General features: G+C 40.6%; 1 protein-coding gene and 1 long non-coding RNA gene across 4 annotated transcripts; one reads left to right on the top strand and one right to left on the bottom strand.

Annotated features, from left to right (window-relative positions):
- The first annotated feature begins 7002 nt into the window (after positions 1-7002).
- Positions 7003-115366, top strand: C1QTNF7 (C1q and TNF related 7). 3 transcript variants are annotated; one of them, XM_033213784.1, is made up of 3 exons: positions 7003-7272; positions 105577-105822; positions 111433-115366. In XM_033213784.1, exons 1-3 carry the CDS (start codon positions 7260-7262, stop codon positions 112062-112064), a joined length of 891 nt encoding a protein of 296 aa, XP_033069675.1. In that variant the 5' UTR covers positions 7003-7259; the 3' UTR covers positions 112065-115366. The 3 variants fall into 3 exon arrangements, with proteins under 3 accessions (XP_033069675.1, XP_033069677.1, XP_033069676.1); XM_033213786.1 differs by lacking the exon at positions 7003-7272 and adding an exon at positions 42162-42586; XM_033213785.1 differs by lacking the exon at positions 7003-7272 and adding an exon at positions 97337-97654.
- Positions 115367-115492: 126 nt separating this feature from the next.
- LOC117085166 lies at positions 115493-121318 on the bottom strand. Its single transcript, XR_004437832.1, has 3 exons — positions 121281-121318; positions 118103-118155; positions 115493-115550 (listed from the first exon to the last, which is right to left on the bottom strand). It is a non-coding gene; the product is annotated as an uncharacterized LOC117085166 (long non-coding RNA).
- Between the last annotated feature and the right edge of the window lie 8620 nt (positions 121319-129938).

Here is a 129938-nt window from a genome sequence, read left to right on the forward strand (position 1 = left end):
ATGCAAACAAAGACTTGAAAAAGTACTTGAATATTTCCAGCTTTTCCCTTGAGCTCCTCAATTGCCTGAGAACGTGTCCAGACTATCCTGCTGGAGGATGAGACACACAGAGCAGAGCTAGTTACCCAGCCAAGGCCATCCTAGACCAACCAACAGTCAGAAGACCACTAGACATGTGATAGCCTTAGCCAAGACCATAACTGCCCAGCCAAGCACAGCCAAGATCAGCAAAACTCCCCAGGCAACCCACAGATTTATGAAGAATAATAAAAGCTTACTGTTTTAAGTCACTAAGTTTGGGGGTTCTTTAATATGGAAATAGTTAATTGACATATCCCTCTTGGAGATTCCCATATATAACTACAATCTTCCAAACTTATTTTACCATGGAGCATTTTAAGAGTATGATTCCACAGACAATACTCCAGGGAAATACTAGATTTTTAAAAAATGTAATAATAGAAATGCTCCACAGTGCCAATTTTAGAGATATAATAAAGACAATGTGGATTTGATGACTGAATGTTTTGGGGAAGAAGAGGAAGTAAAACCAATAACATGTGTTTAAAATCCTAAACACTTGAGAGGACTGTGGTATTAATGACAGAATTAGGCAATTCAGGAAGAGTGGGTTTAAGGGAAAAAAGTTGTGATGCAGTTTGAGATATCAAACCTGAAGGAAATGCACTACCTCCAGGAAGTGAGATCCTGCAAGCCTTAGAAAAGCACAAATGATGCCAAAGGAGAGATTGGATTGTCCTGTAGATTCTAAATGGTGAACACCTGACCTGTGAAAGGAGACCATGCAGAGAATGAGAATCAAGGGCTAATTAAGGCACCTCACATAGGTGTAATACAGGTGGCCACAATATGCAGAGGCCAAAAGTGGGAAAATGACTTCTCAAGTCCAATAGCAGAGTTGAGTCTGTAACTCAGACTTTTGATTTCTTGGTCACTTTACCGCACTGCTCATGAGTCATTTAGCCACTAATTAGATATTGACTCACTGGAGGGCAGCCAACCAAGATGGTAACCTAATTGAAATCATATTGCGTGAAGAACACTTAAAATCATTGAACTTGAAGAAAGGGAGGTAAAGTTGGTGGGTGTGGGGGAGGCTGAAAACTGTCTTTGGATATCTGAAAGGCTCTTGCATGTGGAAAACAGAGCAGAAATAGTCACTGTTGCTCAGAGAATTATTCTAATGCCATGTGAAGCCATGACCCCCTTCCCTAGGAGCAGTCCAGCAGAAGTGGTGTGGCCATCTGCCAAGAACGTGCAGATGGATCAGGAATAGAGTGAGAGAGTGAATTAAAACACTCTGAAGTCTTATTCCAAATCTCTGATCCTACAGTCTACAAACAGATCCTTTCTAGTCTCCTTTTCTAGTTTTGACTATCTGCAATAAGTTGACCTGCTATCCTAAATCACCAAGGAAGTATAAAGAAGCCTTCAGATTTGCTCACCATGGCCAAAACCTATGAAAAGTGACTCAGAGACTACAAACTCAAAGACATGACTTCCGTGTCTCCAGTACTCCACAGTGACAAGCGCATGGTGGGCATCTGTGTGCCATCTGACAATTGGGAAAAAGCTCCGCACCTCCTGAGTGACTTCCCTTTGAAGTTGGGTTGGATCATTTTCTACCACCCTGAATAAAAGCATTTCAGTTGAGCTCCAATCTCCAAACATTAGAAATGTATACAAAGGGATGGGGTTTTCAAGCAAGGTTCATTTCTCCTTGATCTCTTCCTCAATGTCTTCACATGTTTGATAGAACTCAGCAAACACTATATTATAAAATCCAGGTGAAGCCACCTGGGTTTCAGGATATAATTTGAAACCTGGATACTGCATGCAGGCAAAGGAATAGAAATAACATTAACACACAAAGCCTACTACATGAAAAACATGAAAAATGCTCAAGCCTTATAATTGCATTCAGATAGGAAAGTGTTTGCTTCCTCTTGCCATTTAGAACATCTTTCAGAAGTAATCTGTACTCATCTCAAATACCCATCTTAGCAATGAATACTAAGGAAAATACATAGTTTAAGCATATTTTCTTCATTTGACATGAATGTGTTTTCACCAACACTTGAGAGCTTGGATTGCTAGAACCAAAGAGCCTAGGTCAAATTCCAGATTTGTTTCTTACCTTCTGTGTGACGTTGAGCTGGTCGCTTAACCTCTCTGTATTTCACATTCTCCATTGGTAAAATAAGGATAATGTTGGTATCTACTTCATAGGCTTGTTGACAGCATATGATGGGTTTGTACATTTATAGAGCACTAAAATAGTGCCTAGTACATAGTTAATGCTCAATGAATGTTTGTAATTATTGTTACTGTTGCTTTGAAATCATAGAAGGATAAAAGGTTTTGACCCATTTTTAAAAGGTTTGTGGAATGAAGGAAGCTGCATTTCTAGTGGAAATGCTCCAAATACCTGAGGAGGAAACAAAGCGTATGAACTAGGACCTTCTGTACCTCTGTTCTGAGCAGTTCAAAGCCAGTAAGAAAAGCGTGTGGCTCAGTGAATGGCAGTTAGTAGGAAAATTAGCTCTTGGTCAGCATTAACAAGACATTTACTCTATTTCCACTGAGAAGCAGCCTGGAACAGTCAATGTCAGAACACACAGTAAAGCAAACATTTAGGCAAGTGGAGTTTATAGTAGTAAATGCTATGGAGAGTATTTAACTTGTATTAATAACTTGGAGTTTATAATTTCCTTTACGCTCTGCTTTGAAAGTTGTTCATGAAAATCTAATAGTAATTCATTGGATAATTTTCTTAATAAATGCATACATTTTTAAAAGATGGAGAGTAAATTTTGTTTTTGTTTTCAACATCTATTTCTCTCACTAATCTTTCCATGATTTTCAGTTTACTTAGCCTATTAGCACACAATTTATAAAGCTGAAATTTGTACAAGTACTCACAACTGGCATTTAGCTGGATCATCTTTGCAAGGGCAAGAAAGTAGGCATTTATGGTTAACACAAAAATAGCTATCAAAGGACAAAAAGTTTCAGTTATATATGATGAATAAGTCCTAGATATTTATCATACAGCATAGTATCTATAGTTAACAATACTTATTGTATGCTTAAACATTTGCTAAGAGAATAGATATTATATTAAGTGTTCTTATGACAAAATAATAATAATAAATAAGGAGGGAGAAAAATTTTGGGGGGGCAGATGGATATATAGGTGGCATTGGTTGTGGTTTCACTGGTGTATATTTATCTCCAAAATCATCGAGGTGTACACATTAAATACGTATAGCACATTGTATGCCATTATACCTCAATATTGTGTTCTATAAAATAGCTATCATTTGTTGAGCATTTATTATTGGGTTGGGACCTTTTCTCCATTCTTTAAATATAATATTTTACTTAATAGTCCAAGAAGCTTTCAAAGTGCTTGTATTAGAGCAACTGACACTAGCTAACTCTGACAAATATATCCCAAAACTCCATGGAGAGACACAATGTAAGTGTGTATACTATTCAGGAAGATTCAATGCAGCCAAGCAACTGTACTAGGCAGCAGACCACTGAGGGATCCCCCAGGGTTCAGCCTTCCTTCTATTACTGGGCTCTGCCTCTTCTGAGTCATTTGCTTCCAGCCATATGGAGAGAAGAGGGAGAAAGAATGTGGAGTAGACACATCAGCTCTTGATTACCTCAGTCCAGAAGTACCCACCCCATGACTTCTGCTCACGTCCCATTGACCAAAAATCAATCATACAGTCAACCACAATGCAAAGGAGGCTGGGAAATGTAGAGGAATACGTAAGCATCGGTAAGCATCAAAAGTATCTGGCATAGTTTACTCCCTGGTTACCAAGAATCAATGTCCTCTTCTCTTTCCAAACACAAAACATCCCTACTGCCCCCGCCACCGCCCCCACTCCACCCCCCCGAGAGTAAGGAACCTCTAATCCCACCTGCTCACTGCATTCAGCACCTCCGAGGTGATCTGGACTTCTGGGGCATGTGGAGTTATCTGCATAACTCTGGGTGTGGCCATCTCTTGATTCAGTGACCTGTGAATTAGAAAGGAAGTGATCTATGAATGAAACATACAAGTTCTCTCTCTCTCTCTCACACACACACACACACACGTACATACTCTGTTAATCTGTTTTCATGCTGCTGATAAAGACATACCCCAGGCTGGGTGATTTTTTAAGGAAAAAGAAATTTAATGGATCCACGGTTCCACATGACTGGGGAGGCTTCACAATCATGGTGGAAGGCAAAAGGCATGTCTTACATGGCAGCAGACAAGACAGAATGAGAATCAAGTGAAAGAGAGAAAGAAAAAAGAAAAAAAAGAAACAGAAACAAAAATAAAAAGAGAATCAAGCAAAAGGGGTTTCCCCTTACAAAACCATCAGATCTCATGAGACTTATTCACTACCATGAGAACAGTATGGGAGAACCACCCCCATGATTCAATTATCTCCCACCTGATCCCTTCCACAACACGTGAGGTTTATGGGAACTACAATTCAAGATGAGATTTGGTTACAAATCATATCTCTCTCTCTCTCTTATACACACACACACACACACACACACACACACACACACACACAATGTAATAGCAATAAGAGAACCATAACATAAAATCTAATTTGGAAAAGGAAAGAATGGGAAACACATAGCAGCCACTGATGCCCAGGCTGGCCAGGCCAACATAGTAAAGGCTCACTGCCTTGTGTGTGGAGTTGGTTCTTGGCCGTGGTTCTGCTCTCCAGGGAATATTACTTTGTCCACCAAAGGAGTATTTCTCTGTGGCCACCAGTTCTTCCTTCTGAGAGGCTCCCCTTGCCCATTCTCCTTGGCCACCTCAGAGGTGGGTTTCGGGGAGCTTTCCCTCCATGCAGGCCTATAGCCAGCCTTGCCTGCCAGTGGGAGAAGTTGTTCCCAACCTTTAGAGACATTTGTAGTACAAGATTACAGGCTTTTTTGTTTTTAGCAATATACGTCCCTCAAAAAATTGGTAGGCTACTACAAGTCATCAAATGTAGGTACTCTTTCCCGATTCCCTCTTATTTCTGTTTATAAATTAGCTATTTCTTTCCTGAGTTCATCTCATTCTTGAAACACTTTGCCAAATGCACTCAAAAGTACCCAACCCACACAACTAACATTCTCTCCCCATCCTTTTCCTTTAGAGCTACACGGTTACTTAGCATATATTGCCTTACAAACTGTCATAGGTGTCAGTTTCACCAAATGTTTAGCTACTGCCAAACGTGGAACTTCATCTTTCCAACCTTTGATATCAGTTCCCTTGACACTCACAATGAGGCCAATGCCGCCATGTTTAGGTTTTTGTCAGAGCAGCATCCCATGCCTATTATCAGTTTTGAAATGGGTCAGGAAAAGCTAGGCTGGTTGCTGTCATGAACATCCCTAAATCTCAGTGACTCCTCAATAGGTCTTGCTAAGTACCTGATGCGCAGCGAAGTGCTTAATTCATATTTGTTGTATACAATTATGTGAATAGGTTGTTTTTACTTATTGGCATTTAATCTATCTCAACTAAGGAAACCAAAGTTCAAAGAAAGTAATACATCCAAAGTCATGTAACTGGAATGTGGTAAATCTAGGATCTGAGTTCAGGTCTATGACACTACACGTGCTGATGCCTGCAAACCTCTCCTCAGTGGAAGTTAGAGTGAAAAGAGACTCCATCTTTTCTCTGCATTCACAGCAAATAACACCTAAAACTTGAACGTTTCCTTGTAGTTTTCAATCCTTTCTTTGCACTATTAAAATCAGAGGTATTATCCTCTGCCCATTGCATAATAGTTATTTTAGGTGACTCAGAAAACATAGCGGAAAAGAAGCTATAGTTTTTGAAATAATGAATGAAGTTTGTTTCCTGAAACTTGTTTGCATAACTTTGCACGGTGAACATATTTAATAGATTATGCCCATGTCAGTATTTCTATTATCTACTAATTGGTCTGTTTATTTAACTGATGTTTTCAATTCATTTAGGAGACTTTAATACATCCTAACTATTCATTAATGTATGCCTGGCAAAGGTATGTATTGTCCTATGTTTACTTCTATACAAGCTTTGACATAATAACCATCTCTAATGGGAACATGTATGCAAACCAAAATTATCAAAATGGTTGGTGTGAACATATGCAATACTTTATTTATTCAGTATTTTTTGAGCACCTGTTATCTATCAGGTACTAAGCAAGATCTGTTTTGAGATATACTATCAAATATTTTTCATATCACCATTTTCAGTTGATCACACTGTAAGTTGGCTATAATTTGAATTCACAAATGCTCGTGTGTGTGTGTGTGTGTGTGTGTGTGTGTGTGTGTTTTAGTGGCAGTTGATGGAAAACAGTACAAATAATAACATTTGTAACATTAGTTACAGATCAAATGTCAGAAGATTTATTCAGCCACAGACAGACACTGCAAAGTAAGCGTCTTCTCTAGTTCATGATTCGTATGTAAGATAAAGTTTAAAATAAGACCAATGCAAACATCATTTTAGGCAGTTTTCCCTTTTGTGAAAACAAAATCGCATATAATAATTTAGATTTTTCACACAGATAAATTAGGCACAAATTGCATGGAAATAACTCTGTTAGCAAAAGTGACGTTTAAACATAATTTCACCAGCATCATTTTTCCATAAGTTGGGGCATAAACTTTCCTGTGTACTCTTTTTGCTTCCAGTGACATGATACTATTTGGTCTTTAGGCATCACTTTAAAAGGCAGAGCAACCAGAAGTAACATGGTAAGAAGAGCAATGAATAAAAGAGAGAAAGAACTGTTTAGATACCTGAGACCCCTGCTTTTCATTCGCCACAGTCTGGGGTTTGCAGAAGAACACTACCCACTCCTACTTGTTCTTAACTAGTGTATATATTAAGCTCTTTGAAATGTGAGTATTATGGGAAGGATCGCAGTTGCTTTAAATTATAGAAGTTGGCAAGTGCCTGGGAGAAGGAGTGGGAGGTTGTTTAAACTGAGAAAGACAGTTGCAAAACTTCGTACAACAGCATGAGCTCCAAGCTTCAAATGCATTCTCATGCTCAGTTGAGCACTTATTTTTCATCAACTTATTTTTTGTGTTGTTTTGGAGCAGCTTTGAATAATAAACACATATTTCTGCTTTAAATTTTTAATGGTGACTACATTCATGGGACAACCAAAGCAAGAAAGCCTCATGTTTTGGGGGAAAGTCTGATATCAGCAATGTCCAGACAAGGTAAGCTACCATTTTCACTGCAGTTTTTCTCTTTTTACCTCCTGTTCAGCCTTCATCAAAACATTTCCTGGGAGAACTTAAGAAAGCTCCTTGTAAAGAAATGGGGGAACTTGTAAAAAGTATGTCAACAAATGATAAATCAGAGGTTAGAAAACCTCCGCAGGAGAGCGTTCTCCTACTTTCTATTCTGCTTGACGCATGAACCTCTTTAACTATCTTTCACTATATAAAAAATGCCATTTGTTTCAGAAAATGTAAGCAGAGTCTTCAAAATCTCCAATCTGATGAACTTAGCATTTGTCAGTGTGGTGACAGGCTAACTTATTGCCAAGGTCAGTTTATCTATGTTTTCTTATCCCGTTATGTGCAACTCAACTTCCGGAGCTGTGATTCTCCTATTAACTTGGAAATGTTTCCCAAGGAAGATTTTAATATCATTGCAAAAATTCTCCTAAGTGCAGTTACTATGGCTTCTTATTAACTTGTTTTGCAGAATATGTTTTTAAAAGTTAAATAAATCATTTGTCTTTTCCTTTGTAACTGACACGGGAGGATGTTACAGATATTATATATCCTGGGAGAATGAAACAGTTCAACCCAACATTCATTAATTCAAGTCACAGTCGGCTGACAACGTTAGGGTGACTTTGCCTTCTCGATTGTGCCTCATACACCGGTAGGGAGAAGCGAGGATAAGATGTTTTCTTATTTTTCTGTGCATTGGTCACATGAGAAGTATCTTGTGGGTTGAGGTGGAAGGGCATATAAATATGTGATCTGCTGTTCCATTTTCCCTGAGAATATCTCTGTTATCAGTGTTCCCATCTTTCTGAGGCACAATTCCAGGTGCAAAAAAATAGATTGTCACAGAAATCTGCACATTATTCCAGCAGGCGGAGATTTTATCACAGCTCCACATTCATTCCTTCACGCACACATGCGTGCTCACAGGCAAAGGTTCTAAAACCCTGCGGATTTGACAGAGCTTGAGTGGTTTGGGACATTTAGGTGACCTCAGGCTGCAAAACCCACTGGTACAGAAATATTAGCAAGGTTAATTTCTCACCCATTAGGCCTAGGTGAGCAATGTGAGCACTGCCTGGGACCCTGCTCTTGGGCTGAGAGGGCTCTGCCTTCTTGCTACATCAGTTCTTTCTCTGTTTCTGGATTATTTTTTTCCTTCTGTGTCAAATTCTAGTTACATAAAGTGGACTGTTGTGGCTTCCTCTGCCTCATGGTCTCAATGATAAGAAAGCGATTTAGGTAAGAAGGACACTATAGAAAACCAAGACGTCAGCTTGATCGGCTCCTTGCAAAGTGATCAGGAGACACCATCAGTTGCCTCTCTCCACCCATAGTTAGTGCGGCGAGTGACCCGCAATGCCAATTCCTTATCTTTCTCTTTCCCAAATCTTCTGTTCTCCTTTTCCCCTCCACTTCTATCTACACCAGCCCATAGAACATTAAGAGAGGGAGCAGTGGGTTGGACACGCAATATTACTGTCTCCTTCCCGGTCCTCTCGGCCCATCCCCAGGCCAGTCGGGGAAGCCCCCACCCTATTTGGAGTGGGGTCTCCGGGGCCCCACCCATGACCTCATCGCAGGCAGCTTGAGAGCTGGGATGGCCAGCGTTTGCATGGCGCCTGAGTGCACCCTGGGGACGGGTGCGGCAGAGAAATGCACAGTGTGGCATGACGTGACTGCTGAGAAGCCGGAGCGCGAACTTCCTCACCGGCTCCCATGGAGGCTGGCGGCATCTCTGGAAGCCAGGCCCGCCAGGCCCCACCCCTGAGCCCCAGAAGGCCCCAAAGAGGACAAAAACAAAAAGGCTATTAGGGTTGCTAATGAAGCCCAAGCCAGGTGACTCATCGAAGGCGCAGTCACTGGGGGGCTTTGTAATGAAACCTGGACAGAGCCCTGGAAAGGACAGGTCAGGGTTGTCCCATAAAGGGCGCTGATGAGAGAGGCCCACAGTGACCTAATCGCACCTCCTCGCCTCCGAGAGGCTGGGAGAGAAAGGCAGCGTCTGCAAGGGACAAGAGCGTTAACCAAAGAACTGCCGGGAGTGTGGCAGCCACGCTGTGTTAGCTTTGGGTGTAAGCCAGGTTTAGTCCACGTTTCGGGCCACAAGTTTGTGAACCTGGACCTGAAATGCCCCAAGGTTAGGGATCAATGGCTGATGGGCTAGAAAAAGAGATCATAGTAATTCAATAAACCTTAACCGAGTGTCCACTCTGTGCCAGATACTTTATCAAGGCTGTTTGAACGTGTCCTTGACAAAGACAGACCAAACATTAAAAACAGCATAGGAAAGATGGCAGGAACACAGAGAGGCTTTGCAAATCAGCCTGCTGAAATCAAAGAGAGCGTCCCACCAAGCTGTACTTGAACTAGACCTTGAAAGATGAGTAAAATATCATGAGAGAGCCAAGAGGGCCAGGGGTTCCCAGGCAGAGCCCGGCAGGCAAAGGCACAGAGGTGCAAAGACCATGGATGCGCCCATAAGCCAAGTAACTTGGGCATGGCAGGGCTTTATTCCCCCAAGTGTCTTGCAATGAACAGCACTTTCATGGGTTATTATTATAACAGGAGGATAACCAAAAGTATTTCCTGGTCAGGCAAGTTTTGGAATGTTGAAAACTGTGCACCATGGTGCATCAGCACTCTGGCTCAGGGGTCACAAACATCTGGCTTCAAATGCCAGCTCTGCTCCTTCAATGACGTGTGAACTTGGACCCATCCAAACAATCAGTTTCTTTATCTGTTAAATGAAGATAGTAATCATATCTATCTTCTATGGGCATTGTGAGGATTAAATTAGAGAGTCTGTGTAAGGGTCTACTATCAAAATGCCTGACATATAATGAGAGCTTAGAGAATGTTAGCTATTCTTATTAGCTACTAAATGCCCGTGTCTTTACCTCAGTAAGTGTCTCATATTTTAGTTGGCTTATGTGTGCGCTGACTCCCATGATTGGGTTATTACTTAAAATCTAATGTTTTCCAAAGTCATTTGACCATGAAACCATTTTTTCTGAAGTATCAAATAGACCAATGCATGCTGGAAAATGGTGAGGTTGAGCTGTCCTGGTGAGTTGAGGTCACATGTCCTTTGAGCATTAAATCAAAGTTTCCCAAGATTTAATTGAAATGTACTAATCTCCACCAGTCACTTCACAAAAAAAAAATTCTCTTCTGTATTTCTATGAAACAGAAGCCCAATATTTGGGATTCTCATCTCTAAGGAAATTGACATTTTTTTTTTTAACTATGTTCAACTTTTGGGAGGAAAAGCGTCAGCAAAGCAAATTGTTTTCAGGATTTTCGCACTTGGAAAGTCAGCCTTTGCCTAAGTTTGATGACCTACTGTGGTGAAGGACAATGCAATAGGGACAGTCTAGAAGAAAACATCATCTCACCTTCAAGGAGCTACCAATTGAATGCGGAAATAAAATGTGCATTCCAACATCTAAAATGCAAAATTAGATATTGCAATTTAGAATGTCAGAGAACTCACAGTGAATGGGAGTTCAAAGAAGACCACAGGTCCCTGGAGTAATACCAATAATGAGTCACATTCTTGGACACTTACCAGATACAAGGAATTGTGCTGAGTACAATAGAATTAACCCACTTATATCTTACAACCAGGTCACAAGGTGGGTGTAGACTTACCCATTTGGCAGATGAGAAAACTAAGCCCCAGAGAAATTAAGTAACCTGCCTGCAGTCTTTCAGGACCTAAGTGGCAGAGTAAGGTTTCAAACTCAGGTCCATGTGATTCTCTGTATCCCTCACCCAGGGAAGACTCCTCAGAGGAGGTAACATGCAATCTGGCCTTGAAGAATAGACAAGGATTGGTGAGAAGGGCCTTCCAGGCAGAGAGGAGAATATGAGCAAAAGCACAGGAGACTGAGAGAAGAGCATGGAAAGTAGCAGGAAGGCTTCCCTGCAGACAAAGTGCATGTATATAGTGCAGAAGGAGATAAGCTTAGAATACTTGGTTGGAATCAGATCACAGAAAGCCTTGAATGCCAAACCACAAAGTTTAGATTTTCTTTTAATGAAGTAATCATTTAGGTTTGTAAACAAGAAAGTAACATGATGAAAACAATGAATTGAATGAGTAACCAGTGCACAGCTGTGGCAGAGACTAAACTTCCAATTAGGAATCTAGATATGTCCAGGCAAAAGACAGCAGCAGTGGTTGCTCACACAGCTGTTAAGGAGTGGAGGTGCACATTTGACCCAATTAACACCAAGACTTTGACCATCTCAATGGTCTTTAAAAATGACAACCCTCAGACCCCAGTAAATCCAGATTCTACGTGGGCCTCAGTTTAAACCCTGTAAAATGGGAAGGGTAGGAGGGGCTAATTGACCTCTGAGGTCTCTCTGACTTCTCACACTCTGTGAAGATAACACTCTAAGCACTTTTATGGAAATCATAAACTATAGAGTTCCCTATTCAATCAGCAGGTTCCAAACTTCTCTTTCATATCAAGCAGGCACATTTCCAAAAGAACATTAGGGTCTACAAAAGTTTATGCATTAACTGCTATAGCAATTACATAATAATAGTATTGGCACACAATGATTAGGGGAGGGTGCATTTTTATATATTCCTTTGGGAGAAACTTTTTCCATCCTCCTGGCTATCTGCCTTTTGTAAAATTCAACTGTCTACCTCTCATGACCAAGAACTTTTTCTGCAGTTTTTGACATATCAGGATCTCACAGTGCTGTGAATGGTAGTTATTCATGTAGGTGTCTTATGATCTTCTGCAGCTCCCAAATAGGTGGTAAGCTTTTAGATAGCAGACATAAATATATCTTTAGATTTTCCAATGCCTTGCAACTATAGCAGGTCTGAATCTTATAAACACAAGTCTGCAAGAAATGTTCTATTTCTTTATTTTCTTGAAATCAACATAAATCTGGCATAGAGTCTATGCGAGCAGGAACTTTAGTTTCTTACATTATTTAGGCTCCTACCTCCACCACCTTTAACACTAAGGTCAGGCAAAAATCCTGGGCAAAAATCCTGGGAGGTATTTCTTCACACCAATTATGCCCAGTCTTGTCTCATAAATGACCTCTCCCTTTGGAATCTGTGAATTCTGCTTTCAAGCCCTGCTTGGGGACTAGAAGTCACTGTCAAGGCCAAGAACCTGGTGTCTGAGCAGGACCAGGCAGCCCTCCCTTCTGAGGTCTAGCCAGGCAGGGTGACCATTTCTACTTCTCACAGATTCACCGACCCCCAGTCTTTCCAGGTGTAAGAAAACCTCCCATCAAGAGTATCTCATTCCCCTCTCCCCAGCATATACTCTTGGGCTTGGAATTTCTGAAAAGAAAGCAAGTGTTGTTTTCAATAAATCTCTTCCTGTTCTGCAAAATCCTTGAAGCAAGGAAATACAGAAGGCAGGGCAACACTTGTGAAATGATAAGGCAGAGGTGAAAAACAACACATAAATTAATATTTAAATAAGGTGTTCTGTCACCCAGCAAACAGGTGTTTAATCATCATCAGCAAAATAGGTGTCCAATAGATGATAAAACGGCTTCTTCAAAGTTACTCAGTTTGCCACCAGAAAAGGCATATATTATAATCAGATTAATAGTGTCTTTTTATTAAGTGCCTACTGTGTGCCATGACTTTATATATACTGTCTCTTTGTCCCTATTGTTTAGATGAGGAGAGGTAAGTAGCTCACCTAACATCCTATACATACTAAGAGAGGGAGCAGGTGTTTAAACTTATATAATGCCCGTCTTTAAAACCTGCACCCTTTCCACACTGCCACCAGGACTCTCAGAAAGGATTTTTCTATTTTCTATTTAGCAATCTGGAGTTCTACTTTTGACTAACCCTTCAGTCATTATTTCCAACTAAAATGTATTTTAAATTGAGAATTTCTTAATGAAATTTATTTTGCCATAAACTTAGTATGGCTTTGTTAGATATAGTAATGAACCCAAAGAATGGTTTATTACCCCTTTTCTCACTGCTCATCCGCAAGGTTGTGGGGTGAGAAATAAAGAACTTTGTCTAAGGCCAGAGGGTTAGAAGACAGCTCAAACTTCAATATATGTTTGTCTGTCTTCCATCTCCAAGTAGAGGAGAGAAAACTGGTTCTAATTAATGAATTATTAATTGGTTCTAATTAATTGACTAAGACTAATTATAGATTAGTATTAAATATTGGCAGTTTTAGGGCCTTCATGTGCTACCAGTGACATAAAGCCATGGCTAATGTAGTTGCCTCAAAACACATCCTACCATACATACTATGACAGTATTTTGAGAGCTGTCATAAAAACATTCATTGGTGGCCTTTCCAACAGCTAACATGCCCCAAACAGCTTACTCTCTTAAATTGGTTTCTTTCTTGCACCATTAAATTATGTAGAAAGACTTTTTATGAAGTCATTTTAATCCCATTCCTCTCTAAAAATCTAATTTGACCACAGTGGAATCTTATTAAGGGATTCTTTGAATGTATCAGAATTACCAATCCATTTCATCACAGCTGTATCTACCAATTTCCCAGATCATTATTAGCATTCCCTCCTTTCCTTCATAATAAAGACCATATTCCTTGACATGGCCCCAGGAGCCTTTGAAGGATCTGCTTCTTGACTGCCTTCCTTGTCCATCTCTGTTCCTACCACTCTCCTCCATATTCCCAATACCAACTCGCAGTGAACTCTTCACTGTCTCTTGGGCATCCTTCTTCCTTATGCAACAGAGGTCTAAGGAATCTGAGTCCATTCTCTTGACTTTATGTGAATGATGTTGAACCATATAAAGTTTCTAACCTTCAACCACTTTATTACCTACAAAACAATGGCAACTTTATATGATTCCAATATAATCCAGAGATTTAAAGAAAGACTCCCATTTCTTGAAGACAATTTATGTGCCAGGCTCTTAAATATAATAAAAATGTATTCATTGTCCTCCTGTTTGTCCTTGGGACTGAGATGGAATGGTGTCCAAATAGACTTTTAGAGTTTATCCAAGCTACCAATCTCACCTACAGCTTCAATGCCAGCAGCAGCAAAACACTCATACTTCATAAGGCCGCTCCTTCTGTTAATACACCACTGGTCACCAGAAAGTTCTTTATTATGCCAGAATCTGATCCTTCTTAATGTCTCACATTCTGATCTTTGCTCTGCTTTTAGAAGTGGCAAGAAAAAGTCATCTTTCCTCTGGCATTTTAAATGCTTGAAGACTCTCATCATCTGCCTTCCTGGCCTTCTCCCAGGGTCTTCCTGTGCTTATAGGGAGGACTTTCCCCAGAAACCCTGTGGTTCACCTAGGATATGCATGCCCCTCTTGAAACAGACATCCAGACTTGCTCACCAAATTTCAGATGATTTTCACAACTTGTGCCAACTCCATATGGACGTTCTGGGATGGATAGTGGCTGCCTGAAGCCCTGTACTGAGAAAGAATCTGAACTCAATCTGGAGTTAGCAAGAAGGTGTACAGAGTTCAATTAGTGATGTCTAAAGGAGAATCAGATGTTTTCCAGGGCCTCTGTACCCTGGATATTGCCTGACAGTCCAGAGTACAGAACTATTACCCTCTCTGATCTAAACACACTATTTTTCTTAATGCTAAATTTGCATCAGCTTTGCTAGTAAGCCCATCTCATAAAAAGACCAAGTAAAACATTGAGAATATTTCTTAAACTTTCAGCAAGGCCTCTTTTAGTTCATAGTTAACTAAAAAGTGCCAGTTCCAGCCCTAGCCCTTTCTGGTTATGTGATCACAGTTAAGTTACTCTAGTTCTCTGAGCTCTGTTTGCTCATCATTGATAATGGTAATAATATATATCTGTTCCACTGGACTCATTAGAAGTATTAAATGAGATATTATATTTGCAAGCTAGAAGATAGTTACTTTAGGAGCCCAATATGTTTGGTGGGCCAGCTAATCTTTCTCTTTGCCTATTTGCTATGGGGGATTTCCTCTCCATGGAGAAATTGATATCCAGTGGGGGGTTAAAAAGAAAAGTACAAGCAAAAGGAATAAAAACACACTAAGTACTTAGTGAATGGATTTGCATGTGGGTGTAAACAAGTCAAAGGAGAAAATTTCAGTGGAGATGAAAGTATTTCCACAATGCTGTCAAAGCAGAGTGACAAGCAAGGTCCAAACTGCCTCTCCCTGGCTTGCTTTGATTATTCAAGGCCTGGGATGTTTGGTTTGGAATGATTTGTACTTGCCATTTGCTCACACAATTCTTCATTCCTGCCTTCATGCCTTTGCCAACATTCCTCAGGGATATGTTATCAGCAAGACATTAGTGTAGCTCCAGGCAATACACTAAGTCAGGGGCTCTCATCTAAATCTGCAAGACCAAGCAGGAAATGCCCATCAGTAAATAGGCAGGGCAGAGACCCCAGAGACTTAGGTTGCATGCCTTACCTAAAGTGGGCAGTCACTGCAATGCATGGTGTCCTTGGGGCAACATGGCCCACTGGTGCCAGGTCTTCAGATTTTTCAGGAAAACTCATACATCTGGACATTTTTATGTGAAATGCTTCTATTCTTAAAATCCTTGCTGTTTTTGACCTATAGAAATGCCAATGTCATATGGTTCAACCTAATATAATCTAGAGACAGAAAAGGAATTACCATTTTCTTGCCATGTGGGAAACCTCAAGAGCCTTTGTCATTCAACACCTATGTCCTAAATCAACATGCACAGGTATGCACAGTGCTCTACAGTCAAACTAGACAGCAGAGCACACTCACTACACAGAAGGCACAGTTGCAGGTAAACCCTCATTCCATCCTCCCAACACCCCTAGAAGGTGGTAGTAGGTTTATTCCTATTTTACACATGAGACCCAAACCCTGCCATCAGTTAGAAGTGACACATACTTAAAAGAATATGTAATCTCCTTGCCAACAGAGCCAGTCTCCTTAAGTCTCTTGCCACACAGGACTGGAGGAGGAAATGTAAAATGTAAATTTCTGCACATTTCCCCAGAGTGAAGCAAATTGGGGTGACAATGATTCTCCAGGCTCTTGTTGGAAAATTTAAATCTTCATTCCCTGTTGGCCCCTTCTACGGAGAATCCACACCCCTTTCCTCTCCATCTTTTTTGTACACTCACCTCCCACTCATTCTAAATTCTTTTTTTCTTTGCATTTATGCTTTATTTTCTGCATTATATACGACCCCAGATAACCGAAGGGCCTAGCACAGTGCCAGGGATATAGTAGAAACTGCATAAATTTCAGTTGGCTCGTTCTACACAGGATTTGAGGTAAAATGAAAGAAATATGCAAAATAAAGCAGTTTAAATGGAAACAGAAAAGCAAAGCCATGACATGAGGAGGAGGAGGAACTAAATATGTGAACCACAAGGACCAATCTGGTTATAATGATTGAGTGTGAAATTTCACTTCCTGGCAGCCAGACTCAGAGCCTTTGCAGACTTAAAGTGACCCGTGTATTCGCTCTTGAGCTCTGGGTAAAGGACCAAAGGAGAGAAAATGAATTCCTTTTATTTTCCTTGACCCAGGTCTTGCCTTGGAACAAATGTTTTTCCCCATATCTATTTGATTTTCAGCATCCATTAATCTCTCACTGAACATCCACTGCTGTATTGTGCTCAGACTTCACTAAAATCCTATTCAGAAAGATGTTTTGTGTAGTAAAGAATACAAGTCTCATAAGGAAGGCAATTTATAGTTGAAGCTGTTGCTAGGGTGTCGCTAAAGGAAATCTGTAACTCTTAGTTAATCAGAAAGCTCACTGAATACAGACAGAATCAAGCTACAGCTGGATGGTTTGTAGGAGAAAAATGTTAGCTAAAAGGAAGGCAGGGAGGGAGGGAGCAAAAAAGGGAGGAAGGGAGGAAGGAAGGGAGAGAGGAAGGGAGGGAGGGAGAGAGGAAGGAAGGAAGGCAGGCAAGCAGGAAAGAAGGAAGGGAGGGAAGGAGGAAAGAAAGGAGGGAGGGAGGAAGGAAGGGAGGGAGGGAGGGAAGGAAGGAGGGTGGAAGGAAGGAAGTGAGGGAAGGAGGAAAGAAGGGAGGGAGGGAGGGAAGGAGGGAGGGAGGGGAGAAGGAAAGAAGGAAGGAAGGAAGGAAGGAAGGAAGGAAGGAAGGAAGGAAGGAAGGAAGGGAGGGAGGAGGGAGGGAGGGAGGAAGGAAGGGAAAAAAGAATTCTGAATCTTTCTTCACTTTTTCCTAAAGTTACTCATTTTCTTTCCCCTGTAATGTTATTCATTTTCTTCCCCGCGTCACCATTGCCTGACCTCTGAGATGTGCAGATGAAATCCTCTCTCCATTTCTGGCCACTCCCTCTCAATGGAAATCTAGTCCTTTTCTTCTAACACTTTCTCCTGAACATAGAAATTTAATCACCACCACAAATTCTCTATTTCGTTTTGACCCAGCCCTTTTCCTTAGTTGGTTAATGACTAAGACTGTCATTGCTATATTGGACTAGGGACACCACATGTTAATAGGGCCATTATCAAGCTGAACCAGAGAGAGTGTGGGTGTCCAAGCATATAAAATCTATTAAAACTAAAGCACATGAAGAACAGTTGCAGGACCTCAGGATAGCTGTCCCGGAGAAAGAAAAGCTAATGGGAAATAGGAGACTGATTTCAGGTATTTGAATATCTCCTTTGGGTAAGATGTTTGAAGTAATTTCCCAAGATTTGATGTTAATTACTTAGGATTCTAATCCAAAGGGGTAGCAAAATGTAGGCTGACTCTGAAGTCCCAGTCAACCTGGATTAAAATCTCAGCCTTCAGTTTCCAGGCTCATGCCCTTGGGCAACTTCTCAACTCCATTTCCTTGCTATAAAAAATGAAGATAATAGTATCCATCTCATTAGAGTTTTTGTGAGGATTAAGTGAGATAATATGGTGTTCTACAAATCATAGCTAATATTAAAATTGCTGTTTCTTTTATGGAAGTGAAACAGAAAAGAAAGCATTAGATATGCAGAGTATTGTTAAAATTATAAAATATAACATTTTCTTTTCTGTCTTCTTCCCTCCCTTTCATCCTTCCTTCTTTCCTCCCTTTTCTTCTTCTCCATAGCCATCTAGCATGAGCATACATTAGGTAAGCTTCCTAATTAAACACACATTTTAGCTTTTCTTTAACAACACCATAGTAACAACTAAAACTAAAAGTTGCCTTAATTATAAGATTTGCATCTTTTACTACTCGAAACAACATCCTAAACGAGGTTTGACTGAGATCCTGAAAAAGATTCAAAAGAAGCCATGTGGCAAGTAGGAGAAACAGAGCATTGCAATATTACATAAATAAAGGACAGTGGGAATTTTAGCTGTTTCTCAACCATGGCTGCACCTTAATGATCAACCAGGGAAAAGTCCCAAAGCCCAGGCGGCGCCCAGACTAGTACATCAGAATCTCTGGGGGGTAGAACTCAGGTGTGAATAAATTTTAAAGCTCCTCAGGTGATTCTAATATGCAGCCGATGTTGAGAACCACAGTTTTAGGGGAAGCAGTGGCCAATGGTGTGGAAAGTTGCAGAGCTGATGAGGCTGCATGCTGTGTGAACGGCGTGAGGATGTCTGTAACTTTCTAGACTTTGCAGGGGCTTTTCAGGAGAGTTGACTAATAGAAGTCAGGCTGTGAAAGGCAGGAGTTAGTGGCTAGGGAGAGTCTACACTAATTGTTACTTAGTCCTTCAACAAACATAGAAGAATCTGGAAGGAAAGAGAGAGGGAGATAGCTTGAGGAGTTAGCAAAGGCAATATAATTTATTTTGAGAGTATGGGAGGCCTAAGCGTATTTGAACCAAAGGTGCATCTACTGTATCTTGAAAGTTTGCAATTTAAATTTTGGAAAATGATGAGAAAATTTTGCCTCTACCCAGTAGATTTCATCTTGATGAGTTCAGATTCATCAGAGAATCTTGACCAAATATGCCCAAGCTGCAGCTCTACACCTCACTATTTATTTCATTTTAACTGCCATTGATTAAATTTCCCGCTGTGTGTCAAATATGTCATTTAAATACCTCTCTTCATCCTCACAAAAATCCTATAAAATGGCTGCTTCCCATTTTAGAACAAGGAAATCTTTCAGATGAGGAAATGAGATTCAGAGAGGTTTGGCAGTTTGTCCAAAGTCATTAAGTGGCAAAACCAGGATTCAAGCCTGGGTCTGTATGACCCCAAGACCCACGGTCTTTTCAGTCTGCCACCATGGATGCAACACAAAAATTTAATCCTTGCAGAGCTGCATGCCCCCTCCAAAACCTGTAAAATGACAAAAGCTGTGCGCTGAAAGATAATGTCCCAACACCATGGCCTCTGAATAAAATGAATGAAAAGTGAAAATGTATCAGAGGCTGCAGCTAAAACCTCAGGTTGCAGAAGGGCTTGAGCAAGTTTCAGATTGTTTCACAGAGTGCTGGGTGGGCAAAACAAGGCATTTGCCATCATTGACACAAATGCCCAGTAAGGTAGTGGAGGAACAGCCAGAATCAGGATTGCTCATAACTGACATGAATCAGAGAATGCAGCATCTTACACTAAGGGCAATTGGGGTTTGGACAGAAATGGCCATTCTCAGCACTGTTCAGCTCCACCATCTGCCTAAATCCTTCCTCCTTCCCTGGACACGTAGTCCTTGGCGACTGCTGCCTGCCAAATCATCTCACACATGCCAGCCCATTTGGCCATCTTCTTTGCTGAAATCAAATCTCCATATCCTTGATTATTCCTAAAAACTGATTAGTGTCCATTTGCAAGCAATATTTTCCTCCTAATATATCCAGGTATGTATGATCCAGAAGGCTGCTTTGATTTCTGGAATATTAGCTTAGAAAAGAATGAAATCTAATAAAAATATCATATTAGCTCCAAATAGCTGCATAATCTGTGTCAATGAGATGATTTCCATTTGGTCTGCAGACTGTAGTTATTAAAATTAGTTATCCTTTGTACTGAGATGGGGGAGTGAGCAAAATTTTCTCTCCCAATAAAAAGGTCTCAAATCTTAGAAATTGCTGGTGCAATCCCCACTTTAAAAAGCCAGTGACATTTTGTGTTGCCTTTTTTAAAAAATAGTATTGTATTTTAAAAGAAACTGGCCTTCAAGTTCATTCCAGGACAAGTTTTAGATTATTTAGGAATCAAGTTCGGTAAGACCATAACAGAGACTGTTTAGTTTGGACAGACAAATTGCCAACATGCCCATAAAAGGGAGGATTGTCTGAGCATTTTTCTTTCAGCTCGTATTTTCAGATTTTCTTCAAAAGCTAGTCTAACAAAAATTTGAGAGGAGCCATGTGATACACCCATAAAACACAAATACCTCAAATAGAACTTGTGTCTCAGACCAAATCGGTCCAGGGAGCCTGTGGAGATGTGGGCAAGGTTGCCATCTCTGATGTCCCTAATTGGTTATAAAAGTCATCAGAAGAAAGGAAAGAGGGGCATTTTCTTTTATTATTAATATTAATATTATTATTATTTTATTATTATACTTTAAGTTCTAGGGTACATGTGCACAACGTGCAGGTTTGTTACGTATGTATACATGTGCCATGTTGGTGTGCTGCACCCATTAACTCATCGTTTACATTAGGTATATCTCCTAATGCTATCTTTCCCCACTCCCTCCTCCCCACAATAGGCCCCGGTGTGTGATGTTCCCCTTCCTGTGTCCAAGTGATCTCATTGTTCAATTCCCACCTATGAGTGTGAACATGCGGTGTTTGGTTTTCTGTTCTTGCAATAGTTTGCTGAGAATGATGGTTTCCAGCTGCATCCATGTTCCCACAAAGGACACAAACTCATCCTTTTTTATGGCTGCATAGTATTCCATGATGTATATGTGCCACATTTTCTTAATCCAGTCTGTCACTGATGGACATTTGGGTTGATTCCAAGTCTTTGCTATTGTGAATAGTGCTGCAATAAACATACATGTGCATGTGTCTTTATAGCAGCATGATTTATAATACTTTGGGTATATACCCAGTAATGGGATGGCTGGGTCAAATGATATTTCTAGAGTTCTAGATCCTTGAGGAATCGCCACATTGTTTTCCATAATGGTTGAACTAGTTTACAGTCTCACCAACAGTGTAAAAGTGTTCCTATTTCTCCACATCCTCTCCAGCACCTGTTGTTTCCTGATTTTTTAATGATTGCCATTCTAACTGGTGTGAGATGGTATCTCATTGTGGTTTTGATTTGCATTTCTCTGATGGCGAGTGATGATGAGCATTTTTTCATGTGTCTGTTGGCTGTATGAATGTCTTCTTTTGAGAAGTGTCTGTTCATATCCTTTGCCCACTTTTTGACTGGGTTGTTTTTTTCTTGTAAATTTGTCTGAGTTCTTTGATATTCAGGTTCTGGATATTAGCCCTTTGTCAGATGAGTAGATTACAAAAATTTTCTCCCATTCTGTAGGTTGCCTGTTCACTCTGATGGTAGCTTCTTTTGCTGTGCAGAAGCTCTTTAGTTTAATTAGATCCCATTTGTCAATTTTGGCTTTTGTTGCCGTTGCTTTTGCTGTTTTACACATGAAGTCCATGCCCATGCCTATGTCCTGAATGGTATTACCTAGGTTTTCTTCTAGGGCTTTTATGGTTTTAGGTCTAACATTTAAGTCTCTAATCCATCTTGAATTAATTTTTGTATAAGGAGTAAGGAAAGGATCCAGTTTCAGCTTTCTACTCATGGCTAGCCAATTTCCCCAGCACCATTTATTAACTAGGGAATCCTTTCCCCATTTCTTGTTTTTGTCAGGTTTGTCAAAGATCAGATGGCTGTAGATGTGTGGTATTATTTCTGAGGGCTCTGTTCTGTTCCATTGGTTTATATCTCTGTTTTGGTACCAGTACCATGCTGTTTTGATTACTGTAGCCTTGTAGTATAGTTTGAAGTCAGGTAGCGTGATGTCTCCAGCTTTGTTCTTTTGGTTTAGGATTGTCTTGGCAATGCGGGCTCTTTTTTGGTTCCATATGAACTTTAAAGCACTTTTTTCCAATTCTGTGAAGAAAGTCATTGGTAGCTTAATGGGGAAGGCATTGAATCTATAAATTACCTTGGGTAGTATGGTCATTTTCACAATATTGATTCTTCCTATCCATTAGCATGGTATGTTCTTCCATTTGTTTGTGTCAAGAGGGGCGTTTTCTTAGTGTGCACTGTGTGTCTGGCTTGTGCCCTGGGTCCTAACTGGGAGTGGGACAACTAACTTGTTTGGTCATTCTTCCAATTACCCCTCAAGGTTGGTATTATTTCCATTTCACCCAGAAAGAAAGAGAGGCTGAGGAAGATTAAAAAAAAAAAAAAAATCTGGACAATACGGCAAACGTGTAGGGCAAGATAAGAGGTGGAAAATGAGGCTGAAACTCCTTGTTTAAAATGCGTTTAAATTAATGAACTTATGAATCTTAAAAGACTTTTTAAAAAGAAATATATCATACAATGACTCTAGAGGCCCTGATCTATTCTAACCCTTGAAAATTGGAAGCGAATGTGTTGTGGTAATCTAAAGCTTCAGTCAAAGTGCACTGCAGTATTCATGGATCTCAGGGAAGAGGCGCCACCTTCTCCCCCAAGGCTGCTGTGTGGAAGGCTGGCTGCGCGCACTTAGTCCTCACCCAAACCTGTTCTCCAACTAGGGTACATGAGGCTCAATGGTCTCACACATCATGGGACAGAAGGATGAACAGGGTCTGAAGGAACAGGAGGACTTGCGTAAATTTGGGAACAGGAAAGGAAAGACTCACACAGAGTCTTTGGTGAATGCCAAGTAGCCCTGTTTGGTCAGTGAAGAATGTTCTGGAAGGAAAGTAGTTAGGTAAAGGGTTGGATAAAAGAATACAACAGAAGTAATTTTGACCTTATTCTGAAGGAAATGGGATTCCATCAAAGGTTTTTGATTGAGACAGACATGTGGAAAGCAGAGTTTTAGGAAGACGAAGCTGACTATGTGTAGGGGAGGGACTGGATGTGGGGAGGCCAGATGGGGAACTCTCCTCAGAAGTATCCCATGACATCTGAGGGTCATGGCTGTTCTGAGTGTCATTTGAGCTCGGCTGTGCTCTGTCCTGGGTTCTGGAAAGCCATTTAGAGGAAGCAGCATCTCCAGGCTGCCTGTGCTCTGCCCAATGTGGTTCACATTGGATGGTCTAAATCCCTGGCCTTTGATGTGGAAATGTCATGAGAGCATTGAGTGAATTCCAGGAAATCTTCCAGGGAAGAACACACGATAAAAGAGGCCCCACACTACACACATGTTGACCTCAGGAAGCAAAGACACAGTGATCAGAGGGAAAAAGTAAGACTTTTTTTTTTCCTAATGCTACAAGACATAAATTTACATTATGGGCTCCCAGACAAAAACAACAGAATGGGAAGGGTTCGCCTGACCTTGGCCAATACTTTAAGGACAATTTTCTTTAGACATGTTGCCTCACCCCATTCCTGCTCATATATGCATGTGTTTCACCACAGGATTCTTGCATTGGGAATATCCTAGCCAGGGTTCGCTTTGGGGGATTAATGGGTCCAGGCTGTTTACCAGTTGTAAAAATTCAAGAAGGCTGTGCCATGGAACTAGAATTCAACCTGAGGGCACTCATTAGCCATGTGACCTTGGACAAGTTTGCTCAGTTGCAGAACAGTAATAGAAACATGAGGATCTGAGGAAATAGTACATGACAGCATCTTACTCAAAGTAAGGAGGTGACACAGCAGTGAGCAGGAGCATAAATCAATGCAGGCAGAGCCAGGTGGGAGATGCAAATGAATGCTGTGGGCTGGGTGAAGACCTGAGGAAGTAAACCTCATGTGACTCACATGAAGAGGGCACCAGCTACTGCCCCCTCATCTGCTGCCACAAGAGAAGTCAGAACTAGAGATTTCTATGTGAAATTGCCCAATTTTTAAATAATAGCAACTAATATGGATCATGTGTTAAATCTCAAACTAAGCAGCAGATCAATTTTGCTGCAAGTCTGCTAACAAGGACTAGCAATTTGCAAGTTGTCATAGATACTGAGATCGTGCACGGTGAAACCACTGGAGAGGTGGCTCAGACCACCATTCAGGCGCTTGCTAGGTGTGCATGTTCTCCAAAGCTTACTTTTCTCATCAAAAAAAAATGTGGATTATAAAGATAACTCTTAAAGGGATGGTAGGAATTAACTGAGATCATGTGCACAGGAGTCCATCAATCAGAAAGAGGCTGGAGCTGGTGAGGAAAGTCCCCTGCCATGCAAGGCATTAACCATGTGGTTGCTGGTCTTTGGGGAGGTCTGGTGGGTTGGACTGGTGGGTAGAAAGCTGGAGCAGCAGCTTTAACAAAAGCCCTAAAAGCCCTTTGCCCAGTTCCAAGCCCTCTGTAATGCTCAAAAAATAGCAACAGTATTTTGTTTGTTGATTTGTTTTTAAAAGACAGGGTATCACTACGTTGTCCAAGCTGGAGTGCAGTGGCCCAGTCATAGCTCACTGCAGCTTCTAACTCCTGGGCTCAAACAATCTTCAGCTTCCCGAGTAACGAGGACTACAGGCCCATGCCACCATGCCTGGCTAATATTTTTATTCTTTTGTAGAGACAGGGTCTCACCAAGTCTTCCAGGCTTGGTAATGGTTTTTTTTTTTTTTTTTTCAGTTTCTTTTTTTTAATATTATACTTTAAGTTCTAGGATACATGTGCAGAACATTCAGGTTTGTTACATAGATATACACATGCCATGGTGGTTTGCTGCACCCATCAACCCGCCATCTACATTAGGTATTTCTCCTAATGCTATCCCTCCCCTAGCCCCTAACCCCATGATGGGCCACAGTGTGTGATATTCCCCTCCCTGTGTCCCTGTGTTCTCATTGTTCAACTCCCACTTACGAGTGAGAACATGCAGTGTTTGGTTTTCTGTTCCTGTGTTAGTTTGCTGAGAATGATGGTTTCCAGCTTCATCCATGTCCCTGCAAAGGACATGAACTCATCCTTTTTTTATGGCTGCCTAGTATTCCATGGTGTATGTATGCCACATTTTCTTTATCCAGTCAATCATTGATGTGCATTAGAGTTGGTTCCAAGTCTTTGCTATTGTGAATAGTGCTGTAATAACCATATGTGTGCATGTGTCTTTATAGTAGAATGTTTTACAATCATTTGGGTCTATACCCAGTAATGAGATTGCTGGGTCAAATGTTATTTCTGGTTCTAGATTCTTGAGGAATCACCACACTGTCTTCCACAATGGTTGAACTAATTTACACTCCCACCAACAGTGTAAAAGCATTCCTATTTCTCTACATCCTCTCCAGCATCTGTTGTTTCCTTTCTTTTTAACAATTGCCATTATAACTGGCATGAGATGGTATCTCATTGTGGTTTTGAGTTGCATTTCTCTAATAACCAGTGACAAGGAGCTTTTTTTCATGTTTGTTGGCTGCATAAATGTCTCCTTTGAGAAGTGTCTGTTCATATCCTTCACCCACTTTTTGATAAGGTTGTTTGTTATTATTATTTTTTTTTTTTGTAAATTTAAGTTCCTTGTATATTCTGGATATTAGCCCTTTGTCAGATGGATAGATTACAAAAATTTCTCCCATTCTGTGGGTTGCCTGTTCACTCTGATGATAGTTTCTTTTGCTGTGCAGAAGCTCTTTAGTTTAATTAGATCACATTTGTCAATTTTGGCTTTTGTTACCATTGCTTTTGGTGTTTTAGTCATGAAGTCTTTGCCCATGCCTATGTCCTGAATGGTATTGCCTAGGCTTTCTTCTAGGATTTTTATGTTGTTAGGTCTTACATTTAAGTATTTAACCCACCTTGAGTTAATTTCTGTATAAGATGTAAGGAAGGGGTCCAGTTTCAGTTTTCTGCATATGGCTATCCAGTTTTCCCAACACCATTTTTTAAATAGGGAATCCTTTCCCCATTGCTTGTTTTTGTCAGGTTTGTCAAAGATCAGATGGTTGTAGATGTGTGGCATTATTTCTGAGGCCTCTGTTTTGTTCGATTGGTCTATATATCTGTTACCATGCTGTTTTGTTACTGTAGCCTTGTAGTATAGTTTGAAGTCAGGTAGCATAATGCCTCCAGCTTTGTTCTTTTTGCTTAAGATTGTCTTGGCTATACGGGCTGTTTTCTTGGTTCTATATGAAATTTAAAGTAGTTTTTCTAATTCTGTGAAGAAAGTCAATGGTAGCTTGATGGGAATATCATTGAATCTATAAATTACTTTGGGCAGTATGGCCATTTTCACAATATTGATTCTTCCTATCCATGAGCATGGAATGTTCTTCCATTTGTTTGTGTCCCCTCTTATTTCTTTGAGCAGTGGTTTGTAGTTCTCCTTGAAGAGGTCCTTCACATCCCTTTCAGTTGTATTCCTAGGTATTTTATTCTCTTTGCAGCAATTGTGAAAGGTCTGTTTGTCTATTATTGGTATATAGGAATGCTTGTAAGTTTTGCACTTTGATTTTGTATCCTGAGACTTTGCTGAAGTTGTTTATCAGCTGAAGGAGATTTTGGGCTGAGACAATGGGGTTTTATAAATATACAATCATGTCATCTGCAAATAGAGACAATTTGACTTCCTCTCTTCCTATTTGAATACACTTTATTTCTTTCTGTTGCCTGATTGCCCTGGCCAGAACTTTCAATACTATGTTGAATAGGAATGGTGAGAAGGCATTCTTGTCTTGCACTGGCTTTCAAAGGGAATGCTTCCAGTTTTTGCCCATTCAGTATGATATTGGCTGTGGGTTTGTCATAAATAACTCTTATTATTTTGAGATACGTTCTATCAATAACTCATTTATTGAGAGTTTTTAGCATGAAGAGGTGTTGAATTTTATCGAAGGCCTTTTCTGCATCTGTTGAGATAATCACGTGGCTTTTGTCATTGGTTCTGTTTATGTGATGGATTACGTTTATTGATTTGCATATGTTCAATCAGCCTTGCACCCCAAGGATGAAGCCGACTTGATCATGGTGGATAAGCTTTTTGATGTGCTGCTGGATTTGGTTTGACAGTATTTTATTGAGGATTTTCGCATCAACGTTCATCAGGGATATTGGCCTGAAATTTTTTGTTGTCATTGTGTCTCTGCCAGGTTTTGGTATCAGGATGATGCTGGCCTCATGAAGCAGTGGTTATTTTTAAGGCTCAATTAAAGTTTGCCTCTTGTGCCTGCCCTTCACCATACAGAATGGTTTTTATGCAACTTGAAATTATGTTCTATGTTAAGGGGGATAAAAGAAAAGAAGCCAGGCTCTGACTATTAGAGGACATACCACATTTTAATGACTCATCACAGACATGGCAATGTGTAAGTGCCTCCTAAAAGGTGAAGAGGAGACAAATAGGACCAAAGTGTGTGGAGGAGGAGTGCAAGGTAAGCTACAGCATCTAGGCTAGGTCTGACCCTAGAGCTAGGAGTGGACAGAGTAGGATGCAGGGGCTTATAACACTCACAAGTAGTCCCAGGCATGGCAGTTGATGCTCTGTGGTCACTGTCTTGAAATTTCCAATAGTTGCATTTTTGCACTTGTGTTTTGCAAGTAAAGTGGGATAATTGGGCACGTACCAGGGGCTTGGACTCTCCTTTCCTCTTTCAGACAGCTCCCTTGTTCCTGCCCAGCAACCACTGCCACCTTCTATTGCCAATGGGCAGCTAGGCAGAGGCATGAGGAAGGTCAGGTGTGCACATTCTGTAAGCCAAATCGCAGGGCAGGGTCCAATGCCTATGAGCGTCTGCTCTCACAACCAGTATCCTTGTGCCCAGGGGAGTTACATGAAATAGCGAATAGAAAACACTATGACAAGTCACGAAAGAGACCACAGGAAAAGCGAAAGGCATCTGGCTTTTCAAACAAGGTATCTCACATTTTCATTTTGATCTGGGCCCATAAATTATGTTGCTGGCCCTAGGGGTAAAATGAGGTGGAAAGAATCTCTGGGAACCCAATGGGTACAAATAAAAGAGAAGTTGATTCACGCTACTTGAGTTTTGAGTGCCACAATTCTACCTTATGTAGAACTCTCTAGGGCATTGTGGGACACTTAGCATCCATCCCAGACCCCTTTCCCCCTAAATAAAAGTGTCAATCCCAAATACTTCCAAGGGATTGTGATGCCACATCCCCACAATTGAATTAAAACCCATGGAGGTTTTCTCCCAAAAACCAGGGCTCAAAGGAAATGTTAATATAAGAAATAGACTATGAGATCTTTAAAATTTCAGCATTGAAGGGACCTTAGAGGCTGTCGATCAAAATCCCTGGAGTTTTCAACTCCTTGAGAACTCTCAATGACCAGTCTACCCGCAGATTGTCAGGAGTGAGTCTGATTTCCAGTTCCAGGAATATAGCTCGAGCAGGCTCCTTTCCCTTCTGAAGCATGGCCCTTTGCCCAGAGACACATCTTCACAGTGTGTGATGAACACAAGCAAGCCCCAGTACCTACTCCCAGCCTTCCTAGACATGGTAAGGAAAAGAGGAGACTTTCTAGACAGAGAGGAGGGGCATGGTTACAGCCCCTCACCCTGTCCATGCAGAGTTAGACCTGAGTGGTGGCATCATCCCTGCTGTCTATGGCTAGAGATATTCTTGGATTTGGCTTCATCCATCAAGGGGCTGGCAGGTGTAATAGCAATGTTCTATCCACATAAAAGGCCTTCAAAGGCTACCACTTGGACAGCCATGGCTTTGGGATTGGGTTGGGAGACCAGGTGTTTAAGAGTTAGGTTCTACGGGTAGAACTAACCCACCAATCTTTTAAAAATACATACAGCTAATTCTCACTATTCACAGTTGTTATGTTCTATAAAGTCATTGTGAATTTGAATCATTGCTCCTAGGGAAATAAAGAGTTAGGTTCATGAGAGCCCCTGGTCATATTTTTGGCAACTGATCATTACATAACCTTGTTTTACATATGCTTACATTTAAGAACATCTTATTTTACATACATATTGCTGATTCATTAACATTGAATTCATGGTCAACATTGCTATAACTCATGCCTGAACGAAGCTTATCTAACACATGTATTTTCTTCATAAGGCACATCATAGTTTTCTTGCACTTAGAAACACTAGTCAGCATTTCTATGCTTGGAGGACATTTTAAATAGCAAAATTACAAACAAAAAGTACAAAAATGCAAGAAGCAGCACTAAATATGCTGCCAAAAAGGACACTTGTTTACAGAGGGAGAGCTGAAAGGAGAAAGCAGAACATTGTCGTCTTTGACCTGAGAGTTGTGCATATCCATCCACAAAGGACCGAGAAAGCACCATGAGTTTTGATTGGGGGCTTGCAAATAAATTTTAGCAAGTAGATGAATTTGCAAGCATAGAATCTTCAGACAACGAGGACTTTTTCTAAAAGTCATTCACACATTTACCTACCAGAAATAGCATCTGTACTTAAACTCAGCTTAGCTGGTCTCCAGTCAAGTCATGTTAGGTAGGTTAATATCTAAGACCTATAAGTGGCTAAGAGGACACCATAGTAATCTCTGTATGATTGACTGAATTTAAGGATTTTCTCTTCCTTATCTATTGTTTTCTATGATAAGCTAATATATTTGTAATAAGGAAAAGCAATTCTATTTAGTATTTAAAAGGATTAAAATTAAAACAACTTTTTGGTAATTTCAAGATAAAGTCCACACCCCTGCTTAGGACACCAGACTTCACAACGTTTACGTCTTGGGTTTCATCTTCTAATATTCTTCAGAAGCACATTTCACTTCGACCATCATGAACCACCTAAAACTTCCCAAATGTATACCCCTGTTTTCCACCTTCAGCTTGGAACATCCTATAGGTTAAGAAACTGGCTTGGGAAGATTATTCGAAATTACACAACTAATGGAATGATCAAAAAAAAAACAGTTGCTCTGAAGCCCCATACCATCTCCCCAGACTCAGAATGAAAAACTGAAATTGTCAAGGTGATATTTTTCTAATTATCTTTGTGCCATAATCTCAGCATAGCCACATTAATCACTTATACTGCTTTCAACATTATCTGGGAGAAGAAAAACCCTAAAATATACTCTCTGCCATTACCATATATACAGAAGATCAAAATGATGCCAGAAAGGTGTTTTTGCCTTTTGAGAGGAATGACCTAGTGTATTCAGAACAATATTTCAGCCAGACATTCAAGCCCAGTTTGCAAACACATGCCCTGTGTAGTCAGATTTCGTTAATATGGTCTATTCTGGTTTCTTTGTTTTTTTCATTCTAAGAATTTAATATTGAATTTCAAAACCCAAATGGCATAAATAAATTCCAGATGTCCTCCCAAACCCCTAAATCTCATATTAGACTAAGGAGAGGCATTGCTATATATGAGTAGATGATTACATTTAATTCCCTGAAAAACCAAAAGAATCTTTGGGAGACTCTTCAGCCTTCTTCCACCAAGAAAACACATTAACTCTCCTGAGTTTCTTAAGAAGCTGTGTTCTCAAGATCCACAGTCCAGCTGTCTGACATATGTTCTGCTGCATTCCTCCCCTCGAGGGGCAAAAGAGCATCGTGGTGAACTGCAGGGCACAGAAACCAGGCTGACTGGGTTCCAATCCAACTGGTGGCTTTGGGCAAGTCAATTAAGCTCACTATTCTCAGCTTTCTGTAAAATGGGGGTAAACATAGTACCTCCACCTCAAAAGGCTGTTGCAAAAATTAATGAGTTAATAATTTAAAGTGTTTAGCACAGTGCCAGCTGCACAGCAAAATGTCTACACTCTTATTTCCTAAGAGGTGATGTATAAAGAGCTGATCTGGGAGGTCCTCAATGGCTGAGAAATTCCCTTTCCTCTTTCCCTCTATATAGACAAGTCTAAGTCTTCAATCTTTGATTAGTAAGATTCATCCTTCTGTGGGGAACTAATCAACTAACTTCAGATCTCAGACCCCTCCCCTAAGTCTGGCCCATCCCCTACTTTTCCTACCTAAGTCAGAATTCTTGATCCTTGTGCGTTAGTCATAGGCAACTTGACCGGCAGCATAATTCTGTTTTCAAAATATAAAAGTTCTGTCTTCAGAGCATTTGTGAACGTAGCTTCAAGTCTGCAATTAATTAAAGAAGATCATATATGTAAAACACCAAAGGGCTTACAATAAGTGATAAAAAAATTATAGTTTTCTTCCTTCTTCCTCTTCCCCCATTAATGGCTGGCACCTCTGTTTGTAAGAAACATGTGATTATGACATGAAAGATTCATTGCTAACCTCTGACAGAGCATTTACAGCCCATATATCCTTTAGCATCTCAGTTTCATGCCTCTAGACCACATGTCAGTGCCAGATGGTAACTGGGCAAGCTTGGCTATTTCACACTTGACTATCTTTTCACTTTTCAGTAGTAACAAAAACTTGCCTAATAACTTATTGTTTACAAAGTGCTTTCACATACATTCCCTTCAGCACACTCTATATCGATACTATAAGTAAGTATCATCATCATTATCATTATGATTTTGCAGCATGGAAAATGCAAACCTGGAAAGATAAAAAGACTGGCCCAAATTCACTCTGCAGATAAAAGGTTCAGTGAGAATCTGAACCTGGGTTCCCTGCCTTGAAATTTTGTAGTTTCTTCTCCCAAATTTCATTGCTAACATGATAGGATTAAATAATGAAAACCTTAAAATATACCTCATTAATTATTTGGTTATATATCTTCCCTTGATGGTATTTTTTTATTTTAAGCTTTGATTTTTCTGTTTTGTCTGGTGTTACCATGGTTGGGAAGATCAAGCTGAGCTTAGTCTTTCAGCCAAGTGGAGCTGTTTTTGTAGGTTACAATGATGTGTGTTGGATGGTTGGTCTTTTTTTTTTTTTTTTTTTTTTTAAGACACGTTTAATTGTTCTTTTTGTTCAAGTAGAACAAAAATTCATGGTTATAAGAGACCTAGGTTCATTCTACCTTTCTGTTCCTCCATCCTGGTATGTATGGTATGCAGTTCTCCCTATTGTAATCACAAGACATCTACTCTACCTCAATGCCATGCCTGAATTCTGGATCAATGGCAAACTACACAGAACAAAATCTGAACACGTGAGACCACCTGAGTCTTTCTCTTCTAGGAAGCTTTCCCAGCAACCTCTTCCATCAACCTCTGCTTGCTTATTATTGTCCCAACTCAGTGGGTCACAGCCTTCACTAGCCACAAAGACTCCTGGGAAGGTGGGCATTTACCTGGCCACATTGTCTCCCCAGATAAATGAGGCTTCTGTTAACAAGAAATAATGGCAAAATGAACATTGGAAAGCAACTAACAGAATCTTCTAAGAAAATTACCATTTTTTGAGAGCCTGAAATGTGTTAGGCACAAACTAAGACAATACGAAGAAAGAAATGTCACTATCTTTGCATTAGACATATAGAAAGTGATATTCAGGAAGATGTAAAATGTGAAGTGAGATGCCCTTGTCTCTGAACATTGGGTTTTCGTCATGTGATGATACCCAGTTCAGAGCAGACACTCAAAAAATGGCTTCAAATGTTTCCTTCCTTTTCTCTCCTCTCTCGAAATTAGAAATGCAATGTCAGCTTCCACTTGGAATGCCTTTATATTCGCATTGTCTAATTAATCTTGTTATCATCCCACTATGGCTACCATTCTGGCCAGTGTTATCTGTATTCTCTAAACCATCACACCCCTGACTTGTCAGATCCTGTCAATCCTTTTCTGTGTCATGTTCTGTCTTTTTGGCTGACTCTCTAGAGCTGTAATGACATTGTTTTCACTTTTAACATCATCAGCTAAGGCACAGTCTTTGGCTTGATGATTCATCAGCCTTTTCGTTGTACTTGGCAATTAGGAGGAGCTCAATGATGTCTGTTGAATGAATGAATCTCAGCTTCATCATTTACCAGCTGTGTGATCTTGGGCACATTTCATAGCTTTAATGAGTGAGGAAAAAAAATAAATGTTTGTTGTTATAAGCAACTGAGACCTGGGAGATGTTTATTATGCAGCAGCATTAATGGCAGCATTAGCTGATGACTACAGCCTGCCACCATGTAGATGGGGGAAGGAAATTTATGGAAGAGATGCTCAGCAGATAATGCCAAAAACATTTGCCATAGAATGTTATCCATGCTCTAATAAGACACATTGTTTCTCTAGCATTAGTTAAAATGAACAGACAATCCTGGATTATAATAACTTCATATATAATAAATACTAAAGAAATTACACATAAATTTTCCATATTGTATACATGCTCTGCGATTTTTAAAATAGGTATGGAACAAGACCATGGAGAAAAAAATATATTTCCTGGGCAAGCATCATCCCATTGCATCAGTGGTCAAGTACATGGGATGATCATGACAATTCAAAATATCCAGAATACTTCTCTCACTGTCACAGCTGCATTATAAATATGTTGGGTTTGAGGTATGGGAATGGTCTCTCTGAACAGAGAGTAGAATGGGTAAATGATATCTTTTTTGTGAGGCAAGAATAGCACCTCTTGATTGTCAGTGAAAACCAAAGCTGGAGTTCTTTTGAAAAGCTGACGTATCATCACCTGGAGCTTCATCCCAAGTGAAATGAAAATACACACCAGAGTTGAACGGAGTTTTTCCTCTTGCTTTGCACACTCGTGTGTCTGACTTCTCTTCATGAAACATCCAGTGAAATGGGGATTTTACAAGCAAAAGAGCAGGTGTTTGGCACCATATATAAGTTTATACATAAAGGTATGAATTAAAATCTAGTATATTTCAAGGCCTTTGTCAGATAGCAAGGGAAAGCTCTTAAGAGATCTCTTTTTTCAGGCAGCATAAACTACTGGAAATATACTTGTGTACCTTAGAATCATGAAGACCTGGGTTTGATTCCAGGTCTGCTGTCTAACAAATGTGCAGCCTTGAGCATATTATTTCTCACCACTAAGTGTTTTCCTCATCTGTGCAAAGGAGCTAATAATATTTAAAATGCTTCAAATGGCATTTCCATATTTGCAGTCAAAGAAGTTGAATATCAGTGATTTCATGTGGTTCAACTTAGACCCGTCTCTCGGGACTGACTCCAGAATAACAGAGCTCATGCATATCTATTAGTCACAACTCTTTTGGTTGCAGATGACAAACACCCATCTCAAACCAGCTTAAGAAAATAGGGAATGCATGAGCTCATGAAACTGGGCAATCTAGGAATAGTGTTAGCTTCATGTATGGTGGGATCCAGGGGCTCAAAAGATGCTTCAAGTATTTTTTTCTCTCTTTCTCCCTCTGACTTCCTTCTGTATCTGTTGACTGTCATACATGGTGGAGAAGATGACCAATGATAGGCTTCACTAAGAGCAAAAGGGATTCCTCCCTCCCAAGGGCTGTCTTCCTTGTGTTCCATACTCACCCCTCAACTAACCACTGTTGCCAGAGGTGTCAGAGATGGCCTGTTTTGCTTAGCCTACCCTGGCTGACCCACTGACCCCAGGGAAGGCAGCAGGAGTGAAGGACACTATGCATGACAGCCCAACTAGAACTACATAAAATAGGAAAGGCATTACCCAAAGATTACTGGGGTTCTGAGCAAGCAGAATAAAAAGATGTCCATTACAGTGTACACAATGTAACAGAGATCCCAGCACATGGAAGATGGGTTAACAGCTGGAGAGATTCCTATGCAATCCTCAAAGGATGCAAGAGACACAATTTACTGTCTTACTCAAAGATAAGATGAACAGCTTTTCCTGACTTGCCTGGGACTTCTCTGGTTTTAGCACTGAAAATCCCATGCTGTGGAGAACTCCTTGGTTTTAGACTGAACTATCCCAGTTTTAAAACTGAAAGCCTCACATCTTGGGAACCCCCTCAGTCCCAGGAAAATTAGGATAGCTGGTCACCCTATCCAAAAATGGCACTTGTGAGTGTAAACCTTAGCTACAGTTAAGGGCATGTTAAGTCAGTTTACTGTTGCCGCATCATGGCATAGTATGGCACTTGAAAAACCGCAGATAGTCCCCTGGAAAAAATGCACAGCCCAAGTCTGTGTTACTTGCAGTTACAGCATCTAACCCTTTGCTTTGCCTCCCTCCTCTGCCTTTTCTTTTTCTTTCACAGTGTCTTTCTCCCTTTTTCTTTTTCCTCACTTTTTCCCCTTCCTCTCCTTCCTTCTTTTTTCCTTCCTTCCAATCTTTCTCTCTTCTCTGTCTTATTTTCTTCTCTTTTTTAAATGTTATTTTGTGGCTACATATTTACCTTTCAAATAACATATGACTTAGATGTTGTTTGCAATCTCCAAAGGAGCTGCTATGTGTTCCTGGACTAAAACAAGCCAGCCTCAGTAAATGTCCTTCTCCTGAATGATCCACCAACTAAATGAGAGCTTCATTGTTGATTAAGACAGGAAGTGCATGTGTGATTCCTGTGGACTGGTTGAGACAGCATGGTCATGCTGATGCACATGAGGAATGGAAAAATTGGGGGGAAAAGATAGTGATGATTGTGAAACTAAGAGATTGGAAATTCAAAGGGCTTGATATTAGGTTCTTTTAAGGACATTTTGGTTCAACTATTTACATAGGGGATGCATCTATTTATCCATAATGAAAATTGCTGAGATTTGGAACCTCTTTCTTCTTTTGAATCAATTAATGAATGAAACTGGGCAATGTAGGAATAGTGTTAGCTTCATGTATGGTGGAATCCAGGGGCTCAAAAGATGCTTCAAGTAATATAAATCAGGAAGTGCTTCTTGGTCTCAAACTACGCTTTGAAGCTAGGCCTGCATTTGAATGTTTTCAATCCAAATCTTAAAATTAGAAAGAAGGCAATTTCCAGTAGTCTTCAAAGGAGAACTATTGTTTGGGAAAATAGAGTCTTCTAAATTATGCTTTTGAGAGTGATATGAATTTTGTTGCTTTTATTAGGTGCTAAAGTTCTAAAGAATTAACTCCACTTAGGAAGCAAATCCAAATACTCCCTCCTGACAAGGTTTCCACCAAGTGGCGGTCATATACCTGGGACTTCCACTACATTTTCAGCATTCATATATCACTTATACAATTTTCATAATTACCTAGTATTACCAGCACCATTTGTTTATCTGGCATTTTCTACAAGTTGACTTTTTAAATTAGACCCACTGAGTTGATGCAGCCAATGCGGCTCACTAGGATGTATGTGTATCAATGTCAGAGGGACCAGGCTGATTCCCAGATCTTGTTTTTGAAATCCTGTGGGGAAGAAAATTATTGTCACCCTACAAAAAAAGCAGAGAAAGGACTTGGAGCCTCACCACCTGGCCCTTACCTTGGTTCTACCTTTTGGTAGCCTTGAGATTTGGCTTAAGTGACTAATTTTCTACCCATACAGTGGTAAAGATTAATTAAGATAATGCCCAGAGGAATCAATGAACTTTGCTAGCACCTAACAAATGTTAGCCAGGAAACTTGTTGTCTCACTGGTTGTAAGTGGCAAAGACTTGCATAGTTCTTTAGGGCAGATGGTTCATTTATTCTGGGAAAGCCAACCAAATGGTGAATGTAAAGCGAAGATCATTTTCTGAAATATGTGGTTTCAAGTTGTTACACTGCCTTGGAGAAAATGATGTAAAAAAAAATTAAGTTACAGCCAGGGACCATCTCTGCAGGCTAGGATATTTTGAGAGGAAATATGTCTTAATTAGGAAGGGACAAAGAACATGTCATAGTGTTCACTTCCCTCGGCTTCTTCAGACCAGATTTTGATCTTTTGTGGTTAGTGAGTCAGAGGTAAGGATGAGAAGGGAAAGAAAAAAAAATATTTTAGCAAAATTTTGAGAATCTCTGCACACAAGTTGTGCTGATTAGGCTCAAGTGAGAAAACAGCCCAGAATTAGGGAGAGGTGAGTCTCTCCTTCCTCTGCAGGGAAACCAGCATCATTTTAGATTTTAGAGGGTTTTAAACATTCTGTTTTCTGATTATTTTGATATATAGGAAGGCTACTTTCATGCATGTATTTTTGTATCTGTAAATTCTGTTAAACATATATTATTTCTAATGGCCCTTGTTAAATTTGCTGCATTGTTTAGGTGTACAGTTTTATTATCTTCAACAATGATAACTTAGCCTCCTCCTATCCATTAGCTATACCTATTATTTTTTGTTTCCTGCCTTATCATATATAAATTATTTTACCATTATTTAAGAATGATTTTACAAGTTTTACATTTTTAATCTACAGTAAGAATGACTCTGAAAACTGAGCAATTAACAGCCCAACGAATAGCTAAAAATCGTTCGTGGTAACTTACATATAATATAATGATATGCTGGGAATGCCTTTGTAATCCTGTGATGAAAACAATGGGAAAGAAGGCCTGTGAAGTTATATCAGTGAGTGATATTTTAATTGAACACATGAATGAACATAATGGAAGGTAAGCACCAAAATTTGACTGCAAGGCTTCAAATGTGAGATAACACCAAGAAATTATTAACCACCTCACTCAGCATTCAGTTAAGAAAATAGCATCAGGTAGAGATTTAAGGCAAGAAATTAAAGTCTTAAAGAGCCATTGAAAGAACTGTAAATAATCTATATATGAGATTAAATTGTATTCAACTATACTGAACTATGCAACACACAAGTGAATCTACATATAAACTGGTAAAAACTGAAGATCTGTAGTCTGCCTAACCCTATTGTACTCATGTCAATTTTTTTTATTCTATGATTATTATAGCGATATAAGATGTCACCATTTGAAGAAGCTAGGGTATTTTTGTAAATTGTTTTGCAACTTCTTATGAGTCTATAAGTATTTCTAAATAAAAAATAATTGTTTAAAAGGGGTTCATGAGACCAACAATTGCAGAAAAAAAGCATTCTGTCTGGCTATACATCGAGAAGAACAAGCTTGCTGGGAAGCCATAGAAAAGTGTGAGATTCTAGTATCTCACCCAGAAGTTGCTGCAAACCATACATCAGCTGGCTGTTTCCACTCTGTAACTGACACCGAAGAATAATGTCCTCTAATTATTTTCTATCTTTCACAACCCTGTGTGTGCCCTCCTTGGCTGACTGTAATTAGGAACTCTGCCTACAGGTGATTCTGGGAAATGTAGTTCCAGGCTTCCAGTCCCTGTTCCCTCAGAGAGAAAGTAGAAAGGACCAGGGATAGTGCTGAGTTGAAAACACACATCCCGCAACTCATTCATATTCAACAGATACTACAAACTTACATTCTACCCTTTGAAAGGAGATTAGAAGAAGGAAATTAATCAAAACTTCTGGTTTATAAATAAATTTATAAATAATTCCATTTCCTAGCATGGTTTCTTTGCCTAATATTCTAGTTATCTTCATCCAAAGAATTTGTAATAAAAATATTTTCATATAATTTTTTTCCAGTTTATAAAGCAATTCCATATGTACTCTCTCACTGGCCCTCCAAACAATTTTGAGAAATAGATATTAATGGAAACACTTAAGATTTATCTGATACTTTCATTTCTACTATCACATTTCCTTGTAACTCACCAACAAAACTAGGCTTCTTGAGGTTCCCTAAACACAACATGCTGTCATTCCGTTTCTTTGCACATGTGGTTCCTTCAACTGAAAATGTCTTTCTCTGGTAGGAATTCCTCCTTGTTCCTATACATCTTCACACCCTGTCCCATCAGCTCTTTCTAGGAAGAGACTGAGGCTGATGGGGTATGAACAGGCAGCCCCGTCTTGCAGAGGGTCAGGCTGTGCTGCCCTTGCAGGAACCCAGGCATTGACCAGCAGGCAGCAGATGTGACCCAGGATTTGCTCCTCAAGCTGCCTCTCTTCACATTAACCACCTCATTCTTGATCAGCCAAACCTAGCAAAATAGACAGGGGAAGAATACATTTGGTGGTACACAGACAGCTTAATAAAGGGGCCTCATTAGACTGTTCTCAGACATACGCTTGCTAGTCATATTGCTGCAGGTGAATTTTGAAGGGCCTTTCTTCTACTATTTACTTTTCCCGGTTTGCCCCTGTCTAATCCTCCCTTGCTCCTCTGTAGCATCTCATGTTAGTGTTCTAATGGCTGGACAGCTCTTAGTAAGCAAAGCATCCCTGGCATCAGGGAGCTTACAGACCAGTGAGGGGGACAACCATTATGCGAATTATCTTAGAAATGTAGACCTATTGCTATAACCACTACAATAATAAAACAACATTTATGAAATCTTATGAAAGGAGAAAAAATTATAAGGGGAAGTATAGGACAGTATAAGAGAATATAGTGAGGAAGAGCAAGGGTGGGGAGGGTCAGATCAAAGAAAACATCCCTGGGAAGAAGCATGTGCGTTCAGTTTGAACTAATGAAGGGACTTATTAACATGAAGGAGGCTGGGAGGGATGCAAGGAGAGAACATTCCAGGCAAACTCTACAGCTTTCAGTCTAAGCTCAGTGGGCACATGAGGGAATCCCCATGGCTTCCTTCTCATGGTGCTCTGGGTAACAATGTCTTGCCTCCAGGCAACTAAATAGGAGAGAGTGGGAAGGGAAAATAAAGGGTCATGGCTCAGAATCTAGGAGAAAAGAAGAGGTGGAGGCAGAATGTGTCATGAGGGGAGCAGGGTTCTGGTCGTCATGGTTTACATTTGGTCACTGCCGCTTACTAGCTTTGTGACCGTAGAAAAGTCACAACCAACCTATCAATGTTGTTTTGACAATTCAGTGAGGAGAAAAAAGGCTCAATAAGTATTCGTTCCCTTCTTTTACTTCCTGCAGGCTTGCTATGGACTGAATTGTGTCACCCCAAAATTCATGTGTTGAAGCTTTAACCCCTAGTATGACTTTATCAGGAGACAGAGGCGTTCATAGCTAATTCAAGTTAAATGAGGTCATAGGATGGGTCCATAATCCAATAGGACTATGGTCTCTTAAGAAAAGGAAGAGAAAGATCTCCCTCTGCCCACCATATGAGGATACAGAAGGGAGGCAGCCATCTGCAAGTCAAGAAGAGAAGCCTCACCAGAATCCAACCATGCTGGCACCCAGATCTCAGACTTCCAGACTCCAGAACTGTGAGAAAATACATTTATGTTGTTTATGCCACCCAGTCTATGGTATTTTGTTATAGCAGCCTAAGCAAGACTCTACTAGAAAATTCTTCTTACAGATGATAGAGTGCAAATCTTAACTGAAATAACATTTAAATAATAAATTTATAAAATGGTAAAAGAAGTGAATGGAACCATAAAATATGAGTTGGACTTATGACTTGATCATCTTCAAGGGGGCACTGATCTTGATTCATTTGATCTTTGTTCATGGCTACTTCAAAAATACATTCCCACTTGTGTCAAGACAACGTGGATGCCTTTCTGTGTGACTGAACAAAATGTTTTCTCTTTGTTCTTCATTCTTACCATTACACAAAAAATGGAAGGATAATTTGAGCCCTAAGAAAGAAAACCAATAGCAGCAAGCATGGGAGACAAGTACCAAGAGGTGGATAACAAGGGAAGAAAGATGAAATATACTCCTAAAAGGAAAAGGGGGAAAAAGGTCAAGGCACAACCCGGGAGCCCTGGCACCTAGTGGTGTCAGCCAATTACACAGATGAAATGGGCAATGGTAGTTGCACATCCCACTGGAAAATACCACTGTCTCAGCCCATTAGTTCTGCTACAACAGAATACCACAGATGAGTAATTTATAAACAACAGAAATTTATTTCTGACAGTTCTGGAGGCTGGGATATCCAAGATCAAGGTGCCAACAGGTTTAGGGCCTGGTGAGGGCTCTGTCTCCACTTCCAAGAGGGCACCTTGTTGCTACATCCTCCAGAGGGACAAATGCTATGTCCACACATGACAGAAGGGTAGAGGGCAAAAAGGGCTTAGCTAGTTCCTTCCAGCCTTTGTACAAAGTCATGAATCCCATTCATGAGAGCCCTGCCATGGTGACCTAATAACCTCCTAAAGGCTCCACCTCCTAATATTATCATATTGGATCTTAGGTTCCAATGTATGAATTTGTGGGGAAACACATACATTCAAACTATAGCAACTACATTTTAGTTTCAAAGCCTGAAACATTGCAAAGCACTATCTTGATAAACACTTCATTTGATTCTAACCACAACAAAATGAGGTAAGTGCAATGGGACAGGGATCACATACCCAGTGAGTCAACTGTGTTTTGGAATGTTTAAATGACTCCACAGGGCTCCCTTGGCCGTTAAGTGTTCCAGGCAGTGGCCAAGCTTTGATTTTCTATTTCTAGATCTAGTGTTCTTTCTGAGGCAAATGTTAAGATATGCTGTATACCCTTTCATCTAATTTTTACCTGGATTTCCAAGGTAAAATTTTCTCCATGTTCTATCTCATTTCCTGGCCACTATACTCCTCCTTCTCCATCCAAAAGTCACTCAATGGTTTCTTTCAGTAAGAAAATAATATTGAATGGAAATGAGAATGGAAAGGAGAAGAGAAGCATGTAAATGGGGCTGTGTCGACAAAATTTCATCTTAGGATACAATTGCTTTCATCCTGGACAAAATGCTTTCAGAGAGATTACCACTTTGTATGACCAAGAAAGGGTTACTATTACGATTCTTATTCTGCAGCTGTGAAAACCAAGACTCAGAAACATCAAGAGCCATGTCCAGTGATAGGTATCTTAAAGATTGAGAGTCAGATCTCCAGTCCTTGCATCTGCCTCCACCTCCCTACAGTGGACACAGCATTGGCTTGACAGTCGGCTCTTAGGTTCCTGTCCTTCTGCTAACTAGCTGTGTGATCCTGGTCAAGTCTTGTAAGCCCTGGGCATCATTTCTTTCGATTGTCAACCGAAAGGGCTGGGCTGCTTGGTCTCTAAGAACATCCTGTAAAGCAGCTCATAAGAAAGAAATTGCAACAGCTGGTCTTTGAAGAGCAGTCAGAGGTGCCCTGATTTCTCCCAGCACAAAAATGATAAGGTGTTCAGCTAATATTATACTTTTAGAAAAAATATTGTCCAGACTCACTGTGCTATTTCCCAAATATGATTTGGGGAATGAGCCAACAGATAAAGAAGGATATTTATTTTTGTTCGTAATGTCGACGTCTTCTTTCGGGCTCGATCGAACAATCAGGAGATCTGTGTAGGCCACAGCGTCATTGCACGCTGGGGTCCTTGCCCGCTCCCTCTCTCTGCCACCACTCAAAGCCTGGGAGAATGCTTTTGAAAGCGAATCAGGAAATTACTTATCAATCTGAAGCCCCAAAGAGTTATGAATAATCCTCGCTGCCAAAGGAAAGGGGATTTCGAGCAAAAGCTCCACATCTGCGCACACTAGAGTTCAAAGACTCCAGCTGTTGGAAGGTCTTGCGAGCAATGTAAGTAAACAGCCCTCTCTCCATTGAAGTAAACGTCTTCAGGCTTTTTTTCCTTAGAAAGGCGTCCTTTGGCTCATGTTGGTGTTTCTCTCTCTCTCTCTCTCTCTGGTTTTTGGTTTTTTTTTTCTGTTTTTTTTTTTTTTAATGATGTTCAGGGGTGTTTACCGACTGCGGCTTAGTCAATAACATGACTCCTCTGGGGGTTGCTTTTGCTGAACAAGAAAGGGAAAGCGAAAGTCGTCAGAATCGGCTTTGCTTAGGAAGGGTTCGTTTTGAAAAGCCTTTCCTTACCAATTACGCTCCTTCATAGTTATAGATCCGTACTCAAGAGGAGTGTGAGGCCAACACTGACACTCGCAGGGGCAAGCAGAAGTGGCTCTGTAACCCTACTCTGAAAAACAGAATTGTCATCGTGTCTGTTCCTACATAATTCACATTGAAAGTGCTTTCTTCATTTTGATACACTGTAGGATTTTAGTAGAGGAAAAAGAAAGCATTAAAGCGAATATTGTTCTGTGGAGATTTCCTTATAGTGGCATAAATCTTGTGTTCAATTTAGCTTTCGTTAAGTGTGTTGATTTATTTACTGTCTATTTTATTTTTAAACAAATGTGCTCACCACTCCACTTGGCCATGGGGGGATAATGCAATCATTGCAATATGGAAGCAGAAATACCTAAATTGTGTTGGTAAAACTATGAGTTTGCATTACTAGTAATTCTACAAATGAAATGCATAATTTCATAAATGATGCATTGTACTGGGGTACATTTCTTTTATAAGTATTTCAAATCAAATTATGGGTAATGACTGGGAAGCAGTTAAAAGAAATACAACAAACTTGAACGGAATCGTTTTGTTTGGATCAGCCTTTGTTCCCAGGAACTTGAATGTCCATTTTGCAGATCCCTCATCATGAATTCTATGGCTGCACGGAACATATGTCCCAAGTCCTCACACTATCTTATCATCAGACTATGTATCTCCCAATTTGTTCTGATTCATGATTTCAATAAGACTCCACACCCTCAGCCTGGGTTTTGTTCCCCCAACTCACTGGAAAGTTCCTCCAAAATAAAGAATAATTGCCCTTAACTCTAGTTGACATCTGACTTCCTTTCTTCTCCTTGAGTAAGTTTGGTGTACACTTCCACATCCTGTACTGTTAAGACAGGTTTCATTCCCAATATGTCATCATTGTCAGCGCACACGTAAGCTACTTCCAAGAGTCGAAAAGCTCTAGGTTACTGTACATTTACAACAGCAATTTTCTATGTAGCCCTTTCTCAAGCAACTCATCTATACTTTAATTTAAGGTGATCTGTAACCTTTCAACTTTATCTAATAAACAGATAGTATGTGCCTAACGTGCTGAAAGCAATAAAAACCAAATGTGACACAATGTTCCCCTTCTTGTATAAACGTGTCTGTAGTATTTATGCAGCCCAAGTGCACTTTTGTGTTCACGGGCAATAGCTACGTAGGGTTGAACACTGTCTGAGCTATGCTGTGGACTGCATAACGAAATAGAAGGATGAAGTTTGTAATGTGAAGTAAGTTATTCAAATTTGGGGAAATATTTACTGAGCATTTGTCATGTGCTGGGCCCTTCCTCATCATGTCTCGTGTGCTCGTGGGAGCAGCAGGCTCACTGGTAAGGCGTAGAGACTCTGAACCGGAGTTCCTGAAGACACAAACCAGATTAGCGTCTATGTGAATCTGGGTTGGGTTATTTAACTCCTCTGTGCCTCAGTTCCCTTACAATAAAATAGAGCTCATAACAGCAGGGTTCATGTAAAGTTTGAGAGTTGATATAGACAAAGAATTGTTTTTGTCTTTTTCATATATGAGAAAACCAAGGCTAATGAGGTTTACTTGCCTACAATTACACAGGTAATGATGGCTGGCAGGGCCGGGATTTGGAAGTAAATGACCTGTTTTAATCATAATAGAGAAAGTCCACATTTTAAACCACAACCTCCTGCCCTTTTGTTGTTGGATTCTTTCTTCTGCATTCCTTTATCCGGTTCTTACAATGGCCTTCTAAATAAACATTATTGACTATGATGATTTCCGACAAGTAAACTGAAGCTCAAAGACATGAAGCGACTCATCCAAAGTCACATACCTAAAAATTAGCAGCACTGATGTCTGAACGCAGGTTTTCAAATTCCAAGTTTGATGCATGTTTTTTTTTTTTCTCTTGCCAATCTGTGAATGAATGGGTGAGGCCCACAACTGCCCTTTGGGGAAGAGTGAAATAAATAACAATGCTAATGGTCACCATCAATTAAGCTCTCACTCTGTGCTTGGCACAGAATCTTTTTAATTGAAGTAGGTCCCTGTGCCTCTTTGGTAATAAATTCTCTAGATGATTCTGGTATGCACTAAAGTTTGACAGTTCTATAATCTGGGACAAAATGGAAGTTGTTATATCCAATATGACCTAACCTGAAGAAGGCAAAAAGTCCTGATAGGGACGAGAAATCTGACCTTTTCCCCAACTCAAATATGTTGATTACCCTGTGGTCAGAATCAACACTATTTCAGGCTTATTTCCTGTCTTGTTGATACCCCCATGCTTTCTTCATCTTTTGGCCCATATCATCTGAACTTTTTATCATCTTTGATTGCATCAGGTTTCAATCATCAGCAGATGGGTGGATTTCTTTCTCTTGTAGGCTTTTCATGGCAAATTTGTGCAACTCAATGGGATTCATCATCAAAGTGAAATAAAGCTATAAAAAATATATAAAAAAGAAATAAAGCTATAATATCTATGAGAAATTTACTCAATAAACTTTATACAGAGAAGCCAGCAACAGAGTATTTACTGCGTTGAATATAATACATTCAATATAATATATTCAATGTTGAATATAGTATATTCAAGTTGACTTCTCTGAAAACTATAGTGCCCAGATAGATATGAGCCAACCGGGGATGCCAAACACAAACTTGGTGTACTAGGAACTTTAAATGCCCGGGAAGAGGTCATGGAGGGAGTAGTGGAGCAGGAACCATTGAACACTGGAAATAATTTCTTGTGATGTCAGCACTTGAAGCAAAATATCCCTGGCTTTCAATTCTTCTCCACTTTCTAACTGCAAGGCTCCAAGCACATCACTTACCTCTTAGTTTATGTAACACACATAAACAACTTAGCACAGCAACTAGCATAATAGATGCCTAAGAAACAAGAGTTCCTTTCCTCTTTAGCTCTGGTCCATTCAATCCACAAATTTGCACTGAGGACTTACATGTCCTAAACATTATTTTAGATATAATAGTGAACAAAAGCCAAAGTCCCTGCCTTCGTGGAGCTTGCACTTTACAGGAGACAAACCACAGAATCATAAACCACAATGTAAGTTCAGAAGTTGAAAAGTGGTATGAATAAAATAAAACAGAATAACAAGACAGAGTGACTAGGTACAAGGAAGGAGCTAATTCTTTAACATGGTCAAGGACCACCTCATTAAGGGAGGGGCATTTAACTCAAAGGTGAATCATAAGAAAGACAAAATGAGACAAAGCCATGATTAAGTAAGACCCTGACGAACCATGGGACATTAGACAAGTCACTGAAGCTCTTTTTAGGCCTGTTTCATCAACTATTAACTGCACAGCTGGTGTAAATCTATGGGGCTTCTCTAGACCCTGCTCTGGAAACTCTGCTTTGGAATTTTCTTTCTCTTTCTTAATATCACATGCCATAAGTAATTGTATGAAAAGAAGAAAGAAAAAAATCTCTGATCCAAACTATATTACAGTAGCCGTTTCATTCTTTCATTCAATATTCTGGGATTTTTCAACATGTTCTTCTTCATCACAGATAAATTAATATGTCCTAAGTGAATGAAGATTAATTAACAATTTTTTTAAAAGCTCATATCATCACAATTCCTAGGCATTACATTGTTGGAGAAGACAAGAACTACCGCATGGCAGATTTTTAGGGATGAATTGTGAGGCTTCACAATTACTTCATGTGTGGCTTCAAGTCTGAAATTGTACATATGTCAGTGGAGTCAATGTGCAAGGCTGCCAGAAGTCAGTCGATCCAACACTCTAGTAGCCAAGAACTAATAGAGTGTACAGCTTTTAAAAACAATCCAGGGTCAGAAATGTTCCTTTTCTTAAAATGGCGCAGCAGATCACTTGGGTCTAAGTTAGTGGCCTACTGAAATTGAAGATCATCATGCAGAGAACTTGCACCAGAGAAGTAAACTTTGTCTGTCAATTAGCCTAATAATTGTGGCCAAATCCTTGGCTGTAACAATCCAAATGATTGTCTCATTACTCCATTTTGTCTTTGTCACCATAGTGACCTCAATTATGAATCTGCAACCTAGAATGAGAATTTGATGTCTATAGCAAAATAGAATATATGGGTCAAAGTTTTCAATTTTCAAGTACTGTTATTTTTTGCTTACTTTATAAAACTGCAATTCCCCAGAATGCAAAGCATATTTTTTTAAATAATTTTTTTGGAAACAAGTTCCTGAGTTAAGATTCAAGGACTGAAAAATAAGAGTAAACAGGATGGGATTAGGAAATTGGAGTTAATCAGCCTGTAGTGAAGAAAGTTGTGGAGCAATTCATAGTGTTTCTTGGGCTCCGACACAATTTCAACCAGAGAACAGTGGTAAGTTGTTGTCCAGTCAACAGAGAAGGGGAAAAAAGAACTGCTTTCGAACACTTACTTTTTTGACAAATAATATTCCCAACATTTTACATATATTAGCTCTGAACCATAACTTTAGGGATTATAGTGTAGCTATTACTTTGCTTATTTTCCAGATAAGGAAATGAAGCTTAGTGATGTTAAATAACAAGGAAGTTCATCAACTAGCAAGCAGCAAAACCACAAGTCAACCCAGGACTGCTGGACTCCACAACCTGCTAACTTTCCACTTGGTCACTCTGCTTTAGAAAAATAAGGGGCTTTTTTTTTACCCACATGCAATACAAATTCTATTTCAGCAAAGGAAGAATTTACTGCGAGTTTTTAAATGTTGACATGGTCTCCTTAGGGAAGAGGCTGTGGAATTGTCTTCTTTGGAGGTCTATTAAAACCAGATCAGTTATCATATATGTCTGATATGACTTCAGTGTGGTCCTTCCCCAAGGTGAAAAGAGACAAAATGACTCCTCAAGTTCCTTTCTTTTTTTTTTTTTTTGAGACGGAGTCTTGCTCTGTCACCCGGGCTGGAGTGCAGTGGCCAGATCTCAGCTCACTGCAAGCTCCGCCTCCCGGGTTCCCGCCATTCTCCTGCCTCAGCCTCCCGAGTAGCTGGGACTACAGGCGCCCGCCACCTCGCCCGGCTAGTTTTTTGTATTTTTAGTAGAGACGGGGTTTCACCGTGTTAGCCAGGATGGTCTCGATCTCCTGACCTTGTGATCCGCCCGTCTCGGCCTCCCAAAGTGCTGGGATTACAGGCTTGAGCCACCGCGCCCGGCCTTTTTTTTTTTTTTTTGAGACGGAGTCTTGCTCTGTCGCCGGGGCTGGAGTGCAGTGGCCGGATCTCAGCTCACTGCAAGCTCCGCCTCCCGGGTTCACGCCATTCTCCTGCCTCAGCCTCCCGAGTAGCTGGGACTACAGACGCCCGCCACCTCGCCCGGCTAGTTTTTTGTATTTTTTAGTAGAGACGGGGTTTCACAGTGTTCGCCAGGATGGTCTCGATCTCCTGACCTCGTGATCCGCCCGCCTCGGCCTCCCAAAGTGCTGGGATTACAGGCTTGAGCCACCGCGCCCGGCCCTCAAGTTCCTTTCTAAACTTTCCAATCAAAGGCCAAGTCTACATCCATGCAAGGCAAAATGGTGGGGACATGTTGAGTTCAGCTGTCCTATTCTTCTTCCCCTAACCCAGGCCAATCACTTTGGTTGAACTGAAGTCCAGATTGTCTGGAAGGGCCACAGTTACTTGGATCATACCATGTGGGCCATTTTCCCATAACCAGGGAGTGGACCCAACTCTTTTGCCATTAATGCCCAACAAAATGAATATCTTTCCAATGAATCTGTTGTCTAATTCAAAGGCTATACTTTCAGTGTTTGGGAACTACAAATTGTGACAAAAGCTGGCATGAAAATTGAACTGTGTTAGAAAATAGGAATACCTTTTTAAATTCTAGCTATTAAGTATATCAGCTAGGATTATATTTGTAAGTATCAGAAAACACAGTTCCTTTATTATGCAGGGGTTTCATTTTTCTCACACAACAAGAAGCCCAGAGGTAGGTCTAGGGATGCTGTAGCTGTCCAAGGATGCCACCAGGAAACTAGTGTCCTTCTCTATTCCTGCTCACTAATGCTCGCATGGGCATTTATTTTTATGGTGGCAATATAGCTGCTGCACCTCCAGGTTTATATTCCATGCAGGAAAACAAAAGCCTTTTCCTTGTCAAACTTTGCCTTTTTATTTCAAAAGGGAAGCCTTCTTCCAAGACTTTGCATGTGCATTGTATTGGTGAAACTGTGTAAGTAATAGGGTTACCCCTAGCTGCAAGGGAATCTGGAAGTCTGTGTATTCTGCTTTCCAGCCTTTCATGTAAAAAAGGTAGGGGGAGGCCAGGCACAGTGGCTCACATCTGTAATCCCAGCACTTTGGGAGGCCAAGACAGGTGGATCATTTGTGGCCAGGAGTTTGAGACCAGCCTGGCCAACATGGTGAAACCTCATCTCTACTGAAAATACAAAAATTAACTGGGCATGGTGGTGGACACTTCTAATCCCAGCTACTGGGGAGGCTGAGGCAGGAGAATCGCTTGAACCTGGGGAGTGGAGGTTGCAATGAGCCAAGATCACACCACTACTCTCCAGCCTGGACAACAGAGTGAGACTCTGTCTCAAAAAAAGAAAGAAAAAGAAAAAAGGTAGGGGGAGATGTGAATTGAGATGGGTCTTGAGTGAATCAAACCATACTTGTCAAAATATGCCATAAATTCCTATTTCTGAAAACAACAAATATAGAATTTAATATATAAATTGGACTATATTACATAAACATTTACTAGCTGTATCTTTTTTAATATTTAAAAATTAGTGGCCGTGCATGGTGGCTCACGCCTGTAATCCCAGCACTTTGGGAGGCCGAGGTGGGCCTGGCTACACGGTGACCCCATTACCAAAAATACAAAAAATTAACTGGCCATGGTGGTGGGTACCTGTAGTCCCAGCTACTCAGGAGGCTGAGGCAGGAGAATGGCGTGAAAACCTGGGAGGCGGAGCTTGCAGAGCAGAGATGGCGCTACTGCACTCCAGTCTGGGTGACAGTGCGAGACTCAGTCTCAAAAAAAAAAAAAAAAAAATATATATATATATATATATATATATATATATAGTGAACATGAAAATATTTTCTTAAAAAGTGAAAAGGGGCAGATAGGCCTGAAGTAGATAAAATGGGAAAAACATGAGTTTGGGTGCACATCAAAGTCTGAATTCCAGCTGTGCACTTAATTAGGTATGGGATGTCTCTCGACTACAGTTTCTTCATATTTAAAAAAGAGCAATAGTAGCTACCCATAGAATTTCTTTATAAATAAATAAGATATATAAAGTGTTTATATGTCATATAAAGAGGCTACCATGAAATAGACATTCAGGAAATGGCAATTCTCTTCTCCTTTGCTTTGCACCTTTTATTCAGGAAGTGCATAATGGAACTCAACTTCACGGAACCCAACTCAGACAGGATTGACAGTTGAAGAATCAACTTTTTGATTGTGAGAAATTAAAACAAATCTACTGAATGGTGTGTAGCCTTTCTCTATCAGTGCACGCCAAGATTCTTTCATTTGGGGCTTCATCACATTATCTTAGCAAACCAGACAAAAATGTCTAAGCGATTTCGTTTTCCAAACTGCATCGTATGTTTCAAAGTGCCATCTGTTTGTAACTTGTTACAAAACAGAGTCAACAGAGCCATTTGGTGACATTTTAAAAAGTGACTTCAGTGTTTGTTTCCAAGGGATGTAATTCCTAGAATTTGTGCAATTTGTTCTGTGTTGCTGTGATGTGAAATAAAGCCTTCACAGAGGCTCTCAGCTGTTTCAATACATTATCCTCATCTTAACCGGTGAAGCCAGGTTTCAAATTAGGTTTTCTTTCCATTTTAATTATCTCCCCATGTCACTGTGACCTTTCCAGTCAAAGATTTAAAGCTTGTCACCTCATAGTCACCGCTATTAAAAAGAGGAAAATTAAAAAGAGGAAAAACACCAACAACAAAAAAAGAGCATACAGATTTGCATACCGAAATCTATTCACTAGTCAAAAACTCATTTCTGCAAGATGATAAAGCAAAAAAAAAAATCTAGAACACAATTCAAAGCCATGGGTTCTTGTTCACGAATGAATGCTGTGACCTTCAGCAAGCGACCATTTAACCTTATTCTCTCTCTTTCCCTACCTGGAAAAAAGAATTAACATACCTGTCCCAAACATCTCACCTGGTCAATATGTAGATTGTTGAGATAATGCATTAGAAGTCACATTCAAAACAATGCATGATATACTCAGGCCTATTTCGGTATTTCCTATCTATTGTAGTATGCTTTGCATCACATTGTTACACATGATGAATCCCATACCCTTCTCAAACTCCCATCTGCTTTGTCTCCTTATTTTTGCAGCCAGGCTTTCTTAAAAAAAGCCATTGCTCTTACTTCACCATCCCCCTTCCATATTCTTGATCTAGTCTTAGTTGATTCTTCCTGGATCCTACTTGATTCAAGCTGTTTGGACTAAGTATCCAGCTCTCTGCAGGCTCATCACCCTTTCCTGGCCCAGATGCTGCCAAAGTCATTACATGTTCATTGAACAAATACTTTATTAGGGCTTACTAAATCAGGGGTGATCAAAACAGACAAAAATCCCTGCCCTCTTATAGAAAACATTTTATTTATCTGGACTCAGGAACCTGAGCATACTGATAAGGACACTCAAATGTCAACAATCCAATGTCATGCCCTCTCCTCTCACTGAGCAACTTCACCTAAGTGTTTCTTGATGTCTATGTGCTGTGCCCACATGTACTCAGGAACTCCAAGGCAGCAGTCACCATGCAAACCAAGGACTCTAATATTGTCCTTCTTGACAATGATAATATTTATGTGACAAATGCAATCTCTAATCCTCCCCCAATCCCCCCAAATGATAATCTTCATGCAGCCAGAGTGTTGCTAGGTTCAGGGCAGAGGTAGAGAGATAGAGAGAAAGCCACTTCACTCTCTCCATAAAGGCTTAAAACCAGTCACTGGGCAGACAACAAAAACAATTTGTGTCCTCCGTTGTCCTAACATACCCCCTTTCCATTTAGGTTACTTGTGCATACTCATCCCGCACACCTTTCACTCTTAATGGCCAATCTCCAACTCCTAGCTGGCCTTAGCCAGAACACTGTAGAAACTAATGAAATTTAGGAAATTTATCTAAGGCTTTGTACCTTCAAATTGTTATTGTTCGGACATAGTCATTCCCACCTGCTCCCAACCACAGACTACTAGGCACAGCGGAATGCTTTCAGGTAGCAACGTATGTAGTATCTTTGGAAAGAGCTGATTTGCTTTCTTCACCCCTTGCTAGTCCTGAAAGGTGCCTTTAACCTTCCAGGTCCACCTTCCTTGGAAGGACAGAGATGCATGGTGTTAGAGGTGGCTATGGGAGCCAAGTCAAGGTTATTTCAGAATGGACAAAAATTGAACATTTGTGTAGGTTAAAAGCAACCAGCCAGTGGTAGAAATGGAGGCTATCAGAGAATGAGAGAAGGTAGTTAGACCAGGTAATCTTGGAGAGGCAAGAGGTGGATCAAAACAACCACGAACAAGCGTGGATCCTGACTCACAGCTGTGTCCACTGAGGCAGGTGAGAAGCAAGTGAAGATGGGGAGGAATTTGAATAAACTGGGGATAGCAGGGAAATTGAGGTGACTATGATAATGTTTTTCTCTAGGAGGTTGAACCTGGGATCATTGCTTAAGTAAAAGACAGTGAGCTGATTAAATGTGTGCTGAGAGCTCCCAGGCCAGTGCTTGTCATAGAGTAAGTGCTAGAAAGAAAATACATATTCACTTCTGTCTTCCTTGACAGATTGAAATGATAGCAATTGTTCAATTACAAAAGATCTCATCTAACAATAGCCCATGACACCATGCATATATTTTACCTTTCAAGCGAAACACAAATACAACTTTTGTTTTAACTTTTAAACCCTAAACTATAATGACTTATCTAAGTTCATCTCAGCTTTGAAAATAACTTGGCCCAGGTGTATACCATTCGAGAAGACCTCTGACCACACATATTCTCTTTCTATGACCCCTGAGCCTAGAGAATGTTCTGGAGCTTCGCCAGCAAAGAGGTGTGTGCAGGAAGAAAACTGAATTCTGCAGCTTTTATGTTCAGTGTTATAGAAATGCTTCCAGACATGACAAATGAAAGGGAGTTAATCTAAACCATAGACTGTTTTTATACTTGGCCTTTCAAAATTTTCGTAAGTGTAAACTTCCCTGGGCCAGATCAGGTTCTTACCTCCAAATGTTTCTGATTTTGACTCTCTTCCTTTAATTATTTGAAATCATAAGGGCTGGTTTGGGGAGGCAGCTGGCAGGCAGACCAGAGCAAGTAATGGCCTCCAGGAAGTGGGGTTGCAGGATTCTCTTCCACCTTGCCCTACCAGCCCTCACCAGCACCACAGCAGGGAGAAGTAAGAACTGGGGTGGATGGCCCCAGGTTCAGCCAGTGCTTCAGGGCTCCCAAGAGGAGCATTCTCTTGCCAGAACAAGGGTTAGGAGCTTGTGATTTCTTGAACACTGGTTCTCTCCCTCTCTTTCTCTCTTTTTCTCTCTGTCTTCTCAATCTCTTGTAAATAAGCACTGGTCTCTTTGACTTGTTTTTTAGGAATTCTAGTTACCCACAAGACCAGCACAATAATAGAGAGGCAGGACTAAGCGCTCATCCAGTACCTGGCACTATTGTGGGTGCTTGGGACAGAGCTGTGATCAAAACAGGCAAAGTCCCTCCCTTTAGGCCCTTAGAGTCCACTTGAGGGGTGACAGACAAAGAAAACATGAAGACATACATGTCAGAAGGACCACAGAAAAGGAAGTGGCGTAGTGACAGAAAAGCGTAGACAGGTGGGTCAGATAAGGCTGGAAGCCATGGAAAGTCAATGTTAGAGCAGAGACATGAGCCACATCAGCCTCTAGGAGAACAGCGTTCTCAGCTGAGGAGTGACAAGCAGGACAGAAGGCAGGATGGACTGTGCTTGGTTTGTTTCAGGAACAACAAAGATGCCAGGGTGGCTGGAAAGGATCCCATGAGGCAGAGACTTGAGGTCAGAACGCAGTGGGAGGGAGATCATCTAAGATCTTGAAAAGACTGAGCTCTATCCCGGGACAGGTGGGAAACTACTGCAGGGTTTTCAGCAGAAGAGTGACTGACAGATCTGCAAGTCCACTCCAACTGCTATTTGGAAAATGCACTGTCAGCAGGCAAGGCGAGGTGGATTATAGTATCCCCGCTCCAGTTCTCAGTACCCTGGCTGGGCAATTTCAACAAGAGCAGGCTCGCTTGGTGAAGAATTCACAGGTCAAAATAAAACAGACACACACCAAAAATTTAACAACCACCTTCCTTACGGCATATATATTACATTAGATTACTCTGTTTGAAGAGAGACATATCACATCATAACACGATAATAAAATGAAATTAATTTCACTAAGGACAGTTCTATTTGAAGCATTTTGTTTCACCAGCCAGAAAAACTCAAATACCAGACTGTTATGCTCAAAAACCAGATCTGGAAGCCAAAAACAAAAGCCGTTTATTCTCCTTCCTTTTCCTTGGACCTGCCTCTCCTGGCAGAGTGCTGTCCCTCAGAGAGCGGGGAGGATGTCCGCATCCCAGCCCGGCTCCCCAGGGTTCTGGGCTCCTCCTCAGGAGTTTGAGGCCAAAGCTCCAGATGGCACACACTGTTCCTTTCCCTGGCCTTGTCTCTCATTCATGGAGCTTTTGAGGAGACCATGGAGGAGGCTAGTATAGAAACTAGCTCACTGAAGTCTTAGATATAAGAGGTCATGGGTCCCAGTCAAATATTATTTGTCAACATTTATAGCTTTTATTTCATTTTTTCATCCAACAAATGCAGGTCCTTAATATGCACCAGACACTGTTCTGGATGTTCAGGACTCAGCAACAAAAAGCGCAGACAAAAATACCTGCCTTCGTGGAGCTTCCATTTTATGGGGAAGACAGATGATCAAAAAAAGAAATACGTAAAATACGTGGTACCTTAGATGACCATACACGCAATGGAGAAAACAAAGAAAAGGGGGTGTGGAATGGTTTGGTCTGCAGTTTTAAGGAGAGTGGTCACAAGAGGCTTCACAGGCAAAGTGAAATTTGAATATAAATCTGGAAGAGGTGGCAGAACAAGATGATGCTATAGATAGGTATAGGTGGAGTCATAGCCACACATCTGAGGGAAAGGCTTTCTAGGCAGGAAGAACAGTGTGTGCAAATGTTCCGTGGCAGGCATGCACAGCAGGCTTGAGGAGCAGCACAGAGACAGGGTGACCAGAGTTGAAGGAGCAAAGGAGAAAGAAGTAGAATATGACGTAGGCTGGTTGGGAGAGGCAGGCCACGGAAGGCCTCCTGGCTCACTCTAGGCCTTTAGCTTTTACTCAGAGTAAGAAAGGAAGCCATTAGTGAGTCCTATCAAGAGGGCTCTGTCTGCTGAGTGGCTTCTGCAAGGGCAGGAGCAGGAAAACCAGATAGAGACTGTTGAAATCATTCAGGCAGAAGACAGCATTGAAAGGGAGGAAGGTGGCAGCAGTAGGGATGGGAAGAAATGCTGAGACACTTGAGGTGATGTTTATGGGGAACCAAAAGGATTTGTCAATGTATAATTTGCAGGAAAAGGAGAATTAAGGGGGACTCCAAGGTATTTGGCTTGAGCATCTGAAAGATTTGCTACCAATTATCAAGACGAGGAAGTGTGTGGGGGTGCAGGTTGAGAGACAGAAGGAGAAGGTGCTGGATGAGTTAGGTTCATGAAGCCAATCAGACATGCATGTGGAGGTGTCTAGCAGGTAGCTGAATGTGAGTGTGGCATTCAGGAGGGAAGTCTGGGCTAGAAATAGACATTACAAGCCATGTGGCTAGACAAGATCACCAAGGGAGAGTGCAGGTGGAAAGTAAAGGTATCCCAGGATTGAACCTGGGCTTCCAACATTTTCCAGATTCAGAAGAGAAACGGGATATGGGAAAGGGGGCAATGAGGAGTCTAAGGGGCAAGATGAAAACCAAGAGACAATGGTTTCTCAAGGACAAGAGAACAAAGAGGGAGAAGCAAGGGGAATTCCAGTGACTAGTGGGACAGAAGCCTGATGGGGTGGGTTTCAGAAAGAACGGGAGGAATGCAACTGTAGAAAGTGAATAGAAATCCTTTATTTAAGGACTCTGAGATGGAAGGGAACAGTGAAATAAGGTAGTGTCTGAAAAGAGAAGTGGTAGTATATACAGTAATATGTATGCTATAAACAGTAATATATATCACTGCATATATTTAATTTGCATATCTTATTTTACATACACGACTAGATTTTTATATCTGTATATATTACATATAGTCATACAGATACATACATTATCCTGCAAAGAGAAGGAAATGTATGCAGGACAGAGAGGAGAACCACTGTAGTGATGTCAGGAAGTAAGGGAGAAGAGGAGAGAAGATGGTATCCAGGGCACAGGTGCAAGGTTGACCTTGGATGGAGGCACTAACCATTCATTCTTATGGAAGAGGAAAGGCCAAGCACACCAGCATGATGCAGTGAAAAAGGGGTATCTATGTGGTGGTGGTGGGAGATTGTATATCTTCTGATTACTTCTCTTTTCTCAATAAAATGGGAAATAAAGCCATTCATTGAAAGTACACAGGGGAGAAGAGGTGCCAGAGGTTTAAAGATAGAGAAGATATGAAATGGTTATAAAGGAGAGTTGTATGTAAAGAAACATGAGAATGTAGTATCATTGATATGCAACATTAATGAAGGACTATTTTGAGGTGAACCATCATATGTTGAGATGGAGAGCAGTCGACATGGTTCTGTATTTTCCTCCAGTGTGGGAAAACATCCAGGCAGAGTGGTGGATTAGCCAAATAAGTTACAATATAAAGAGGGGCCAAGGAGTCAAGTATGTGTTCAGAGAGCAATTAGACTCTACGCAGAGTAAGGATGGAGGTGAACATGAATAAGGTACAAATTAAAGGTAAAGTGTGCAAGTGAAGTCAAGGAGTCATGGAATTTGGGATACACATGAATAGAAAGGATAGAAATGGTGGCAGGACAGTGGGGAGCTTGAATTTGAATTTGTGAAGGTGCTGTAGTTACTGGTAATGACAAGGTCAATGATATGATCATGTAGGTAAGAGGCTGTGGTGGAGAGGAAGACAAAACCATTGGAAGAAAAAAGGTCCAGGAACTGTAAGACCAAGATATGTGATGAGTTTTCCAAGTAGACACTGAAATCACTGAGAGTTATGACAGTAATGTTGGAAAAAGTGACAGGGACCAGGAGCTGAAATTTCCAAGAAATGAGGAGGGTGGTATAATCAGTAGATGGCATCATCCAGGAGGACTAGTGAGTGGTGTAGACAGAGGACATGAGATTCACCTCTGGAGGATGGATGGTCTGGAAAGAGCAAGGAGGAGCAGGGAGGTCACCCATTTCACCTCCAGGCTCAGTGGAATGAGGAATGAAGGGTTGAAAACAGCCTCCACCTGGTGGGGTGCAGGAGAGGAGGTGTCCTCAGAGGAGAGCAAAGCTTCAGTCCGAACAAGAAGGTAAAGGACATTCAGAGGGATGGTGAGGATACAGGGGACTTTACTGATGAGTGGCCTTGAGTTTTAAGGGGCAGTGGGGAAGGGCTTCTGAAATCAGGAAGTGGCAGGAGATTAACCAGGAAGTAGTCACAGGAGATGAAAGTTCACAGAATGAGCAGTGACCAGGGGAGTCTTAAAGAGCATGAACTGGGGAGAAGGGTGTGATGAGAGCCTCCGATGGCCTAAAGGCAGGGCATGCTGGTGAGGCTGTAAGTGGGAGGTGGGAGTGAGGTGGGGTCTACACAAACCATGACAGGTCTGTGGCTTCTCTTCACTCCTGTCCATGATGATTGGAGGTGGGAAAATGAGGCATCTTTTTCTTTTTTAGATGGAATTTTGCTCTTGTTGCCCAGGCTAGAGTACAATGGTGCAATCTCATCTCACTTCAACCTCCATCTCCCAGGTTCCAGCGATTCTCCTGCCTCAGCTTCCCAAGTAGCTGGGATTACAGGTGCACACCATCACGCCCAGCTAATTTTGTATTTTTAGTAGAGACAGGATTTCACCATGTTGGTCAAGCTGGTCTCGAACTCCTGACCTCACATGATCCACCTGCCTCGGCCTCCCAAAGTGCTCGGATTACAGGTGTGAGCCACCACACCCAGCCCAAACTGAGGAGTCTTGTGTGGAGCATCCAGAAATCTCTAGGGTGCCTTCCTTGATCCCCTAGAGCTTTTTATAAACTGTCTTGAGAGACACAGGTGCATTGGTAACACTGGATTATAAAATGTGAGTAGGTCAGGGGGCAGGAAATGAGGCGCACACGGTCAGCAGGGCAGGCTATGGAGAACTGTGCATCGTGTTAAAGACTTCTTCATTAATTCTACAAATGAGGGTTATTAGTCTGTGGTATGAAAGAGGTACTTTGGAACTATGAAGATTATGGACTCTTCTACTCCCACATAATCCTACACAGCCATTATGCCTACAATTTCAGGGAGGTGAGGAATTTGTCAGTTGTATACAAGACTATTCAACCAGAGAAACAGATGAGTAGGAAATATATATTAAGAGGCATATTGCAGGGATTCGGATTATGCAGATGTGGGGGCTGGCTGGAAGTCTAAAATCTGTAGGGGAGTCCTCCAGGAAGGGCAGGCTGGAACACTAAGGAAGGAGCTGATGCTGCGGTCCACAGGCAAGCATCAATCAAAGGATTGAAGCTCTGCTCTTCAATCCTTTCAACTGATTGAACTGAGGCACTCAGATTATCTAGGAAAACTGTACTTACCATCAACAGATTATTGAATGTAATCATATCTACAAAACACCTTTACAGCAAAACCTAGAGTGTTTGATGAATAACTAGGGACCCAAGCCTAGCCAAGTTAATGCAAAAAACTGACCATGAAATCAGTGTATTTTCTGAAACCTACAGATCCATGGCTGGGAGTTCCTTTTATGAGCAGGGAAGGAGCCCACGAAACATTACAGGAAGAAAAATGAAATGGTCTACTTTGCATTTCAGAAAGATCAGATTCTCATGATTAAGTGGTAAGAAATCTTAGTAAAGAATCTGAACAAACAGTACTAAAAATAAAATATAACTTTCTCCAGTGCAAATCCATGTGAATTATAGCTGGTCTCAGTGGAAAATAAAGCAAGCTGGGAAGAACCCCAAAGAAAAGTTATTCCAGACTTCCCTGAACACTTAGGAAAGGAATTATTAGTCCAATGTGCAAGGACTTTTAAAGTAATAGATCAAAACTCCCAATAACCATCTAATCTTCCATTGATTCATGATTAATGAATTGACAAGCATTTATGGGCACCTAATCAGTGCCAGCTTGCTCATGAAAATAGAAAAAGAAATAATTAGCCATAGTTCCTGCCACCTCCCACCCTCCCAAAGAGACAGTCTATTTGGGGACTCCATCGGTTAGCACTCTTTCGATTGAAAGTGATGGAACACACAACTCAAAATGCCTCAAAGCAAGAAAATGGGGAAGGGTGCTTTTGAATGCATATAACTAAAGTCTGGGGGTAGATCTTCTGACTTCATGCTGTGTTGAATGCAGGTGCTCTAAGCATACGGTCTGAACTCTGTCTCTCCACATCTCTTAGTTCTGCTTGTCTCTGAGATGCTATGGCTATTGGTCACGTCTCTCCTTGTAAGGAGAGAGAGCATCACCAGCAACTCCAGGTCTACACCCTAGTAACTAAGCAATCCCTGTTGAGAAGACTCCTGGACTCCCAGGGTTGGGTAGACTCCTACAGTCCAGGTTCAGTGGACTCACTTAAGTCACCTGCCCTCCCATGAATTAATCACTCTGGAGCCATGGAATATCCTGGAGATGCTGGAGCATGTGTGGGGAGACCACACCTGAACTTTACATTCTGAGAGAAGGAGAAAAAAAGGTCCCCAAAGGAAAATTAAGAGGCTATTTCCAAAGAGAGAATTGGGTGTTGGATAAACAACAAAAGTCAGTACCTTTTCTTGGGGACATCATACCTCAAGCCCCAGAGATCAATGCAAACCAGCACAGACCTGAGAATTCCACTGGGCATCCTGCCCTAATGCAAAGCCCAGTTGCCCCATCTCCAAAGGGGGAGTAATAACAACAATTGTTATTAATGTGTGTTTGTGTCTCCCAGCAACAACATGCATTATTAAAAATCAAAGGAAATAACATATGCAATTATGCCTTATAAATAATAAACTTTGCATACAAATAAGATATGATGAAAGCCTTATCGATGGGGTGGGACTTCAGTTTGTGGTGAGAAGGAAAAGGAGGAAGAAAAACAAGCAGGAAGAAGCACTGCTATTTGGGCAGTTAAGAAGGTGAGATTTGAACACAGGTCCAAAACCCAGGTTTTCTTTCCATTGGCATTGCAAGGTGGGTCTCATGAAAACAGACAGGCAGGGAGAGAGAGGAAGGGAGTGGGGAAAGCGTTCGTAAGTGCCCAGGTCCTCAACCTGCATTTAGTTTCAGCAACAGTTAGCCAGCTGAAAGTTTAACTTAAGCTGTGGACTGAGTGATATTAATTAGAATAAATTTGTTAGAGAATGTTTTAGCTAGGACAAAAAGAACTGAACATTTTAGGAATGTGTCATAGACACCAAGCTGAATTTCAATGCTCTTCTGTCTGAGTCCCTAAACTCTCCATTCATCGAGATATTGAGAAAGATTCCGTTTCTTGGCAGGAGACTGGGCTTCCACAGTCACCAGATCCATGATCCACACCTGCGTATATCTAGGGGGTGCTTACTTAAATCACCTCATTCATTTTCCACCACAGCCCTCTCAGTGGATACAGCATCCTCTCAGACCCAAGGTACACACATAATGGAGTGTGAACTGCCAATGTGTGAACCAAATCTCTCACCCCAAGCCCGGTGCCCCTTCAGCCCCATCACAGGTGCCTGTGCAGGGAAGCAGCCCTCACCCAGTGACGCTAGCCCTGCCTTCCACATTCCAAAAAGCCCAGAGGCACATCCACATCCACCTGGGCCCCAGCTCAGCCTCTCCAGGGAGGCGCTGGTACAGCCCAACTTCCTCACTTCTCTGAGCGTGGAATGATGCCAAGCACCTCTCAGGCACTGGCAGAAGAAGCAGAGGGTGTGATGTGGGTGACATTTGGGCCAGGCATTCTGTGTGAGTCTGTTTTGCCTCCCTCTGGGCCTATTTCCTTTCTCCCTCACCTAGCAATAAGCACCAATAATTATGATATAGAAAGGAGCAACATGGGATTTTCAAGGGGAATTTGAATGAAATGAAAACGTACAGATGCGAGTAACCTGGAAAACAGGTGAATGCCAAACCCTGAGAGTTTGCTATCCTCCAACAAGGAAGTCAACATCATGACTGCAATAAAAGCCCGTGAACAGAGACCCTGAGCTGGCCTGGGAGACACACTCTGATATGGTTTGGCTGTGTCCCCACCCAAATCTCATCTTGAATTGTAGCTCCCATAATTCCCATGTGTTGTGTGGGAGGGACCTGGTGGGACATAACTGAATCACGGGAGTGGTTTCCCCTATACTATTCTTATGGTAGTGAATAAATCTCATGAGATCTGATGGTTTTATAAGGGGAAACCTCTTTTGCTTGGCCCTCTCTTCTCTCTTGTCTGCCGCCACGTAAGACATGCCTTTTGCCTTCTACCATGATTGTGAGGCCTCCCTAGCCATGTGAAAATGTGAGTCCATTAAGCCTCCTTTTCTTTATAAATTATCCAGTCTTAGGTATGTCTTTATCAGCAGCGTGAAAACAGACTAGTATACAATCCCTCTAGCTGGAAACAACGTGGGTCCCACAGTCCTCTGCAGGCCATTCTGCAGGACTCTTCCACTGTGGTAAGTACCTACAGGCCCCAGGCTGCTAAATATTAGAAGGAGGCCCTCCAGGAAAGCTTAAACACACTAGAAGTCAGAGGTTCTCAACCCTGCCCTTTCTCAGAATCATCTGGGATCAGGTTGAAATGCAGACTCTTGAGCCCCACACCCAAAGATCTTTATTCTGGAAATGTGAGGTAGGGCTTGGGCATCTTTGCCTTTAACAGGCTTCCCTGGAAATTCTGAGGACCAATGGATTTGATAACCACCATCCCAGGGAACTTCCTTGCTGTATGACCTGGGACAAGGGAGTTCACCTCTCTGAGCCTGTTTCCTCAACTTTAAAATGAGGCAAACCTACCTCTTCCACAGGGTAGTTGTGACTACTAGACACCGTGAGAGCACTAGTACCAAGACAGGGCTACTCACTCATTCACATGTTTGTTGAAGCCTACTATGTGCTGGGCCCTTTCTGGATAGAAGAGAAACAGCAGTGAACCAGACAGAAACTCTGTGCCCACACAAGCCTTCCTTTCTAATGAGGATAGACAGATAAGAAACCAGTAACCATTTCCTACATCAGATAGTGACTGCATTAAGGGGAAAAGTAAGGGGAGAGGGGGTGGGTAGGGCCAAGGCAGGAGGGCTCTATTTCATATAGGAGGGAAGGGAAAGGCTCACAGGTATGTGATGTTTGAGCAGAACACCTTCACCTGAAGGAGGTGAGTGAGAGAATAAGCCTGTGAAGATCTGAAGTATAAACATTCCAGGCAGAAGTGAAGTCCCGTGCAAAGGCCCTGGGATGGGAGGATATTTGGAACACTTGAGGAAAGCACATAAGGTAAATGTGGCTGGGGCAGAGAGGTGCAAGGGATGATAACAGGAGTAGAAGGGTGAAGCCCAAGGGCAGATTGTATAGGCTTTGCCAGCCTTCTACATGGAGAGTGGGCTCTCAAGAAACAGTGGCTAAATCTAAGACAGCCAAAATGTGCCCAGTAGGGGAATGCCCAAATAAGTTACAGTCAGCTCATACTGCAGAATGCTAGGCAGAGAAGGATAGTTACCATATATTGTTTAGGGAAAAGAGCATGTTGCAGAAAATAGGTATGTTTGGATTCCATTTCAAAAAGAAATTCATCTTCATATGTGTACATATTTGTGCAGAGTCTTACAAGGTGGAAGAATGCACACACAAAAGTATGAACAGTGGGAATCCTTGAGGAATTGGGTTCAAAGGAAGGGATCTGTGTGTGGGGACTCCCATGTTTTACTCTGTGTAATTCTATATCGTTTTTGTTTTTATGACAAATATAATTTTTATAATTTTCAAAAATTACAAATATGTGTTGGATTCCGATGGAACTAGACTCTCTACTCTTCACATTTTGGGGATCACGGGAGAGATGACGGTGGGCCTCAGAAGGTCTCAAACCATAAGGCCTGGCCCTGGTACTTTTTTACCTAAAGCATCCAAAACTGCCTTAGGATAGAAATTGGTGGCCAAGGGGATTCTCACTATTAAAAACAATTTGAACACCTCACCTGTTTCCCAAAAGAATTTGAGTAGGGCTGTCTTAAAACGTACCTGTGGGATTTTAATTTATGGAGGTGACTCAGTGACAATACAAACAGACTAATGCCATTGAAAGAAAAGTTTTATAACTTATATTTCCCAAGAGGAGGGGGCACACCATGCCACATAGGGCCACGTGGGAAAGAGCCTGGCTGGTCACGGGGCAGAAGAGGGAGAGGAGAGAGCCTGGGCCAGAGCCTTCATTGTGTCTTCCATGGGAAAAGCAAGACAGGGCGGCATAAACAGTTTAGGACTGGCTAGTTGGAATAAGTCTGATGGCTTTGGAGCATAGGGACTGTCCCTAGTTGTCTGGTGCCTGGCCCTGGGGTGATTTAGGGAAGAGGGAATACTGGCTCCATGGGTAAGAATTCCATACAAGAGATGGTTGGGGGTATGGACTCTGGATTGGTGTTTTTGCCTTTAAAAAAAGAGTGCTCTTGGGCAAACCCTCTTGCTTTCTGTAAGAACTGGCTAGGCCTGGGAGGTGCAGTTTCTCCCCAGTCAGATGCCAGAGTATCAGGAACACAGAAAACAAGAAAAGATAGTAAATACAACTGGCCCTGTGATGAACGGATGCCAAATAGACACAAACTCTAAGAAAACAAAGTTGTTACAACAACAACCCAGTTAAAAGAGGCCAATATACTCAGACTTGTAACTCAGACATTCTCTGCCAGGAGGCATGATGGGCTGGGAGCTGGGGGGATGGTGAGAAAATAGAGAAAGGCAGGGCCGAGGGAGGGTCCATTGTTCAAATGACACCAAAAAAAAAAAAAAAAAACAGCAGAAAATTGTAAGACCTACTCTGTGCTGAGAAAATACAGTGCACCTTACATATATTGTCTCTAACAACCAAACCCTTTCAAACACATATTAGTATCACCATTTTACAGATGAGAAAAATGAGGCTGGGAGGGTAAGTATCCTGCCCCTGTGGTCATCTGGCCAGTCAGTGGTGGAAGTAGACCTCAGTCTTTTTGACTCCAAAGACACTGTTTTAACTTTAGAGTCTAATTTCTCTGAAATCTGGACTTGAACCTGGGCAGATGCTCATCTCCAACGAAATCAGTTTTAGTAAGTGGGGGGCAATGAAGAGGGCTCTAAGCAGTGGGAGTTCCAGGTCAGAACAAAGCTGCACAATTCCAAGTAGAGCTTCCAAACAAGCAAGTGGGTGTGGCTGAGACCTTCACAAGGACCTCAGGGCGGATGTCATTCCAACTTGGCCAGGGCACCAGCAATGGATGAGGGCTGCAGCCTGACAGCACCCAGATGTGAAGATTCAGCCACTTGTACTGCATCCTGGGCCTCACTGCTCCAAATTCCCACCAAGGTGGGCCTGAGCGAACCTCCAACAGGTTGGAAACGATTGAGATTGAGAGGGTCTGGCTGTGCCTTCAAATGGGAGGGGCAGGGGGCAGGGGGCAGACAGCACTGACACAGAGGACCATGAAATGTATCTAGCAGAGCAGGAGAGCCCCATCTGGAGGTCAGGCGAAGTAGTGCAATTGTGCACTACCTTTTCTGGGTGCTTCCAGTGGTAACCATGATCTGGGGGCAGCTGAGCAGATCTCATGTATTCAGCAAGTATTTACTGAGCACCAAGCAGCACATCATACTTTAGTTTCCCAAAACCCTAAGACAAAGACTTAGGGGGCACATTATTTATATACATAAAGCAGGGAGTAAGGACAGAAAAAGGGTAATAAAGCTAAAAAAGGGTGTGTTATTGAGTGATCGGCACTGTGGGCAACTGAGGCTCGATCCCTCTGGGAACCCTGAGAGTTCCTCAGAGCACCCCTCAGAGTTGTCCCATCAGCAGAGGAGAGGCTGTGTCTTCATTGACTGAGCATTGTCTGGGTGGCTTTCCATCACCAGCCCTTCTTGGCAGCCCACACACTGAATAAACTTTCCTATAGTTCCAGAGAAAGGGACACAGCAAAGGGACATAGGCAACTCAGGGGGCAGCTGTCAGTGTGATGGTGTATTAGTCTGTTTTCATGCTGCTAATAAACACATACCTGAGACCTGGCAATTTACAAAAGAAAAAGGTTTAATACTGTTCCTCGTGCCTGGGGAAGCTTCCCAATCATGGCAGAAGGTGAGGAGGAGCAAGTCCCGTCTTACACGGATGGCAGCAGGCAAAGAGAGAATGAGGAAGACGCAAAAGCGGAAACCTCTGATAAACCATCAGATCTTGTAAGACTTATTCACTACCACGAGAACAATATGAGGGAAACCACCCCCGTGATTCAATTATCTCCCACCAGGTCCCTCCCACAACACATGGGAATTATGGGAGTACAATTCAAGGTGAGTTCTGAGTGGGGACACAGCCAAACCATATCAGATGGAAACTTCTCACTGCAGCTTTAAGTGAGCTCAGAGTTGGATTGAGGGCCATGGAGCAGGGCAACAGCAGTTTCTAATCCCCTAAGACCCCTCGGAGACTGTTCTCCCACAGTGGACTCTATAGCTACTCACCTGCTCTGCAACCTCCTGGGCCTAAGCTCAGGGCTCCTCTGTCTGAGTGTCACCCCCTACTCAAATTCAGGAGTGAGCTCAGGCAACCCTTTCTCCAAAATACCCTTCGTGACCATGCAACCTGAGGCAGGAGTGTGCCTCCCACACCTCTGGCTATCTCTAGAGGCACCTAGATAGTGGTTACAGGCCTGAGCTTCCAGGTGCTCCGTGTTACACTGGGCTTGAAGATAGTAAGTCATGGTCCTTATCTCCAAGGGACTTAAAGTCTCAGAAACAAGAAGATCACAACTCTCTCTAGACTGTGAGCATTCCCAAGAGTTCTTAAGGCTTCACTTAGAAACATGCTTTCTGAGAAATAAAAAAGAGCAACATTTCTATGAACTCAGCTCCACTGTAGATCCTAAATTAGTCATAGGACCCCCAATAGCCCACCTACCAAAGCCCCATCCAGGGAGTTTCATTAACAAATCAAATTGAAATCTCTCAGCAGATGCTGGCAACTACACAGTTCTACTCCCAAGAATACCCAAATCATCCCAACTGATTTTGAAGCTGCAAGAGACCCAGTGGAATTAAGGCCCACCACCCTCACCTCCCCTCCCCCTGTAGAGTCCTTCCTAAACTAGACCCACAAAGGAACGCAGACACAATTTTAGTCTTTCTTGTTTCTTTTCTCAACTTTACTACCATTAATCTAGTTTTTCATTCATTTTTTTCATTCACTCAGCCAACAATTTCTTCAGTGCCACTCATAAGTCAGTTGCTATGTTTGGCTCCAGCAATGTAATCATGAGTGAGATATGGCCCTAGGTCAAAAGAAGCTTATAGGCCACAGTGATGACAGCAATTTTATTCTTCCACACCCAACTGGTAATTTCAAAAGCACCTGGAGTTACCAACAGATCTAATGAATCACAGCTAAAAACCATTTCCCAAACACTAAAGGCAAAGCTAATTATATCAGACTTATGCTTAATATCTATCATTGCCCCCCGCATTGATGTCCAAGTCCCTTTATTGACAGTTAAGCATCTTGACCGGATTCCCAGCTACTGTTTAAGCCTTGTCCTCCAATATCTACCTTCACAAACTCTCTGTTCCACAATGAACACTTCAGCATATCTCTTGTGGGACCACCTGGGTCCAGGCTCAGGACTCCTCTGTCTGAGCAGACAAGCCCTACTCAAATCTCAAAGCTGAGCTCAGGCAGCCCTTTTGCAGAAGTCCCTTTTGTGAACATTCCCCCTGAGGCAGCTGTCTGCTTCTGTTACCTGTGGCAAATCCGTAGGATCTGCAGCAACCTCAATTCTTGCCTGCTCAGAAGAAAGAATTCAACCGAGGTGCATAAAGCAGAAGGAGAGACTGTGGCAAGTTTTAGAGCCGGAGTGAAAGTTTATTAAGAAGCATTAGAGTAGAAATGAAAGGAAGTAAAGTATGCTTGGAAGAGGGCCAAGCAGGCAATGTGAGAAATCAAGTGCATAACTCCACCTTTTGACTTGGGGCTTTATAATCTGGTGTGCTTCTGGGGTCTCGCATTGCCTCCCCATTGATTCTTCCCTCCGGATGGGCTATCCATATGCACAGTGACCTGCTGGTGGTTGGGAGGTGAGCATGTGCAGTGTGTTTACTGGAGTCGTATGCATGCTCACCTGAGGTGTTCTTCCCCCACCGCGTCTCGCACTCCTAGAGGAAGGTCATGTACCAGTTAAACGCTGCCATTTTGCCTCTTCATGCGCATGCTTGAGACCACTCTCCCAACTCCTGAGATCTTATCAGGAAGCTACTGATCACCAGTTTCAGGTGTTTTCTATCTATTGGGAAACTGCCCTTTCCTGGTGCCGACTGCGATCAATTATTATTTTAGAGAGACAATTAACTTCCTGACCATCAGCTGATGGTCACCTGACATTCCTTGTGGGTGGGTGTGTTGGGAAGGAAGCCCTCTCCTGCTCTGCCAGTGCCTGATGAGCTACCTACTATAACACTTCCAGCAGCTCTGAATATCTCTGTAGGCTCCGCAGATAATAGTTGAGGACATGCACCCAAGTCATACTGACTACAGGACCCATTTCAATTGATGATCTGTGACTTCACCAGGTTCTTCGTATCTCTAAGCCTTGATTTCCTCCCTTTAGAATGGGGATAATAATAATCATGTATGTAGCATTGTTATATGGAATAAATGTGATGACCCATTTAAAGACTTAGCCCAATGTTTGAACATGTAGTAAGCCCTCAAACATTAGCTACTGTGATATGTACACTTCATTTTAACTGTTAGCTTAATTTGACTATCACCTCCTTACCTATGTCTTGTATAACTATAAGTCCAACTGTCCCACAGCATGCCTGGTATATAGGTATTAAGTAAGTGAATGAATGAACTGAGATGCCACTTGCAAAATTTGGAAGGTGCTTTCAAGTAGTATATACTGAGTGCCCACTTGAAGCCAGGCATTGCTCCAGGGCCTTTCCCATATATGAGGTCATCTGTTCTTCCGAATATTCCTGTGGGATTAAAAAGACTACTGCCATTATCACATTTTTATGGGTCAGAAAACAAGTTCAGAAAGTCTGTCCAATTTTTCTGAGGCCATGACATTAGTGAATGCCAGGACAGAGATTTAAGCCTGGCTTCTCTGGTTCTGGGGAAGATACATCAATGTGATTGTAACACACAAGCTAGATTTTAGGGAAATAAGACTGCACCTAAGACATTGTCCATTGTTGCTAGGCTCAAGAGGAAGTCAGAGATGCAAGGTTTTATTCTTCAAAAATGTCTTGGATTGTACACACATTTTTTAATTGTTGAGAGAATAAATAACTTGACTGAAAAAATAAAAAAGACAACATTTACAGTCTGTATATTGCAAAAAGATCTAAAGGCAGCAGCTCCCATAGCTCTTGGAGGGATATAGATGATCGGTGTAATCTATCTTGAATCAGCCAAGTATGTTAAGCAGCAGTAAATAATGCTGTCAACAGCATTAAATTTGATGCACGAGAAGACATATTTATATGAAAGGGAGTGGAAAGAAACTGAAAAGGATTAAGTTCCATTGTTTTGTTTTCTGGTGAACACAAGAAATCTGAAACCTTCTGCAACAAGAAACCCTAACTTTGGAAATTCTACAATATTTTTCCTCCAACATTCAAGGAGACCATTGAAGCTGGTCAGTGTCCTGGCTGGATGATGAATGGTCTGCTCTGATCCACACCTTCCAGCCAGACCTCATGACCTTCTGAATTCCCCAGCTTCCTAATGTTTGTTATAGAAATCATTGGTTTTTCTTGCCTGTATTAATCAAAGAGGCTAAGTTAAGCAGCACCACCAACAAATCCCAAATCTCAGCAGCTTCAAACAGCAAAAAGGTTTATGTACTGATGCATAAATACATAAGCCTTTATGTTCCATGCTCACTATGGAGCAATCGGGGTCTCTGTTCATTGTGGGCACTCAGGAACCAGCCACCATCTCCATTTCCTGATACCCCCATCACAACATGAGGCTTCAGATTTCACCATGGAGGGGAAAGGGGACATGCAGGTAATTCATGTTTACTGCCCACACAATTCTTCTAGCCAGGCCTAATTTTAGAGATGAGGAAGGGTGATCCTGCCAAGTGTCTTAGAAGAGGACAGAACTGGAAATACTAGTGGGCGCACCCCAGTGCTGCATACCACACATAGAAGAAGTCAGAATAGTCCCTTTAGAGAGCTATTTCCATGTTGCACAATAGCCAAGGGGAAGGGAGTGGCAAATAAATGAGGAGGAACTGGGAAAACAGATCACTTTTGTTGTGTAGGAATAGTCTCTGATGAGGAGACCATGTCTGGGGTGGAAAGGAAGGAGGAGCGTGTGGGGAGGAGCGACCTTGCAGCCACAACACAATCTGCATCTTTAAGTGCTTCAACCTGAGCCACACTGGCCTCCTGGACACCAAAACCTGAGGGGGATGTTTCATCAAGGCCAGTTGAGTAGGAAGAACAGAAACCACAAACCTACTGGGGCCTAGTTAACTGAATGCTTCAAGCCCCCTCTGCACTATTGTTGGCCAAATAGCTGGATGCATCTAATCACATTTGAATAACACCAATACCAAACCCAGGCAAGGGCCCCAGCATGGATATTGCAAGAGCGGGGAGACAGGAAGAAAAATCAAAAACAAAAGGCAGATACAAAATTACATACATCATAAATGATCCACCACCAGAGAACACGGAGATCAGTTCTCTTCAGTCTTAAATGAATCAACATCGTCGTTTCTCAGAAAAGAAAGTTTAAAAACGAAATAGAAATGATCAGAAAATAAATAAGATGAAGATAAGCTGAAAAGTAGCAGAGCTCAGGAAATCAATGGAAGATAAAAATCAAACAATTGTAGATACGAAAGTCAACTTCAAAGCAACAGAAAACCGATAAATGCTATTGAAAGCACAGGAAAGCTTCAGATATCGCAGGAAATGAGAAAGAAAGAAACAAGGTGATCAAAAATGATTACAGACAAAACAACACAAACTGAAGCAAAAGGGAGGCTGACATACCCAAATTGGTATTTTGAACAGAAAGAAAGGAACAGGAAAAAACTTAAAAGCCAATTCATAAAAGCTTTTTGAGTTTAAAAAAGAAATTAGTTATCTCTAAGTTTAAAGGGCACACTATATCCCAGGAAAAATAAGCAAGACTGGTAACATCAAGATATGGACTGTGAAAATTCAAGGGAAAATGTCTTGTATGTGTTGTTTAGAGAATAGACCTCACAAGCGGAGCCTGGCAGGTTCCTTTAGTCTCCACCACAATCCTCAGCACCAGAAAATAGCAGAGCAATCTCTACCAAGTTCTAAGGGGAAAAGGTGACCCAAGATAATTTTTTTTCACTCAGCCAAGCTATGCTACAACTATAAAAGAAACAGGCAGGCATTACTAAACACGTAAGAATACAAGGACTGTATTAATAAAGCCCTTCTTGAAAAGTATTTGATGATGAAATCTAGCATAGCAAGACATGAATCAAAATTAAACACCCAGCAATGGAGAATCCACCAAATAAGGACATGAGCAAGTGTTAGATCTTTTACAAACCGAATCAAGACTAAGCAACAGTGGGAATTATTTGACAGAAAAGAATGTAAATGTTATAATTCCAGGCAAACCAAAAATAATAATGTAACTGGCAAAAATCGGGAGGTTAGGGGTGGAAGAGAAAATGAAATAAATAAAACCCTCCTCTTTCACAGCAGAAGATAAATAAATATTGTATAAAGTTAAAACATACAAAGTTTTGAAAAGCAAAATGACACTAAATTCTGGAATTTTTTTCATCATTGTCATCTAACCTTAGAAATATCTGAAGTTCAGCAATTCCTTCAGTTGGATTCTAGTTTATTTTTATTCTGATACCTTCAAGTAACCTTACATTCAATCATTTTTTATAAAAATAGCATGCATAGTATGAACTTTTATTTTTGTAAAATTATATCCAGCAAGGCTTCTGGCTAAACCTGTGCCTCAGAGAATCTAGAATGATGTTCATCAAATGTTGGCAAAATGATTTCTGAGAGGTAAAAGTTTGTTTTGCTTTGCTTTTTCCTGTTTTTTTTTTTTAATAAAATTCCTTGACATTTTTGTAATAAGCAGATACATTTTCACAAAGTCACCACAATCTCCCCCAAATAATCACTCTTTTACAAATCATGTCAGCTACTTAGGTGCCTGAAAATCTGCCTGTCTCTGAGTTCCATGCTTCCCCAAAATACTATTCCCCAAAATACTGCAAGCCCAGCAGTCGACTCTGCTCAGAAGAATGTGCCCAGGCAGCGCAGCCCTTCCCTCTTGGAATCAGTAATCAATTTCGCTCTGTGTTATTCATTTTGAATGTTCAATGTTGGTCTCATTCTGTCTCATCCTCTCACTCTAGTAATGCTGTATTAGTTTCTCAGGACTGCTTTAGCAAATTATCACAACCTGGGTGGTTTACATCAGAAATTTATTCTCTTGCAGGTCTGGAGATCAGAAATCCAAAATCAAGGTTTTGACAGGGTTTGTTCCCTCTGGAGGCTCTGCAAAGCCATTCATCCCCTGCCTGTCTCCTGGCTTCTGGTGCCTGCAGGCAATCCTTGGGGTTTCTGGTATCACAGGCACAACACTCCCATCTCTGCCTCTGTCATCACCTCACCTTCTTCTCTCTTTTTCCCTTCGCTTATCAGGATACATTGGATTTAGGGTGCACCCTAATCCAGGATGATCTCATTTCAAGATCCTTAATTACATCTGCATAAACCCTATTTCAAATTAAGGTTGCATTCACAGGTTTGGAGTGAATCTTTGAGGGGGCTACTATTCAGCCCACTATAAATAGTGTGATTTCTGAATGGTGTCATAACTAAAACTGCTTACAAGATAGCTGTGCTCCAAGAATTGCCCAACTCTGGTAAAATAGTTGTATTCTTAACGTTTTGTTCAAACAGGTTTTTTTCTGTATTATGAAATGATATAAAATACCTAAATTTTAAAAACAAAAATGGCCTCTATTTTTAACATTCATAAAAGTACTACTATCAAATATTAGCTCAGTATCCCCCTAGAGTACTTTTCTATGCAAATACAAACATATCGTGTACTAATAATGTACTTACTGTTTTACAACTCTTCACAATGAATCTATATTTGGCCTTTAGTCAAATGGATTCACCTTAGTTTATTTAAGTAGTTTCTTTAACTTGACATTTAAATTGTTTCCCATATTTTGTTATATCACAAGCTGGTTACAATAAATATCCATATAGATGTTTTTATATATATTTTTAAAAAGACCAAAACCATGAGCTGCTTCTTCTATGCAGTTCATGGAAGCAGCAAGCAGCTTGCTGAGGAGAGTTTCTCACAATACATGGGGCCTAAGGATCCCTGAAGGTACAAGCAGTTTTGGAACCAGATATATCTGAGTACTAGTTCTTCTTACTTAGCTGTATGACTTTGGGAAAATCACTTAATCTTTCTGAGTCCTGATTTTCACCAGGAAAATAAACTCTAGTCTGTAAATCATGGTGAAAGTTAAATGATGATTAGAGTTAACACTTACAAAGTATCTAGAATACAGCAAGTGTTTTTTATGCTAGTATTATAACTTATACTTCAGAGAGACTATTCCAGGAAGATCCACCTCAGTAATTTCACTGTGGAACAGGGAAAGGGTCAAACCCAAAGGTATTTGCATGAGTCAATGACTAGGATCACTTAGTATATTCTCTGATCTTGGCTAAGCATTTGTGACTTTACAGCAGCATAGTCAGAGCAGGTTGACTGGGGTAGGGTTGTCATTTTATTCTTAATGGGAACCAAGCTCATGGGAACCAAACAGTCTGAGAGAGAAAGCAAGACCAATCGCTTCTCGAGTAAGGGATGTCTGCACAGCACAATAGAACTCATTCTTATATTATGTGCCATTTAATAGCGCATCCCCAAAGCATCTGTGATCACAAGCCCTTATTCCAAAACAAACAATTCGTAAGTTGGGTTCAGTAATTGCTTCAATTTTAATGTACATTGAGATATTCAGAACTTCAATGATTTGCATAATATTCCATGGAATTAATAACAGAGTCAGTTCCCACTTTTTCTCAATCATAAGTGTATCAGTTAGGAATGCTTTAGCTGCAAGCAACAGAATATACACACAACCATGGCTTAAACTAGTAAAAATTTTTATTTCTTCCTATAACAAGAAGTCAGGGGGTCCCTGGCAGTGGTTCAGCTGCTCATTAAAGCCGTTAGGGAATGAAGCTGCTTCCCTCGTTCTACTGTTTCATCCTGAATATGTTGTCTTTCATCCTCATGCTTGTGTCAAATGACAGCAGGCGGGCTCTGCACTTGACATTGTGTCTGTGTCAGAGGCAAGCAGAGTAGGACACAGGGATGCGCTGATTGGATCTGTGTCCTTTCATCAGGAAAGCAAACGCCTTTTCAGAATTTCCCATAAGGTGCCTGCTCATGCCTTATCAGCAAGATTCCTGTCAGATACCTCCCAAGCCCTCCCACAGAGGCGACTGGGAAGTGAGGATACAGGTGAGCATATATTGCCACCCAGTAGAATCAGGACTCTGGTAGCAGAAGCAGAGGTGGAAATGGGTATCAATTTATTAACAGTATCTGCCACAGAAAGAGACCTGAAAGGCTCGGAGAACTCAAGTTCACAAAACCTGTTGCTTCCTCCTAGCCAATACCAGCTAAAGAGTTACCATTCTCCCTGCTGAGTATTTTTAACCTGGATAATTTAGTTGAAGATCAAATTTGAGCAAGGTGACCTCTTAAAAATGGAAACGAGGTCATGTCCCTCTGCTGCTTCCTTTAAGACCTTCCTATTGACCTTCAAATAAAAGTTAAACTCCTCCACAGGGCCTTCAAGACCCTGCATAACCCAGCCTTTGTCCAACCCCTCTGGCTCTGGTACCCCCGCTTGCTCTGTCCTCTGCCATCTCACTCTCCTTCCTGTGGCAATTGCCCTGCTGCAGTGCCATTCAGCTGTTAGTCTCTGTAGGAAGAGCTCGTCCCCCTAGACTCAGGGGTTACAACTTGGCATCATTTAGATCTCTACTCAAAGGCTGCCTCCTCAAAGAAACCTCTGACCTGCTCCTTAAACCTAAACTAGCTACCCACCCCTTCTCTTAACTGCTTTCTGGTCTTTGCAGCACTTACAACTGTTTGAATAATCACTGCATTTGCTTGCTGGCTTGATGTCTGCCTTCTACTCTACAACACCACTCCCTAAAGGCAGGACTTTTTTCTGTCTTATTTGCCACAGTTTCCCCGCCAGGATCCACCCTTTGCACATAATATGTGTTCAATAGCTCTCTGTTGAATGAGTGAGAGTATAGACCAGAGCTAAGAAGCCAGACATCAAATATCCAAGCAGAACCAGCAATGGGGATGCAAATTCGGGATAACAGGCTAAGGGTAGAAGCACACTGAGGACACCCCATAGTGCTAAGTATTAGAGAGGAAAAATGAAGATGAACTATGTGTGCTCGCTGCTCTCAAAGGAGCTTACGGTCCACCTAGGAAGACACGCATACACAAACAACACAAAGGACTCTGTAAAGGGAAGTAAGAGGAAAACAGTGTGGGGGCTGACTAGGCTGCCAGCTTCAAACTTCCTAATTGGAAAATGATGCACAAAGATTTCACTAGAGGGATGCCTATTACAATGTTACTGGCAAAAACAAAAATTAAAAACAACTGTACCATCCAACAATAGTGAATTAGTGAAGACAATTTTAACACATCCATATACTATAATTTAAAAATTACTCTGTAAAATTATATTTTACTACTTAAAAATTGATCATATATAGAAAGAGGTAATAGGATACACAAAATGAAATGCATAGAATAGTTCAATTTTATTAAATCTTTAAAGGGGAAAGAGACAGGGAGAGAATACATATCTTTCCAGATGTAGATCCCAAAATGATAACAGGGTTATTGCTGGGTGGTCTGATTACAGCTGATTTCTATTTTCTTCCTTTTGTTTATTCATACACTCTAATTTTTCTATGATTAACATGTATTAATTGTGCAATATTTTTCCATTTTGGAACAACTGACTTAAGCGCATGTTTTAAATCCCATCTCAACAGTATGATTAAAACACTAGATAGCAGAGTGCCATTCCTTGGAGCAGGAGACAAAGCGGCTTTAATTATTTCAAGTATATGTAAATGTTTAAGAGGTTCTGCTGGGCATAGAACAAGAGTGTCAGGATGGTAACACCAATGGTACGGCCCCATTGGTGGCACAGCCCAGACAGCCCTTGACTTGAGGTCAATAGCATCCTATGGACCTAGGAAATAGCCACCATAGCAAAAATGTCACATTAAGTTGTATTCTGTGCCAAACTCACTTTATCCACAGAACTTGCAAAGTAGTTATTATTCTCGCATTTTAGAGATGAGAGTCCTAAAATTCAGGGAGGCTCAGAGACTTGTCCAATATCCTCCAGAGAGTAAAATTTAGATCAGCTCTGCCCAACTCCAAAGATCTGGCTTGTTTACATGCACTGACGTCAGCCACGAGCCTAATCAAGTGGAGGACACCTGGCCAAAGGCTCATCCAGTGGATATCACACATTTCCTTTCATTGTTGTTCCAGAACCATGGCTCTGGCTAAAATCTTAATCAGTGGCAAAATCAAATAAGTCACAAAATGCAATGTGGTCTACTGAATTGGATCCTGGGAAAGACAAAGAGCATTAGCTAAAAAAAAAAAAAAAAAAGCAAAAAGCAAACACAAAAACTGGTGAAATCTGCACAGCCTGGACTTAACTAATATTTTATACAATCATTCCAGAAGAGCAGCTCCTTCATGTTATATATATACATGTTAGCCGGGCGTGGTGGTGGGCGCCTGTAATCCCAGCTATTCAGGAGGCTAAGGCAAGAGAATCACTTGAACCCAGAAGGCGGAGGTTGCAGTGATCCGAGGTTATGCCATTGCACTCCAGCCTGGGTGACAAGAGCAAAACTCCATCTCAAAAAAAAAGAATGTATGTATGTGTGTATATACAAATAAGGATGCATGCATGTATATACAGACAAGCATGTGTGTATATACAGATACAAATAAGGATATATGTATATACAGATAAGTATGTACGTATATCCAGATACAGATAAGTATATATGTGTGTATATATACAGATAAGAACGTATGTATGTATGTACATATGGATAAGTAGGTATGTACAGATAAGAAGAAGCTGCTCTGGTGGAATGATGAGGATGGAAAGGGGCTAACCTATTGACTTAGAAAGCTGTAAGCTGCGGTGGTAACACCCTCCATCTCAGCCCTGAAGAAGGCTCTAAGCTCCTCTGGGGAGCACTTTGGATATCCCTGAACTGGTCCAATCAACCTTACAGTCTGAAAACAGGAGTAACTTTCCCAAGAGCACTCAGCTGCTCATTGGTGGAGAGTATTAGAAGCCCTGTGTTATGGACTCCCTGTGTTATGAACTGAATGTGTATGTCCACCTTCCGCCACCAAAATTCATGTGTTGAAGCCCTAACCCCAGCCAGTACCTTGATCTTAGAATTCCCAGCTTCCAGAACTGTGGGAAATAAATGTCTGTTATTTAAGTCACCAGTTAATAGTATCTTGGTAGGGCATCCTGAGCTGACTAAGACCCCCAGTCTCACCAAGTCCAATGTTCCTTCCAGCACCCCAGTTGACACCCAAGGAGAGATGGGATTTTCAGATCAATTTTCAATTCCACTTCTGCTCAGAAACATCTCCAACTAAAATAACCACTCTCTAAAATTTTTAGATTTTTGTAAAATTAAGAAAAATTAACTTGCTTTATCAAATGTCTATTTCATAAAAGGCTGCATGCAGCTGATATATTATTGACATAAAAAGGGTGAAATTGCTATTATTTGTATTCAACTGGACATCACTGTATCATGGTAGTAATGGTCCTCAGCCTCAGGCCCTTCATCCAAATTATCTGGGAAGCTTGTTAAAACTCCAGAGGTTTTCAAGGCCTACAAGACTCAAAGTGACTGCAACTTGGAAATGGGCCTCTGTATCTATCTATATTTATTTAGTGCTCCTTATTTACAATGGTTTTCTCAGGAAAGACAAATTGGGGATGAAAGATGAATGTGGAAGAAAGACTTATTTTCACTATTCATGCTTTTCATTATGAAATTTTTAACAACCATTGTGTACATGCACAGCCATGGTCAGAACCTATGAATCTAGTGAGATGCTGTTGGATCTCTTAAAAACAGAGCATTGTGCAGAATTGCCGGGAGGGTCTTGGGCAGCCTAGTCAGCCTGAGCTCCCGGAGGAGACAGTGAACTGTGGAGTCCAACGGCCCAGGGTCTGAACGTGCTCTGCCCACCCAATGAGACATCCTGGGCGTGGTGTACTCACTTTTCTGAGCAGTTCGTCTATGAAATCTGTATAATAGGGCCCACTTACCAGAGTTGTTAGGCTGAAATAGGACAATACATATAAAGCATTCCACACACAGTTTGGCACATAGCGAGCCCTCAGTAAATCATAGATATGATGACTCTTTTTTTTCTCCATTGTCCTTGTGCTGGAATGAAGGTTATTGAAATGATCACAATTAAATTATCTGGGGAAGCAAAACCCTTCTTTGTCTCATAAAACCAAATCAGTTGACTTAAAGCCAGAAAGTGTATGTGCTAAAACAGTTTCTATATACCCTGTGAAGTGCTAATGGCCAAAATTTCTCACCCCAGCCTTCCTGCCATCAGCACTAATCCAGGAAACTAGAACTCCCAAGGTATTTTAATTTAGAATTATAAATGTGTGCAGTCATAATTTTCTTGGACATCTTCCACACTATTTTGGAGCTTTGGCTTATTGCTTTATGTTTTCATTTACTTTTTTCTTAGAGATGTAAGTAATTATATTACTAAATATATGGGAAATAGAAAGTAGGAAAAAAACAGTTCATAATTCCACCACCTTCACAATGGATACCAGCATTTTGGTATATTTTCTGCCAGGCTGTTAATGTGTGAGCTGTATCATTATAAGCATTATAATTGTACTGAACACAATTTTGACTCAATGTTTCTCTTAACAGTATGTTGTGAATATTTTCCTTATTATGGAAAAGGCATTATAATCAGCTTTTCAACTAACTGCATAATATTCCACTGAGTGAATAACCCAAAATATATTTAATAACTCTACTACTACATGACATTTTGGTTTATTCCAGTTTTTTCTGTTTTTCATAGTGCTGCAATATAAACATCTTTGTATGTGAACATTTTTACTGAATTCATAATTATTTTTCTTAGGCTAGATTCACACAATTGGGTAGCCTTCAGTTTTAGAGATATAAATTACACTAGATTATGGTATTAAACTAACTAGGTAAACTTAGAAAAATCACCAGGATTTCACGTGAATATGCTTTCTCTCTGGTTTTTGGAACTATTAGGGGAATAAATCTTTTGCAAAGCAGCAAGAAGGCAGCCTGTAATCTACCAGAGACATACAGAATTGCAACAAGGTCAAAAGGCACCACTTTATTTGGCTGCTACAATGTCAGTATCGATTTTGAGTTACAACCCAGAAACAAAACAAGAGTTTTGAAAAGCAGCAGTGCCTGTCATCCCAATTGCATCTCCTTTCCACAGGGGAACAGGAAGCAAAAGAAACTCCTACTGGCCCCCTACTGAAAGAGACTTTCACTGTGGAAATGTACATGTATATTAACTTCCATTATTCCAGGGAGTCAGCAAATTCATTCCAATAAGAACTCATTATATTAATAACCATTTACATTTATTGAGCACTTACAATGTGCCAGTGTTCTTAAATATCCTAAACATATACTAACATTTGTCGCATTTAGTATATGGGACATATACTAACTTTGTCCCAGAAGGCACACTGAGGCATAGAGAGAACATCGTGTTCTGAAGATGACCATGATTTTCACAGGAAAGACAAACGAGATGAAAGATGAATGTGGAAGAAAGATTTATTTTCGCTATTCATGCTTTTCATTATGAAATATTTTTTTAAAAAACCACTGTGCACATGCACGGACACGGCAGAAACTATGAACCTAGAGAGATGCTGTTGGATCTCTTAAAAACAGACCATTGTGCAGAATCACCAGGAGGGTCTCCGGCAGCCTAGTCAGCCTGCATTCCAAGAGGAGACAGTGAGCTGTGGAGTCCGACAGCCCAGGGTCTGAACGTGCTCTGCCCACCCAGTGTGAAAGTGGTTAGTAGGAGGTGGAGCTGGGCTTCAAACCCAGGTATGCTGGCTTCAGAAATCACTGTCTAAACCAACCCAGACACCCCTATTCTTTTTGTTGCCTACAGCCCTGGCAGGGTCTCCTGGCTTCCCCTGGTATATTAATTTTCTATAACTGCTGTAACAAATGATCACAAACCTGGTGGAGCAGTTACCATCTTATGGTTCTGAAGGTCAGAAGTCTCAGATGGGCTTCCAGGGCTACATTCCTCTTGGATGCTCTGGGGGGAATGCCATTTCCTTGCCTTTTCTATCTTCTAGAGCAGGAGTCCCCAGTCCCTGAACCACGGACCAGTACTGGTGCAAGGCCCATTAGGAACGGGGTAGCACAGCAGGAGGTGAGTGGCAGGTGAGTCAGTGAAGCTTCATCTGTATTTACAGCTGCTCCCCATTGCTCACATTACCATGTGAGCTTCACCTCCTGTCAGATCAGGAACATTAGATTCTCACAGGAGTGCGAACCCCATTGTGACCTATGTATGCAAGGGATCTAGGTTACACACTCCTTATGAGCATCTAATGCCTGATGATCTGTCCTGGCTCTGATCACCCCAGAGGGGATGGTCTAGTTGCAGTACAATAAGTTCAGGGCTCCCATTGATTCTACCTTATCGTGAATTGTATAATTATTTCATTATACATTACAGTATAATAATAATAGAATAAAGTGCACAATAAAAACATAATGCACTTGAATCATCCTAAACCATCTCCCACTCCCATCCCCACAGTCTGTGGGAAAATTGTCTTCCATGAAACCAGTTCCTGGTGCCAAAACGTTTGGGGAGCACTGTTCTAGACTTCCCACATTTTCTGGCACAGGGCTTCTTCCTCCATCTTCAAAGTCCTCAGGGTAGCATCTTCTCTCATTGTTTCCCTCTCCTTCCATCCACACCATCACCTTCCCTCTATAATTCTGAACTTCTGCCTCCCTCTTTTAAGAGGACTTTTGTGATTACAGCACAGGGCCCACTTAGATGATCCAGGATAACCGGCCCATCTGAAGACTCTTCATTTGATCACATCTGCAAATCCCGTTTCGCCACGTATGGGAAACACACTGACAGGTGTTTGGGATGAGAACTAGACATCTCTGGGAGGCTATTGTGCAGCTCACCACACCTGGCAAGTAAATTACACTAAAAGACAACTTGAAAAGACACAAGTGCACCTGTGTAACTACTTTTCTGGAGATTTTTGTAGAAGGCAAAACTGTTAGAATGCCAGCAATCTCAATGAATGAGCAATAGGAGACAGAGATCACATAAAAAGAACATGAATCAATCCATCTCAGTTTTTGAGCCCCTAATATGTTCTACAGACTGTTTGCCTAACCCATTTCTCTGTCACACCAACACTGGCAGCGTGCAGTCTTCTCTGCAAAACAGAGATGAGAAAACTGATGTTCAGATCCATTATAGAACTCTCCTGGGAGTTGCACCACCCAGGTGGCTCTGACTTCAAAGCCCAGGTACTGTCCACTGTAGCAAGATGACCAACACCAAATTTGATCAAAATGAACAGCACATTTTAAAGACATCAAGCATCAGGGATCAATAGTAACAGACGCAGTCTCCTGCATACAACCTCCATAGCCATCCTCTGTGTTCACATCATGTGCTTCTACCACCTATTTCCATGGTTACTTGTCTGTCTATGTTTTTATTGTCATCTCCCCAGAAGGTAAGGACCTTGTCTGTTGCTGACTGCTATTGCACTAGCTCTGAGTAGAGGCCAGGCACATAGTAGGCACTAAATAAATGTTTGTGTAACAAATGGGTAACACTCCTTTGACCCGGAGATAATCGATATGAATAAACCCAATCACTTGCAACATGGATGGGATGCTAAAAATTGGCAAACACTCCAAAAAGGTTTCTCAACAGCCAAAATAAACAGTAATGAGTCCAAGTTAATGCACAATCTCTTTGGAAAATCCTGTGAGACCCAATTGAGAGCTCATATTCTCTCTTTAAAAACTGATTTCTAACCAATTTGTTGAGCTCTTTACTGCTGTACTTTTTGCTAAAAGGAATATGCTTCAATGGTAGTTAAAATAAAAAAGGAAGGTTAACTTTCTAAAACACATGAGACAGAGAAGCAAGGTAACTGCACGTTAATATAATGGCATTCAAAAGATGCATCAGCAAAGTTACAGCCTCTGTGGATGGAGACAAGGATTCAGAGAGACTGACTGATTTCTCAAATTGACAACCACAATACTGTGTGATCCTTACTCAGCCCCTACAAAAGTGGGTCATCTCAGTTTTTAGTTCCAATCTTCTTAAACACAAATGTAACTGGAGAGAGCAACCTAGAGTCAAGGAGACAGTATGTTTTCTTTCATGCATATTGAACATTGTCATTGTAATGTGTATTTAATTGTTTTTAAATTTTGACTCTGCACACAGGTATAATGGGCACTACCTTTTTGATACACACTTGGACCTCAAGCATTCCTCTCTCATGGCAGCTATTCACTTTGTGTCAATTGGTGTCTCTCCTAGAGTTCTGTATGCTTCTTCAGGGCAGATAAATAGTTTAATCATCCTTGAAGCTCTAAACTTAATGATTGGAAGCCATGTGCTGAATGAATAAATAAACCATTTGTTATTTTAAAAATTCATGATCATTAAGAATTTCAGAAAATACAGAAAGGGAGAAAACAACAAACAAATCTGTGATCATAACATAAAACAAGTAACATCTCATGATATTTCTTTCTGGTCTTTTTAAATGTAGAGGCTTTCTTTTTATTTTTCTCCTTACAAAATCATATGCACACATTTTCTATCAGGACTTTTGCACTACACATTATAACCTAAGCATTGCCCAATGGCATCTCATAGTTCTGCAGCTTGATTAAAGTTAAAGAACACACTAATAGGGCTTTGGGGGTACAAACACATTTTCTTCCATTCAACACATTATTAACTCTGGTGTGATGAAAAGAGAATTCTGCCTGCATCTCGGTGGTTATAAATCAGGCTTGAGTTCCCCAACCTGACTAGAATATCCCTTTGTTTTGCTTCCTTTTCTATTTAGAATCTGTGACCTAAATTTAGAATCTCTCCATTTCTCCTCAGTGTGATAAGCAGTAACAGCCCTCAAAACTCTCAGTAGAACCTTCCAGCAAGAATCCTTTGGCAAAACATAGCGTCAGTCACTCTGATTCTAGAGTTGTTCTATTTTTTTTTTCTTCTATTAAAGTAAATGTTTTCATGAACTCACAAAACGTGTGAGTCATAGCCATCGTAGAGTTCCAGTTGATGATTAAAAAACAAACTAGGTTTGGGATAAAATTCAAGATGCCTTCCTTACTCCAAATTTGTTCTTAGTCAACAGAGAATAGAGGCCAATGCCTTGAAACCAAACATATTTTTATGAAACCAAACATCATAAAACATGAGTGTGCATACCCTTACATCACTCAGACTGCTAAGATTAATAGACATGCTGAAAGCATTTGCTTCACACTTGCTTAACTGAACAAATACATCTTTTCACAAAACAAGTCCAAAATCTTGGCCATTCCAAAATGTCTAAAATCCAAGACTCTTTGCTTTCAAATTCCTCAATGAGAAAGCACAGGAGAAGGAGAGAATTCAGATCATTAACCAGATGTTTAAGATTGGCACCAGGAAGAGAAGGAGCTAGAGTTGTACATTGAGGAACCAAAAAAATAAGAAAGAAAAGAGGAAGAGGAAGAAGAGAAAATACACTAAGAGAAATATTCAAAGACACTCTTTTACATTATCAATTATTTATTTCTTTAAGAAAAAGGACATTTCTTTTCATCCACACAAGATATTGTTCGTTAGATGAGTAGAGTAAGTTTGTTTTGTTTTCATGTAGCATTTATTGACTTGTTTCTAAGACCAAAAGAATATGCTTATTTCCCCTTGAAAAATAGTTGGAAAGTACAATAGAAATAAAATTAGAAAATACAAATTGCCCATAACCTCTCTGTATAGTAATGTGGCTACATTAATATTTTGGTATTGGGCCTTTTCATCTTTTTATTTGATGCAAATATATATATATATATATACACACACACACACACACAGAGAGAGAGAGAGAGAGAGGATATAGATATAGATATAGATATAGATATAGATATAGATATATTAGAGATGGGGTCTCACTACATTGCCCAGGCTGGTCTCAAACTCCTGAGCTCAAACAGTCCTCCAACTTCAGCCTCCCAAATTGCTGGGAATACAGGCATGAGCACCCGGCCTGTATATATTATTTTTAAACTGGAATAAATGTCACAAACTAGAGACACTATTTGGTAGCCTCCCTTTTCCATTAAGCAATATGTTAAAAAAGATTTGCCTTTGTCATTAAATGTTCTTTTAGTACATAGATTTTTAAGAACTGCAAAACAATCCTTTTGCTGATGTGCCATTGATTTAAGTAATCTTTAATTATAGAACAAATCATTTATAACATCAAAAAATGTTACACTGTGATTACCACTGCTGTAGAGCTTGAGTCCTTTTTAAAAATTATTGTCTTTAAATTACATCCTAAGGGTGGAAGTGTTGGGGAAAAGGGTTTACACAATTTTCAGACTCTTTATATATGTTTGCCAATATAAATTTTGCACTCCTAAAAGTTTATACCACTTTATATTTGCATGAACAATCTATAAATGTGCCTGCTCTTTAATTAGTTTTAATTCTTTGCATCTTTACCAAACTAATACACCATTAGAAATTATTTCATTTTGCTATTATTCATTAATTCATTGAACAAATATATATCCAGCTCTACATGCCAGGCTCTGTTTTAGAACTAGAGGCACTACCGTGAACATAGGCTCTGGCACTGGGCAGACAGGATCGGAATATTAGTTCTGTTCAACTCCCTCTGTGACCTTAGGCATGTTCCTCATCTGAGATTCCATTTCCTCCACTACAAAGTGCAGACAAACCAACCCCCACTTAGAGGTGATCCTGAAAGTTGACCATGCTGATATGTACACAGTGCCTGGACCAGGCAGGGTACAGGGGCCTCTCAGTAGGGTGGGTTCCTTAGCTCCCCTTACCTGTAACCTGGGCAGCCACTCACTAGAGGCACCAGCTCTCTCCACGATACTCAATCCTGCCTTGATTGTAGGGACTCAGTTCTTGACCCTGAAGTGCTCTGCTGTCTCACACAACTCCTTTTCCATCTGAGGAAAGACAGACTAATTGTAAGAAGCCAATTTCTGCAGTGTGTTATATCTCAGATTAGCATTGCATTCATTATTGCATTGATTCTAATATAGGAATTGTGGCCGCAGCACACCAAATTGAGTCTCATGACCTCGAAGTCCTTCCTCTTGTGCTAAAAGTCAGAGGAAAGAAAAATCTTCAGTGGAAAGAAAAATCAGCCGAAGTGCAGCCAACACTGCCTTCTTGCTTGTCTACTGCATTCTCCCTAGTCTTAGCTGCATTTCCCTATACAAAAGATTTTTCAGGGATAGCCCAAGTAGTGACAGTTTTTGTTTTCCTCCAGGTCTTTTATGTTATAAAGAAAAAAAAAATTATAACTTTAGCTAAAGATCCACCTTTTATTCTTTCTCTGTCCTTCAGTTAACCACCGAGGACCTGAAACTAGTGCATTTCATTCCCATGTATTCTTTGTAAATTTTGTTATTGAAATGAACATCTCATAATGTAGAATGAACCACCTTAAAATATGCAATTCAGCAGCATTTAGAACATTAACAATTTTGTGCAGCCACCAACTATATCAAGTTCCAAAACATTTTCATCACTTCAGTAGAGAACCCCATACTACTAAGCAGCTACTCCCCATTTCTCACTCCCCTGAGCCGTTGACAACTATCAATCTGCTTTCTGTCTTTATGGATTTATCTATTCTGAGCATTTAATATAAAATGACTCATAAAACATGTGACTATGTTAGTCTATTCTTGCATTGCTATAAAGAGATCCCAAGGCTGTATAATTTATACAGAAAAGAGGTTGAGACCAGGCACTGTGGCCCATGCCTGTGATTCTATCCCTTTGAAAGGCCAAGGCAAGAGGATCACTTGAGTCCAAGGTTCAAGAACAGTCTGAGCAGCACAGTGAGAAGCTGGCTCTACAAATATGGTGGCACACACCTGTGATTGCAGACACTTGAGAGGCTGAGGTAGGAGGATTGCTTTAGCCCAAGAGTTGAAGGCTGCAGTGAGCCATGATCAAGAAAGGCTCTGTCTCAAAAACAAAAGAAAAAAAGAAAGAAAAGAGGTTTAATTGGCTCACAGTTCTGCAAGCTGTACAAGAAGCATGGTGCTGGCATCTGCTTCTGGTGAGAACCTCAGGAAGCAAAGGAGGAAACAGGCCTCTCACATGGATTGAGTGGGAGAGGGAAGGGAAGAAGTGCCACATACTTTTAAACAACCAGATCTCTCAAGAACTCAGTCACTCTTGCAAGGACAACATTAAGCCATTAATGAAGGATCCATCCCCATGACCCAAACACCTCCCACCAGGCCCCATCTCCAACACTGGGGATTACCATGGGGGCAGAGAGAAGGTTCGTCAGGGTGAGCCTGCATGGACAAGCGCCCAAAAGGCTTCCGGCAAGAGGCTACATCTTACCCATCAGCACTTAAACAAAAGTCTGTTGAAAATCTCTCCACTTCTCTCTTTGTCCTTTGCAGCCACAGTGACCAGCCATGATCATCTTCGCCCACTCGGCTGCATCAGCCTCCCAACTTGCTCCCACCTCCCCTCCCGAGCCCTCTCTAATGCCTTCTCCATCAACGTTTTATGCACAACAAAGATCATGGTCTCCTCTAACCTTCTCATGGAACCCCATTGCTGTTAAGATAAAAGCCAACCTCTTCAGGTCCTGAAATGACTTGACCCCTACTATTTTTCTGACCTCCTTTCTTACAGGCTACTTTGTCTTATAAGCTCCAACCCATTGTCCTCTCAGTTACTACAATTCCCGAAGTCCTCTCCTGCCCCAGGGCCCTCTCACATGCTGTTCTCCCTTCTTGTGAGGCTTTTATCCCATCTTCACCTGGCTAAGACATCCTCAGGTATCCCCAAGTATCTCATCCTTAGAGTGACTTTCCCTGATCTCCCAAACCACAGTAGGCACTCTTTTTAATCTCTTTCACCAACCCCTCTTCTTTTCTTTTGTAGTGCTTGTTTCTCTTTAGTTTATATAGGTATTTACTGAAAAGAGGTAGCAAAATATAGTAGTTAAGAGTCCTAAGACCACATGGCCTGAGGCAGGTTATTTACCTCTTGTGCCTCAGTTTTTCCATCTGAAGAATGAAAAGAACAATAACAGTATCCTTCTCCTGTAGTTGTAGAAAGACTGAGTTGTTGTATGCAGAGCCCTCAGCACAGAGTCTACCCAGAACCCCTGAGATTGTGTAAGCAATTTGGGGCATTTATGCAAAATGACCTCTGAGATGCCACCCAACTCAAAAATGGTACAATTGCCAATACCATTGTGGAACAAGCTTTGACGCTGTCTTCACAGCACAGGTTAGCTTCACTAACCTTTAAAGCTACTTCCAAATCTGAGATTCTGTGGCTCTGTCTGTGTTCCAGGGACAAAAGGTGCCTGACTGTGGGGGAATTTACATTCCCCAGGATTTTGTTTTTATACAGGGACGGGGCAGTGTAAATTCACACAACCTTTTGGAAAGCAGTTTGGCAGCATGTACCAAGAAAGACATAAAACATACAGACCTTTTGATCCAATAATTCCATTTCTGGGAATCTATCCTAAGGAAATAATCTTAAATAGGGATAAAGGCTTATGCACAAAACTTTCAATGTAATCTCATTTATACTAGGAAAAAATAGAAACAGCTTAATTGTCCCATAATAGGAGAGGAGGGGGTTAAATAAATTATTGTACAACTGCTTAATGGATATTGTTTGGCCATTAATTGCTCTAAAACACAACAGGGGAAACACTTATGATATAATATTAGGTTAAAGAAAAAGCACACAGCAACCGTGCATAGGTACTATTACAAATCTTTGAACAGAAGACCTATGAATACACAGAGAGAACAAAAATAACAGAAAGAAAGAAACCAAAGTGGTAACAGCGGTATAGTTCTGAGAAACAGAACTATATAAATAATTATTTACTCTTGTTTTTCTACCTTTTCCTCCTGATATTTCATGTGTATATTTAAAACAAAATACAAATAGTTCCATAGGACAATTATAGAAAATACACGAGGTTTAAAAAAAAGTATATATATTTTGATCAAAAATTGTATATGAACAGGAAAAAATATTAAAAGGAAATCACATACATATACACACACACACACAAACATACACACACATGGCCAAACAAAAACCAAACAAACCAAACCTCTGCCTAATCTTCTAGAATCCCATTATATTAGAATCCTCGCCAGTTGTGAGGTGGTTTTCTTACCTATCTTTGCCCAAGTCTGCTTCATTTTTGCTGCCTCCCATCCTTTCTCCAGATAGCAGTCCAAGAAATCTATCTATTAATAGGAATCATATATGGTTCTCATCACTCACAAACTCTTCACTGGCTTCTTAATGCCCTGAAGATAAAGTCTAAGTCCCCCAAGAAAGCTTAGCCTCAACATCCACAGCCTCCACAACGGGCCCCACCCCCCGCCCTTCTTCCTCCTCACTCTTCTTCAGCCTCCCGAGCTTTCTCACTCTCTCCAAGGTGCCTTGTTCTCTCTCAATGCCAGGCTTTTACTGAACCATTAGCTCTCCCTGAAGAAACTACTTATTCCATTCTGGCACTTATTTTCTCAGACATCTTTCAGTCATCCTTCAGTTTTCAAGAAATTGCTTAGAAGTTCTATCCCTAAGGAGAGTGGTTCTGATCACATAGATGAGATTATCCTGAAAACACAGATCTAAAGGGCCTCCAAAGACATGCATTTCCTAGTCCCAACAAGAACATAAACTCTAAACACTATTGAAAGAAAAAGGAATGCCTGTAACTTAAATATGCTCCTCCCTGCACCAACAGAAATCAACATTTTTTGACTAGCACAAATGTGTCAGTCAACAAGGTTCATTACTTCATCAAACTTTATAACAACTTACTTTGTTTGGACGTTTTTAAAATTTCAATTTATAGAAGAGAACACTAAGGTTTCAGAGGGGTAATCCTCAGAGTCTTTTGCCCAAGGCAATTTGCTCAAGGTCACATGGCTGGACAATGATGACTTTGTCCTTCAAAGCCAGCAGTCTTAATCCACAAAGAAATGTCAGTGGGAAGGGGGAAGACATGAAGATTCCTGCTAGTTTAGACTCTAGGGTAACATTCCATTGCTTTGTCTTTTTTTTTCCAAACCTCAGTGCTCAGTTTTCCTCCCCAGCACACTATGAGTCATTGTTGGATTTCCCAGCTCTCTCTCCAATGTGATGGAGTCTGCTGAGGACATCGTTTTGGCTGGAAGTGAATGTGTATGCAAGAGGCACCACCTGCCGCTAAATCTTTGCCTTTGTTGGGTCTAATGTAGCTCTTGACCCTGAACTTGGCTCATGTCCTCAGGCACCCTCCCCACAGAATGCCTCACATGTTTTTAGCAATAAACAAAGCAGAGAACATGGACCCCCCATTATCCGGATAAACGTTTAGAAACACCAAAATGTTCTAATAGACCTGAGATGCCTGAAAGAAAAAGAGAGTTGAAGAGCTTTTTCTACTAAATAATAAATGTAAGGTATTAGCACAGTATTGTTATGATCACCACTATTTTTATGCCTACATAATGTCACAAAGACACTCTCAAAATTCTGTGGCTGGAATGGTTTGCATCATTGAGTGGAGGCATTGCTTCCAGGCCTCTGACCTTCGGATGGTTTTCAGGCGCAAACAAGAGGCGCATAGAGAACTCAGGATAGTCAATGGCACTTGTCAAAGAACAGTAGCCAAAGCTCAGTGGTAAGAGCAGTGGCAGCTATGTCAGCACTATTCACCTACTTCATATTTATGGAGCACCCACGAAGTACTAGGCAACAGGGACTCATTTTCTGTGGATTATTTCAATTAATCTTTACAACAATCCAAGGAGCCAAGTACTATCACTCTCCTCATCTTAAACCAAGAGCTTGGATTGAAAGTCAGACAAATCTGGGTTTGAATGCCAAATCTATCACTCAGTAGCTGTGTGACCTTGGGCCAGTTCTCTCATTTAGAAACTTCAGTTCCCACATCTGTAATAAGGAGATAACAATACCTACTTCACTAAGTGGTCAGGACTCACTGTAGGTAGCATATAGTAGATGGTTAATAAACATATAGATATAGATATTTAAAATTTGTGGTACAACCATACAATGGAATACTACTCAGCAATGAAAGAAACATGCAACACAAATGACTCTGAAAAACATTGTGTTAAGTGAAAGAAGAGAGCCTCAAAAACCCACTCATTGTAAGATTCTATTTATATGACACTCTGGAAAAGGCAAAATTACAGGACAGATATATGATCAGAGGTTTCAGGCAGCTCGGGTGGAGGAGACTGACTACAAAGGGACAAAAGGGAACACTTTGGAGCAAACGGAAATGCTCTATATCTCTTTTTTAGTGGTGGTTACACAATTGCATACATTGGCCAAAAGTCATCATATTTACCAAATTTTACCAAAATCAAAAATTTACCAAAAGGGTACATTTTACATTTTAATAATTATACTCTAATAAATCTGCTTAAAAAAAAAGGATATTGCTCAGATATGACAGCAAAGGAGCTTCTTAATCCAGATTCCTTGGGATTTGGCAGATGTTTTATCTCCAGTTCATTGACCTGAACATGCCTAGTTGTTCTTTTTCATATTTGCCTATCCAATAATTCATCCTACCTTCCCCAGGGCAGAATAAATCAAGAGGTGAGGGAGGAAAAGAGTATACTTGGAAAATCCTTCCTCCTGAAGACCAAAGGTTCAGGGAAAATGCATTCTCATCTAATATCTACCCTAACCTAATATTATTTCATCTAATATTATTTCCTGTCCATTCAATGCTAAATTTCCAAATAGCTCAGTGGGTACATGGAAATTCATTATCTACTTGATCTCTATCTTTTAATATGTTTAAAACTTTTGATAGTTTTTTTTTTAGAAAGGGTCATGCTTTGTCACCTAGGCTGGAGTGCAGTGGTACAGACATGGCTCACTGCAGCTTCAACATCCTGGGCTCAAGCCATCCTCCCACCTCAGCCTTCTGAATAGATGGGCCTATATATGCACTCCAGCAATGGCTGGCTATTTCTTTTTTTTTTTTTTTTTTTTTTTGAGAGATCGGGTTTTGCCATATTGCCCAGGCTGGTCTCAAGCGATCTTCCCACCATAGCCCCCCAAAATGCTGGGATTACAGTCATGAGCCACCACGTCTGGCCAACTTTCTATAATTTTTTAAGTTTTTTATGTTTTAAAATACGAGAAGTGATATTTTGGGCAAGGTAAAGTATTATGATCCAGGATAATGCTATATTGTTAATTCACATTTATCCACAATCATGGATATCTATGTAGATTAAAACATTGGATTGTCTTCTACATGTGAAGTTAGGAACCAGGTATCAGTGAAGGCTGTAGAGCAAAGACTCTTTTGGCCATCCTTCAGGGACCTGAGTTCCAGTTCTGGTTTAGCATAAATAGGTTATTTGGGCAATTCACTTCTTACTGAATCTGGCTTTTTATCTGTGAAACGGGAAACTCAAGCAGATAACCTCTGAGATCCCTTCTTCTCTAACAGTGTGAAATTCCCAGTGCAATGTAAGAACTATGAGTTGAGATCCTGTCTTCTGCTTTCAAAGCTGTATGTTCAGGGCCCAGCACAGTGCCTGGCACACACAGGGGTCAATGACATTTGTTCATTCCATGAGTCAGTGAATTGCCTTTTTTAAATATGCAAACTCCTTTTCTCATAAGAACCCACCTCTTTTCCTGCAATGAAAGCAGATTCAGTTTAGAAACCAAACTGAGTTGTTTCAGCTGGTTGAAGTCAGCTTGAAAAGCCAGGAAAGTGGCAGCAGGTACCACCTCTACCTGGTCAACAGCCTGGTTCATGAAATCCCACTCACAGCCTTTCTGGGGAACCTACTGACCCCTGGACAAGGATCAGAACCTCCCGTGGCCAACAGAACCCTGCCTGGCCCAGGCACATCCTCCCTGCAGGCTCATGCCTGCCTTTGCTCTTTCCCACTAGCCTCCACTCAGCATCATCCTCTTGCACCTCAGGGCCTTTGTATATGGCATTCTCTCAGCCTCGATGTGTTTTTCTGCACTTCTGCCAGGTTCACGCCTACTGTTTTTCCCCCTTTTAGGTCAGATGTCATTCCTTTAGGCAAATTCTCTCTTTAGGCAAGATTCAACTGGGTCGTCCAGCGAAACACTCCACAATATCCGTTATTTTTTCCTTCAGAGCATTCTCCAAAACTTATTGAATTTATCAAATGGTATTAATTGTCCTTCATATGATATGAATAACAAATAATCTCATTTTTCTTCCATCATTTGTTCTTGCCAAATTCTGTTGGATCTTTCTTCCTTGCCCTTTCATGACATCTCAGGCAAATTTCTTGGCTTTCTGGTAACTTCCACTTACATGAACAATTTTATTAGTCAATTTTATTAGTCTGACTCATTTTCAGATATTAAAAAGACAAATCTAAATCAAGTTTTCTATTTTATATCCAATACAATACTTGTCCATCTCTATGACTGTAGTTCAGGATATGCTATACCCTTTCACTCTTCCCCATCTCCTGCCACCTCCTTTCACTTTCAGCTCCTCTTGAGTCAGGTCAGAGAGTAGAGAATCAGGAAAAAAGTGACTGAATTATTTTTACTTAATAAGTGCTATTTGTATGATCCTCTCCTGGCTCCAGTGTCTGCTGCTGTGCACTCCAGGTAGCCAAATGCTGGGTCTTTCGGGGTGAAGGTGTTCCTTGGTTGATAGCTTGCAGTGCTCCCACACCAGCCTCAGCTTCTGCACTCAGTGATACACCCAGTGACTTCTCAGTGGCCTCCCCCGACTAGGAGGACTCGTTGGCTCAGGAGGTCCCATCAAGATGGCCCAACTCAGCTGCCTTCCTCAGTACCATCTCTCTCTTAGGGAGGGCATATATTCTTGCCTCTCTGACAGCTGCCCCTGCACTGCTTTCCCTTCTCCACAACTCTATCTTGATGCCTCTCTTCAAACACTAATCCTTTCTGAGTTTCTAGTTTTCTCTTATGTGGACTGAAAATGGCTGATGGTGACTGCCAGATCCAGCTGGATTTTAACAAGTTCTAAGTCAATGTATGAGCACTGGTTGCCTATCATTCTCCGCTTTGTGTTCTCAGCTGAAATTCCAAGTGGATGGGAATTCCCAATTCATATCCTGTTAAGCATAGTTCTGTGATTATTTCATAAATACCTCTCTTCCCCACTAGATTTTGTCTCTACAAGGACTCTTTGTTTGCTCTTTACTGAACACTCAGACCAAGCGTTCAGCATCTGACATATAGTAGCAGCTAAATAAATATGTGATGAAGTAATAAATAAAAGAACAGGATGAGACACAAAGAAGACCAGATTCGTATTACTACAACTCCCTGGTTTGTAAGGACAAGCAGATAAGGCATCATTTGAGCAAGAGTAGAGAAGGCAAAGATTCCTAGAGCCTGGCTGCCCATTGGAATCACCCATAGAGCTTTTAAAAAATATCAATGCCTAACTTCATCTGCTGATGTGCTCATTCAGTAGATCTAGTTAAGAACCAGTGAGCTAAAGTGCATGAGAGATCCAAATTATGTGCTAGAAGGGTTCAGGAGAAGACAGGGTTGTACCTGGTTGAGAATACCAGGGAGACTTTCTGTAGAAAGTGATGCATACAGAAGATAAATGTGAACAGATGGAGAAAGAGGCATAGGGGAGACATGGTTGGTAATGGCTTGCAGCTACTGGAGATGATATAAGCAAGGCACTGAGGTTAGAAAGAGAAGATTCGATTCGAACAGAACGCAGGGCACCCATGGAGAGGAGAAGGAAGAAACAAGGGGTATGCAACTGCAAGTTGTTTGGATGCAAAAAATGTGGTCTTTTAAAGTTAGCAACAACCTAGGAAGTAAATATGTTAAGTGGTTAGGTGTGTCAATTGTGTATCAGACTGTCTAAATTACTCAGCTGTAGAAGGAGGATGATGCAATTACTCACCTCAAGAGGTTATGATGAGGATTAAAGAAAGTGATGCTTGTCATGTCTTAGCACATTGTACATGTTCATTACATATCAGCTAGAAACTTCTTTTTAAAATAATTCTACTACCTAGAAAAATGGTGTGTGTGTGTGTATGTATGTGTGTAGTGGTGTGCAGAGCTAGTTTACACCTGCCAGCAAGGACCAATTCTACAATTCTATATTCTACAACTTCCCAACTCTGCATTCAGTGAAGGTCAGATTGTTAGCTTGAAATTGACCGTGTCGGGGGTATTCACTCAAAGAAAATTAACAAAAGCTACAAATCTGAACCTTCTTTTTGAGAGCTAGGTTAGTGGCAAACTGTTAGGTGCTCTGGGAACATTGATGGGATTGGAATGGAATGGACCAAATTCAGTTGAAAAGTAAATAATGATATAGGGATAAAAAGGCACACAAGTTGAGAAAGGAAGATTATCTGCCTAGGAAAGATAAAATAAGACCCCGTCATTGGGGTGAGTGGCAGGTAAAAATGGAATCTGACTTTTATTCTGAGTCAATACTTCCTTCAGCATATTTTTCTACCCATCACTTCACCACTGCTTCTAAAATAAGTGTGAAAATAACTGACAAGCTTTATCAACATCTGAGGTTCTGAAAACTCTCAGAGACATTTTTGAAGGTTCATTCTCTCTGGGAAAAAGAATGAGTTCAGAAAGACACAGATTACAATAAATTATCTGAGATGAGAAATAATAAAAAAGAAAAAGAAAAAATCCAATTGTATTGAAGAACTGAGAAAATACTGTAATACTTTTTTTTTTTTTTTTTTTTTTTGGGGGGGGATGGAGTCTCACTCTGTCGCCCAGGCTGGAGTGCAGTGGCCAGATCTCAGCTCACTGCAAGTTCCCCTCCTGGGTTTACGCCATTCTCCTGCCTCAGCCTCCCGAGTAGCTGGGACTACAGGCGCCCGCCACCTTGCCCGGCTATTTTTTTTGTATATTTTTTAGTAGAGACAGGGTGTAATACTTTAATGATACAAAAAATCTTATTTTGTTGGTGCTGGGAAAACTGGCTAGCCAGATGTAGAAATCTGAAACTGGATCCCTTCCTTACACCTTATATAAAAATTAATTCAAGATGGATTAAAGACTTAAATGTTAGACCTAAAACCATAAAAACCCTAGAAGAAAACCTAGGCAGTACCATTCAGGACATAGGCATGGGCAAGGACTTCATGTCTAAAACACAAAAAGCAATGGCAACAAAATCCAAAATTGACAAATGGGATCTAATTAAACTAAAGAGCTTCTGCACAGCAAAAGAAACTACCATCAGAGTGAACAGGCAACCTACAGAATGGGAGGAAAATTTTGCAATCTACTCATCTGACAAAGGGCTAATATGCAGAATCTACAAAGAACTCAAACAAATTTACAAGAAAAAAACAAACAACCCCATCTAAAAGTGGACAAAGGATATGAACAGACACTTCTCAAAAGAAGACATTTATGCAGTCAACAGACACATGAAAAAATGCTCATCATCACTGGCCATCAGAGAAATGCAAATCAAAACCACAATGAGATACCATCTCACACCAGTTAAAATGGCAATCATTAAAAAGTCAGGAAACAACAGGTGCCGGAGAGGATGTGGAGAAATAGGAATACTTTTACACTGTTGGTGGGACTGTAAACTAGTTCAACCATTGTGGAAAATAGTGTGGTGATTCCTCAAGGATCTAAAACTAGAAATACCATTGGACCCAGCCATCCCATTACTGGGTATATACCCAAAGGATTATAAATCATGCTGCTATAAAGACACATGCACATATATGTTTATTGCAGCACTATTTACAATAGCAAACACTTGGAACCAACCCAAATGTCCATCAATGATAAACTGGATTAAGAAAATGTGGCACATATACACCATGGAACACTATGCAGCCATAAAAAAAGGATGAGTTCATGTCCTTTGTAGGAACATGGATGAAGCTGGAAACCACCATTCTCAGCAAACTATTACAAGGACTAAAAACCAGACACCACATGTTCTCACTCATAGGTGGGAATTGAACAATGAGATCACCTGGACACAGGAAGGGGAACATCACACATTGGGGCCTGTTGTGGGTGGGAGGAGGGGGAAGGGATAGCATTAGGAGATATACCTAATATAAATGATGAGTTAATGGGTGCAGCACACCAACATGGCACATGTATACATATGTAACAAAGCTGCACATTGTGTACATGTACCCTAGAACTTAAAGTATAATAATAATAAAAAAAAGAAAACCTTATTTTGTGTTGTAAGCAACATTAAAGAGAAGTTAGAGAAGTTATGAATGACACAGAAAAGAAAATATGAATATCCACAAATTGTATCAACACTTTAAGGCAGAAAAATAAGAATGCATCTATTCTTTTATTGGTCTACAAATTCATCCACTTCTGAGCCCCCTGGCAGAGATGGGGCTACTCCAAAGAAGAGATAATGGAAAAAGCCCACTTAAGAAGTTATCGCTTATAAACAAATAAATGAACATATTGAAAGGCTGTATCACCTGAAATTAAGCTTGTAAATGGGTGACATCAGACACCATCATTTGGTTCGAGAATATTAAGAACTATGAGAAACCCTGGAAATAATCAAGGACAACCATTTTATTTTGAAAAGGAGAAAACAGACCCAGAGACTTTATCTGATTAAAATTTGACTCTAATTCAGCAATAAGTTATGACTAGCTTCTATGCTCAAGACATTGTTTTGACCATACTATCATGGCATTAAGATTTTGGACAACCAACAAATTCAAAGGACCATTTCCTCCAGTGTGGAGAGTGGATCCCAAAGGCAAAATTAAGCTGATCAGAATGGGGAGCCCAGCAATCTCCTTGGTCAAGTGTGCGGTCAATGTCCACTTCACCAACTCTGGAAACATTCCTTTCAATAAGAGTTCTCATTGCTTGAGAAGAATGAGAGGAAAATAAAGATAAAAACAAGATTTTTTTCAGCTGTCTAATTTCCATAAATGACATCATAAATTATATATTGCTGTTGCCAAGGAAATATAAGAAATACACAGCAGAGGGAAACAAAGAAATTGATTGCACCGTAGACGACTAGTCATATGCTTTGGAGAATCATTCTGCCTTTTGAGATGTTATGATCAGTTCTTTAGAGGCACAAAGACATATTAGTTTTCTAAAAATACCCAATCATTTATCCATTCAGCAAAGAACAAAGAAAACAAAATCAGTACAATTCTCATAATCCTCTTTCTTTTCACAGCACATAGAATGAGGGGCTGTTTTCCTGCCATATTTGCCAAGAATAGGGACAGTGCTCATTATTCCACAAGACACCATCCTAGGTCCAGAATCTAAAGGCTCTACCTCCAAAACTCTCAAATACAAAATGGCTTTTTTCTCTAAGTTAACAACTAATTTCCAGTCAGTGAGTAATTTTTTTCCTGAAACATTCACTCAGTGGAAAACAAACGAAGAGGGAAAAAATTAAGTAAACAAATCTGAAAAAGAGGCCACAACACACAGAGATGGAGAAGCTCTAAACTTACCACTGAAGGAAAGCAGACACTTAAAGTTTATCCCAAACAAAACTGTAATTTTAACTGGTCCCCGAGTTGAGCCTCACTCGATGAATGACTTCCAGGGCCTTTGGCTCTTTGGGACTAAACGAGAAAATTATTTTTAGCACAACTATTTGGAAATCTTTGAGAACTTGGATCTGTTATTCTGTCTGGTACCAAAGCAAGTTTTTCACTGAGCTCTCATGAAAGATCCTCAGTCTCTTGTGGATTTAGAATCCTGCAGCAGCCCACCATCTAAGAGCAAGGTATGGTGTTTACTCTTTTTTTTAGAATTTTGGCAAATGTAGATGGAATGGCCTGTTCTAGTGATGGGAGCTTTTTAGCTTGTTAAACAGATGATTCTGTAGGAAGATTCCATAAAACTAAAGACCTAGCTTCAAATCTCTGGACTGACACTAGCTTTCTAACCATAGACAAGTTGTGGGACTTCTCTGGACCTTGGTTCCCCCATCTAACCTACCACAGGATGGTTTTGGGGAGGATGATATGGGCTTAGCATTGCTCTCTAGGATATAAAATGTTTTGCAAATGTCAGGGTTTTTTAAATCATTGTGCCATAAAGCAGCTAAAACTTTATCAATAATGAACTTTTGACAATAATAAATATTGATGAATATTTTTTCTTCATTGAGTCTCTACTGTAGACTAGTCTCTGTCCTAGAGTTCACATTTTAGTGAGGAAACAAGCAAGTCAATAGATAGCCATAACACAGTGCAATTGTGTGGCCTTGCAGGGACTTGAGTAGTGCCAGGAGGAGAAGGAGGTTAATTCATGGCAAACAGGAAAAGCAGTTCTGCAGAGGAAAATTGGAGCCCCCAAAGGCAAGGCGCTGGTGAACAACAACATAAAAGGAACTGAGGCATGAGCAGCTCAGGTCTCCATCCTGTCCCAATCACAGTGCCACTCCCAGTGCAACAAGAGAAGCACAGAGCCTGCTGTTGTGAAATCTCCACCTCTGCAGGCCAAGGAAATGTCTCATTTTGGCTTTCCCTGGTTACCTATTCTCTTCTTAATGATTTCCAGGCAAAGCATATTTCAACTTGAATTAATTATCAAGTCCAGCCCATTGTCATGAAGTAATACGTTATAGTTTCCCTCACATGATGTAGGGACAAATTCAAGTGTTTGAAGACAAAAGAACTCAGTTCAAATTCTGGCTGCACCATTTCATGCCTGTGTGGACTTGAGCCCACCAAGTATCAATGTTCTTACTTGTAAAGTGAAGATAATAGCACTTACTTCATAACAAGTGGTGTGAGGATAAAGTAAAGGATGTCCTTAAAACACCTGGCACAGAAATAAGAATACTGGTCTGTCCCTGCATTCCAATTCATTTTTTTATTCAGTTTTTTTTATTATGGTAAAATACACATACCATAAAATTTACCACTTCAACCATTCTTATGTATACGGTTCTGCAGCATTAAATACATTCATATTGTTGTGCAATATCATCACCATCTCTCCAGGACTTCTTCATCTTCCCAAACTGAAACTCTGTACCCAAGAAACTATAAATTCCCATTCCCCTCTCCCCTTCTTCTTCCTACAACGAGTATTCTACTTTCTGTCTCAATGAATGTGACTACTCTAGGAACTTTGTGTAAGAGGAATCACACAATATTTGACCTTTTGTGACTGACTTATTTCACATAATATAATGTCTTCAGGGTTCCTCCATGTTGTAGCATGTGTCGGTATCTTCTTTCTTTTTAAGGCTGAAGAAGATTCCATTGTATGTGTAGACCAGGTTTTGTTTACTCATTCACCTTTCCATGGACACTTGGGTTGCTTCCACCTTTTGGCTATTGTGAATTACGCTGGAGACATGGCTGTGCAAATATCGGTTTGAGTCACTGCTGCTATGAACATGCATGTGCAAATATTTGAGTCCCTGATTTTACTTCGTTTGGATATATGCCCCAAAGTGGAATTGCTATATCATATGGTAATTCTCTTTAATTTTTTTGAGGAGTCACTATATTGTTTTCCATAGGTGCTGCACCATTTTACATTCCCACCACCAACATATTTTATTTTTACAAGAAAAAAATATACTTGGAGTCTACTTACACTGAGGAAAAAATAATATGCTATTTACAAAGGGATCTCAGTCTATGAACATGTTTTCCAGGAGTTCAGTCTTTGTACTGAGTTAATCAGTATTTCTCCAAGTATTTTCCGTGGCTAGTTTAGCAAGAACAAAGGGTTCCAGGATTAAATAAATTCGTAAAATACTATATACAACATTTCTGCCTCAAATATAAACACATTAACATGGAGGCTCATGAATCACAAATTAAATTTTTTTAATGTGTTTTAAAAACAAAAACTTGTTGCTTTGCAATCCCTACAGAAAAATAGGACTGAGGATTATTTATAATTAGCATCCAGGACAGATGTGTTCAAGATTAACAGTTTTTCCAGGCTGAGCATGGCAGCTCACTCTTGAAACCCCAGCACTTTGGGAGACTGAGATGGGCAGATCGCTTGAGTTTAGGAGTTCAAGACCAGCCTGGGTAACTTGGCGAAACCTCATCTCTCCAAAAATACAAAAGTTAGCCAGGTGTGTTGGCACACACTTGTAGTCCCAGCTACTCATGGATTCAATTAAATGTTTTAAAGCATGTTGTATGTGGAGTGCAGCTAAGGGGTATAGGTTTCTTTTTGGAGTTTTAAAATAGTCTTTAATTTGATTGTGATGTACATTGAGTTGTACACTTTGGTAAATTTTATGGTGTGCAAATTATATCTTTATAAAGCTGTTAAAAATTATTATAATGTTTATGAAATTGTGACCCACATGTTTTATTCCCAGTCAAAATAACCAAGTTCACTGCAAGGCAGTGGGGGGAATGAGTAAAGAGTGGATTATTCAATACAAGTAGTTGAAAATATAAAGTTGTATCCCTACCTCACACTTTTTATCAGAAACATTCTGATGGAACAAATTTTTAAATGTGAAAAAAATGAAACAAAAATTGAAAGAAAATCACAAGGATTCTTTTCAGGACCTTAAAGTGGTGAAGGCCTTCTAAACATAATAAATTGAACCTCAAAAAATAGTTTCATGGTAAAAATATTTTAAAATACATGAGGAAAGACAAAGGACAAACTGGGGGAAATTATTTGCTGCTCAGGTCATAAGCCATTTGTAGATAGATAGATAGATAGATAGATAGATAGATAGATAGATTCATTGCACCATTGCTTATAATAGCAAAAGAAAGAAAATAGTCCAAATACCCATCAGTAGGAAACTGGTTAAATATTACAAACACATCTATATGATGGATTTTTTAGCCATTAAATTAAAAAGGCCAAGACAGCTCTACACATACAGGTGTCAATACAGAAGCTACAAATACTCATATGGAAACTAAGTGAAAAGGCAATGCACAGAACATTGTATATGGGATGCCAACATGGGGAAGGAGGACACACAAGAAACTGGCAAAGGTGATCACCTCTAGGGAGGGAACTTGGATATCCAGAAGACTCAAAGGGAGGAGAAGAAATTGACTTTTCATTGCATACTCTTTTTTCTTTTGAATTCCCTATACAAGAAAAATTAATATTAAAATATTTTTTAAACACCCTAGACTATGTCACGTTAAAGCAACTCAAGTTTTTTATTTGTATTTCTCAAACACTGCAAAAAGGACACACAGACTCCAGGGAGATTTCTTCAAACCCCATTTCCCTCTTTCTTGTGTAATGTTCTCATATTTCATAATTTCTCACCAGTTTTTTTCCCCCACAAAGCTCAAACCTCCCCACAAAATTATCCTCTTTCTCCAGCCATGTTTTTTGGGTTAAGCTCTGCTGTAGGTGGTTGGACACATCCATGATTTCAACAAAGATCCCTGCCCTCATGTAGTTTACATTCTATCAGGGAAAATGTAGATATAAAATAAAGATAGGAATTAGCTACTCAGTTAGAGGTGAAAAGTACAATAGAGAATAGAAAAATGTAGAGCAGATAAAAGGAAGGTCATGGGCAGAAGAAGGCAGATTGCAGTGTTAAGCATGGTGATAAGGGTTGAACTTAATGACAAGATAACATTTAAGCAAAAATGTGAAGAGGGAGATGAAAAAGTAAGCTATATGGACATCTTGGTGAAGGGGGATTTAAACAATGTGAAGAGACACGTGAGACCCTAAGGCGGGGCATAACTAGTGTCTTTGAGGAGCACCAAGGAATCCAGTGTGACTGGAAGTGACAAAGTGAGGAGAATAGAAGATGAAGATGAAGTCAGGGAAATAAGGAGGGCCTTGTAGACCATCGCACCATGTAACATGAAGCTTTGGGCCCTTAAGTGCAATGAAGAACCAAACAGCGTGATGCCACTGTGATTTTTCCATTATAATCCCCACCCTGTGGTCTTCTTGCATCAACTGAGTCCCAATATTTGACTGACCAGTCACCATCGTGCCACTAGCATGCATCAGGCACCACAACACATTGTTCCTCAATTATTTTTGTTTTTTTGAGACAGGGTCTGGCTCTGTTGCTCAGGCTGGAGTGCAGCGGCACAATCTCGGCTCACTGCAACTTCCACCTCCAGAGTTCAAGTGATTCTCCTGCCTCAGCCTCTCGAGGAGCTGAAATTACAAGTGCACGCCACCATGCAGGGCTACTTTTTGTATTTTTAGTAGAGGCAGGTTTCACCATATTGGCCAGGCTGATCTTGGACTCTTAACTTCGAGTGATCCTCCCACCTCGGTCACCCAAAGCGCTGGGATTACAGGCATGAGCGACCACGCCCAGTCTGTTCCTCAATTCTGATAAGGATTTTTATGGAATAATCACTTTGAGTGCCTTTTTAAAAGTTTTAATTGGGAATGTTTGAAGCATTTAGACTCCTGTACAGGCAGTAGTATTGTCGTGCATTTGTCATGAAAGCGATCCATTTATTCAATGAATAAATCTGTTTCCATTGTTTGAATGTATTCCTTCTTTGAGTGCCTTTTTGCCTGGCTATTGGCAATACTGAATATCCTTTCTTCCAATCACATCTTTAAAATTTCTGCTTCCTTTGTCCACCATCAACTAGACCCTTACCACACTCTTCTTCACAGACTGTTCCTATGACTATTGACATAGTTGTGCTTTCACACCTGCATCACCATGTCTGAGAAGCCACTGTCCAAATCAGCTTTTCTGCAGATGCTTTCAGGTCCTTCCTGAAAGCAACTCTGGCCTCAGCCTATACCCTTGCACCCCATGTCTAGTTAAAAGCCTCATTATGACTATCTTCTATAAACCTTTATTTTTTTGGTGGAGATGGGGTCTTGCTATGTTGCCCAGGCTCCTCTCAAATTCCTGGGCTCAAGTAATCCTTCCACCTCAGCCTCCCAAAATACTGGGATTACAGATGTGAGCCACCATACCCAGCTTTTTTTTTTCTGGGGAGGGGAGTGCATTCATTTTTCTGGGAAGGGAGGTGATTTTACTGCTGTCCTGCTCCATCACCACAGCATAATGGGCCCTGCATGCTCCAGGCCTGCATCATGTATCACCACAGCAAAAACATGATGTACTTGAACATGTTCCCTCCCAGGATATGTATTAAAATTATTTAAAGAAAACAGAATAAAGTAATAACTTAAGTGATAAGGCACCAACAGCAATTTGAAAAATTAAATGTCCATTTTAAATGGTAACAAGACAAGAACTTAAGATTGGGCTTACTCTAGCCCATCGTCTCTTCCTGTCAAATTGCAACAATTCTATGGGAAATGATTCTAAATTTCAAGACACAAGTAGCAGACAAATACGCGAGAACACATATCACCAGTAATCACAGGACAGCCTGCATCTCCAGGAGGCCTCCTTGGCAGGTAGCCCACTGTGATTCCAGGCCCCAAAGAGCTTGGCAAGTTCCAGAAAGGTGACCCCCTGAGGAAGCGCTTTAGAGCTCCTGAGATTAGCCTTGCTTCCCCCACATTTTAAAAATGAAGCCCCAGACAGGGCCACTTTCTCATTCCTTCCAAAAGCCTCCTCTAATCAGCCTTTCGCAAGGGAGAGGGAACTGCTAATTTAATCAATGCATCTTGTTCTCTTGTTCTGACCGTGGCAGAGGATGTGAACAGAATGTTCTTTCCATATATATATATATATATTTTTTTTTTTATCTGCAGCTCCTTTGGAAGGCCTGTATTGAATGCACTGGGCTTGTCAGAAAGTGCCTTAATCCCAGTTGAGCAATAGAATCAATAATTTTGGATTTGTGCTGTATGACAAGTCTACCACACAGGGCATGGCAAAAATGTTCTCCTTGCTTTTTTTTAAACTAGTAACACTGAGATTTAGTCAAAGTTACAGAGCCTGAATTCGGATAAGTTGCCTTGGTTTTTCACTAATAAGATTTCTAGGAATCAGGCTTACTTCAAAATCACATGTGCACACTGTGTTTTTCTTAGTTTGTCATTCCTATGCTCTGGCAAATTTCTGGGTCTAATTCCAAGATGTTGCAATTTCCCCCTGGGTACCACAAAAATGGTGATGTGTGCCTGGTCAATTTTCTTACATGGCTGTCAAAAAACAAAAGAAATTTCATCTGATTGCTTTCCCCACATTTTGTGATTATTTCCTTTGCGAGAGTATACACCAGGTTAAGCACCATGTAGATTTCTTGTTAAAGCACAGGTCCAATCATCCAAACACAACTCATTTACATGACCCCAGAACCACCTGTATATATTCTTCCCTTTAAAAAACTGCTACTCCTAAGGAGCATTTAGCCTAAAAAATCAGGTATCCCCAATCTATTCCACTCTCCATCTCACTTTCAGCCTATATGCCAAAGTGCCTACTAATAAATGGCCCATCATTCTCAGCTTCTAGGCTTTGTGGGGGAGTAGGGTTGGGGCCCAAGTCCTATTAGATCAGAATTGAAGAGACCTGCTGCCTGCTTCACTTGGAGCATGTGAGCCATGTGTGGCTTAATTTCACAAAGCTCTTTAATTGAGCCCCAGTGCTAACAGCTTAATGGGACACCACGGCATTACATCCTGCAGATTTTAAATTAAAGTTTGAGACTCCCCTCAGGACATGCACAGTACTCCAACTAACACTAATTGGCATTACACATGATTACCAAGTGAAAAACATGGTTTTCCTGAAAATGCCTCCTCTTTTCTCCAGCTTTCAATAGTCCATAAATTCTAAGAAAACAATCACGGTGCATGCAAAGATTAGCTAGAATGATATCTAGCATGATGTTTATATTGGGAGAACTTTGGAAACAACCTAAATATCTATAATGGGGGTTCTGTACATAAAAGATAGTAGAGACAAAAGCAATTATTTTTTAATGTTACACATAATTTTGACATGAGAAGGCATTCATGATACATTGTCAAGTGAAAGAAGTTAAAGAAGTATAGAAATGGCATGGTATCACTTTCTCCATAGTATAGACAAAGGAGACTGGAAGGATATATATACTAAAATGTAAATCTCAAGGTGGTAAAAAAATGTTGATGTTTATCTGTTTCATTTCCAGATCTAAATTTTATTCTTTAAAAAATGCACTACTGGTCGGGCGCAGTGGCTCAAGCCTGTAATCCCAGCACTTTGGGAGGCCGAGACGGGCGGATCACGAGGTCAGGAGATCGAGACCATCCTAGCTAACATGGTGAAACCCCGTCTCTACTAAAAAATACAAAAAACTAGCCGGGCGAGGTGGCGGGCGCCTGTAGTCCCAGCTACTCGGGAGGCTGAGGCGGGAGAATGGCGTAAACCCGGGAGGCGGAGCTTGCAGTGAGCTGAGATCCGGCCACTGCACTCCAGCTCGGGCAACAGAGCGAGACTCCGTCTCAAAAAAAAAAAAAAAAAAGCACTACTTTTCCGAAAAGAAAATGCCATTTTTAAGTCCATCATTGATTTCTGAAGAATAAATGCAGTGATTTATTTTGAAATGTGTTTAACCAATTCTTCATCTGCACCAACTCCTGTGTAGGGCACTGAGGATTCTATATCAATTATGTGTTAATAATTTTCAATGGAATTATGAAGGTAAACGGGGTTTTACATGTGTGGAAAGATGAACACTGGAGTGAATTGTTGCAAATGCACATCAGTTCACACTGATTTAATCATGCCAAACCACCCCCTCCCCATACAGAAAGTTCATTTATGTCCATATGTTTCTCTTCCAGAGCCAAAGATGTTTGTCTTGCTCTATGTTACAAGTTTTGCCATTTGTGCCAGTGGACAACCCCGGGGTAATCAGTTGAAAGGAGAGAACTACTCCCCCAGGTATATCTGCAGCATTCCTGGCTTGCCTGGACCTCCAGGGCCCCCTGGAGCAAATGGTTCCCCTGGTCCCCATGGTCGCATCGGCCTTCCAGGAAGAGATGGTAGAGACGGCAGGAAAGGAGAGAAAGGTGAAAAGGGAACTGCAGGTAATGAATGAGAGGTTGCATAAAACATCCTCCTTCACCCCCACCTTAAAACTGTTCCCCTTTCTTTGTTACTTTTTCTAATGGGAATTGTTCCTTAAACCCCTTCTCTACTTTCATTAATCATAACAATTCACTGAGCCCTTACTAGGCTTCAGATGCTTCCCTAAACTCTGTACCTGCATCCTTATTTCACTGTAATGTCAACTCTTTCAGCTGAACACTATCCCATCCTATAGATGAGAAAATTGAGCCACAGCATGATTAAATGAATTACTGAGAATGGACCGGAGTGGACATGCACTGCCAGTAGCTGCCAGAGCTGGACTCAAACATCTGATGCCCAGAAGTACTGGGCTATTGCAGCCAGCAGGCAATGGCTGGATGTGCAAGCACATGGATGGACAGACAGATGGAAGGAAGGGGAAATGGACAGACTAAGCAGAGGCAAAAACCAGGAAGCAGATGCACGGATGCCATCCTGCTCAGCATGAATACCCTGAACAAAGATACATAAAGGGCTTCTAAATGTTATTTCTCACAGAGGAAGTGACAACAGCACTGGAAAGCCCGCCTTTCCCAGCTCATCACTTTCCCACCTGACACACAGCAGCTAAAAAGTAGACTTTTACAGTCCTTTACAGCAACATAATTGCCCAATAGTCCTTGAGTAATTTTCACTTTGTTTCCCCCCAAAATAAGTTGGTCCAGGAAGCTTGCCAGATTTTTCAGTCCTTCAGAGTAAACAGAATTGAAATTCTAGACAGGCTGTGTGAACTCTAAAAGAGGAAGGGATTTGGAATTAGTCTTTCAAGACAAATTGCTAAGCATAAAAGTTGGGACAAAAGATAGGAAGGAAAAAAATCTATGTATCTCCAATCATCACTCTTGATTTACTGAGTTCTGTAAAACAAAATCATAATATATATTCAGATTATTGGATAATAATTCATTTGTGAAGTTGCCATGTGGATATTTGGCAAATCAATTATCAAATCTATGAACATTGTGCAATAATAGATAAAGAACCTTTAGGGAAAACTTCAACATCAGATAAGAAGCTTTAATTTGGAGCTAAAATGTAAGTTTTCAAAGACATCTGTAAGGTAACACCTGTGAATACAAGTTACACTGAGTCATAATTATAAATATTCTTGAAATCCTATAATAACACCAGGATTATAGTGATATATTGCTTTTTGTTTACTGGGTCTGGAAGCAATAACGTAGTGGCTATACAAACAAACATTGGAGTCAGAAAGACTTTGGCTCAGATCTTAGCTCTTTCAATGACTAATCTAGTATCCTTGGACACATATTCTCTTTGAGGCTCAGTTTCCTCATTTGTAAGTTGGTGGTAATAAGGGTGATTGTTAAGCTTAATGGCAAGAGTACATGCAAAACCCTCCACAGGATAACTGCCATGTGATAAAAACTCAGGAAATGTTATAACTTATTAAATTTTGATCTGCAAATATGAGTCACAGCTAAATTTGTGACTAGCCAAAGTCATATAATTAACTAGACACTGGTAATTCATTGCATGAGGTAGTTCTAATGTTAAAGACGTATATGTGGATATGCATTCAGATTAAATTAAATGTTCAGAACTGCTACCGTTTTAACCATATATGAGGCCAGCTATACCACCACATTCATAGATCCATTCATTCATCCATGCATCCAGGCATTATTCATTCAATAATATTTCTGTGCACCTATTACTATCCAATATTATACTTCCAGTGTTTCTCAACCTCTACACTAATAAGAACTGGGGTAGAATAATTATTTACCATGGAGTCACTATTCTGTGCATTGTAGGATGTTCAATAGCATTCCACTAGACGCTAGTGGCACTCCTCTCCAAACTGACAATCAAAATTTTTCTATATGTAGCCAGCTATCCACTGGGTAGAAAGATGGACAGTGCAAAATTGCACCTGGTTGAGAACACTGTTCTAGACACCGGGAACGCAAGCATAAGACATTGTTCTTACGTTGATAAGCAGACATTCATGTGGGGGAGGCCAATATATACAGACATAATTAAAATACATCATCATAATAACCATTTACTAAGAACTTACTAGGACCTTTACATTTCATATTTAATATCTACTATAACCCTATTAGCAATAATGATAATCAGCAATAAAATTAATGTTACAAATGAAAAAAATAAGATACAAAACCAAAATGACTTTCCTAACCTGAGATTATTTAAATACAATATACACACATAAGGATATATAACAGCTCAGAAAGAAAAGGTAGGAATGACTATATGATTGATGAAGAGAGATGTACCTCACTTATAAACTACAGGAAGAGACTGGGAGATTTGGGGATGTGTTTTTAATATGGCTGTAACTGGCCACAACCTGGCTGGGAGTGCCTGCTCCCTGTTTCCCCTTTAATGACACTACAAGTGCCTTCTCATTCACGTGCTCTTGGTGAATACCCTCACCACATCCAACCCAACCATGTCCAGTCAAGCATAATTTTGGTCCAACTTCCCTATCCTAAATGAGAAATGCATAGTTTATTACACTAAGTTATAAATTTTCTATTAAAATATCTGTCTCCCTCACTGGTCTGTTGCAATGATTACTGTATCATAATATTAGCATTTAATTTAATCTGGGTACCTATCCATATAAAAATCTTCAGATAACACTAGAATAACCTCATGAAAAAGATCATTCATTCCAGTTTATCATATGGATTTAGGTATTTGTGAATTTAACTATGGCCCATATTTGCAGATCCAAGGTCATAAGTAATAACAGCTAATTTGAGGGTTGGGCAGATGTCTTTCATGCCCATGTTTCAGTTAGCCCCTAGTCCATGACTGGTATGTTGTAGATGGTCAATTAATGTTAGATGGTTTACTTGGATGCATGTATATATGCATAGATCCATGGATAGATGGATGGAAGGATAGAATGAATGAATGGATGGATGGAAGGAAGAAATGGTAAGGAAGAAGAAATCTAGGTAGACCCATTTCATGGAGAACTATAAAGAAATCCTTTCTGATCTAGTTTCAATACCTAAACATAGACTAACCCTTACCCCCATAATCCTCCACTCTACCCAAGCATACATCTGACTAAATAGGGAGAAGGACAATGACTCATCCCTTCTTTCCATTCTTAATGTGTGGAACCTAAGCACGCGAGCAAATTCTTCATACAAACAGGAAGAATAACTATACATTATTATAGCTAGTCCATGATTATCTATCACCCAATTCAGCATCTCAAACAAATGTTATTCTAGAAAATCCAAACTTTCAGGCTGTGAAGGCATTTTTGTGGACAGCATTGTAAAATTGCATCCCAAAATGTATGATTTGGTCTCAAGGAATTTTCAAGAGGGTGAGACCTCAAACGATCTAGTCCAACACCTTCATTTCAAGGACTGAGAAACTAAAGCCAGAGAGATCAAGCCCTTTCTTAAAATTCACCTAACTAATCCATGGCTGAACTGGGGTTTTATCCCAGGTCTGTTTGCTGCTTTGCCCAGTAAGTTTGGATTGGACTTAGATCCAATCTCCCCTTATTACAAATGGAGCATTTAAAACCCAGAGAAGAAATGACTTGCCAAAAATTTAAATTTAGGTTTGGCTTAATAAAAGTTCTCAAGAATAAATACATAGGTAAAGTAAAACTACACAATTCATCAGCAATATGTTATATTATATGTAACATCTATTACATATATTATATTATATAATGGCATCACAACCAGTCACCCAGAAGAAAGACTACCTATTACATTTAACAAGGTCCTCTTCAATGAGGGAGAGCACTACAACCCTGCCACAGGGAGGTTCATCTGTGCTTTCCCAGGGATCTATTATTTTTCTTATGATATCACATTGGCTTATATAGTATATATATTATATATGTTATATATAATATTACATTTATTACATTTTTCTTTCTGAGCTGTTATGTATCCTTGTGTGTGTATATTGCATTTAAATAATCTCAGGTTAGAAAAGTCATTTTGGTTTTGAATCTTATTTTTTTCATTTGTAACATTAATTTTATTGCTGATTATCATTATTGCTAATAGGGTTATGGTAGATATTAAATATGAAATGTAAAATATATTCAATATATTATATTATATATGTTATATATAAAATCATTGCTTTTTAATATCTATAACAATGCCTTATATGTAAAATGTCAATGTCATATATGAATCAACATCTTATATATAATCTATTTTATATATAAAACATCAATGTCATATACAAAATCAATGTCATATAGATTTTATATATATAAAATATTGTATATATAATGTGTTATATACATAATCTATTTAAATTTTAAACCATTTATATAAATTAAATTGATTTTGCTTATTTCCTTCAACCAGGATCACCATTTTTCTGTATTTAGCCTACAGTTGGTCTGCACATATAAAGATTTAGACACACAGAAAATATTCCCATATGGTGATTTGGATTTTGTGAAAATTCTTTCATAGCAATTATGCCTTTTCTGTATATAAAGAGACTCAGAAAAATTAAGGGACTTAACTAAAATGATACAACCGTTTAGTGACAGAGCCAAACACTATTTAAGATTCTTGACTCCAGCCCCAAAGGTAAAAGGCATTTTGATGAACAGGAAACATCATTCAACTAAGAAGGCTTGGATTCTAGTCCTAGCACAGATACAGAAGGAATTTTATTTTATTTTATTTTATTTATTTTATTTTTTTTTTTTGAGACTGAGTCTCGCACTGTCACCCGGGCTGATGTACAGTGGCGCAATCTCTGCTCGCTGCAACCTCCACTTCCCGGGTTCAAGCGATTCTGCTGCCTCAGCCTCCTAAGTATCTGGGACTACAGGCGTGCACAACCACATCTGGCTAATTTTTGTATTTTTACTAGAGACAGAGTTTCACCGTGTTAGCCAGGATGGTCTTGATCTCCGGACCTCGGCATCCGCCCGCCTTGGCCTCCCAAAGTGCTGGGATTACAGGTGTGAGCCACTGCACCCACCCCCGAAGCAAGCTTTTTTTACCTATCTGGGACTCAGTTTTCTCCTCACAAAAGAAGCTACCGCATGGTGGTGGCAGTCATTGTTTTTTGGTTATTGCAGCATGTTGAGCCCTCACTATGTGCCAGATGCACTTTCGAATTTATGCTCCTGCTGGCCGGGCATGGTGGCCCAGGCCTCCCAAATCTCAGCACTTTGGGAGACGAGGCGGGTGGATCACCTGAGGTCAGAGGTTTGAGACCAGCCTGGCCAACATGGTGAAACCCAGTCTGTACTAAAAATACAAAAAATTAGATGAGCGTAGTGGCAGGTGCCTATAATCCCAGCTACTTGGGAGGCTGAGGCATGAGAATCGCTTGAACCCGGGAGATGGAGGTTGCAGTGATCGGAGATCATGCCACTGCACTCCAGCCCTGGTGACAGTGAGACTTCATATCAAAAAAAAAAAAAAGTTTATTATTTAGTAGTACACTGTTAAAGGTTGCCTGAAAAGACAAAGTTGGGATGTGCTGGGACCATGTAGGTATATTGTTTGTGATTATATCTTTCGAGGAACTATTAATCAAACTATATACTCTTTTTGAAGGTTTGAGAGGTAAGACTGGACCACTGGGTCTTGCCGGTGAGAAAGGGGACCAAGGAGAGACTGGGAAGAAAGGACCCATGGGACCAGAGGGAGAGAAAGGAGAAGTAGGTCCAGTTGGTCCTCCTGGACCAAAGGGAGACAGAGGACAACAAGGGGACCCAGGGCTGCCTGGAGTTTGCAGATGTGGAAGCATCGTGCTCAAATCCGCCTTTTCTGTTGGCATCACAACCAGCTACCCAGAAGAAAGACTACCTATTATATTTAACAAGGTCCTCTTCAATGAGGGAGAGCACTACAACCCTGCCACAGGGAAGTTCATCTGTGCTTTCCCAGGGATCTATTACTTTTCTTATGATATCACATTGGCTAATAAGCATCTGGCAATTGGACTGGTACACAATGGGCAGTACCGGATAAAGACCTTCGACGCCAACACAGGAAACCACGATGTGGCTTCGGGGTCTACAGTCATCTATCTGCAGCCAGAAGATGAAGTCTGGCTGGAGATCTTCTTCACAGACCAGAATGGCCTCTTCTCAGACCCAGGTTGGGCAGACAGCTTATTCTCCGGGTTTCTCTTATACGTTGACACGGATTATCTAGATTCCATATCAGAAGATGACGAATTGTGATCAGGACCAAGATCCCTGTGGTAGACACTCTGATTGAATCTGGGGTTCCAGAGGGTGGAACAAGTAGGAATGGGATCCAAAGAGACTCCCACTCAGATTCTAAAGCATTTAAAGACAATTCCAGCAGAATTTATCAAAACAAGATGAAACACAGAAAAGTTGAAACCACAACAAAATGAATTATATTAAAGAATAGCCCCAGACATAAATTCTCTTGAAAGCAATGTTCATAAATATTTAAGCAAATTAAAGACAATGTTAACAAATTTTCTATTAAATGTGCTGAGTGACAAAACCAGTTGGCAATAATACTGCCTCATTAAATCTTCAAAAATGTATTTTAGTCTGTTATTTAAGAGAAACATAACATAACATCCCAAAATCTTCGACAATTCTTGAAAGGCTATATAGTAAGTCAAAAACCAAAGGTAAGAGATGCTGACTATTTTTCGAGCAAGCTACAGAGAAATGACAAATATCTTTTGTTTTATTATTTATTCCTTCATGTTTGTATATATTCACTCAACAACCCTTTAACGAGCCTGTAAGGGCCAGACACTGTGGCACTGAATCAGATTTAATAATGAGTTAAGACAAAGCCCCTACCTACGGGCTAGTGTGTGGTGATCAAACGATCACAATTCAGTGTGATGAGCAGCATAGCAAACAGATGGATTTGATGCTAAAAGCACACAGGGTCTGCTATTCCTGAGGCTGGGGTCCAGAGAAGCTTTTACACATGGAAAAACACTAATCATGCCAAGGTGTATGTGTTTAAGTGAGTGTGATGGATGCAAAGAGAATGAGGAATTCAGCATTGCATTCTCTTTGCACCCTCAATGCATTATTGGTATTCTCAACAGCAAAGGGGTGAAAAATCTAGAGACAGAGGAGGCCTGGCAGAGGTGATAAAAATGAAGACTGAAATGAAGAGAAATAGCCAGCAGGTGATTCTTGTAAATCCTTTAGTGTGATGGTTTCCCAAGACAAATATTTGTCCTAATAGCTTTCTCATAAATATGGGCACCACTTTACATTGTGGTAAGACATTGCTTCTCATGGATCTGCTAGGTATTTAGCTCAAATAAAGCAAGGCATATGTTCACTGATTTATGAGTAAGCTGATGAGAGCAATGAACAGGAGAAGGAGGGAAAGAGACCAAATGTCTGAGTAAATAGACATACCTTCCAAGTCTCACACCTCCCTTAGTCCCACTCTTGCTTGTGTCAGCACCTTGTTCTTCACTGAACTGCAATTCTTCAATTATTCTCTTCCATGTTTCTGTCTGATCTATTGTTCCCATGGTTTATGGTAATAGTATTTCCTTCATCCCTCCCTTTTGGTAACTTCCAATCCTCCTTCTATGTATTCCTTTCTCTGCTCATTGACTTATAAATAGTTTTCATACCTCTTAAGTTTGAATCACCATGCTACATTCTGTGAAGACAGAAGAGTATTAAGATTAATATATTAATAGTATAGCCCTGACTGGTAAATTTCTTTTTTTTAATCTTCCCCAATTTAAATTTTGTAATTTAAAAGTAAATTTTACTGTCGAAAATGCAAACTTGGGGAGGATAGAAACATCACACACAAGGCTGCCACTTCACATCTGGAGGGTTGCATGGCAGCCGGACAAAGGTGCTTCTCACTTCACAGACAGAGGGGTGGCCGGGCAGAGGTGCTCCTCACCTCCCAGATGGTGCAGGAGCCAGCTCTGACTAGTAAATTGCCAAGGATACAAGAAAGGAAATGGCATGCACACACACAAAATATCTATAATTTTGGAAGAGAAAATGATAAAATATGCTAAGTCCCAGGCTGGAAATAAGGGCGAAATACTGTGAAAGAAGAGGAAATGTTTACTTCCAAATTAGGATGTGACAGAGAAGGGATAGGGAAAACCTCTCTGTTCACTGGACCTTATGTGATGGGTGACACTTGGAGTGGCACAAGTTGGGGGAAAGCACACTTGAGACAGAGGTAATGATGGGGATGAAGTGAGAACAGAGACCCAGAAGCAGAATCAATGGACCATATTTGTAAGGGCTTTGAAAGCCAGCCTGAGAACTGGAGAGTTTATTCATAAGAAAGTGTGGAGACCCTGTGTATTTCAGAGCTGGATACTGCCATTAACACAGATGAAAGTTGCAATCATCTAGCAGTTGTGTGTAAGGGGAAGGCTAACTTTTCCTGTCTTTCAACCCTATCTTGCTTTCACTGTCTTCATCTGCCTGCCATATTTGTGCACTTATTGCTCTCTTTCTGAGTCAGGACATGTGTACAGGAGACCAAGAACAATGAATATTAGAAAAAAAGGAGAGAGCAAAGGTGGTTTGAGGTAGTCACCTGTTTACAGATAACAGCCAAAGATAGAATTCCAAGTTATAAAGCATAAAAAAGAGCCAACAGAAGTAACTAATTTGGGGAAAATGAACATATGGGCCCTTTGAAGCCTACAGGATTTGCTGGATAAATTGGAAATGGAGAAGTTATTGCAGACAGTCATGAACCACAGATTACTGTGATTAAAATTTTCTTCTGATCGTAATCCACAAATGCATTCATTTTTTGGACATTGCTTGCTTATCTTTTAAATGTTTCTTTTATTATAAAGCCTATTTTGAGTAGCTTAAAACTGAATTTTCTTTAATTGGTTCGAAGCCTAGAGATGAATTTCGTTTTGAAATATCTGGTGGGATGGTAAAAGGGATCAGAGAACTGACATGAGAAAGGACGAGTTGTTTTGGTATTAAATGAATAAAATCTTAAACAAATGTAGGTGTCTTTTATTCTTAAAAAATAGCAGATATAGTTTATCCACATTTGTAAATATTTGTAAAAAGAAAGTAGCAGAACAATTTTGGTTTAAAAAATTCCAAGTCTCATTCTAATCGTTCTTTGTAAAGGCTGACTTGTAATGAGTACGTATTAAGCAATATTTATTGACTCTATACTATCTTGTTCTGGAAGAGTTTAAAGTCACTTACGAAGATAAATAAGATATAAAAAGAAAACAGCAGTAAAAAGCAGATGAGAAGAAATAGGAAAAACAAAGAAAAAAGAAAATAATGAGGCTAATATAATACTGTGTGTACATGAAAATGCATGTGCCTGTGTTACATATTTTCAGGTCACAAATGTTTCTTTGTGCCCCTGAATGCACAAAGGTATTTCCAGATCATTTATCATTGTGAATAGTGTTGCTTATGATAAAAAATAGATTCCACAAACTCTAAATATCTTTTTTTTCTACCACTCTGTGTAAAAGATCATGAATGTAAATAAATTTTAGATATGAGCTGGGTAAGTCCATTTGCATTGCTATAAAGGAATACCTGAGGCTGGGTAATTTATAAAGAAAAGAGGTTTATTTTGGCTCACAGTTCTGCAGGTCATACAAGCAGCATGGTGCCAGCATCTGCTTCTGGTGCGGCCTCAGGAAGCTTCCAATCATGGTGGAAGATGAAGAGGGTGCCACCATCCTATCACATGATGAGAGAGGGATCAAGAGAGTGGGGCGGGGAGGTGACACACTTTTAAGCAACCTGATCTCACATAAACTCATTAGCATGAGGACAGCACCAAGCCATTCATGAGGGATCCACCCCCATGACCCAAATTCCTCCCACTAGGCCCACCTCCAACATTGGGAGTCATATATCAACATGAAATTTGGAAGGAACAAAAACATCCAAACCACATCATTAGGCTTCTCTCTTTGTCTCTCTCTCTCTGTATAGCTCCACTTTAAGTAAATAGCATCATTACTCACCTTGCATCAAAGCCAAAACCCTAAGGTGCAAGCTAAATGTCTTCCCTCCCTTCCCTACTGAATTTTGCCCAGCATAAAATTCTTATGGTTCCAGCCACTGAATGCATATATCTGATTCACTGCACCTTTCCATTCCCGGTGTGAAAGGTGTCATTCATACATTCATCATCAATTCCCTCAATCAGTGAAAAACGTTGTAACTGGCCCTTTGCCTCCAACCACAACCCTCCAATCCATCCTCCATACTAGATTGAGTATATCCTTTTAAAATGAAAATGTGCATGCCATTTCCCAGCTTAAAAAACAGCAATGACCCTCCCAATCCCTCCACTATAAAAGGTGTTTTGAACTTATATAGGTTTGCCATCAGGTGTATATTTCATATTGTTTTCTGGTATCCATACCTAATTCCTTCTGAAGGACCATCTTCCTTAACATGCTAAGTCTATGAGCTTCTTAGTGGAATTGACACTTCCAGTATGTAAATCTCTAGCCTAATTAATCAGAGTATAGCATCCCACTCACCAAAATAATTGATTCAGATGACTCTGTAAGAGTCAATGAAACTTTGCTGGGACATCTATAGAAGAGAATCTTCTTCTTTTCCATTGGACTTGAGCCTGTGAACCTCCACCAGCTACATTACCACCACAGAGCATAATACCATGCAAGAATAGACCCATGCACAGATGAAGCAGAGAGACAAAGAGAGAAAATGGCTCTTGGAATCATCATCTGAACCCCGATCCAGACATACCTATAGCCAGCTCTTCCCTTGGACTTTTGAATTACGGTAACTGTTAAATGCTGTTTTTACTTAAGCCCTTTTATTATTTGATCTCTTGGAAAAGATGTTATCCTACCCAACATTCATAAAAGCATCATTTAGCGTGGTGCATTGAGCCCTTGAGGATGTAGCTTCTGCAAACTTTTACAGCCACATCTTCAAAAGTCACCCACATGCAATTATTATCCAAGAATATGCAGATAACTGCAATTCTAGGGTACTTTGCCCTAGGGTGCCTCACCTTTTCAGGTTCAGCTCAAAAGTTACTTTCTTTTCTCTAATCTTTCCCTTCCCCTGTGCCTAAGGAGAATTACAGATGACCACGTGTGTTTTCCTTGCCATCTGGGAACCAATGCATAGTCATGGTAGCAATAGCAAACACTTTTTTCACTGGGCACTTTTTGAGTGGTTTACATATATCAGCTTACTTGGTCCTTGCTATGGTCTGCATGTTTGTGTAGCCTCAAAAGTCATATGTTGAAACCTAATCGCCAGTGGGATGGTGTCAGAAGGTGGGACCTTTGGGAAGCAATTAAGTCATGAAGGACCTACCCTCATAAATGGGACTCCTGTCCTTATTTTTTTAAAAAAGGACCCAAAGACCTCCTTTCAACACACGAAGACACAGTGAGAAGATGGCCATCTATGAATGGGGAAGCAGGCCCTCACCAGGCACCAAATCTGCTGGCACCTTGATCTTACTTTCCAGCCTCCAAAACCGTAAAATAAATTTCTGTCATAATCTATGCAATTTTTGGTATTTTGTTACAGTAGCTCAAATGGATTAAGACAGTCCTCACAACAATTATTCTCCTCATTTTGCAGAGGGGTAAACTGAGAGGCAGAGAGGTTATGAAATATGTGGAGTAAATAGTAAGTGGCACAGTAGTCCTAGGCAGTGAAGCTCCAAAGCCCACTCTCTTAACCACCATGCTGGCACCTTGCTCATATATTTTTTGTATTTGTCTATCTGATGGAGAGCTTGTTTGCCCTATAGATTTTTATATCCCAGGACTCTATATGATGACTGCTATAGTATGTGCTCAATAAAATTATGATGGATTAATTAGTGACAAGTTCTTTTCAGTCACAATCTACACATGTGGTCAGAGTCGAACGGGGGAGGTGTCACAACAGGAAAATCCTATAATCATCTTGTACGTTAATATTATTTAGATTATAACTGCCAGGCTCCAATTCAACATGGTTCAAGTAAAAGGAAACTCACTGAAATAACAAAAATCCCAGAGCCTGATCTGTGAAAAACGTTGTAACTGGCCCTTTGCCTCCAACCACAACCCTCCAATCCATCCTCCACACTAGATTGAGTATATCCTTTTAAAATGAAAATGTGCATGCCATTTCCCAGCTTAAAAAACAGCAATGACCCAAACAATGTCACCAGGGCCTTATCCCTCTCCCTCCTACAGAGCAGCTCCCCACATTGCTGGCTTCACTTTCAGGAAGGGTCTTACCTTTATTTATTGCAAAGATGGCCTCCAGCAACTCAGGTTTGTATTTTGCAGTCCTAGCGGGGGAAAAAAATTCTCTCTCTCAACAGTTCCAGTGAAATAACCTGGAAATGACAGTCTTTTGATTCTGATTGGTTCTGCTTGAATCATGAGCCTATCCCTCAACCAACAATTGGCCGAGGAAATGTGATGTTGCCATTGGCCAGGCTTACATCACAACCCAGCCCTAAAGCTCAGAGAAAAATCCATCTCATCTAAATCACATGGACAGAGGTGGTAGGAGGAGGAAGAGATTATTTTTCAAAGGAAAATGAAGATTCCAGGTCAAGAAAAAGAGAAATTAATTAATTGGCAGACAAAATTAACTAGAGATTTCCTAAGCTGTTTTCATATAAAATCAAAACCACATTTATTGTGTCTGCATGATGCAAAATAAACGTTTTGCTAGAATGATTTGTCCCTGAAATAATCTAATTTTTGATAACATTTGGTCAGAATTGACTAAATATTTCATACTATAAAAGCCTCGCATCTGTGATGATCTCATCCTACAGGCTGTCATAATGCTGATCTCCAATGGCTACTTTTAATGAAAGAATAAATTATTTCCAACTGAAATACTTCCTCTTCCCCCTCAAACTCTCTGATTTTCGACATCAATACCCTAGAATAGGCAATAACATATGCAGCTATTTTAGACAATTATAAAAAGAAGAGGAAGAGCATCCTTGGAGATGAATCTTTATGGTATCAAAAAGAGCCAGTTTGAGATTGCAGAGAAAAGAGAACACTTATACACTGTTGATGGGAGTGTAAATTAGTTCAACCACTATGGAAAGCAGTACAGTAATTCCCCAAAGAGTTAAACACAGAACTGCCATTCAACCCAGCAATCCCATTACTGGGTATATACCCAGAGGAATATATCTTATTCTACCATAAAGACACATGCATGCAAATGTTCATTGCAGCACTATTCACAATAGCAAAGAAATGGAATCAATCTAAATCAATGACCCTGTCATTGCCCATCAATGACAGAATCCATGGTACATATACACTGTGGAATACTATGCAGTTATAAAAAAGAATGAGATCATGTATTTTGCAGGAACATGGATAGAACCAGAGGCTATTATCCTCAGCAAACTAACATGGAACAGAAAACCAAATTCCATACGTTGTCACTTATAAGTGGGAGCTAAATGATGAGGACTCATGAACACAAAGAAGGGAACAACAGACACTGGGGTCTACTCGAGGGTGGAAGATGAGAGGAGGGAGAGGATCAGAAAAGATCATTATTGGGGTACTGGGCTTAATACCTAGGTGATAAAATAATCTGTACAACAGACCCGCGTGACACGAGGTTATCTAAGTAACGAACCTTTACATGTATACCCCAACCTAAAATAAAAGCTTTTTTTCTTTAAAAAAAAAAAAAAGGAGCCCGTAAATCCAATTCATTCCTCGGCCAACACATAATGACAGCCGTGAAAGGAGAGATTGAAAAGCTACCCTCAGTTGTTAACTGCATTGCTGACTTCATGTTTTCCTTCTTGTTTCCTTGAGAGATCACTAGTCAGTGCCTCATGATACCAGCAATTACCATTTACTGTGTGCCTAGTAAATGGCACCATACTGGATCCTTTCAGCATGGTACTTTATTTTATCCTCAGGAAAACCCCCTGTTAGTGGCGCATTCTAACCTCTAGAGAGAATTCAGCACCACTCTCACCTTCTTCCTTTCTTAAAAAAAAAAAAAAAAAAAAACTGAAAAGAATGTGGACATTGGGATGGAAGCTTCCCAAGTTCTGGGATGCTGCTTCAGCATCAGAATGGAGAAGTTCAAAGACTCTCAAGGCTACATATCAAGTTCTCTAGGGCTTCTTCTCTCTCCAGGATGTGCCTATCAGTGTTCAGGCAGAAGGCAGCAGACACTTTCAAAATGATTTCACTATGGAAGGTCGAATGAAACAACTGTATTAAAGGTGTCGGTGGGGTGAAAAAAACCATGCAGGGATGTTGAAGTATCCCAGGACTAGCAACAGCAGGAATGTTTCACCATCCCAAAGCCTATGATACCAGCACTTTGGGAGGCCGACGCAGGCAGATCACGAGGTCAGATCGAGACTATCCTGGCTAACACAGTGAAACCCTGTCTCTACCAAAAATAGCAAAAAAAAAACCAAAAACAAACAAACAAAAAAAAACAATTAGCCAGGCGTGGTGGCAGGCACCTGCAGTCCCAGCTACTCAGGAGGCTGAGGCAGGAGAATGGTGTGAGCTGAGATCGCGCCACTGGACTCCAGCCTGGGCGACAGAGTGAGACTCCATAAGGAGGAGAGGCAATGGTGGTTACAAAGTGCAGTGAAGAGCTAGAGACTTGGGAGAGGGACCAGCCTATAGGAGCTACACCTGCAGAAGAGCTCAGCCACTGCCAGAAGTAGGGAAGAAGCCAGGACTGCGAATCCCCTGACCACCCTCTTCTACCTTTCAGTCCCCTGTTTATACCCCTCACTGGTCAAACCCCGTGACTCCAGGTGCCCAGAGAGTCTTGGTGATGCAGTGCACAGAGATGAGCTTCTTGGGCAAAACGCAGAACAGACAGGGATACAAAATGGATGGGAGCCAGGAGAGACGGTGGGAGCAACGGCAATCAACCAGCACACGGCTCCCCTCCCAGATCTCTCCTTCTCTAGGGTCTCTCTAAAACTCCACACAACGTATGCAATAAAACTGGCTCTCTGTTTTTACTGGTTCCTTGAATGCATAGAGCAAAAGGGACATTTTTCCAGAGCTGTGTGTAATTTATGCACAAGGAACCCTTGAGTCTCAGAAGTGGTCCAGCTCCACTTACAAAAAAACTGCATGGGATTTTGGAGTGAAGTCCTTGGACTGATGAACAGAGGGTTTTTGCCAGAGTGTCCCTCTCTAAAACCCTCTCCTAAACTTGCAACAGCAACAAGCAGCTGGTGGAGATTTAGGAGTTCAAGATTCTAACCTAGTATCTTTCCAGCTCATCATGAGTTAAATGCTCTTCTTACCCCTTTAGAGATGAGAATACTGAGGCTCAGAGCAATTGAGCAATTTGCCCATGACAAGCCTTAATAAATGTGGGATATTCTAGCCCTGCCCATCCCCCTCCAATGCCCAAGCCCTGTCATGAGCACACACCCACCTGCACTCCCGTGTCTCTCAAGGCCTCTTCTTTAAGACATGTTTTCACAGCAAGATCATTGCATTACGGAGGAAATGCAACATCCTCAATTATCTTCCTTTGATCCTAGTAAACATCATTTTCCTGTGACCTTAGCTGGGAGCTAAGCCTGTCACAATCATGACTGGCTTACTCATGATCAAAATATTCAGTGCGGCCAGAACATGCAGCTCAGCAAACTCTAAGGAGTCCCGAATATAACAACCTACTTTGCTCTGCCCAAGGAACAGAGACTGGCCCCAAAGGGACAGATGCTGACCCTTTGCATCTGGTTTAGTTCCACAAAAGGAACTCAGGCAATCTTTTAGCATCATCGTTGTACTATTATGCTTAGAAAAATCCAGGCAGTCTAAATTCCTCTATACATACTACACATTCTTATCAAGATTAATCCTAACAGAAACCAGGAGCAAGTAGGACCACACATTCCACAAGCCAGATCAGCCTGAGACATGCCAAATACATTGGGTAACTGGAGAGTCTTTTGAAAGAGAAAATTTAAAAAAAACAAAAAAAACAAAAAAAAAAAACAAAATTTTGCAGTGCTGTACCATGGTTTTCAAGAGACTCATTGATCACTTTTTATTTCTGCTCCTGATCACTGTTTCCTAAATTCGGTAGGAATCTTGCACTTTGAGCCAGATCCTTCTTTCTTTAAGGGCTGTCCTGTGCATCACAGGACATTAGCAGCATCCCTGGCCTCCACCCACTAGATGCTAGTAGCATCTCCACCCAACCACGTGAGTCATTACAAGCAACAATATCTCCCATCATTGCCAAATGTCTCCTGGGGGGCCAAAATTGAGAACCACTTGTGAACCATATCTGTACAGTCTTGTCATGGTGAGAGAGTCTACTCAGCCCCCAGAATCTACTTTTTCCAACTGACCTGTAAATAAACTGACCTTTATTTACAGAAATGACCCCATAGCTGCTCCTCATTTCAGGTATGATATCTGTTCCCTTGTGAGAGTCCCAAGTTAAAGAGACTCCAACCTGGAAGGTGTACAGGAAGAGCAAGAAACTGTTCCCTCATCCAAATTCTCTTTTACTATAGCCAGGATTTTTAAAAATGTTGTCTAAGACACAAAAACCACCAAGTCTTCCATTTCTAAGAATTTACTGCAGAAAATAATAATGTGTGCAACGGTTTAATTGCAGGAAGAGCCCTGCAGCAAAGCGTGCAATATGGAAAATTGAGAAATAACCTGAATATGGGTAAAATGAGCTGGATACACTCATCCAATGAAATAGAGTCATAAAAAATGATGAGGATGCACCACCAGGCACAAGAGCTTGCACCTGTAGTTCCAGCTGCTGGGGAGGACTGCTTGAGCTCAGGAGTTGAAGCCAGTCTGGGCAACATAGGGAAATCCTCTCTTTAAAAAAATGAGTATGGAAATGTATTAGCACCATAAGATATTCACAAAATATTAACTAAACAAAGTAGATGACTAAGGAATACTTTCAGTACTCATTTCATTTTTAAAGTTTGTTTGCCCATATGCATAGAAAAAGTCTAAATTAAAATATTAATGGGGAAGTTTAAATCTCTAGTCTTTTAATCTTTATTTTTGATTTTTAGAATAAACATTTTACTCATTTTACATAAAATATTTTTATGTAAGCTCTTAGGCTAGTTGCATATTATTTTGTTTCCAAAAATTGCAGAGAAAATGTCTAAGGAGAGAGAAATAAAACTCTTAGGAGTTGAATTGTAAAACACAATATCATTCTTAAAGTTTCCTGGTGGCATACCTGAATGTCTATTGCAGAGGATTTTTTAAAGCAAGAATCCAACCAAATAATACTAGTTTATATGTTTTTAAATTGTTTCTTCCTAACTTGAACAGGGAGGGAAATGAGTCTTGAGTTGACATCATTTTATTGAGTTTTTCTTAGTCCAGAACTATAAACCCAATGGGTTACTACAGTATGAAGTCATTCAGAGCCAATGCGTTTGTCAGATGGCAAAGGCATTTATGAGCAGCTATATGAAGAAGACTGAATTCATGGCTTTACTCCAGTGCCATCATGGAGCTGGCAGAACTTATTGAGGTAAAGACTTGCCCAATCTAGTCAGGGTTCCAAAAAATGATCTGCTAGCACTAGAAGGAGAAAAATCATAAACTCTAAGGGGTTGCATAGATGCTCTTTCATTACAAAAGTGCTACTTTTCACAAGATTGTGAGATGCTGCCTTGGTGGAAATAAACAAGAAAAAACAAAGTCTCAGTGATCTATTCCAACCACAATTTCAGATAACAAATTTGGCACCACTGAGCATCCCCATTGTTACTGAAACAGAAACACTCAGGTCTTACTATTGTTTTTACTCCAAAACAATACAGAGAGTTGCAAGGATTTTCTACAGAAAACATCCAGGTCTTACTACATGCAGAACTAAAATTAAAACACAGCCTCCTGAGATGTCCCAGTTGGTCAGAATATTGACAAACAATAACTAGAAGGTCAGGGCCCAGAAGCCATATATCCATCAATATATCAAGGTGTGTCCACACAAGGAGTTGCCCACCTGATTTCCCTTTAGGGTTGCCAGATACAATTCAGAAGATTCAAATATAAATTTCACATCATAATCATTTAGCAGAAATCTGTCTCAAATATTTAACTGGGTGTCCTGTGTTCCTATTTGCTAAATCTGGCAACTCTAAATTATGAACTAAAACCCACCTACAAAAACATAAATGTGAGTCCAACTAACTTTTCGCAGGGCCGTACATATAATTTCTCATATAACAAGAAGAAATTGGTCTTATGAGAAAGGATTCTTAGCTTCCTAAAACAGTTTTAAAGAGCCAAAGTTAGCTGTATGAGAAAGCCATAAGAGAATCTTTTGGGTAGAAAGTCAGAAGACAGCCCCAGGAATTCCAATAATCAGCTTTGTGTGACTTTTAGACAAATCACCTAAATCCTTTAAGCCTCTGATTCCACACTGGATGGGTGGTAGAAAGTAAGTTGTTGTCTTTCTCCAAACTCGTGACAGACATTGCTAATAGATAGCAGCATTTCTTCCCACTGTGCCCCGGGGCAGCCTCAGAATTCTCAAGAAAGTCTCCAGGTCCATCCATCAATAAGCATGTACCCTTGAGATGAAATCGACTTGCCTCCCCTGAATTAAAGGAGCCTTTGGTTTCCCTTCCAGTTCTAACAAAAGTTTGGAATTTCTTGTATTCTAATTCAATAGGCAAGGCTATATCTAGTTTTGCACTCACAATTAAAAGCAAAACTTGGCAACTGCCTTCTGAGATCGATATTTTACAAAATCAGAACAGAAGTAATGGGTGCTGGAGTTCTGCTTGCACCAGGCCTTATAGGCCATTACTTCAAGCTGAGTGGCTTCAACAGCCCTCCAGGACCTTGGTGGAGGCCAGGGTAGATCCTGACACTGTCCCCCGGTGAAGAACTTGACTCCACTCTGTTACACGTCTCTGCTTCTTTTGCATCCATGGGCTTCTCATACCACTCACAGGTTTCCTCACCCTGTCTCTGTCTTTTCTACTACATGGGTTCTGATTTCTCATCATTTCAATCTCTGCTGGCATCTCCCAGCCCAGCTCTAGTTCATGACATGTTCTTTGCTTTAGCTCCAATTGCTCAATCCCTGCTGACTCTTTCTTCATGTCTCAGTTCATATCCCCAGAGTGAGGATCTCATGCTTGGCAGGCCCCTGTTTACCAAAGAGCCAGCCTGAGGATTGGCTGCAGCTGATCCACACCCTCCTTTGGTCCCATCAACTAGGACAGTGAATACTGGTATAAAGCACAGTTGCCTGCTCAAAGCCCATCGGCAGGAGATGTAGGCAGTTTTGTTTTGTTTTTTCCAAAAGTGTGTCATCAGGTAGGCATTGCGATGTTCAGTTCATAATATCACAGTGTCTTTGCAAGAACAAATCTGGTAATACATGTAAAAAATGACAATTTTAGCAGGTTTCCCCCAAAAGCAGACTCTGAGACAAGGAATTGAGTATAAGTGGTTATTTGGGAGTTGCAGGAAACACCAACAGTGAGGAAGCAACAGAGCAACGATAAGTGTGTGTCTCTAAGCTAACTGCCACGGTGGCTGACTGAAGCTCATCCCAAGGAGCTGCCAGGAGAACGGGATAACACTCATCCAAAAAGAGAGGAAGCTGGAGTGTTTAAAGACCAACTCCTAAGAGTCATTGGCTGAGGACCACTCTCAGGACCAATATTTTTCCTGCACTTTGGGGGTGCCTTTGGTGCTCAGGTAAAGTGGCTTTTCAGGATTCTGAAAAAGGGCTTCAGACACAGAAATGGAGATAAGACAGTTAAAAATCTACCAAATTGGGAGGCCGAGACGGGCGGATCACAAGGTCAGGAGATCGAGACCATCCTGGCAAACACGGTGAAACCCCGTCTCTACTAAAAAAATACAAAAAACTAGCCGGGCAAGGTGGCGGGCGCCTGTAGTCCCAGCTACTCGGGAGGCTGAGGCAAGAGAATGGCGTAAATCCGGGAGGCAGAGCTTGCAGTGAGCTGAGATCCGGCCACTGCACTCCAGCCTGGGCCACAGAGCGAGACTCCGTCTCAAAAAAAAAAAAAAATCTACCAAAGCACCCTGAATTGGTTAATGCAAGGGATATGGAAGAGGCAATGACTTCACCTGCCACAATACTTGGTCAACCCTCAAATAAATGTTGGCCCCACAAGGGAAGGGGGTATTGTATGCTTAATTCCCTGTACCTGAAACTGCCTGGTGCATAATCAAAGCTCAGTAAATATTGGTAGGATGGATGAATGAATGAATGAATGAATGAAGAAATGTCTATATAAATGAATGAATTATTGGGACAATTGTTGGAGATCTTTTCAATTTGTTTTGCTTCTCTTGTGAATGAAGAGGTAACAGGATGGGAGAGGGTAAAGGGGAGCAGCTAGGGGGACACAGAACCAACACATACCAAAAGAGGCCTGAGTTTTAAGACCAACTCTTTTTGCACAACTACCATGACTCAGGTAAAGCAGAACAAAACATCTCTCTCCTACACACTCTTCAAGTTGAATTTTAATGATTTTTTTTCTACTATTTGCCCCTTATATTCATTTCAGTTTGGTTTCAGCTGCATAAGGTGTTGATAAATGAAGAAGGGCTATATCTGTCTCCTTTCCCTGGACCTGTGTCCCCAAGGACAACCCTGAGCCCCACTCTTACCTAAACCCTACACCAACAACATCACAAACAAGGCTGCAGTCATTAGAGTTGTGAAGGGACAATATTAATCCACCTCCACTGATAGGATTTGAGAAGGGCTTCCATTTAATCCTACTACTCACTCCTGAGAGTGCCAAGCCAATTGAGAAACGCACACAGAAGCCACATATGTACCAAAATATGGTCTTCCTACTGGTAGCACCAAATTAGAGAAAGCAACTTGGATATGAGGCTGAAACAAACTTCCCAGTAGTTGCCTCCAGGTCTAGACCTGATTAGCATCCCAGAATGGAAACTTTTCCATTTAGCCTCAAAGAGAACAGAGGTCTGCCTCCCCGCAAATCAAGCTCATAGAACCCAAGAGAGGCCATATGTGCAAGTGACTTTTTACACACAGCTCACTCCCAGCAGCGACACAGAGCCCAGGGGGTGCCAAACTCCTGTCATCTCACCAATCAGAGAAATCCCTCCTCCTCCCTCCACCAGAAGGAGTCATTGAGAGGTAAGCCACTCATTATTAAGACAGTGGAAGTTCCTATCTTTCAGAGCGGCAGGAACTCAGGGAAAGGAAAAACATTGTGCCTTCCCTACCACATCTATGAGAAAAGAGCTGATCTGAAAACATGTTTACCTTTTAATTCTCAGTGGCCAGATAGGGGCAAGAGCACCACTGGATACAGCTAGGGGCTTGCTCTACAGAACAGTCATTTTCAGTTCCACTTTCCTCCTGTTACACAGCTATCCATGCATTCAGGTCTGTGCAGAAACCATACGTTCTTCACTAACTAGGGCTGGACCTTCTGCTCCTTCCATCTCTCACGCTACGATTGTTAGTGAACTCTGCAGTGAATGCTCAGCCAGAGTTTGGAAATGTCATCTTACAAGCTCTAACATGTCAAGGAGAAAACTGTTCTTCGGGAATGTTTCTTCCTAACCAAGATAAGAAAACAGTAATTTTGCTTTTGCTTTAAGGCATACTTTGATGACAGGAGAATCCAGTTTACTTTTTAAGGTACTGACCTCTAGTGGCCAGCAACAATAACTACTCTATTAGAGACAATTTCCAGAGATTATGTAAAATCCAAGAGTGGGCTAGGAGAAACTTTAGAAATCAACTTTCTCTGCTCACCTCATATTCCAGAAGAGGAAACAGAGATCCATAAAGGATGAGGGCCTTGTCAGTGGTCACTAAAATGGGACTGGAGTCAAGGTCTTCTCTCTTCCGTTTGGATCCCCTCTCATTGCCTAGGATACATTTATTAAAGGTACTTATCCATATATACCGTAATTAATAAACAATTAGAGTAGAAATGACATTTCGGTATCTGATAATCCCTCTGTGGTTTCCTGCAAAGCTTGATTGGATAAGTGTGAATAGAGGTATATTCATCCATTTTCATGCTGCTGATAAAAACATATCCAAGACTAGGTAATTTATAAAGAAAAGAAGATGTAATGGGCTCACAGTTCTATGTGACGGGGGATGCCTCACAATCATGGCAGAAGGCAAAACGCACATCTTACATGGCAGTAGACGAGAGAGAATGAGATCCAAGCGAAGGGATCTCCCCTTATAAAACCATCAGATCTCGTAAGACTTATTCACTACCACAAGAACAGTATGGGGCAAAACCACTCCCATAATTCAATTATCTCCCACTGGGTCCCTCCCACAACACTCAGGAATTATAGGAGCTACAATTCAAGATTAAATTTGGGTGGGGACACAGCCAAACCATATCAAGAGGTTTCAACCTCACTGGATGGTAAACAGCTAGAGGGTGAGGATTTTTTTCTTAATCGTCTTTGAATCTCTAGTACTTTGCACCACATCTGCCATGTGGCAGGCACTAAATAAATGTCAGATGGATGAATAAATTGATGGAAAGATACATTTTAATTTGAAATTAAACATCAACTAAAACTAAAAGCTACCTGTCTTGCTACTCAATTAGCAAATGGCAGATTTAAGATTTGAGGTCAGCAGTTCAGTTTCACGCTAAATGCTACCACTCCTAAAGGACCCCCTCACTGGCCCTAGGAACCCCCTTCTACTAGTAATGACTTTCCCAGATTTAACAGATGCAGCCTTTCTGGCTCTTTGAATCCACATAGCTGATTCGAAAGCAGGCTGTGTTTTTTAGACTCTCAGTCATAAGTTTGTGTTTTTTAGACTCTCAGTCATATGTTTTTTAGATTCTCAGTCATAAGTTTTTGTCCTTAAATAAGGACTCAGTGAAAGCTTTGCTTTGTGTATTGATTTGTTCCTTCATTCACACAAGATATTTACTGAGTGTCTACTATGCACCAGGAGCTTCCCTGAGCAATGGAAACCCAGCAGGAAAGACAAAATGATGTGTCATTTCCATAAGCACTGGAAGGATAAAGAAAGAAGAAAACCTTGTTAATGATGATAGATCCTTCTCCGGTGTTAGCAGAGACTTGAATTAGGAGGGAGTCTTGAAGGTCTCAAGCATACATTAGTATCATGGAGAAAGTGTGAGTGATTCTCAGGATCCCTTGGAAAAATAACCCAGGCTGGCAGTGAAGAGAGAAAATCTCCATATAGGAAGGGGCAAACTTAGGCTCAACACTGATCCCCAATCATTATTCCTAAAATTTACTTGCCTTTTGAGAATTTTAGCAATCTTCACTGATCCCATCATTCTTGCTCCCAAAATTATTCTTCTTTACTTTACCCTCTCATTTCGAGCATGGATATAAATTCTTTCTGTAATTCCCCCACAGCATAGATGAGTCTCTAAGGGAACAATTATAAGATTTTACAGATGTGTCAGAGATAAGAAGGAAAAATTATAACACAGAGAATTACTAAAAGCTGGCAACTAGATATGATGGCACTTGTGATCCACAAAATCTAGTCCACCCTCATGAAGCTGGCTGGGTCCCTCTAGTGCTACTGCTTTTCTGTCTGGCCCTAGTTGGACAGTACATGGCAGTATCCATCTTTTCCTGCCAGGAAAATCGTCTATTATGGCAAATCCCCTCAGAGTCCAAGCCCCAGAGAGCAGAATGGTGCATAGTGGCAGGCAACCCTTTGTCCTCTGCTCCAAATTCCATCTCTCAAATAGTGAGAACACAAGCAGATACCAATTTATGGATGGAGTTTACTCCAGAAATCTGTTTGCTAGTCAGTTTTTTGGAATCTGCCATTCATTTCCAAAAACATCAACAGTGACTGAGATCAGAGGCAAGTCCATGAAAATTCTATTTATACCCTAGTCCATCTAAGGATGTTGGAAACATAGCTTCTCAATTTAGCAGAACTCAGGAAACAAGTATAGATGCTCTTGGGTACTTTTTTAAAACCAATCTATGCTCTGTACCAATATAAGCCCCCAAACCCTCACAGGTCCCCAAGCTTCTGCATCAGAGGGTAAAGCAAAGTTGTCTCAACCAGGAGCTG

This window comes from Trachypithecus francoisi, unplaced genomic scaffold, assembly GCF_009764315.1.
Source record: "Trachypithecus francoisi isolate TF-2019V2 unplaced genomic scaffold, Tfra_2.0 Lachesis_group1, whole genome shotgun sequence".
Classification (NCBI taxonomy): Eukaryota; Metazoa; Chordata; class Mammalia; order Primates; family Cercopithecidae; genus Trachypithecus; species Trachypithecus francoisi.

Bases quoted from the DNA above. Each gene is read 5' to 3' on its own strand.
- C1QTNF7 (XM_033213784.1), top strand. The intron at 105,823-111,432 runs GTAATGAATGAG...CTCTTTTTGAAG, and splicing joins AGGTGAAAAGGGAACTGCAG to GTTTGAGAGGTAAGACTGGA.